The sequence below is a fragment of the Ursus maritimus genome, unplaced genomic scaffold (assembly GCF_017311325.1).
Source record: "Ursus maritimus isolate PB19 unplaced genomic scaffold, ASM1731132v1 scaffold_3, whole genome shotgun sequence".
NCBI classification, from domain to species: Eukaryota; Metazoa; Chordata; class Mammalia; order Carnivora; family Ursidae; genus Ursus; species Ursus maritimus.
The window spans coordinates 84,309,276-84,453,454 of record NW_024425563.1 but is presented as its reverse complement, the minus strand read 5'-3'; the positions used below and the strand labels follow the sequence as shown (position 1 = coordinate 84,453,454).

The following is a 144,179-nucleotide window of genomic DNA, read 5'->3' as shown; positions in this document are numbered from 1 at the left end:
TGATGGGGGACATCAGACAGGCTAAAATAAGGAAACTTTAGGGCAGGCGTTGGCCAAACATTCTGCAAAAGGCTAGATACTGATTTTCAATTTTCGATTTTGCAGGCCATATGGTCTCTATTGCAACTACTCAGCTCAGCCATTGTAGCATGAAAGCAAGCATAAACAGTATGCAAATGAATGAGTGTGACTGTGCTCAATAAAGTCTCATTTATAAGAACAGGTGGCAGGCTCAGTTTGACCACCAGGCCCTAGTTTGCTGACCGTCTGCTTCAGGTGAAGGTACTTTTGCTTTACCTACCCTCCTGTGGACGGTCAATGTGGTGGCATAGGCAGGAATCCCCTTCCTCCCTCGCCATGGGATGTGTGTCCTTCCCAAAGAGACAAGGCCATCTCATCTACCCAGACAGATAAGCCAGGCTTACAACAGTGACTTTCTGAGTCAATGCCTTCCTATGCCAGACCATCCAAAAAGCACCCATAAGCCCACATTTCAAAATTAAAATGTGAAATTAAAATTAAAATGACAAATGGTTGGTGAAGAAAAGTGGGGAGCCCACTGCAAATGGGAACTGGACTAGGCCCAGCCCTAGGAGAGGGAGACGATGAGGGCAGGGAAAACGACCTGATGGGGCAAAGGGTGTGCCTTGGCATGAATGAATGCAGCAGGTTTCTATGGGAAGAGAAGGGTGGCATTATAATTTGATTTGAAAAACAAGTGGGGGCCATGTCAGGTGGAGAGACAAACCCAGTGTATTAAGAGTGGAGGCAGAAAAGAGTTGAGGGTCTGGAAGCCAAAAGGCATCTAGACCAAAAGTCCAGGATGTGGCATGGGATGCTGGAAGGTTACTCTCAGACCCAGGCTGTGGCTTACTGCTGGGGGAGAGCAAAGGCCTTGGGGAACCGCCGATGTGAAGTTGAAGAAAGGAGAAAGATTGGAGGCTAATAAACCATGACCTGGCCATCTATACATACAGGGCTGGGTGATGTAATCTTGATTTGGGCACTTTGCATCCAGAGCAGAAGTGGGCCGAACACCCTAATCTTTAGACTGGCATCTTATGTAAGCAGCAGAGACAGCTGATGTCATAATCCTAAATCGGGCACGTGCACATACGCAGCAGACCACCTCCAGCTCGCCCAGTATGTGTCTGGCCAACAAGCCAGATACTGCCTGCCAATCAGCAGCACTCAGAAGCTTTCCTAATAGAGGACAGACAGACACAGTTCTCAGTGTCTTGTCTTTCAGAGACCTGCTCCATTTCCCCGGCCCTGAACCTAACCCCAGGAGTCCAAACTGTCCAGTTTGGGGATATGTCCCCATGTCCACTTGGTGCTCAGTATTTGTTGTTGTAGTATTTTTCCTTTCTCTACAGGTATTTCCACATTTTTGATACTTCCATAACTTCTTCTTCTTCTTCTTCTTTTTTTTTTTTTTTTGCATTTCCATGGCTTGCTTCTCCTTAACCTCTACCCTATTATAATGACCCACTTTCCCCACCCAGCATCTGGTTCAGTTAGGCCCCACAAGTATTTATTGAGCGTTTGCAATGCCCAGACACCATCTTAGCCTTCAGAGATATAATAATGAATAAGATAATATATTTCTCTCCAGTGAGTTCACAGTCAAATGGGATGCATTTACAGTTGATATAGAAAGGTAGTTGTCTGGGGACTCTGGATGGCTCCCTGGGTTAAGTGTCTGATGTTGGCTCAGGACATGATCTCCGGGCCCTGGGATCAAGCACCACATAGGGTTTCCCGCCCAGCAGGGAGTCTGCTTCTCCCTCTCCTTCTGCTCCTCCCCCCGTGTTCTCTCAAATAAATAACATCTTAAAAAAAGAAAGGGATTTATCTGTAATTTATTAGACATTGTTAAGGACACAGGCATCAATGTAATAGTAGAGTTTCCTTTAAAGCATTGATAATATTAAGATCTTACGTTTGCATGAGCAGAATTATAAGCTCAAAAGCCTTCAGGGCCAGGCAGTTTATGTAAATTAATGAAGCCTACCAGGTGTTAAATCTCTGGTGGACTGTCATTCATCTGAAGGCACCCAAATTTCAAAACATTAAGATACTGTTCTGTCACAACCGAGCATGTCTCTGGGCCATGTGATTGAGATCATTGGCTCAGTGCTTTAGTTTTTATGAACGGAACTCATATGTTTTCATTTGACCAGCACGATAAACTGTGAGAAGCTGGGTAGGCATCATTATGCTCATTTTACAAACAAGGAAACTGATGTTAAGCCCCCTTCAATCTGTCTGGGTGAAGTTATACCTATTATTCTGATAAAATAATCTAAGGTGTTAATCAGGATAGCAAACGGTCTCTGAGGGAGGCTCAGCATAGCACGTGTGTAAGAGTGTACAATGCTGACTGAATGTGACTTTGTTTGTCTAGAGCCACGATGGTGAGCCCTGACCTCTTTAATTGCTGTGCTTAAATATAGGTCAATGGAATTAGACCCTTAGGCCCCCCAGCCTTAGGAATTACTTGGCCTACAGAATAGGGTTCTTGGTACTTGTCTATGAACACCCTGGGTGGAATCATCGTTCTCATCAACCACCTAGTAAAGATAAGGCAGGAGACCACCAAGCGTGGTGTTTAGTCTATTAATGGACTCAGGTTGGAAGCATCTCTGTGAAGGAAACTGCTGGGTGTCTGATCCTGTGGTTGGGAAGACAGAAGGGCATAGAGGCTGGGATGAGTTCAGTCACCGTTTCTGAGTGTTGGTTTTGAAGCTCCCAGCAATAGTTGCACTCCAAAGGAAAGGAAGCATGTAACATGTAAAAACCTAAAACGTTCTGCTGCTCCTGGATTAGTCTTCAAAAGAGAAAATTGCTAGTCCAGCACATTTTTGTAAGCTCTTTGGGAAAAGACTTAATTCATCTCTATAAACTCCCAGATGGTAGCTAGGTATCTCTGCTGCAGTAGCTGTTCAATAAACATTAGTTGAATTGGATTTCCTTTTCTGTGTGATCTTCTGAATACAATGTAACCCCTGGCCAGAATAGTAGGGTATTCCAAGGCTCCATGTCCTAATAGCAGTCATGCTGGGGAAAATGTGAATGATTGAAATTGGCTGAGAGAAGATGGCAGGCCAGATGGACTTCCACCTGGAAGTGGACCCCATGAGCAAAAGACCCTATGATCCAAAACCAAGGACTTTCGACCTCCAAGGAGGATTGATCCCAGGTCTGAAGAAAGGATGAACAGTGGTGTTAAGAGAACCCTCATCCAGGACTAATGATGTGAATTGTCGTTAAGGAAACGTCCCAGGTTGGGTTCCCTGGGGAGCAAAATCTTAAGTTCAGAATCTAAACAGAAGCATGCAGATGTTTGCTAAAAGGAGTCCTTGAGATCAATACCTGTGGAAGGTAGAGGAAGGAAGCGGGTCGGGAAGTGGGGAGACATGGAGCTGCGATGTAGCCCAACGACAGCCTTGGCTGACAGCAAGGAGAACTCAAGCTGGAATGGACCTTCAAAGTTAGCCCAAGGTGTGCCAGGATACCCAGGCTTTCATACTTCCTCACTAATCGATTATCGTATGTGGGCTGCCCTGGGAAGGGCACCACCTTGGGCAAAGCCACTCTCTGCAGGCACTTCCTGGAAGGGCGGACAGCTGAAGGCCATCTGCAGCGAGTACTCCCAGCAACTAGTGCTCCCTCCCTTCATTGCAAAGGGATCTGGGCGGTGCCTCACAGCATCTACCGCAGTGCTGCTCCCATCTACCTCTTTATAGTTATTCTGGAAGCAGCTCTTCTGGGAAGAACTGTGCAGAAAAGGTTAGTGGGGTGAGTTATGCCCCTGCCACTCCAGCTGGGCTCACGGCTACAAGTGATACTCATCCCCTCCCCCTGAACTGTCCATTTGAGATTCTCTTCCCCCTCAGTTTGTACCTCTGCTCGTCTCAAGGTCCCATCACAAGGTCAGACCCTGGTCACCATGATTTTCTCAGGATGAGACTGCTGCACTTACCCATCCACCCTAAAAATTGGGCATGGAAATACCAAGTGATGCCCCAGTGGGTCACCTAAGTGTCACACATATTCCTCCCTGCTCCCATTGTATAGCTCTGCTTCTTCTCAATGATTACAGTCAATTGCCCTTTGTCAGGATGGTCACTCCCCTTCTTACCTAATGATCCCTTGGCTCAAGGACCCATGGCAGTCATAGTTTATAATTCAATGGGACTTTCACTTTGTCCCCTGGTGGAACTATTCCCCCTGTTGGAATTAGAACTTCCAACCTGCAGAGGTCAGAGTTGCATGGATAGGAAACACCAATGTCTCACACGGAAAGCAATGGGAGTTACTTGGGAGTGAGAGCAAGCAGAGCCACTCTTGCTTTCACCTCTTGGTTCCTGCACTCATCTGTTTTTCCCACCGAAGACACAACACTCCATTAAGTCTTTGACTCAGAGTGTACATTGCATACTTCCATTCTTATAAAGTATTATCTCCAAGCTTCCATGTTATCTACGCCTTTAATAGGATGTTCCAGTGCTCTCTTAGGCCATTAGCTTCTGGGTGATGCAGGGTGATAGGAACAGTGGATCCCATGGTTAAAGGCCTATTCTACTCCTCCCTTTCTATAAAGTGAGTCTCCTGGTCTGAAATGATATTATGTGGGAATCCTACATGTGTGGATCAAACATTCTTTAAACCCTTAAATAGTGGCGCTGGCTGAGACCTTGCAGGAAGAAAAGGCACACTTATGCCTGAATGTGTGTCCATTTCTGTCAACACGAATTGCTGGCTTTTCCCAAGTGGCAGATGCCCAGCGTAGTCAACTTACCACCAAGTGGCAGGTGGACTCTTCAAGAGACAATAACACAACAGGAGCTTAGCATTGGTTTCTACTGATAGCAGGTTGGATATTCAGCAGTGGCAGTAACTACAACAGTCTCAGTAAGTGGAAGTCCATGCTGCTGGACCCATTCATACCCTCCATTCCCGCCACCACGGCCATTTCACTTATGGGTCCTCCTCTCCAAAACGGTTAAACCTCTCGTTTAACTTCAAAGATATGAGAATCCCCTGGTTTTTCTTCCACCTCCCTCTATGTTTCTTCTTCTCAGTAACTTTCTCTAGTTCATTTTCCTCTGCTTAACTCTTAAATATTGTTGACACCCAAAGTTCTGTCCTCTATTATTTCTTCTTCCCTAATCACATATTATCCCTGGGTGAATTTATCCATTGCCAAGGCTTCATTAATCCATTCCATGCTAATGGGTCTCAGCTTCAGAGTGACAATGATTCTTAACTCCAGACTCATATTTACATTTTATTTATTTTATTTTATTTTTTAATATTTTATTTATTTGAGAGAGAGAAAGAGAGAGAATGAACAAGGTTGGGGGAGGGCAGAGGGAGAAGCAAGCTCCCCCTGAGTAGGAAGCCCAATGTGGGGCTTGATCCCAGGGCCCCAAGATCATGACCTGAGCTGAAGGTGGGCACTTAACTGACTGAGCCACCCAGGCGCTCCTCGTTTTTACATTTTAGAGAACTGTTGGCGCATTATGGAGGAAGGGTTCAGTCAACCATACATTCATTTACTTGATGAATATTCATTGAGTTCCTATTATCCACTTACAAAGGGGAGAGATTGGAAGCAGAGAGAACAGCCTTCAGGCAGGTGGTGGTTGAAACCATGAGAATGAATGGGATCTTGCAGAGTCTGTGTGCAAGGGTAAGACAAGGTAAGTAAGAATCAAACCCTAGGATTCATTAACATTTAACAGACAGACAGAACATACCCTATAGAAGCTGAATGAATTGAAGAAGGCTCAAAATCAGCAGGTCCAAAATCCCCCTTGTATATCTTTTCCTTTTTTAAAAAAGATTATTTATTTATTTATTTATTTATTTATTTTTAAAGATTTTATATATCTATTTGAGAGAGTCAGAGCATGAGCGGGGGTGGGGTGGGGGGAAGGGCAGAGGCAGAAGGAGAAGCAGACTTCCCGCTGAGCATGGAGCCCTATGTGGGACTCGATCCCAGGACCCCGGGATCATGACCTAAGCCAAAGGCAGTTGCTTAAGCTACTGAGCCACACAGGCACCCCAAGATTTTATTTTTAAGTAATTTCTACACTCAGTGTGGGGCCTGAACTCACAACCCCGTGGTCAAGAGTTGCACACTCCACCAACTGAGCCAACTAGGCACACTTCTTCTTTCTCTTATATCCTTTATAAGCATCCCATTCTCTGAGCTGTAAACCTGAAAGTCATTCATGTCACACCCTTATCCTCATTCTCTAAATCCAACTGGTGGCCAAAGCTCTTTTTTTTTTTTTTTTTTTAAAGTAGGCTCCACACCAATCATGGGGCTTGAACTCAGGACACTGAGAACTGATCCTGAACTCAGGTGACCCCAGGTGGCTAAGGCCCTTTAATTCTTCCTGTGACCCATCTGTATTCCCAGTGCCCCCCCCCCCCGCCATCTCTGTTTAATCTTGTGTCACCTCTCACCTAGAAGTGACATTGGCCTCCTTACTGTCTGGGCCCAGCTCATGGAGCTGGAGAAAATCCGGTTTGAGCAGCCTCTGAGGAACATACATTGATGTGGGATGTCTTGAGGCTGCGCCAAAAGGGGTTTTGTAACCAGTTATTACTCTGTGAGATTTCCTACAAAATGAGAGATCTTAGTCAGAATCTAGGCAGTGAATCAAAAGGGTATGAGCCAGGAGGAAAGTCAATTGGCGTGGCAGTCGAGAGCAGCTAGGCTGGAAACCAGAGATACACACGTACCACTTGCAGCCTGGTGTTCTTCTCAAGTGTGTTTTAATTACCTATGGGAGCGAGAGCCAGATTTTAAAGAAATTGAGCTGAGTGAGATGTTAATGGATCTCTTTGCCTCTAGTCTGTCCTTCAAACCTGGCACATGAGAGGTGATCAGTAACATTCTCCACTCTGCTGTAAGAGTAGTTTTTCTAAACCACATATTTTATTATGTCATTCTCCAGCTTAGAATACTTGAGTCGTCCCTACTGCCTTCAGCAGGGGTTCTTAACCTGAAGACTTTGGTAGGGGGTGGGAAATGGGGAAAAGAAATCTATGAATCACGCTGGAATTTTTTTGCAGTGTGGTATGTGTGTATTTCCTCAGGCTAAGAATCACTGACCAGTTGGATAAAATGCAAACTCCATCTGAGCTCCATCTATCTTTCTTGTCTCCTTATCTTTAGTTAACCTCCAAGTGTTTGATCTCTGTTCTAGCCAAATTAAATCAATTGCTCCTCTCCAACGTTCATGCCTCACTCCATGCTTATGCACAGGTGCTTCACCGTTCTGGAACTTTCTCGTTTGCCTGTGAGACTTCTAATTGTTCCTCATGGCTCAACTAAAACATCAAATACTCCCTGGAACTTTCTTTTGACTATCCCTGGCAGAGTTAGACTCTCCTAAGTATTTAGACATGTTTCCATGTCTGAACCTGACACACATATATACAGATGTCTTTCTTCTTTGCTAAACTTTGGGCTTTTGCGGGGGGGGGGGGGCAGAAGGAAGTGGGAGAGAGAGAGTCCCAAGCAGACTCCATGCTCCGAATGGAGCCCAAATCAGGGATTTGTCTCATGACCCTGAGATCATGACCTGAGCCAAAATCAAGAGTCAGATGCTCAACTGACTGAGCCACCCAGTGCCCCAACTTTGAGCTTCTTCATAGTAGAAATCATGTCTCTTTCATCTTCATGTCCCCAGTATCTTTAGCCTGGTGCCTTTTTTTTTTTTTTTAAGATTTTATTTATTTATTTGAGAGAGAGAGAGAGAAAGCACAAGCAGGGGGAGAGGCAGAGGGAGAAGGAGATGCAAACTCCCCGCTGAGTGGGGAGCCCTATGTGGGACTCAATCCTAGGACCCTGAGATCATGAGCTGAGCTGAAGGCAGATGCTTAACCGACTGAGCCACCCAGGCACCCCAAGAGTCTGTGTCTTAATGAATATTTGAAGAATGAAAGAGTAGTTCCAACATGTTTGCAGGTGGAGGAGTCTTGCAATTATATTGAGCTATCTATAAAGATAATGCCCAGGGGTGCCTGCTGGCTCAGACTGAAGAGCATGTGACTCTTGATCTCAGGGTCTACACATTGGGTATAGGGATTATTAAAAAAAATAAACAAATTAAAAAAAAAAAGGTAATGCCCAGCTTCTGGATGTCAATTCAACAGGAATGGAACTACTCAATGGTACTTCTTGCCATGAGCCTCTCAGGTATAAGACTGGAATTACAAAAACACCATTTTTCATTTATGTTCTTTACAAGTAATTAACTTTTGGATTTGAGCCAGAAATTTTGAATTTTTAATCAACTCATTAGGCCATAGCAGTTTAAACTCTAGCTGCTTCTTTTTAGAAACCACAACCATAACTATTGTTTTACCATCAATAATGTTCACCAGCTTCCTCCAAACCCACTGGCAGGTAACACTATTCCTGTGTAGGACTGCATACTGGTTATGACGTCATTGGCTCAGGCTCAGAATGAAAACTGGACTTTGTGACACTCAATATTAAATGATAAGGAAAAAAGTTCCATATGTGGCCAGATATCTTCAGTCTAGTAGAATCATCTCAAATCTTAATACTTTAGACTTCTTTTTTAAATATGACTTTTAGGGGCACCTGGGTGGCATAATCAGTTAAGCATCCCACTCTTGGTTTCAGCTCAGGTTGTGATCTCAGGGTCTTGAGATCATGTCCTGTGTTGGGCTCTGTGCTCAGCATGGAGTCTGCTTTTGATTCTCTCTCTCTCCCTCTGCCCCTTCCCCCCTTCTCTCTCTCTAAAATAAATAAATCTTTTTTTAAAAAGAAGAAAAAAAAATAAAAACAACTTTTAAAATTATTCTTATATACAGACTAAGATACAGTGTTAGTATTTAAAGGTCACGTCTACTTGTGACTGATGAATAACGTGTTCCTAAACAAAATAAATAAAGCTTTCCATTTTAGCCTAATTTTCACATAGTTCTCACATTTTGCTTAGAGAAAGTTCAGATCCTAAATCTAAATTGCAAAGGAAAGGAAAGAGGAGCCAAGGAAGAGGTGCAGGAGGAAGGGATACCGTATCGCCTGGCTTTATAGGAAACACACTTCCTTGAACTTTATATGCTTGTGGAAAATCACTTTAAGCACATGGTCACGGAAAAAGTTAAAGATACGGTTTTTCTTCTTAAGCTCCTTTTACCGGTGTGGTAAGAATAAGAGAGATATTCTGAGTTAAAAAACCAAACCAAACCGCACGTGAGAAGAAGGTGCGTACAATCGGCTGATCCACCCGTGCGCCTTTATTAGAATTCCGGAGGTCTGTTTGGGCGCCGCTCAGTCTGGAGCTGGAGCCCCCGAGGTAGCTGCACCCAGCTGCTTCTCCTGTTTATGAAGTAAATGATGACAGGGATTTCTCCTCAACCCTAATTCATGCACATTTTCTTCTTACATACTTTCATGGTGAAAGTGCTTTGTTTTTCCAAATTGTGAGACAGCTAAGATTTTGACTGAATGTTTATTAAAACACCGACTGCTTAGGCAGCAAGCTACCTCCCTTAAACCATTTTGTTGGATTTACACATGAGCGGAAGTGGATTGCAAGGGTATCATGAGTCTAAGGAAAGAGTCTTGCTCATCCTCCTGAAGTATTTTTTATTCCATGAACTTAAGAAAGGAAATAGAATTTTAAAAATCTGGCTAGTTAACGCATAGACATTGAATGGGCTTTGCCTCTGTGCCCTTCCCTGTGCAGTAGAATTTCCTGCAGATTCCGGGAGCCATTTCCTCTTCCAGACTGCTCCATCCAGATTTGCTTGAAAGCAAGTCCCTGCTTTAAGGAGGGCGGAAGGTCCTCTCCTGTCACAGACATTGTTGCAGTCTTCAGCCTTGGCACCATCGTCTGACTGTTCTGACTTTTTTAACCTTTTCTAACTGATGGCTGTCCCCATGCCTCTATTTGAGGTACCTCTAAATGAGACATATTTTGTGTTTCTCTAATTACAGAACTTTCTTGACAATGACAGTCACTGCCTATAATTACTCACCCTGGTTTCCTCTGAATCTGGAAAAAAAAATTGTCAAGGCTGACAGGCTACTCTAACATTTCAAAAATAGTTATTTCCCTCAGTGCAAAATTGTCTCCTATCTTGCCTCCCCTGTTCTGCCTACTTGGTGGTCCCCATCTCCTCCTCCATGCCGGCAGGACTTGATTCAAGAAGAGGCTACACGATTTCTCCCCTCTGTGGCCACTACCCCGGAGCCCCCAGAATACCGAATTGAACACATGCATTTGAGGGCCTCGTGTACATCTCTGCAGCCTGCCCATAGCTCACTGCATTTTTCCACCGAAGAGTGGGAGTGAGAGGAACATAATGAAAATTTACCAAGACATCAGTCTCCCAGACAAAGAATTTCAAGTCTGCTAGTCTTGTTAGTGTTCCTGTGAAAAACAATGAACAGACTAATGAATTATCTCGAAGCATACTAAAGAGGAAAATAGACACAAATCTGTAGGGGTAATGAGACTTATCTCTGTGGGTTTTTTATTAATGAGAGAAATATGCCTTTTCTATACAGAATGAAATCATCAGGCAAGAAACAATTACTCAGGAAAAATCACCGAGGTCAATGTATTATCACTTGGCTAACAACTCTAATTTACACGTGTGCTCTGACACAGGAAAGAACGGAAATTTGTCGCTTCTGGCACTAGAAATATTTGTAATGACACAAAGCAAATTTAATCATCTGACTTTCTTGCACTTATTATTTTTTTATTTCCATAGTCCTCCCCTTAAGCCTCTACTTCTCAGGAAAGAAAGAGAGAGAGAGTGTGTATTATGATAGCAGACCGTACCATGGGTGTCTGCACTGAGAGAACGTGATTGATGCATTGGTGGGTGTTACTTCTCTATAAGGCTAATTAGGAAGAGTGATAGCACATCTTTATTGTCATTATTCCTGTTCACATGACATCATTTATTTCAGGCTAGTCAACAAAAATGGTGTGAATCCTGAGTTTGCCTTTATCACTATGTCAGGTGCTGGAAATTCGATCAGAAGGTGCCATGTCACAAGAATCACAGAGCGCTGAGCATTAGGGTGGAAAATATCTTAGCGACGATGGAACTTACCCACGTGAGCGGCACATCAGAATCATGTGAGGTCACTTTACGACGACAAACGCCTGCCTCGGCCACACTCCTATGGATTTTGATTCAGAAAACCTAAACCTGGCATGGAGCTCCGACATTTGCATTTTCTGAAGGTCCATAGGGAACCCTGATGACCAGTAAGGATGGCGAGTGACCGTCTGAATCCACTGCTCTTTTCTCAGAGGAAGAGAAAACTGAGACCCGTACAGCTTTGGATCCTCTCCAAGGGTCACATATCAAGGGCGTGACACTGTTAGGCCTAAATTCAGCTTTCCCTATTCCTTGTCCCCTGCTCTTTCACATTAGCTGTGATTCTTCTGGTTCAAAAGGCAAAACTCCAATTTATTTTTTATTTTTCTTTTCAAAGATTTTTAATTTACTTATTTGAGAGAGAGAGCAGAGTGTGTGAGAACACGAATGTAGGGGGCAGAGGGAGAGAGAAGGAGAGGGAGAAGCAGACTCCCCACTGAGCAGGAAGCCTGATGCAGGGCTCAGTCTCAGGACCCTGGGATCATGACCTGAGCCAAAGGCAGCTGCTTAACTGACTGAGCAGCCCAGGCGCCCCCAAAACTCCAATTTAAACTAAGGAAGTGCGCTGGCTCCTGTAATGGGAAAGTCCAGGAGTAACACTGGGACCAGGAGCAGTCTCTCTCTCCCTCCAAGTCTCTCCAATATGTCCACGAGTAGCCTTAAAATCATAGCCTACCAATTTGACAACTCCAGTGGAAAGAAAGAGCACTGTGCTTTTTCTGATAGCTCGAGGGGAAAAAAAAAAATCTCAAGGAGCACTCCGATTGGACTGGTTTGTGCTGCGTGCTTCTTCCTCAGCCAGTCGCGGTGATGGGGGGTGGAGTTCTCTAGTGACAAGGCTGGGTGGGTGGGGAAAATGCTGACCGGGAATGGAAGCAGGGAATGGAAGAGGTCCGGTCATCAGAAATACAGCTGGAGATGTTAGACAAAAACAGCAAATGTCTAGTTCATCTAACCTGCTCTGCATTTTTATTTATTTATTTATTTATTTATTAACATATAATGTATTATTTGTTTCAGGGGTACAGGTCTGTGATTAATTAGTCTTACACAATTCACAGCGCTCACCATAGCACATACCCTCCCCAATGTCCATCACCTAGCCACCACCCCCACCCCCGGCTCTGCATTTTTTAATCATGACCTACAGTGATGAAAAAGAACTGATTCTAAGATTCCTAACCTTTGTGAAACACAAATTTTACAAAACAATACTCTTTTGCGATGGACTCTGGTATTTTTCATTCTATCACATTCTACTTCATTAAAAAACAAAACAAAACAAAACAAAACACACCAAACCCTAGTCCTGACTCACCAAAGTGTTTTCATGAACACAATTGATTGTGAGTAGTTTGAAAATGAGTTTGATTGATGTTCAACAAATATTCAATGAGCAATTAATAGTATCCAGCAATATAGATAGGTGTTATGCAGAATTTAAAAGACGTATCAGGCAGTCTCTGGTCTCTGAATGTGTGAATAATCAAGGAGAGACTGGTTAAGAGTGTGACATAGAAGGAGGAGGTTAATCAGAGAGAAAAATAATACAGCATCTCTCAGGAAGAGGGCGGAGTGAACGGGGTACATTGAATCTAGCCAGAGATGAGGCTGGATGAGAGCCAGGCAAGCAAGCAAGATGGATGACGTTCCAAAGCCAGGAAGTAAAACACAAACCAAGGCTGAACAGAAGGTAATCTCAGGAGGTAGCCCCCAAAAAGTGAGAAAACAGAAGCTGAGAGTATAGACAATTAGCAAGAATGCTGGAGGTAATGTCAGATGAGAAGCACCAGCTCCTGAAAGTAGGTCAGTGGCCCTTCCTACAGCTTGTGCCAGTTGCCCCCCAGAGACACAGAGGGGTAGAAGACCACCCTGCCACAAGAGAATGGGACCCGTGCTTCAATCATACCTGCCCTGTTGAGGAAATCAGCCTGTGAGTTACACCCCCTCTCAACCTCTTCAAGAGAATGTGCTTTATGGAGCAAGCATTACTCTAGTGTGGTTAACAAGTATCTCTACAGGAAAGATAGATTGCCAAGTCTCAAACACCCATGAAAGATTCTAAGCCTGTCAAATGATGTGGTAAGTTTCTTAAAGCTCGTAGTAATGGTATAATATAAGAGGGACACCTGGATGGCTCACTCAATTAAGCTCTGCCTTTGGTTCAGGTCATGATCCCAGCGTCCTTGGGATCGAGCCCCAAGTCTGGCTCCTTGCTCAGTAGGGAAGCCTGCTCCTCCCTCTGCCTGCTGCTCTCCCTGCTTGTGCTCTCTCTCTCTCCGACAAATAAATAAATAAAATCTAAAAAGAAAGAAAGAAAGAATGAAAGAAACACACTAAATATCCCCAAATGAGTATGTTTCATACATGTTGTGGTAGATAACCTAAAATGATACATGTTTATTTACTTATTTACACTTCTTTTGTTCATCAAATCACTTGAACCAACTCCTGTTTATGCTTCCTTATACAATAAAGTCTTCACATTATGGATGCTTCCTCAAACTGTGAAAATAACCCCCAGATGTCTTTCTACACTGTGAAATAGCTGTGAGGCAATCCATATGTTAGTACCTTTCCTTTTGATTTTCTTGGGCTCTTGTCTGCATTTTTACCTCTTACAGAATTTCCGAAACAACCCATTTCCTATTGAAATGCCTGCCATTTCTCCTTTACTGCTTTCTTTTGCTCAATCACATCTTTTTCATAGAAAGCTGAGATCTAATAAACTGGTGGCCTTTACCCAGCAAAACCCCTTGGTAAGTTGTAAGACCTGGATTTATGTTCTCCAAAAGATCTCTTTCTGCTAATAAGCTTCATGCTGGGTAACAGTGACTGCCTACCCCGCTTCTCCTCCTACCCTTCACCTCTATCTCAAGGCCATGGAACATAGCTCCAGCTTCCTCTTTCATTCCTAACATTCAAATAAAGCCCAACCAGCAGGGAGGGAGTTACTGTTATCCTGGGTGTATTGCTTCTTTGGCCCAGTAGACTTACACACCACACTGAGAGCCAGGGAGCCCTGGCTGCAAACTACCTTTCTTCATTCATTATTCTCTGTCTGCCCACAGGAGAGATCAGGCCTTCAGGTTCATCAATCTTGAGAGTGATTACCCAGGACATCTGTTCTGATGTTTTATTTCCTCATGGTTGGAAATGAGTGACTTGAGGAGTCTATCTTGGAACAATTTTGTACATGAGCCAATAAGATCCAAGCACACAAGTTCCACAATCATTTTTCTGAAACCCTTATGATTTAATCTTTTAGAATTCAGATTTTTTTCAATTTTATGAAGAAAATATGGTGCATGGGCCATATATAACTTAATATCCCCAGCAAATCTGAGACCACACCCTTTCATCAAACACATTAATCTCTCTCCAGCAAAATATATGACGACTCACATGAAACTAGGCAAATAAAGACTATAAACTGTTTCAAGACAGACCAGGCCAGATATTGCTTCCAAATGATTACCAGAAAGCTTTTATCTTTCAAAGCTTTCCAGATTTTGGGCATATATTATAGACAATAGCTAATCATGGATTAGGTGCCAATTGCGGTGCTTGGTTATTTACCCAGAACTGGCCAATCATCGGCTGGCGTTGTTGCATTGAATCAGGGGTCTTTGATTAGACATTGTCCCCTATAACTGCTCTCTCTTGAGTCTAAGTACAAGCTCCCATTCCTGTGTGATCCATTTACAGCCTAATCAAGGTGCTGAGCCTGGCAGAGATTATACAAAATCACTTCGACTTTAATGTGAAAAAATAATTTGTTGAGATATTAATTTTTGCTTTTTTTTTCTCAGTTTTTTCTCCAATCCCCCAGTTCCAAGAAGGTAGCCAGGTCCTCTGTGTTCCTTTGCCTCTAGGTAGGTAACTTCCGTATCTGGCAATTGTTTCCCAAAGACTGAAATCCTGGAGGGAATTATACTAGGAAGAAATAGACAGAAGTAAATGATTTTGAGGAGTGACAGAAGAGAAAGTGGATTTTTCTAGTACTTGTATGAGTTTGGAGGTCCAGAGGGAGTGAGGACCTGAGGCTGCATTGGGAAAGGTGGCAGAACTTAGTGGGAGGTTGGCTGCATGGTCACTGTTATGGACTGAACATTTGTGTCACCCCACCAAATTCATGTGTTGAAACCCTAACCCCCCAAAATGATGCTATTTGGAGGTAGAGACTTCAGGAGAAAATTAGGTTTAGATGATGTCATGAGGGTGAAACCCCATTATGAGATTAATGTCCTTAAAAGAAGAGAAACCAGAGGGCTCTCTCTCTCTCTCTCTCTCTCTCTCTCTCTCTTTCTCCCTCTTTCCCNNCAATCAAGGAGGAGGTTCCTCATTGGGTCCAAATCTTCCAGACTTGATCTTGGACTTCCCAGCCTCCTGAACAGTGAGAAAAAAATGTTCTCAAAGCTACTCAGTCAATGATACTTTATTATATAGCAGCCTGAGCATAGACAGTCACCTAGCATTTGACAGTTTCACATGCCCAAAGAAGTAGAAGAGCTCTGCAAAGGTCTAGCAAGGACAATGGGAATATTAGTGGTAATCAGGGGGGGACTGAAGATGGGAGGTGCCACCCACAATCTTTTGTAAATTCCCTGGAGTCATTCATAGGATTGGGTGGGAGCAGATGTTTCCAACATGACTGAGATTAAACTTTTTGTCAACCTGGTCATGGAAATTGGGACCAAAGTCATATTAAATCAGATTTAAAAAATAACGTAAGGTAATGATTTTGCACACTTGAGTGTATGGATTCATATTTGCCATCATTCATTTTCCAACATCTTTCTTATCTCTTTGCTACTTTTTTTTAAAGGGTTTTATTTTTTTAAGTAATCTTTACACCCAACATTGGGGCTCAAACCCACAACCCCAAGTTCAAGAGTCATGCGCTCCACCAACTGAGCCAACCAGGCACCCCTTGGCTGCTTTTTTAGATATATCGCCATCTCACTCTTGATACTACGGTTTGATTTATATTTTTTATTTTTTATGCTTTTTCACTTCTTCACATTCTTGCTTAGCCCTCTATTTTATTCTCTCTTCTCGATGAAGAAGAATCTCGTCTCAGAACATTTTGGGATGACCCAGTAGGGCAAGAATAGAGGTCGGGCATTTGAGAGCCCAAGTGTGACTTTACATAAGGCAAAACAAATAGTTAAATTACATTTGTTTGTACCTGAGGCCCTTGACCCACCTGTGACCTCTCCTAGGTAAGGCTCTTGGACTAAGTGTGAGAATGGGAAGGCTTTAAGCACTTAGTAGATATGTGCTCTTTGCTGCTGGGCTGACAGCAAATAACAGTATAAATACGTGTCAAGTGCCCTGATCAAGTCTTCCATAAGTGCAGCAATACTCCACAACTGAGACCACTCAGGTGGTGTTACGGCTTTGAGAACAATAAAATGTGAAGGATGAACCTCAGTAATTGTGTATCAGGGGCTAGGAAGGGCTTCCTAGGCACTAGAAAGGGTTTCCCAAGATGTCATAGGATGTTCCTTAGGAAGAAGCCACCAGTAGACTCTTCAGATATCATTCCACATCTTGAATGGGCCATAGGTGTCTGGCTGGGAGGTACCGCAAAAGAGCAATACCTATAGGGGGCCTCCTGATTGGACAGACATGCAGCTTCATCTAAGGTCTCCTCAGCATCCTGCCTCCCCACAGGGTCTTCCTGCAAGTGACCGTGAGGATTTTCCCATGTTGCACCTGCCTGAGTGCAGGTGGGACCAAATAGCTCAAAGTTTTCGTACAGGTATATAGTTTTAGACCACTAAGCTCATGGTTTCTTTAAAGTCTAGATTATCTTTTTTTGATTTACTGCTAAAAGCTTATTTTATTGAGATTGTTGTTTGGCAAAGAATTTCTAAATTACATTTTTATACTGTTTATTACTGGTGTAAATGTTTTTGGCTTTCATCCTTTATGCTTTCAATGTTGTGGAATATTTCTGAGTGTTCCTTTAAGGTGTAGATTTTTGTTGGTGTCATTTCCTTTTCATTACAACTACTATCCTTATTTATATCAATAAGTTCACCTTCACAAAGTTCCTCTGGCTGTATGTCTAGAATTTCTTGAGTGGCAGTGCGGGCATCTTACCCACAGTCAGCCATAACTTCTATAATTCCATTCATGTGTGACTCAAATTTCTCTTCCAATGCTATCACTTTTCATTTCTTTGCTGCACTTTTACCTTTGGTGACCAATTCCCGCTTTTGAGTATTCACTTTTGTAAAATGTCATATTAGCTTATCACCAGGAGACAAAGACACAGCAAAACTACATGCTTTGGACTCTGTGTTTGAACTTAGTAACAAATGCACGGTAACCAATCGGGGACAGGTTTTGAAAGAAGTGATGTGATTGGTCACTGATCCTGATGCTCATCTGTTATTTCTGCAATGATTTGCAGACTGGGTTCTGTATGCAATTACTCATACCCAACATACCCTGGTAACTCAGATTTGAATCGTGTTGTTGGGGGACTGGTGTTATATAACTAAATCATGGTAACTGAAATTTGTGCATATTGAAACTGTGCAAAGTGAGGACACAAAAATTACATAAACCTATAAGATCTAGAGCAAGAATCAGAAGGTACATTTTAATCTGATTAGAAGACTGGTAAGAAAAATATAAGGAAAAATATTATTCACAATAACTAACCCCAAATAGTAATTCTTGTGCGTAAGGTCAAAAGGAAAGGACAAGCTTATATTTAAAAACTATAGGGGCACCTGCCTGGCTCAGTCAGAAGAGCATGAGTCCATTGATCTTGGGGTTGTGGGTGCAAGCCCCACGTTGGGTATGGAAATTGCTTAAATAAATAAAACATTAAAAAAATCTATAAAACCTTACTGAAAGACATAAAGGAAGATATGGAGAAATGGAGAAACATATGTTCCTAAATAATAAGAGTCAATATTTTAAAGGTATCAATTCTCTCCCAAGTTAATCTATAAATTAATGTAATTCCAAAAAATAAGTAGTAGGAAATATTTGAGTGTTTTTATAATGTGGAATGGGGAAGGCCTTTTAATTGTGAATCCAAACATAGCATCCGATTATACAGCACAATTAAGTCCACAATAAAATACACACAGAACTCTAAGAACATCTTTTCATTATATATAACAAAGAACTCATATTTAAAATACAGAAAGAGCTCTTATGAGCACCAACATGGATGAATCTCAAAATAATTATGCTGAATGAAAAAAAGCCAGGCAAAAAAGAGACTACATACTGCATGATCTCATTTATATAAAATTCTAGAGATTGCAAACGAATCTATAGTGAAAAGAAAGCTGATCAGCGTTTGCCTGGGGCTCGAGTGGGTGGAAGTGCAGAAGGATGGAATTATAAAGAAATACGAGGGCACCTGGGAGGCTCAGTCAGTTGGGCGTCTGCCTTTGGCTCAGGTTGTGATCCCAGGGTTCTGGGATCAAGCCCCACGTTGTGTTCCCTGATCCGCAGGGAGCCTGCTTCTCTCTCTCCCTCTGCCCCAGCTCCCCCTGCTTGTGCTCTCTCTCTCTGTCAAATATATAAATAAAATAAAAAAGAAAAGAAAAGAAAAAAAATGTGAGGAAACTATTTGGGGTGACTGAAATATTCATTATTTGATTGTGGTGATGGTTTCAAAGTTTATACTAAGCCAAAATTTCTCAAATTGTACATTTAAATTACTTTCAATATGTACAATTTCTTGTATATTGACTATATCTTCCCATAAAAACTTAAAAAAATCAACTTACGCAAGACTAAAAGCCAATAAAAAACAAGTAAAAAAAGATGCATAGCCAAATCACAAAAGTAAACAGCCAATAAAATACGAAGATACCTTTATTAACAATCAAGGTAATGCAATGTAAAACACTAAATTTCAAAACTCATTTTTGTGTACCAAATTGGAAAAATCCAAAAGATTTATAATTCCTGGTGTTGAGGTAGGTGCAGGGAAACAGACATTCTCATACATTGTTGGGCTGTGGATTGGAGAGTAATTTGACTTTGTCAAAATTAAAGTTACATGTAGCCTTCGATCTGTTTCTAGGAATCTTCCCTACAGAAATGATCACAAATTGCCAGAGATATGTGTAAGAATATCTATTGTGACACTGAAATAATAGTGGTAACAACAAAACCACCGAATTACTATAAATCAAAGGAATTTTTTAAATTATGGTACTTTCAGACAATAAAATATTGTGTAGCAATTAAACAGAATGGGGTATGTGTGTATGTGTGTGTGCATGTGTGTGTGTGTTTATGTTGAATTGAAAAAATATCCATGCTTATTTCTAAGTGAAAAAGCAAGTTGACGAGTAATCTTTTTGTTTAAAAACATTGATACTTGTATACGTGTGTGCATATACATGAGTAAACAAAAAATTCCGTCTGGAGAGTATAAATGACAGAACTAAGGAGAGATTTCACTTTATACACTTCCAAAGTTTTCAGATGTTCATTTTATTTTTCCCTTTTGAAAGAAGTTTAGTTAAGACATGATTTATACAATTTATATATGTAAAGAAAAATGTATGTCAAAGTCTAAAGATAGCATCTTGAAGACCTCTAATGAAGGTCTTTGGAACACAGACTCCTATCAACTCCCTGCCACCTCGTATGCCATTCTTGCCCCATGGTTTAGTTCTGTCCTTTTTCAAACCCCTCAAATAAGACATTATTACTATCATCATCATCATCATCATTTTTTTTGCAGACAATGTTTTAGATTTGTTTACCACTCTCTTTCCTTAATATTTCTTCTTGCATTTTCTGACCTTCCTTTTGATATAATTTTCCTTCTTCTTGAAGTTCATCTTTCACAGGTAACTTAAGTATAGATCTGTTGGTGACAAACTCTCTAAGTGTCTATTTACCAAAACAGATTTATTCATTTATTTGGCTCCCATTCTTGATAGGAGGTTTTCTGGGCACACAATTTGAGAGAGATATTTTCTCTCAGCTCTTTGTATATGGTCTTCCTTTCCTGGTCTTTGTCGTTGAGTAGGAATCTACAGTCTATTTGTGGTTTCGTGCTAGGTATCTGACTTTTCTCTTGGGCCGCGTTTATGATCTTCTGTTTGTTTTTGCTTTTCTGCAGTGTGGTGAGGTGGATAAAGGTGAATTCCGCAATATCACATGACATGGTAGGGAATATGCTTTATTGGGGGGACACTCACAAACCAAAAGCATCAAGCAAGGACCTTGGTGTCCTAATTCTTCCTCCATCCCCTAGAAATCTATGCTACTGTAGGCCACACAACCAAGTTTGCAGCAAAGAGACACCCGCCTCCTCCTGGCTCCCTTTTTAGTGGGCAAGCAGGAGAATAAATTTCTCCATGGGGCAACTGCAGGTTACTTGGTTTCCAGGAAATGCTGATACAGATGTCAGCTGTTTACAGGAGTTTTCTGGGAACCTCGCTACCAGGCACCTTGGAGATCTTGAGGCCAGGAAGAGGATACAACCCCTCTTGTTGAGGGTTTGAGGTAGCCACTAGCCCAAAGTAGTTCCTTGCCCAGGGCACAGAGAGATGGATTCTTTTTCAGGTAGCTTAAATGTTTTACCGTAATTCCAGCCCCTAATTTCTGGTCTCCTCATATATCTGACACGCAGAAAGAGAAAGCAATTATTTGCCCCCACTTCCACCTCCACAGCCCTTCAGTTTTGCGGTTGGATGTGTGTAAATTCTACCAATTAGGGTTTGTCATTGTGCCTGGGGGGTAAGGTAGATTTCTGAGTTCTTTTCTTGGACTGATGTGCTCTGAGGGAGCCACGATTTGTTATTCTGATTCTGAGGGCGACATCTAGAGGCAGAGAGGAGTAACTGCAGAGCCGCGGGAGGCCATCTGTGTCTCCATCACCCTTCCAGCGGTTTGCTGAGGTCCTTTCCCAGGTGACAAGGGCTCCTGCCAGGGTAGAGGGGCCGAGGGCCAAGGCTGCCCCCTTAATATCCGACCCCCTCCCGCCCACTTTGGACTGCATTTCAGTTAGACTTGGCCCTCCATTCTGAAAGCTATCGTCAGGGAGACGTGATGAGCTCTCATGGTTTAGCCAAAAGATCCAAAACTAAGCCTAGTAAGTGGGGTTCTCCCTTCTGTGAGCATCAGCAACCCAGGGTTTGGGATGAGAAGGCGGGACCACCAAGCTTCACCTTGTCTTCCTCTAGTCCCAACAGACCCAACCAGAGAAGTGATTGTCTGACTCTGCAATGGCCGGGTTTGCAGCGCGGCACCGACCCGGATGGATGGGGGGAGGACTGGTGGGTCACCCTCACCTTCAGGGACTGTGAGGCTGCGGGCTTGGAGAGCAAAGGACAAAGGCCCGGATCTCAAATTTCCCCATCCCCAGGTCCTCCTCACCCATTATCTTTCTCATGGCTTTCTTCCCTTCTCATTGACCTTCCAAGAGGTTTTCTCTAAAAACTGCGCTAGCTTTTCTCTTTCCCATGTACGCAGCCCTGGGCAGTTTTGTGGATTGGGCCAGGGTTTTTCGATCAGTCGTCTGGCTTTTCTTTCTCCACCCTACAGCTGCAGCTGCCTGCAAAACCCAGAGAATTCGGCCCAGAGCCAGAAGCACATTACTCTACTTGACAATCCTGCTCGATTGAGGGATTTTCCTAATTTGGCATGCTCTCTCCAGATGGTATAGCCTCAGGCTCAGAGAATGCTCCTTGGCTTCTGCCCATACTGTTCAAGAATGTGGAGGGCATGCCTGCCTCCTCCTCTTTGGTCAGTCCATCAATTTATCCTGCAATAGCAGGTGCTAGGATTGGCAAGTTTCAATCTATGGAGACCCTGTTAATAGATGCTTTTCTCTAGAAAGCATGTCCATTTCCTCTTGCCCAGAATTAGGTAGCATTCCTGGCTTGTGACCACCCCCTCCTCTCTTCCAGTCTCTCTGGCTTAATTCAGAAATCCCAGGTTTAGCGAAATGGAGCAAATTACTAGAAGGCAATTTGGTAAGTATGTATAAAAAATCTTTAAAACCTATAGATATTCTGACCTAATGATTCCCATTCTAGGGTTTTAACCTAAGGAAATATTTGAACCCATGTCCTGGTCTATATCCCAAGATATTCACAAAAACATTTATAAAGGCAAAAATTGGAAATAATTTCGAGATTCAGTTGATGATTGGTTAAATAAATTATGATGCACTCATACAATTGAATTCCACGCAGCAGCTACATTGTAGCTATTTAAAGTTATAATGCAGATCTATAGTTGCTGAAATGAAAAAAGTATTTACAATATTGTGTAAGGAAAAAGACCACCCACAGAACAGCATTTTTTATGTGATCCTAATATCCATTTCATTTGTCCTCTGCAGCATTTGACACTGCTGATCATTCCCTTTCTTAAACTTCCTTAGTTTCATGACGCCTCTTTCCTCACTCCTGATTTTCCTGCACTCTCTCTGGCTGTCTTCTCAATCTGTTACTCTATTCTTTGGCCACATCTGAATGTTGATATTTTTCAGATTTCCATATTCTTCTTCTTTTATCTTCTCATTCTGTCCACTCTCTTTGAGTGACTTCTCTCTTTCTCTCTCTTTTTTTTTTTTAAGATTTATTTATTTATTTGAGAGAGCAAGAGAGCACATGTGGGCACCCACACTCGGGGCAGGGGGGCTGAGAGGGAGAGAGAGAGTCTTAATCAGACTTGTCTGAGTTGAGCGTGAAGCCAGAGGCAGGCTCGATCTCATGTCTCTGAGATCTTGACCCTAGCCGAAACCAAGAATTGGACGCCTAACCGCCTGTACCACCCAGGTGCCCCGAATGACATAAATTTTTACACGAATTTAACAACCATTTAAATGTTAGGGAATGTCAAATCTGAGTGTTCAGCTCCAATGGTTTTCCTAAATTCCAGAACCATTCAGCCAGTTGGGCATCACTATTTGTTTGTCTTCCAGTATCCTCAAACTCTGCCTGCCCCAAACGGAACTCATCTTCCCCGTCCCCCCAAAACTGCTCTGCCCAGCATTCCTCATCTTAGTGGTGGCCACCACCTCCACTCAGGATCCTAGCAGCCATTCTTGTCTTCCCTCTCTCTTTAACCAAACAAGTCTGTTAATTCTGCTATCTGAATAGCTCTCACACTTGTTTATCTTCATTCCTCTTCCTGCTGTCGGATCATCTAATAGATGGCTTCATTGCATGATTAGGGCACTGGCAGAGTATGGGGTCTCAGGAAACCATCAAACTCCCACCTTGTGGGCCAAGTCTCTTGGCTATTTGTCATGTAAGAATTTTATGCTCATCTGAGAAAAAGATGAACTTGATAAATGGCCACTGGAAGACCAATAACTTCCCTGTCTTGTTCCCAAGAGATAGTTGATATGTTGTCATACAAGAGGAAGACACTAAAACATTAGATGTTCTTCAGAATCTTCTTCTCTTGTTCGGTCATGAGAATTTTTACATATTTGTGACTTTGTGATATTTTTAATGGACAATAGAAGAAGTTCACCTCTGAGTGTCCCGAATAAGAAAGGAAAAGTTGTACTTAGACATCTTAAGTGTCAATCACCTCAGATACAAAAAAGAGAGGCACTCAATTTGAATCCCACCCCAGCTACCCTGGGAAGCAGTCATAAGATCATGTCTGCAATATTGAACTATAAATAGACATTATTTTATCAGCTATCCCTGTGATAGGAGAGGCATTCATTATTAAAATTATGGGACAGTTCTAAGAAAGAAACCTCACCAATAGAGAACTGAGAAACCAGTGCATAGCTGATATCTGATTACGTAATAAAAATGTTAAAGAGAAATGAAAATTACTTAAAAAAAAAACCCTTGATTTTTGTCTTTTCATGTTCTGAGTCTTTCAAACCATGTAATTAATTGACACCTTGACAAGCAGGAGGAAGTCTCCCCTGATAATTTGTTAAATGATTTCTCTAAAATCTCAGGAATTACAAAAAACAAACAAACAAAAAACCAAGACAAAAATTGGAAGGAATTTAATGTTTGCTATATCAAAAAAAGATTATAGTCAACATAATTCAAAACAATTGAATTTCCTTACAAATATTTTTATGGTTTAATATAGTTTTTATTTGAAATATGCATGGGGAAGACTTGAAAATGTCATAATGTTTGCAAGATTTGAGTTCTTAGGCACCTGTGTGGCTCAGTCAGTTAATCACCTGCCTTTGGCACAGGTCATGATCTCAGGGTCCTGGGATCGAGCCCTGAGTCTGGCTTCCTGCTCAGTGGGGAGCCTGCTTCTCCCTCGCCCACTGCCCTTCCCCACTTGTGCCCTCTCTCTCTCTCTCAAATAAATAAATAAAATCTTTAAAACAAAAGATTTGAATCCTTAATTTGACCCTGCTTCTGTCATTTCCTGTTTAAATTCCTTAAAAATTCTAGACCAGTTCACTAAATCAGAGATTTAAAAGAGCTCTGTGTTTTAGGGGCATCTGGGTGGCTCAGATGGTTAAGTGTCTGCCTTCGGCTCAGGTCACGATCTCCAGGTCCTGGGATCGATCCCCATATCAGGCTCTTTGCTCAGCAGGGAGTCTGCTTCTCCCTCTCCCTCTGCCTCTCCCCCTGCTTATGCTCTCTCTCCCTCTCTCTTGAATAAATAAATAAAATCTTAAAAAAAAAAAAAACCAACAACTCTGTGTTTTCATTCCTGCCTGTTTCAATGTTCTCAATACTGCCGCCACTGTGATCTTTCCAAGGTGCAAATATCCAGGCATAAAATCCTTCAGTGGCTCCCCATAATCTTCAAGATCATGTCTAAGCTCCATGTTATGTCATACATACCCTTTAATATACTCTTACCTCTCCAAAGTTTTTGACTTTCTCCCCTAGTCTTCTTCCATTTCCTTCCCTCCATCTTGTACCCAACACCCTGGCTCTGCTGAAACACCTGAAACTTTTCTGTTTTCGTGCTCTTTCACACATTGAACCTTCATACATTCTTCTTATTTACCTGGCTACCTTCTACTCATATTTCAGTATTCACAAGGATATCATTTTCTCTAGAAAGACTTCAATGACACACACTTTTAATTCTATGCCCCAGTATCAGCCTTTTTGTGTGAATTGCCCCAGCTCCAAATCCTAAAAAGCAACACGACAAAGACCAGATAACAACTGCACACACTGTGGGTTTTGTTACGTGAGAGGGAACCCTGAGTTTGGGGAATCTGAGTCTTTCATAATGGGCAGTAAACATGCCTGCTTTTTGCTCCTGAAGGAGATATTATCTTTACAACATTGGGCCAAATGTTTGCCTGTTCCTTTGCTCCAAAGATGCTATCTCTATTTTCCAAAGCTGTTTGCCAGACCAGCTTCTTAGAGGAGATAGTCTTGAGAAAAATGCAGTCAGTATATCTTGCTCACAAGATACAGAGAAATGTGAGGGGCGCCTGGGTGGCGCAGTTGTTAAGTGTCTGCCTTCGGCTCAGGGTGTGATCCCGGCGTTCCAGGATCGAGCCCCACATCAGGCTCCTCTGCTATGAGCCTGCTTCTTCCTCTCCCACTCCCCCTGCTTGTGTTCCCTCTCTCGCTGGCTGTCTCTCTCTGTCAAATAAATAAATAAATAAATAAATAAAATCTTAAAAGAAAAAAAGATATGGAGAAATGTGAGAGACCCATGGAGAAGTATCTCACAACAGTAATTTAAAGGCAGAGCCAGGATTTATGATGAATTTGTGAGGTATTAAGAAGAAAAGGAAATAAATATGACTTCCACATTTTTGGCCTAAGCAAATGGAAAAATGTAGTGCCAATTTACTGAGATGGAACGACTGTGGTAGCAGCAGGACAAGAATTAGAAGTTTAATTTTGGTCAGGCTAATTAAATAATTACAATCATAATGATATTGGGTATTTGTCATGTGCTGGGCATATCATATTAACACATATTAACTGAGCACCTTATACATGCGAGTCACTATCCCAAGCTCTGGCGTTAGAGTATCGAACAAAACCGGCAAAATCCCTGCCTTCTATTGAAGTGCTCGCATTCTAACAAAGGACAGTCAGGCTGCAGAGGAAGTTCAATGCAAGTGAGAATCATTTCTTTCTGGAGACAGAGATGTCAACCTTGTGAAGTAGCGTTTTTTTATTTCCCCCCACATTATAGATGAGGAATCAAGACTTCGAAAATTAATATGCCTAAGGTCACATTTAATAAATATAGAAGCCAAGATTCTAACTCATCTGTTTAACACTAGAACCTATGTTTTATTATTTATCTTTTTTTTTTTTTAAGATTTTATACATTCTTATTTGACAGAGAGAGAGTGCAAGCAGGGGGAGTGGCAGAGGGAGAATCAAGCTCCCTGCTGAGCAGGCTCCAGGAGGCCGATTCTAGGACCCTGGGATCCTGACCTGAGCAGATGCTTAACCTACTGAGCCACTCAGGCGCCTCATTATTTATCTTTTGCATAAGAATGTATTCATGAATATTCACTAAAGTGAATATAATATCATTCAAGAAGTGTTAAATTAGCCGTCCAATAAACTGTCCTTAGAAATGCAATATTGCAAATTTAAAAAGAAGTAATGTAAAAATAATGGATCTGGCTATTACAGTGGAAAAGTTAACTAACTTGCTTTTTCTGCTTAATATTGATTTAATCTCACTTTGATATTGGATTTTCTTATATTTCACCGCATAAATTACTTTGAATATAGTTTCATTACATATTTTTATTACTTTCTTTTTCTTTTGTGGTATAATTTTAAAAATCATCTCATTGAAATACATTTAAGTTGAGCTGAATTTCAAAATATTTGTCCTATTCAATGGAATATTTAAAAAGACTTCTAAAATCTATTAGTAGCTCTCAGAGAGTAAGCAGCGCAGAAAACTGTGGTCCTGTAATGAGAATCCAACACTTAGGAAGAACTACTTTTTGATCACTTATCAAAGAAGATATTTTGTGAAAAATATTTCCTGGGGCTATATTCAGTGAAATTCTCAAATAATGGAATAGGGACCATAAGGAACATTATATTTTAGGCTAAATGTAGTACAAAGAAGAGAGGGGAAAAATTGTGAAGAAGATTATTATTCACACATTTATTCAACCACTCATTTATTCATTTAATAAGTATTAATTTATTATTTTTTACTGAGACTCGGTGTTTGCAGGATGTAAGCTTCTAATTATGTCTTCATTGTCTTCCCCACTAGATTGTAAGTTTCACAAGGATGGGTGACAATATCTCTCTTGGTCACACCGCATCCCTGGCACTCCACTCAAATGCTAGGTTAATGAATGAAGGAATAAATAAATGAATCCAAGTATTTTAATCCAATTGGTGCCCAGAAAAGCATAAGCACAAGTCCATAATACAAGGTTGAGAATTTCAGGTGCTATACAAGTGTAAAGTAACAAATCCTATGAGACTTGAGAGACTGGAAAGGTTTTGTTGAGACAATTGGGGGAGCTTGGACTTAAAACAGGCAGATGTCTTAGGTTTCGTTTCCTAGAAAATACAGTTTGAGTCAATGATGAAAATGCTTTCGGATGGAACGTTCAAACCAAAGGCAGAAAAAATAAAAAGGGAAATGAGAACATATGTGAGCTTGGATTTAAAAAATAACTAGTTGAGTTCCACTATAATTTAGATTGTAAAAATCTGGAAAGAGCATTACTCCCACTCTACCAAGAAAAGCTGGATGAACTAATAATTTTTCTTTAACCCACAAGGGTTAAAGAAGAGCTAAGGTCACAGGGAAACCAAGTGGCTGGCATGAAATCTAAGGAAAGACGGGCTCCTTCAAGGAGAGCTGGGTGGAAGCATTGACTCACCAGTAGCAAAATAGGGGGTAGGGGAGAGGGTAGGTGCCATAGAAGCAGATAAAAGTGTTTAGCGAAAATTTTTAATGATGTGGTGAAGGCCAGTCATAGCTAAGATATAAGGGGAGCTTACACTCATAGGCTCATCTAAATGGACCTCCACTGGTGCTCACAAGAAAGATGGAGGGCAGAGCAGGAGAAAGCTTCCCTTTGAGGTTCAAGGTAGAGGAAGTGAGAAACGAGAAATATTGGAAATTGGGAAAGGAACAAAAGCCTGCCCCAATTCTTGCTCTGTATACAACAAAAGTCTTAAGCCTTCAGAAGAAAGGCAATGAACCCTCTTACCTACGGAGTATATGTGAAAGACTAAAACCATAGCTGGGAGAAGGGTAAATGGAAAACACCTTTTGCTCCTAGCAGCAGAGCAGGAAATCCCAAAATCAGATCTCCCAAAGACACACTGCAGACTTTAGCCACTATGGGGAAACGGACAGGTTTACTGAGCAAAAACCTACTGCTAAGTTCCGGGGCCAGTCTAAGACTGCAGCAGGACAGGACAGCAGAGAATACTCCCCACCCTCTGATTGGACAGGCAAGTAGCAAGTAAAAAAAAAAAAAAAAAAAAAAAAAAAAAAAAAAAAGCAGCATTCTGTCTCTGGGGAAGAGGCTAGAATGTGGAGAGAGACCATCTCTGAATTCTAAGTCCACAGCGCAGGCCAAGAGTTGAGGGTGGAGGAAGAGTATTGAAAAAAGCAATGGTTTTATGTATGTCTGGTAAATCAAGGTTGTTATGTTTTTCAGACCTCCTGTATCCTTCCTATTTTTGTCTGCTTGATCTAACAGCAGTTTAGGGAGATTCTGTTGAAATCCTCTGTGATAGGAATGGATTTGACAACTTTTCCTTGAATATCCACCATTTTTGGCATTTGAAGTTTTGATGTAATTTTGATAGGGCTTTTCCCCAATTTTGATGCAATAAAAAAGTTATAATACTTCAGGGTCTCTTGTGTTATGATCCTCACTCTTGAAATCCATGAGTAGAGACAAGTGTCCTTTTAAACCACTTTAATATCCCTAAAATATGGCCAAACATGATTACTACAAAGACTAACCCATAGGAGCACTAAAGAGTAGACTGTCTATATACTTTAATCCAGCAGAAAGATCAGGATGAACTCTAATGTAACAGGTGGTGCATTAGTTTCCTATTGTTGCTGTAACAAATTACCACACACTTAGCAGCTTAAAACAACACAAATTTTTAAATAATTCTGGAGGTGAGAAGTCTGAAATGAGTCTTACTGGGCTGACATCAGGGCTTCAGCAGAGCCGCATTTCTTTCTGGAGGCTCTCGGGGAGAATCCATTTTCTTCCCCCTTGTAGCTTCTAGAGGCTGTCAGCATTCTTTGGCTTATGTCCCTGTCCCCCCATTTCCAAGCCAGCATCATCGGTCCAAGTCTTTCTCACACTGCTACCTTTCTGCTTCTCCTTCTGCTTACCTCTTCCACTAATAAGGACTCTTGTAATTAGATTGGGCCCATATGGTTAATACAGTCTAATCGCCCCCTGTCGAGGTCAGCTGATAACCTTCCTTCCACCTGCAACTTTAATTCCCCTTTGCCATGTAATCTAACATATTCACAGGTCCTGGAATTAGGTCATGCCTATCTTTGGGTCATTATTCTGCCTATCACAGGTCGTTAATGGAAGGAGCAGAAAAGGTGGACATCGTGCTTAGGTTGAACTACAGAGATGTATAGTAAGTTTAGAAAAGGTACATAAAATACAGCAATCTGCCTAAGTATGACATCACTTTCAAATCTACTTCATATTATGTTTTTTCCTAATATTTCTTCATGCATATAGGTAATTATTATTCAATTAGTATTTACATGTTATTAAAATATATTTATTTTGGAAAAAAGTCAATATTTGGTCTATTTGTAAATAATATTCTAAGCAATGTCCTCATCTACCTGGAGGGACTTTCACAAAAGTGTAATGTGGTACTGAGTATGTGTTACCCAATTTCTTTCTTTTCAGTAATCTGTATAACCAACCTGGGGCTCGAACTCATGACCCTGAGATCAAGAGTTGCATGTTCTTCCAACTGAGCCAGCCAGGCACCCTTTTATTATACAATTTCTAAAGACCATGTTGGCCCTTCACATTCAAACTTCCTTAATAGTAAATAGCCAAAGGACCTAATGGTAGCTTCATTTCAGAATAAAACTGGATTTTAACCCAATTTTATTTATTTATATGCTTGTTTATTTTTTGGACAACCATTTATACTTTCTTTCGAGCTCAGGGTAGTCTTCAAAGTGGCTAAAACTCTGATAATCAGACTACTGAGTAAAAATGGGATGCTGTATTTCAAGGCACAGAAGGCATTTTTGCAACTAAAACTAGGATATTTGGGACTTTTTTGTTTTACTTTAGCAAGAATATTTCCTTACTTGTTCGTTTCATAAAGCAAATGTGGTTAAATATCTACTCTGTATTAGAACTCATGCTAGTCATTTGGAATAAGTCATTAATTAATTCAATAATTATATATTTTATTATTTTTTGAGAGAGTGCGTATGAGGGGGAAGGAGAGGAGCAGAGGCAGAGGGAATCTTTTTTTTTTTTTTTTAAAGATTTTTATTTATTTATTTGAAAAACAGAGCATGAGCATGGGGAAGGGCAGAGGGAGAGGGACAGGCAGACTCCCCAGGGCTCAGTCCCAGGACTCTGAGATCATGACTGAGCCAAAGTCAGACGCTTAACTGACTGAGCCACCCAGGCACCCCGAAAAAGAATCTTAAGCAGGCTCCATGCCCAGCATGGAGCCCGAGGTGGGGCTCATCTCATGACCCTGAGATCGTGACCTGAGCGGAAACCAAGAGTTGGACACTTAACCAACTGAGCCACCCACAAGCCCCTCAATAATTATGAGTGCCTACTCTGCACTAGAACTTTTTTAGGTTAAGTTCCTCAGAGACCTTATATTTTAGTGTGAAAGAGAATACACAAGTAAAATATATATTTAATAAGTACAGTGAATAAAGAAAAAAAGGGGAGTGGGGGACAGTAGAGACTTAAGTGGTCAAAGAAGTCCCCTTTAGTAAGGTGACATCTGAGCAGAGATGTGAGTTGAGAAGTGAGCCACATGAATAAGGTTGAGCAAACTGTCTCGGAGAAACAGCAAGCTCAGAGTCACAAGAAGCTGGAACACGGCTGGCATGTTCCAGAGAAAGCAAGGATGACCGTATGGCTGAAGGGTAGCTGAAGGGTAGCGAGCTTAAAGAAGAGAAGCAGATGAAGTGAGTGAAGCGGTGAGGCGGGGAGGAGAACAGGTTCTACAGGGTCTTGTACTCGGTGAGGATCTGGTGGAATGGGAAATGAGAAGGATCAGAGTAGGGGGATGACAACTTTCATAAAATTATATTATTGCTGTCCCAAAATATTGAAGTTTTCCATCTACATTTGGGCTTACTTCTAGTTTATCTGATGCCATTGCTAAGTTCCACAACCATTATTTGAGATTTTCTTTCTGCCTGATTACTTTTTAAACAATTTATGTTTTATTAGCCCTGGGATGCCAGTACATCACAATGTATATTAGACTCTCAAAATGATATTGAAAAACAATAACCTGAAAGCACATTTTATCACTCAATATTTTAGGACTTAAGCATCGATCTTTGGTAAACAAATCATTTAGTTAAAAACTGGAGAATAAGTAACTGAAGATCCTTTAGAGCATGAATCAGACCATGATGTGCACAATTAATTCTATGTACCAGGTACTAAGTATATAATCTTTTACTTCTAGCAGTACCCCAGCTATTATTTTCCTTATTTTATGATAAGGAAGTTGAAGTTCAAAATGAATGGTTCAAAGACTTTACCGAGGTCTCTCTGTTCCTAAGTTTTAGGACCCCAAGTTCTCTTTTCACGCGCATTTCTCTTTACTTCTGTATCTTTTTATTTACAGAATCTTCCAGTGTCTGGCTTCTAGTAGGTGTTCCTCGAATAAATACACGTGAAGGCCTTCTGCTAAAGGTAGCATTACTGTTATTCCCGGCGCCCTCACCAACACCTTCACCTTAGAACTGCCTCCCTTTAGGAGGGAGAGGCATTTCCAGTTCCGGTTTCAGGCTTGCGCGAAGACTCGTAATTCAAGTTGTTTGTTCAATCCCATTACACTTTTTCTTTGCACCAGAGACCCCTAATTGCCACACCCTGGTAGGGGAAAAACCCCATCTTTATACTACGGATTAGCTCAGTCCGCCTTACAGTCCCTGTAAGGAGAAGGGCGGCACGCCTGCCTTCTTTTCCTCGACGGCGCTCCGGGATGAAAGCTTCCAGGACTCAAAGTTTCTGCAGGAAAGAAAATCAAAGCCACGGGCTCGCGGGTCATCAGGAACCCGCAGGGTACCCCTAGCTCCTGCCAGCCGTTTTCCTGCTCGTGCATCCCGGTGCGGTCTCCCGGCCTTTGGACGGCGAAAAGCGGCACCCGCCATGTCCAATCACCAACAGCACCGTCAGCCAAACCCCTCTTCGAAGGGGAAAACAGAGCCCGCCTCCTCGGACCTTGGAAGATGAGGGCGGGGCGACGCTCCGCGAGCGCGCTGCCGTTACGCCGACGCACGGGCACGCCGGCCCCGCCCACACCCTCGCGAGTCGCTTTCCGGCGGGAGCTCAGAACTAGGGGCATAGGTGAGGTTGCGGCTTGGGTCGTGGAGCCGACTGAGGGGTGCTCTGCCCTCTGGTAGCCGCCGGCATGCCTCACTTGGAAAACGTGGTGCTTTGTCGCGAGTCCCAAGTGTCCATCTTGCAGTCCCTGTTTGGAGAGGTATTGTGGTCATACTATCTTTTCTCTTCCAAATCCTGGAGGCAGACATTTCCGTGGTCTTGCGACGTGTTTTAAAATTTCTGTCTTCGTGTTTGGATTGAGGGGCAGTACTCCATTTTTTTTTTTTTTTCTTTGAGAAAAGGGTGGTTGTAAGTCTACCCCACTCTTACACCCAAAGTAACTTCTGATTAGTCCCTTTAAAAGAGAACAGCTGAGGCAGGACCGGCCGGCACCTCAGGACGTTGGCCCAGGACGGGTTGTTTTACACACGCCACGCTTTCGAGACGGTGTTAACCCAGAGTAGCCACTGGAAGTTGCTTAGTATCTTATGCCAGCTGAAAAAGATTTTACACAACAGGTGTGTTCGCAGTGTTATTATTTTTTTTTTCCAAAGTAAGTTCGCATGTTTCATTGAGGTAATAGGTGTAAATCAAGCGTGGATGTAGGTGGTGGTTTTCAAGACTAGTGATGGCCAGTGTAGGCTTCAGGTTTAAAACTTCAGCGGCTTTTCCAGAATTGCGGAAGCCGTTTGAAGAGATCTTGGCTAGAATTCTTGAGTAGCGGTTCAGGTGATGCCTGAGAGAAGAGGTTAAGTGTCTTTGAATGAACACAGCTAGGGACTCCTCCATAGGCAGGAGGTAGCATTCACCAATTCAAAACTTCATCTTTTTTATGTTCTGGTGGCCTTTAGTGAGCGTTTTGCTTCAGCCTCGTTAATTAGACATGGAGTTAACTTAATCAGACATACGTCTTATCTGTGAGGAGAGTAAATGAGTTTAGGCTCAATACTCATTTTCCCTCCTTCCCGCCCACCTTCTGGTTTGCTTTCTTGAGTACTTTAAGTACTTGCATCCAACTAAAAATGTTGGATAGCAGTCTAAGTATTAATGGAAAAGTACCATCCTTCTTCTAAAGGTGCACAGTAGTTAGGGAAGCTCTTACTTCCCTGCAATGACTGCATCCTCAGTGTTCTAGTTATAATGCTTTCAGTTAGAGTTATCCATATTGTGACTGAAATATTTTCTCGGTTATGCTCTTTGCATTCCTTCCTTGGAGATGATATAAAACCAGATCACTCCTAACTAGAGCCGTCCTCCAGAAAAAAGAATATTGGCAAATAGAGATGACAGTATTGGTTTGGTGTTGATCACAGAAAGGGTTTCGACCTTTGCTCTTACTGCAGATCACATTTAACAGTGTTAATATTGCTTTTCTTCAAGGTGCTGTGCATGTGGGAGATGCAAAAACTGTAAAAAAAAAAAAAAAGAAAAGAAAAAAAGCCGGTTCATATTTCTAAGCAGATCCATTTATTTGCTCAACAAATATTTACTGAGCACCTTCTCTGTCTTAGGCACTGTGCCAGATCCCGGCTAATTACAGTTTGTTAAGGAGATTTATGAGGGTGAAAGGTTAAGTAACAGTGCGAGAGTTCAGTACAATTCTAAGTTACAGTAGAAAAGATGTCATAGGGTGAAATATTACTAAGCAACAAATAGTGGATGCAGACCAATGTGGCAGGATTTTTTTTCGTGTAGCTTGGAAAAATTTCCTGAAGGAAATTTTAAAGGTGAACTATATTATTTGGATAGCAGAAATGCTCAGCAAGCATGCGTTTAATTCTTGGGAGCGCATTTTTGAGCCAGTTAATTTACAGGATTGTTAGATATAAACTTAAAAAAAGGATTCATATACTGAAACATCCATCTTAAGCCTATTTGGGGGCTGCTTTGGCATATGTTGTTAGAAAGTTTTCTCCCATATAAATCTGAGTCCCTGATTTGTCTTGCAAAAGGAAATGTGTAACTTAGTGGCTAGAATGTAATAAATGTTAAATAAATAATAATGATAATAAATTAATAAAGTAAAAACAAATGTGGATATATAAATAAATAATAAAAATAAATGGCTATTATTGCAGTGGTAGATAATGATCATTAGAGACTCTACTTTCTTATGGAAATTGCATCATCCAATATTCTTGTAATTACTTTTTTAAAACATCCCACTAGACTCTGAACTCTTCCAGAGCAGATTTTGTCTTTAACAGGTATTTGTAGTCTTCAATGCATCATGGTTTTCAGCATTTTATAGGTGTCTAATAAATGAATGAAACATATTTGTAGTATGAATGAGTCCAGTAGAGGGGCATTTGACAATCTTTACTTTTCACTAGGCAGCTGACTCTTAACATCTAGCAGGAGGTTCTTGAGAATATGTGTTTTGAAATATATATAGATTTTATTGTTTTATTTGATGAAGTGTGTACATTTAGGCCATGGTAAATATATATGCATAATTTAAAAGTATTAAGTTTTCCAAAGAACAGAGGACTTGTGAAATTCCTTCCAACTTTGTGATTGCATATACTTTGTTTAAAATGTTTAGTGAAATTGTAGCCTGTGGGATTAGATTCTTTAAAGAGTTAAGATAAAAATGGAGTATGGTCAAAGTTATCCTTGAAAAATCTCTGAAATCTATATATTTGAAAATAGAAGAGTTTGTACATATAAACCTGCACAGTAATAAAACTATAAATACATATATACTGTATATATAGCATATAAGTCATATTATATATGTAGTACATACTAAATATACCAAACAGAATTTTTCAGAAATTTTAATTTAACAGAGAAAGTGCTTAGAATTGAATTCAGGTTAAGTTCAAAGTGTAATCATGGATCCAGTGTATGGTCACTGTTGAAATAATTTGGATTGAATATTTTACTTTGCCACGTAAAACTTTCTCATGAGTTGATAATTATCTTCTGTTTTGTGTGTGCAGACTAATACTTGTCTTTTCTGTGTTAGAGGCATCATTTCAGCTTTCCATCAATTTTTATTTATGGACATACTGCCAGTGGAAAGACCTATGTAACACAAACTTTGTTGAAAACTTTAGAGGTAAGAATAACTGTTAACTGATTGCTTTTTAAACTCATACACTCCTAGAAATGGAAGGAATCTGGGAGATTATTTGGTCTAGTTTACCTTTCTCTGAAGGACTATCTTCTACATGAAACATTTCTGACCAATTTTTATTTGTGATATTGTGAACTCTAGTTCGTCAGTGAATAGGGGTTAAAAAAGGTTAGCAAATGTTAGTGAAACTGTGACTGAGAGATAGAAGGTAGCCTTAGTTACATTGTTATTCTGAAAGAGAAAGAAAACCTTCCTTTTTGGGTGACAATGTCACTAAAAATAGTAATAGGTTCCATTGTTTGTGCTAGATGCCGAAAGTTATCTTGCTCAGAATGAGCAGTACTGCTTTTGTGATTTCATTTTGAGAACGGACTATATTTGTAAGCAAATCTTTGTTTCCTTGTTACTTCTGGAATTAACCTCCATTCTGATCTGAGAATTAGATCTCTTCATCTAAATGAAGAGCTAGCTTAATCCTCATAGGAGGATTACTATGGTTTCAAATTCTCAAAATTCTTTTCAATCTAGATTTGTTTATCATTAGAATATTATCTTAAAATTATTAGTTTGAAATTCCTACTGAGAATTTTAACATGTACTTGGGTTTTTTTATAAGAATTCTTTAGAGTAAAATACAAATTTGCTGTGAATCTCTGTAGGAAACAAGTGGCAAACTCAAATAATTGAAGTGAGTTTATTGAGGGTACTGTTGTACAAAGGTTGAAGAAATGTTAAGGGAACCAATAAGGGATGATAAAGCACTGAGAGCTTTTACTCCCCCTAGACCTGAATGGACCATGAGAAGTGGCTGTTACCAGATCATGGTAAGAGCTGTAGCCTTAGACGGGGGCTGCCCAGCTGGAGCTGTAGCGTTTGGTGGAAGAATGTAGCCATGGTGGAATTATGGGCCACTGAGGGATAAGGGGTAGGTTAAGGGAATATTCTTTTGTTCTTCTTACTGCTCTCCTTCAGGCTCCTGGTTCTTCTCATTGACTGAATCCAACCAGAGCCAGAATATAAGAGAGTCTGGGTGATGTATTCTGTCGTAGTCAGCCTCCTGAGGTACAGAGCAGGTTGGGGATCGGAGATGTAGAGTAGAAGGACACCTGGGAAACATCCAACGGAGCCATTACTGTATATGTGGGTTTTGTTTTCTGTTTACACATTTTTTAAATTTTTGTTTTTCAGCTCCCACATGTCTTCATGAATTGTGTTGAATGCTTTACCTCAAGGCTGCTTTTGGAACAAATTTTAAACAAATTGAATCATCTTAGGTCTTCAGAAGGCGGATGTTCTACTCACATAACCTGTGAAACATTTAATGATTTTGTTCGCTTGTTTAAACAAATAACCAAAGCTGAAAGTCTCAAGGATCAGACTGTATATATTGTGAGTAATTTAATTTCATTATTCCATCTATTTGAAAATTGCTTATTAGGTCAATTTCTGTATATTTGTTTCAAGTCTCATTATGTGTATTGCACTGTGCAAAGGTGTTTTTGGGATACAAAAATGTTTTAGATGTATATCTTATCCAAAGGAAACTTCAGTTTAATGGAAGAGTTGTGGCACATACTACACTTGACTATGTGCGGAGTATGATAAGTGATAACCATCCCATGCAAAGTACGGACTTAGGCATATGTGGTACAGCTTCGTGAGGTGATAACATTTGAGATAGACTTAAAAGGATGATTAAAGGATTATAGGAAGAAGCTGAAGAAGGAGAATTTCAGATGGTAGGAATTATGTAAGGAAAGGCATGCAGATGCAGAGGGTAGGGAATGCAAATAGTCCAGTTTTAGTGGGTAACAGTGTATGAGGGGAGAAAAAAAGCTAGGAAGGTAGGTGAGGCAGATCATGGTGTATCTTGAAAACTCTGCTGAAGTGCTATATTTCATTTACTAGGCAGTGAGGAGGTAGTGAGGATTTTAGAGCAACAAATCTGTTTTAGGAAGATTACTCTGCAAGGCATGTTAAATAGATGGATTGGGGGAAGGTGATGCCAGACTGAAGTCCAAAAGATAATTTTCAGGCTCTTATCACTGTTTAAATTAGAGGAGATTTGGGCCTGGACTAGACTTGGGGCGGAAGATGCAGAGAGGAATAAACGGAAGAGACTGCGAAGGTTAAATTTTTCAATTGTGTATGGAGTAGGTTTGTGGGGAAAGATGAATCATTTGATTTTGGGGTGGCTAAGTATGAATCGTAGTTGTTACATCAATGTGAAAATGATTAGCAGACAACTGAAAATGTGTAATGTGTTTTTTTAGTGGATTTTTTAAAATACTTGAGCCCTTTTAAAAAAAATGATTATCTCTGGAATTGGAATTAAATTTTAATATAATGCCTTATTATAACAGCTAAGTTGTAAACTCATTGAAGGGACCAAATCTTATGTATTCTTGCATCTCCTGAAATATATAAAACAGTTCCTTCCACATTTTAGTTTCATTCTTTTATTTATTAAGCAAATAACTATTGGGTCCTTCCTGTATGCCAGGCACTATTTTAGATACTGGAGATAGAATATGGAACAAAATAGAGTCTCTGCCCTCCTGCAGTTTATAGTGTAGTTGAGGAAGATAGATAAAAAGCAAGTTAATATGTAAGATGTCAGATACAATATGTTAATAGAGTAAGAGAGAATCACTTGGGCGGGGGAGAGTAGTTACTTTTCTAAATAGAGATGATGACTTAGCTGAGACCTGAGGAGCAAGGAAGGAAGTGAGGAGCAAGCTATGAAGATATGTGAAAAAAGAGTATTCCAGGTAAAGAGATTTACATAAGACTACAAAGGAGACTGGAACATACTTTGTGTATTCAAAGAATACCAGCGAGGCCATTGTGGCTGGAATAGTTTAAGTATGGGGGAGAGTAGTAATGTTGAGGATCAAATGAAGGGTACAAGGATAGAAGCATGCAGACTAGTGTTATGGGTTGAATCATTTCCTCCAAGAATTCATATGTTGAAGTTCTAATCCCTAGTACTTCAGAATGACCTTAATTGGAAATGGGGTCATTGCAGTTCTAATTAATTAAGCTGAAGTTAGAGTAGTTTGGACCCCTAATTTAATATGACTGGTGTCCTTATAAAAAGAGGAAATTTGGAGATAGACATGCACACAGGGAGGATGCCATGTAAAGATTGGAATTATGTTGCCACAAGCCAAGGGACTACCAAAAACCAGGAGAGAGACCTGGAACAGACTCTTCTCTACCACCTTTGGAGGAAGCATGGCCCTCCCAAACCTTGATCTTGGACTTCTAGCTTCTGGAACTGTGAGATAATAAGTCTGTTTCTGGCACTTTTTTATGGCAGCTGTAGGAAACTAATAGAGCTAGTCATAAGGCATTTATAATAAGCTAAGCAAAACATCATGTTGGCTTAGGCCAGGGTGGTAGCAGTAGATGTGGTAAGAAGTGGTCTCAATATATTTTGACAGAGTTTCTGATAAATTGACTGTAGAGGAGGAGAGAAAGAACAAAGTTAAGAGTGACTCAAAAATTGTTGTGCACTTGAAAGGATGGAGTTGTCATTATCTTAGTGGAGAAAACTACAGTGGGGCTCTTGTTGGGCAGGGAGGGAGTGATCAGGAATTTGGTTTGGGGCACGTTAAATCCAAGTACAGATGTTCAGTTGGCACTTGGACACTGGAGTCTTAGGTTAAGAGAGGCCCACTGTGGAGATATGATTTCAGAGTTGTGAGTATAGAGGTAGCAGTTCTTAAAGCTGTGAGACCATTAGGTCACCAGGAGAGTGAGTGAGTTAGAAGAGGCGAGTCCCAAGTGCCTGAATCTTGTGGCAATCTCTTTGTTATGGGATGAGATGAGGAAGAAAAATGAGGACAGAGAAGAAATCAATGATGTATAAGGAAAATTTGGGTAAGTGCAGTGTCCTGGAAGTCTCACTATGTTGCCCCTTTCCTGATCCTTTGACTAGGGAGAGCAGGGTTTTGTTAGGGCTTTTTTGGTTTATGCTCATTAGCCTTTCTGTGTTGCTGGTTTCTTCAGCTCCACATACATGCTGTGTGAGGCAAAAACACAGCTCAGGCAGTACACTCTCTGAAGTGAATTGTCATTCCTCTGCTCTTAAGGCCTGTAGCTGGTCTGTCTTCTCTCTACCTTTCAGAGCCCTGTTTGTTTTATATATAATATTCAAGATTCTTGGTTTTACTTAGCAAAAGGAATAGGAAAAAAATACATCTACTCCCATCTTCTCGGAGGTAGAAGTCTAATTTCTTTTAAAATGCAAGTGCATAGTGAGGAATATAGCTATTATTAGTACAGTTCTGCACCATTACCTTAATTTATGCCAAGGCAACTCTAACTTAACCCACTATTACTTGCACTGTCAGTGCAAATATCAACATGGTGAAAAGGGCAAATAACGTTTCAGTATTACTATGAAAATAGTTTTGACTTTGCCAACCTTTTGAAAGGATACCAGGGACCACCCTTCCCACCCTGAAGGGGCTGCAGACAATACCTCAAAACCAGTGTTCTAGGAAATAAAGTTGGTGTTTCAGTGAGATAATGTAGGAGACAAGATAGATCACTGGTGGAGAGAAATTTAAGGAATTAAGAGTCCATATCAGAAAGGGGGCATTAATGTGGGTTTTGAAATACCCCCAAAATACAGGGTCATAATAGGGAAGTGTTAGTAAGAAGCCGTAATATTTAAAGAATGAGGAGGAATGACCTCAGTATATGTGGATGACAACAAGGAGTTTCAAAGCTAAATGTCTTTAGGTAGGAGGGAAAATCAATATTCTAGAAACACCTTGACAAGTAAGTAGGGCCCTACTCATTTTTCAGATCTATTGGATAGAAGTAAGTGTTCAGTAAGTACTTGTTAGTTGGCTGAACATTAAGTGTGAGAAAGTTTGCCGGTGTTTAATGTGGTGCAAATCAAGAGTCTGTTAGAATACCTTTGTTTTTTTTTTTTTTTGTTTTTTTTTGTTTTTTTTTAAAGATTTTATTTATTAATTTGATAGAGAGATAGCCAGCGAGAGAGGGAACATAGGCAGGGGGAGTGGGAAAGGAAGAAGCAGGTTCCCAGCGGAGGAGCCTGATGTGGGGCTCGATCCCAGGACCCCAGGATCACGCCCTCAGCCGAAGGCAGACACTTAATGACTGAGCCACCCAGACGCCCCTGTTAAAATACCTTTGTGTAAATTATTAAGATAAATGTTTGGATCTGAATTAAAATTTTTACTTCTCTGAATATTATCTGAAAATTGCTTTTGAAGAAGGATCATTTATTAGAATATCATAAAATCATTAATTATACTGGGTTAACTAAATTAAATTAGAAGAATGAACTATTAATTTATTGCTTCAGCTTTGTGTTTTGCATTAAAATGGGCATAAAAAATGGGCCAATTATTTGAATTAATCTGTGTCCTGGATTAGAGTTATTTAAATGGAGATTGATGGGGAAATTGTATAATTGCATAGTGGAGAAAATAATTTATATCTTTTTAGGAGTAAATAATTTTAGCTTTATTTTTGTCTAATTAGGAATGAAATATCTTAAGTTGATTACTCTCATAGATTGTTTCAAGCTTTCAATTAATAAAACATAAAACAGTTTGGACTACTTAGGGAAACAATATTATTACATTCTTTGCATTTTAATTTTGTTCCTAATTTAAATGATTATAGTTTCCAATAAGATTTATTAATAAAGTGTAAATGTTAAAACAACCCAGCTTTTTGAATTTCAGTTCTGCAAAGAAAATGTACAAGATAAACCTAGAGCATTTTGCCATAATAGAAAGCTCAGAAACTATCAACTACAACTGTGGTCATTCAGAAAGACACAGAATCTCATGTATTGGAAGAATTAATATTGTTAAAATGTCTGTAGTTTCCAACGCCATCTATAAATTCAGTGCAATCCCTATCAAAATTCCAATGACATTTTTCACAGAAATAGAGAAAACAACCCTAAAATTTGTATGGAATCACAAAAGGTGGAAGAGCCAAAGCAATGTTGAGAAAGAAGAAAAAAGCTTGAGGCATTGTACTTCCTGATTTCAAACTATACTACAAAGCTCTAGTAAACAGTATGGTACTGGCATAAAAATAGATGCATAGACCAACAGAACGGATTTGAGAACACAGAAATAAATCTTCCCATATACATATGATTAATATTTGGTAAGGAAGCCAAGAATGCTCAGTGGGTAAAGGATAATGTCTTCAATAAATGGTGATGGGAAAACTGTAACCACATGCAGAAGAGTGAAGTTAGACCCTTATTTTACGCCATTCACAAAAATTAACTTGAAATGGATTGAAGACTTAAATATAAAAACTGAAACCATAAAACTCCTAGAAAAAAAGCATAGGAAAAATGTTCCTTGACCTTGGTCTCAGCAACAGTTTTTTACTATTAATTAATTAATTAATTTTAAAGATTTGAGAGAGAATCTCAAGCAGACTCCCCACTTGCACAGAGCCTGACGAAGGGCTCGATCTCTTGACCCTGACATCATGACATGAGCCTAAATCAAAAGTCATGAGACACCCAGGCGCCCCAGTAACGGTTTTTTAAATATGACACCAAAAAGCACAAGCAACAAAAGCAGAAATTAATAAGTAGGACTACATTGAACTAAAAAACTTCTGCACAGCAAGAGAAACAATCACCAAAATGAAAAAGGCAATCTATAGAATGGGAGGAAATGTTTGCAATCATCTACTGAACAAGGGGTTCATGTCCAAAATATATAAAAAATTCGTGCAACTCAATAGCAAAAAAAAAAAAAAAAAAAAAATCTGGTTAGAAAATGGGCAGAGGACCTGAATAGACATTTTCCAAAGAAGACATGCAAATGGCCAGGTACATGGAAAGGTGCTCAACATCACTAATCAAGGAAGTACAAACCAAAACCATGAGATAACACCTCACACCTGTTAGAATTACCATCATCCAAAAGACAAGTATTGGCAAGGATGTGGAGAAAAGGGAACCCTTGTGTACTGTTCTTGGGATAGTTAATTGGTATAGCCACTGTGGAAAAAACAGTATGGAGTTTCCTTAAAACATTAAAAATAGAAATACCATATGATTCAGCAATCCCACTTCTGGTGTATATACAAAGGAGATGAAATTTGGATTTCAAAGAGATATCTGCACTCCCATGTTCATCACAGTTTTATTCATAATACTTAAGACTGATTGATATATGTATACACACACACACACACACATACAATGGAATATTATTCAGCCATGAGAGGGAAATCCTGCCGTTTGTGACAACATGGATGGACCTTAAGGGCATTATGCTACATGAAAGAAATCAGGCAGCGACACTTAAGGATATGTGGAACCTAAAAAACCAAACTCATAGAAACAAAGGAAAATGGTTGGTTACTAGAGGCTGTGGGATAAGGGAAATGGAGAGATGTTGGTCGAAGAGTACAAGCTTCTAATTATAAGATGAATAAGTTCTAGGGGATCTATTATACAACATGGTGATTATAGTTATGCTATACTGTGTTATATATACTTGAATGTTGCTAAGAGAGAATAGATCTTAAATGTTCTCACCACAAAAAAGAAATAATTATATGAGGTGATGGAGGTGTTATCCAAAGCTACCATGGAAATCACTTTAAGTATAAAAGTGTATCAAATCAACAGTTGTATGCCTTAAACTTATGCAGTGTTATATGTTAGTTACATCTCAAAGCTGGGGGTACAAAAAGGACACAGAAGCTAGTTTGAAGGGCCTTCTACTGGCCAAACATGGTACAATTTGGCCATCAAAAAGAACGATCAATTCAGTAGGTGGAAGTACATTAGATGTGTTAAAATCCATGAATTTATAATGTTACCAAACAAATATATAAAAAAACGCAAAACCTCAGCTCACTGGTTACCATGGGAGTTTCATTTACTAGGGCACTGAGTAGGCTGAATAATGGCTCCTGAGGATATCAGGTCCAAACCCCTGGAACCTGTAAATGACCCTTCATTTGGAATGAGGGCCTTTGCAAATGTGATTACATTAAGGGTCTAGAGATGGGGAGATTTACCAGGTTTATCTGGGTGATCCCAAAGCGTCATCACAAATGTTTGTGTAGGAGAGAGGCAAAGGGAGGATTTGACTAAACCACACACACAGGAGGAGGCCAAGTAATAGAAGCAGAGGCAAGCAGAGTAAGAGAAACTTGAAGATGCTCGCCTTGAATTACGTGGCGTTGCAGCCACAAGGCAAAGAATAGCCTGCAGAAGCTAAAAGAGGCAGAGAATGGATTCTACCTCAAAGCTGCTGGAGGGAGTGGTGGCCCTGCAGACACCTTGATTTTGGCTCTGTGAAACTGATTTCAGGCTTAGGACTTCCAGAATTGTGAAGAAATACATTTTTAGTCTGTATTAAGCTACAAGGTTTGTGTGGTAATGTGTTATAGCAGCCGCAGAAAACTAATAGAGGCACAAACTTAATCTGAAAATTAGTAGATAAAAGGAAAGAATCAAGCATTTATCCCATCTGTCCTGTGTGAACTTTATTTCTGAGTAACTAAATAGCAGATGAGGCAAAGTTCTTTCTAGAAAAATGTCCTCCAACAAATGCAGAAAGAATCATAGAAAATTAAGTTTTGTAATACCTAAGAAAGTTCTAGATATAGGCAATGATCATCAATTGGTGCAGAAATCATTTGGTGAAAAGCTGCTGAGGAACTTTATAATGGATGGATCAGGCTGACAATACCTGAACCTGTCAATCAATCTTAATGTCACAGAGAGACAGCCAGGTATTGTGTTCCTGATGTGATTCAGTAAGAAGTACAGAGCGCTGTTCGTGAAGTATTCTTGACCAAAACTTGAACCTGAATCTGATCAAACCTCTAGATTTATTGACTATTTTACAGGAAATACAGGGGATATAAGAACATGTTAAATGATACTAAAGAGATGCAGTCAGCCAATTCAGGATGTGGAAAATTCTATACAATGGATGACCAGGTTTCAACAAATACATAACAAGGAAAAAAGGAAGAGTCAGGGGAAATGTTATAATTTAAAATTGACTAGAAGACAAACCAAATACAATAAGATTCAGCATATGAACCTTTTTGGATCCTGAATCAAATAAATGAGCTCTAAGGAGACATTTGTGGGATAAGTGGGGAAATTTGAATATTGGTTATTACATGATGTTAAGAAATATTGTTAAATTTTTTAGGCATGATAAAGATACTGTGATTATGTTTTAAAAAAAATGGAAGTTCTTCATCTCTTAGAGCTGCATACTGACATATTTACAGATGGAGTGGTATGTCTGGGATTTGCTTTAACATAATCCAGCGAGATGGTGAAGGGGAAAAGAGGTGGATAGAAGAAACAAGATTGACCATATGTTGATGTTTGTTGGGGTTGGATGAAATATATGTGGGAGTTACTGATCTCTGTATTTTTGTATGTATTTTAAAATTTCCATAACAAAAAGTAAAGACAAAGGTTAGAGTAAATATTTTAGACAGTGTTATGAAGACCTTGATTTTATTTTTATGGACTAATGGATGACCTCTTGAAGCAAGTTTTTTTTTTTTAACATTTTTTATCAATATTTCAAACATATAAAGAGAATAGTGTAATGTATTCCAATGAACCCATCACCCTGCTTCAGTTATCATTAACGTGGTCAAACTCGTGTCATCTTTACTCTGTACATTGTTCCCGGTATCATATTATATTATCCATGATAACATATACATTCTCTCCACATATCTATATACATCATATATATGTTATCTATGACTATATATGCTTTATCTATATATATTACTTATTTATATGCTATATTCATATATGCTATATATAACATATATACCATATATCTGTGAAAGAGAAGTATCTTTTAAAATAACAGAGAGGTATCTTTTAAAATAATATAATACCAATGGCTTTATAACTGAACAAAAATTTAACTTTTATCAAATGGAATAAAAAATGTATCCAGTTACTTTTCTTCTATACCTAGTAAGATAGCCTTAGAGCATTGATAGTATATTTAGAAAAGAAACCTTTTTAATGTAGCTGTGATTCATTTTCTATTTAGAAATTTAGATGTAAATACTATTGTAAGTAGTCTTTTAATTTACTAATTTGACCTGTTTGAAATGTCTTCTACAAATGTAAATACCAGTTAAAAGTTAATTCATAGGTTACAATTTTTCTTTTTAATATGGAAAATTCAAGTCTTGAATTGTGTATTATATGATGTTAACGTTTTGTAGAGAGCTTTGTAAATTGATTTTGACACTGCATTTTTTTTTATAAGGTTCTAGATAAAGCAGAATATCTAAGAGATATGGAAGCAAATCTTTTGCCTGGGTTTCTTAGGTTACAAGAATTGGTAAGTAATGTATGAAAGTCTTTTTGCCCTATGACCTAATCAGTAGATTGTCTTGTCATATTTTCTCATTTTGCCAGTCTGACAGGTGAGAAATGAATCTTCACATAATTTTAATTTGCATTTCTCTATTATGACTGTTGTTGAGCATTTTTTCCAAAGTAAAAGTGGTTTGTGACTTGCTAACATTTATTCTTTATTTTAGCTTTTTACTTCTAATTGTGAAGTGACTAACCCTGCTTTCTTTTAAAGGTTTTAGGTGTTTGCTAGAGTAAATGGTGGGGGCCTAAACTTTAGACTTTATGTAAGAATTTTTTAATTTTCTTTTCAGTAATCTAGAAAAAGAATGGTATGCCAATTCTGGGCCTCTTGAGTTCTACCTCATGGCCAGTCAGTTTCAAAACCGGCTTTGTATTTCAATTTATAAATTGTGTTGGCACTGAATAGTATTAATACCACTCTAATTGTCATGGACTAATGAGAAAAAAATAGGGATGGATTTAATATGCATATGTGTCAGGTCAAAGCCAAATAATAATATTATGGCAAATCAGGGTTTTGCAGAAGTTTGAATAAAGACAACTGGAGAGAGAATTCATTGTCACCAATACCAATTGGTATAGAAATGCTAAACTCAAAAGATCTGTGGCTATTTCCTGTTTGTACCATAATCAAAAGTGAGCAAATATTTAGTTTGATAAAAACAGTATTGTTAATCATCATATTCAATTACTGTTAATTTAAATTTTATTGATTTTGTAGTTTTGTATTTAACTTATAGGTTTATTTTTGTTTTTGTTCTATAATCCTATAAGTACTTTGAGCATAAATAGTTTATACCTATCTAGTTTTATGTCTGTGTTACATATTAAGTAACATTATAATGAAAATTAATATTTGGAGAGACAGTGCTTACAGCATTTCCACCTTTGAAAAGTTAAACATTTACTGAACATAATACTGAAATTTGAGAAACTGTTAGAGGTTCAGAGAGGCTTTCCAAATGCTGTTGATATCATTGTCTGCCTGAGGTTGCTTCCTAAAATCCACTTTTAGTAATAGTATTGGGCGGGGGGTGAGCTCTGAGTGGATAGGGTTACAGACCTGGTATATAGCTCTTGGTAGTCATCCTGGAAATTTCCTTACATAGTCTAGCCTTTGCTACTTAGGTGAACTCCTGGCATTTTACTACTAAGACCAGGAACCCGTCCTCTTTGAGTAGATACCTCCTCCTTCATTGCTTTTTTTGTTTTGTTGTTGTTGTCATTGTTGCTATTTTTAGGTTTATTCATTTATTTTAAGAGCATGCTTGTGTGTCTGCAGAAGTGGCGGGAGGGGCAAAGGGAGAAATCTTGAAGCAGACTCCCTGCTGAGCACCGAGCCTAGCGCTGGGCTCCATTTCATGACCTATGAGATCATGACATGAACCAGAACCAAGAGTCAGATGCTTAACTGACTGAGCAACCCAGGCATTTTTTTATTGTTTCGTTGTGTTGCATTTGTGGTTTGTTTGTTTGTTTTTGCATACCTTCATCCACTGTCCCCATTGCTCTAGGATTCCTTGTCTGGTGTCTAGAGTACATTCTTGCTGCCCTCTTGCTCTTCCACTATAGCTTACCTCATTTTACCCCTCATGCCTAGTAATGGTCATCATGCGTACCTTCATAGTAGTTAGGCCTTTCACTTTTTTTTAGTTGTAATTATGGAAACTGAAGATGATGAAAAGATTCACAGTAATCTCACCTCTACCAGAAAAGAGACTTGTTTTGACATTTCTGGAAATATGCTTGATTTTAAAAAATATATTTCATTTAGGAGAAATCTAGTAAAGGCATTTCATGTGGGTTTTTTTTTTTTAAGATTTTATTTATTTGAGAGAGAGAGTACGCTCCTGTGTGCATGAGGTTGGGGAGAGGCAGAGAGGGAGAGAGAAGCAGACTCTCCACTGAGTGGGGATCCCAACATGCGGCTCGGGGCTCAGGGCTTAGTCCCAGGACCCTGAGATTATGACCTGAGCTGAAGTCATATGCTTAAACAGATGAGCCACCCAGGTACCCCAGCATTTCATGTTTTTTATATTACATATCTGAGCAAAATGAAGTTTAAGTTATGATAGATATCATTGTATATTGAAGGTGAGATGAGGTGTGAACATTACCAACTTAAAATTCTTTCAGATAGATAAATATCATCTGTTTTTTAGACCTTTCTATTTTTTTATAATAATTTTTTTATTATGTTATGTTAGTCACCATGCAGTACATCCTTAGTTTTTGAAGTAGTGTTCCATGATTCATTATTTGCGTGTGACACCCAGTGCTCCATGCAGTATGTGCCCTCCTTAATACCCATCACCGGCCTATCCCAATCCTTTCTGTTTTTGAACTGATGTTATCAAATGCTTTTAGATGATCATTTTTTTAAAGCAAAACCACTCAATGCTATGTAATCAAGATTGTATTTAGAGTATACTTTTTTATCCCTATAGAAATAAATTCAAGGACACAAAAAACATTTGAAAGTAAAAATCCTTTCCTCTTTCTCAAAAAGAAGCTAGATTTTTGTGGAATTATTAATTTACTGAACTCAGCTATCTTTGTTAGCCAGTGGTAGGTAATGAAAATTGGAACATAAGATTACATGTAAGTTAGGAATCAATAAATAGTAAATCACCATCAAAGTATAGTGTAATTTATGTGTTTGGATCCTAAGAATAGTTATAGAACAAAACAGCTATCATGCCTGCTCTGTCACTTGGGAGATGTCAAAAAGAATATGGGAAAAAATTAAAATTTGTGTTGAAAATGCAGAAGTGTGTCTCCAGATAAAATGTAACTAGCATCATAGGGCATTTGTGGCCACTCTGTAGGACATATACATGCTGAGCTTGTTTTCTTAAGTGTTCATTTTGGTATACTGATAATACTTCCAAATAGACTTCAAAAGATGACTTTACAGTGGTGTTTTGTGTGTGTATTTAATGTTTTTAATGTATATTCAGCATGTTTTGCTCATGTGTTTGTGTGAAAATAGCTTTTAAAAAAACCCTTAAAAGTTTCCTAATGCTATATGGTTTTAAGTACAGCATATCCCTTTTTGTTTAACTCTTATTTCCTCTCTGGGTTTCTGTAGCTATTTTAATGATAAGAGATATTAAGTTGCACATTTTTTTATTGATTGTAAGCTAATGATTTCCTTGAAAATTCCCATAAAAGGATCTCGTCTTAATTATTAAGCAAATGCGCTTCTTGGTTTCTATAAAAGAAACCCTTGTATGACTGTCCTAGCGTTCATGGGTAACCGAAATGTCGGTTAACCTAAAAGTTTTATGGAAATTCTAAGTAATTATGTATGAAAATTTGCATGTGGGTGAGCTCCTTGATTAGGTTTTATAAATAAGGCTTATTAATATGCAAATAACTTGTTATATGTTGTAACTTTGCTGGGTTTATTTGAAAGAAAAATTCAAATGGAATTGCTGCTCTGATTAAGATTTTTAAATGCAAAGTTACTTTTATTTTTCTTTCTTTTACAGACTGACAGAAATGTGACTGTTCTATTTCTCAGTGAAATTGTTTGGGAAAAGTTTCGTCCAAATACTGGGTGCTTTGAGCCATTTGTCTTGTATTTCCCTGATTATAGCATAGGTAAATTTTAAAACTTTGTTTTGACAAATGATATTCACTAAAATAGTTTTTGTTTTTTGAAAGATTAAGCTAGCCATATTCAAATGAAATTCTTTGATGTCTTAATCTTTTCAGGTTTGCTGCCAATCTCAGATAAAACGTTAAGTATCTGCACTTACAGAGGCTTTATTTTGGAACTGTGAGGGGTTATTCTCACATAGTTACTAAAGTTTTTTGAATAAGTATTCTTCACATATTCGTGCTAATGGTGTATTTTCACATTTTTTAGTCAGTATAGTAAGATGTATATATTGTGGTGGTAATATCCATACAAATAAGAGTCAGACTAGGTTGGCAAAGCACGTTTAAATTGTGTGAAAATCTTTATTTACCATATATTTGGGTTAAGTACTATGTGGAATGTATCTTTTAACTTTGTAAATCTCATTTTATTTTTCGTTAGTGTTCCTCTTATGATACCAACTACTAGGCCTTGCATTTCTTATTTCTTTTTGGTTTTTATTTAATCTTAAATTTCATAGATCTTGATTGTTTTTGTTTTTGGAAGAACACTGTAGCCTTTTGTGTTGCTGAATAGTTTTGTAGATTAGTATTGTGTTGTCACTATACAAGTATGATGCTTCTGATTCAAAGTTTATAAATGTGAAACATAACGCAGGCTATGAAAAAATAGCATTCCTTGACCTTGGCCTCATTAACACTAGCCCTCTGAACTAATCAGCTGTAAACATTCATTGTTAAGATAAACACATTTTTGCCTACTTACACTGGAACAGCAATCAAAGGACACCTTGCCTGAGCTAATTAACTGAAATAGAAGAAAGAAACCCAAAATAGGTAAAGGGAACCCTTATTTTCAATAGCTTCTCTTACATGAAGATTGCAAAATAGGAAGAAGAGAAAAGAGTAGGAAGAAAAGGAATAAATCAAGGATTTCATTAAAAAAATTCCTTTGTGCCTGTGTCATCACTGTTCAAAGTTAACTTTTTTCATGACCCATTTAGGGTTTAAGTACTGAAAAACTATTTAGAATTTAAGGAAATTATTTTTTTAAAAGCTGATTTTCTACATCTTAGTGAAGTTGTACTGAAGTATGGTATAATTGTAGAATTTGATTTAAAATTTTGGAAAGTAAAGATTACAAAGCATCACAGATGGAGAGAATTTGGGGACATATTTAATTAAAGTGATCTGGCCAATTTCAGAGAGTATGTAATAATGGAGCCATGCTTAATCTGATGATTTAATTCAGGGCCTTCTACATACCAAGATTTTTTTTTAAAAAGCAACCCATAATCACATAGAAAGGCATTCAAAAAGGAAACATTAATTGATAAGCCAAATTGTAGTTAGAGTAAGCATGGAACCAGAGTAAAGGGATAATCTTAGTGGCTAATGTCATCCAATCATAACTTGATACACATACCATTTATAAGAATATGATATTTGATGTTCAGGATGCCCTGTCTCAGCAGTTATCACTAGGGGTCCCAGTTTGGAATTCTTGTTTCTAATCTCTACCACATGCAGACTACTCATCTTTTGGCAAGGCGGTTTTTTTCCCCCCCAGTGAATTATAATGCACTTCATCAGCTTTTTGGTTTGGTTTAGTTATTCTATCATTCAGGAAAGGTTATGCTCCAATAAACAATCTGAAAATCTCAGTGACTTATAGTTTCCTGTCTCACAACATTTGTGCTGTTTTTGTACTGTGTTTTACTTCTCTATTATAAACTGCATATTTTTAAAAAAGATTTTATTTGAGAGACAAAGTATGAGAGAGGGGAGGGGCCAAGGGGGGGGAGAGAATCTCAAGCAGACTATGGGCTGAGCACGGAGCCCAATTTAGGGCTTGAGCTCATGACCCTGAGATCATGAGCTGCGCTGAAATCAGGAGTTGAACACTTAACTGACTGAGCCACCCAGGTACCCCAACATAAACCCCATATTAAATTATTATTTGGACTTGAAAGAAATAAAAAATCTTTTATTGTTTGTCTTGCTTGAGCTTCTTGGATGCATGAATTGTATAGTTTCAATGACTTTGGAAAATTTTCAGCCCTTGTTTCTTCAAATGTTTTATCTTTGTTCCCTGTGCCCCCTTTTCTTGCCTTATCCTGGGACTGCATTATATGTATGTTAGACCACTTGATATTGTCTCACTGAATCTGTTTACTTATTTAAATTTTAAATCTTTTTTTTTTTTTTAAGATTTTATTTATTTATTGGACAGAGAGAGACACAGTGAGAGAGGGAACACCAGCAGTGGAGTGGGAGAGGGAGAAGCAGGCTTCCCGCTGAGCAGGGAGCCCGATGTGGGGCTCGATCCCCGGACCCTGGGATCATGACCTGAGCCCAAGGCAGACACTTAACAACTGAGCCACCCAGGCACCCCTAAATTTTAAATCTTTCTTCTTTGTGTTTTATCGGGGATAGTTTTTTTCTCTATGTCTTTGGATTCACTGACTTTTTTTTCCCTCTACAAGTGTCTAATCTGCAGTTAATCCCATCCACTAGAATTTTCATTACAGATCTTACTATGCTTTTGTTTTCCTTTGTGTTTTTGAGCTTATGAGATGTTTATAATAGTTGTTTTAATGTCCTTGTCTATTGATTCCATGATCTCTTTCATTTTGGGTTTGTTTCTGTTGACTAATTTTTATCTATTATGGGTATTCATTATACTACTTTGTGTATTTAGTAATTTTTGATTGAATAACAGATATCTGTTTTTTGTTGTATGTTGGACATTTTTCTAGGAAGCATTTAAATTTCTTGAAGATATATCTGACTCTTTTAGGGGTATTTTTAAGCTTTTTTGGAGGGATGCTCTGGAGTGGCCTTTTTTCCTGGGGTAATTTTAGCTCTGCTTTTACGACATAGCCCTTCTGGGATCTCTACTGAATGCCACATGTATTCAGCATAGTTTTTTCATTCTGACTGGTGACAGTATGAATGATTTACAGTTCTTTGTGAGCTCTGATAACGTTTTACTGACAACTCTCCATTAATTGTTTAACCCCAGAAGTAGTTCTTGCTTGGCCTATAGGGTTTTACTCTGTGCATATAGAGATTGGTATTCAGGCAAGACTCAAGGAGAACCCCTATGTAGATTTCTGGAGCTGTTTCTTTCCATAGCTCTTTCTCTGTTGTACTCTACCCTGCACATTCTGACTGCCTTAGATAGCTCCCTCTACTCTGGTCTTTGTGTTCTCATTGGGATTAATGGCTCCTTTTGGAACTTTTCTGTACCACAGTTCTAAAATTACCTCTTGTTAGAAAGCCTGGCTGATGGCTCATTTGTTTCCTTTTTTCTCAGGTATCACAGTCCTTTATTGCTTGTTGTTTGATGTCTGAAAATAGTGTTTTTTTTACATTTTGTCCAGTTTTTAGTTTGTTGCAGGAAATATTTCTGGAGCCTCTTACTTTTTCATGACTAGAAGCTGAAGTTCTTCAAGTTAGAAATGGTTGTTCTTTGTGTTTTAAACTATACTTTGATAGTGTAATTTTGGGACAACAGGAGACCAGTCATATGGTTTCTCCTTCCCTTTATTTACTACCTGTTAGCATACTATTTTTGACTTTCTGTTAAAGTTGGGATTTTTCCATAAGTTTGAATAGTCCCAAACCATTCGAGCTTCCATAACATAGAGTTGTACTCTGCAGTTTTGCCTGTAGTCTTAACTAAGCAGCTGGTTTATTTTTATAGAAACACAGTGAGATCTCTAACTCTTATAACACTTATAACACTTCCGTCAGGATTGAGCCAATGGTAACAACTAACCAACTTTCATGTGAGGCACTGAGAGTCACCGGTAAGGGGTGTCTAGATAGAGATGTTCAGGAGGAGCTTAGGAGTGCAGTCTGAGCTGGAAACCTGTTTTCCAGATTTCTGCATCCATGCATTTGTAGACTATCTTTTTTGCCTTTGTATGTTTATCTGTCTGACCATCCATCCCTTCTATCTCCCAAGTTTTAAGGCACCTTTTAGAAACTTTGTGTATCCTATATTTTTCCATGCATGGTTTTAAAAAGCTTAGTAACATTAAATTTAAAATGTCCTATTAGAATGTAAAAATACATGGACTCCAAAGTCAAGTTTTGGACTTTGTGTGTTTTTTTTTCAGTGGTTATGATATAAAAAATGCAGATCTAGTAAGTCTCTCATACAGAATCCGTTCAGGATAATATTCCAAGCATGTGGCTGGGCTTTGAAGTGTGCTATGTTTTGTTTTTTCAGTCAGCAGTCCTATCTAAAAGAGCCTTTGACATATAACTATATATATGTTTCTCTTAATATATATCCAGTGATAGGCCATATATATTGTTCGATCTTGCACCTGTATCTAACTGATTGTGAGGAACAAGAGAGTGGTAGAGTCAAGGGCTGATGGTAAATGACATAGTATCCATGGTAAAAATACTCACCTTTTAAAGGGAACCTGACTTGGTCAGAACATCCTATAAGAGTTTTTACTTGTAAGTATTGCAAAAATCCTGAACCTGTAGAACTAGTCAAAGAACTCCTAACTGAGGACTCTAAAGAGACCGTCACACCAGGGAGCCAGAGGGAATTGCAATAAGGAAAGAATGACTAATTGATTTCATGTACTAAAATGGGAAATTTTTAAATAACGGGTGGCTGTTTCACTTTTAATTTTAACTGTGCTTCTACAATAGGATATTTCCAGCAGGATAAAATAAAGTTTAGGATTCTAAATGTGTGATATTGTATAAAGAGTTTAAGATAGATGAGAAATACAGTAAAGATACCAAAGCTTTAGGAAGAAAACATGATTCTTAAAAGGAGGAATGACAAAGTAAAGATGACAATTTTCATAAAAACTTATGAATTCTTTTTATTTTTGAAAAAATGAAAAGCATTTTCCAGTTTGGTGGTTGTTTATGTAGTACCCCTGCTTGTTTCTAGTTGATTTACTAATTAGGCAGAAAAAGAAATAGAGCATATATTATTTTTCACTCTTGATATTGATTTTGCCTGCAGAGGTTCTTGAGATTTTCTTTAGATGCCATTGTTTAATATTTGTCTTAAGCAATTTTTAGTAATGTTTTTAGAATATTAGATTCATAATTCTTTTACCTCAGTTTCAAAAGTTGTGTTACTTTTCTACTCTTGGAACAGTTTCCTTATTCCTTAATAGTCGTTGGGCCTGTATATTTATTGTTTTATACCCTTGTTATAAAATGCCAGAAGTTATAACTTTTTGGGTGCTGGGTTAATCCTTAAGTTCATGTGTGTCCTTTGAACAGGGAACCTTCAGAAGATCCTGTCACATGATCATCCTCCAGAGTATTCAGCTGATTTCTATGCTGCCTACATTAATATTCTTCTTGGAGTTTTCTACACTGTCTGCCGAGATTTGAAAGAGCTCAGACATCTGGTGAGTGAGCTTTTTACTTTAAAAAAAAAGAAAAGTACATCTTTTAATATTTTTCCATGTAGAAGTGTTGTGAGGTAGGCTAGAAGCTGAACATTTATTCTAGAAATTTGGATATGGCCTTTTGAGGCTAACGTAAGTAGGTGGAAGTCTGTTCCTTACTACAAACTTCAATCTGATCAGAAAGCCTTCATTCATCTTTAGTTATGTCTTCTCACTCTTCCTTAGGAGTGTTTTTTGTTTCCTTCTTTCTCTTTTTCTAATTACGGAAAATGTAAAACTTCATTAAAATCAAAATGAAGAGAAACAGAAGGTGTAAAAGCTTAATAAGTAATTTTATGTCTTTTAATTTTTGTAACGTTTCTCTCAGGTTTTGTGTATGTAGCAGTAGTGGTCTGGCATCTAGATGAACTTAAGGATAGTCAGAAGCCTTACTTACAGGTCTTTCATGAGCCACGGACCTTGAATTACTTATCTTTATATAAAGGATTACTTTTAATATTTATATGAATAATTACTTAAAACATTATTTAAAAGAGTAGTAAAGCTATTTATATTTCACAGGTAATTTATAAAGTAATAAGACTTACTTTAATTTTTCTTTCATCTTTCTACTTTTTTTTTTTTTAATATTTTATTTATTTATTCGACAGAGATAGAGACAGCCAGCGAGAGAGGGAACACAAGCAGGGGGAGTGGGAGAGGAAGAAGCAGGCTCATAGTGGAGGAGCCTGATGTGGGGCTCGATCCCAGAACACTGGGATCACGCCCTGAGCCGAAGGCAGGTGCTTAACCGCTGTGCCACCCAGGCGCCCCAATCTTTCTACTTTTTAATTGGGTATGAAGGGGAGGAGGCAAGAGTATCTGGTTTCCCTTTTAGAAACCTTCCATTAATACTAAGATGTAAGAAAAAGTAGTAATATAATTAAGGCTGGAAAACAGTTACTTTTTTTTTTTTTTTTAAAGATTTTATTCATCCATTAGAGAGAGAGAGAACATGAGCACAGGGAGGGGCAGACGGAGAAGCAGGCTACCTACTGATCAGGGAGCCTGATGCGGGACTCAATCCCAGGACCCTGGGATCATGACCTGAGCTGAATGAAGGCAGTTGCTTAACCGACTGAGCCACCGAGGCGCCCTGGAAAACAATTACTTTAAAAGGAACAAATTCTATAGGTTTTAGCACGTTTTCTTTGTTTTACTCTTTGCTCTGAAAAGAGTCACGTAGAGGGATTCAGTATGTGTTTGAATGTGTGTTTGAGACAGGATGTAGAAGAAGGTGACAGTTTCAAATCGTGTTTACATTTAGTATGTTTTTCTAAGTTTTAGATTTTAGGCTTCTTCTGATGTAGATGTAGACACCAAGCATCTTCTGAGTAGGGAAAAAAGAAGAGACAAGCTTCTAGTTCAAGCTCATCACTAACATTTCTCCAGCAATTGAACGTCTTGGATCCCTGGTGCCCAAAGGAAATGACAGCAGAGGGGCTTACAGAGAGGAGAGGGGTTAGTACACAGTACCTGCATGAGGTAGAGTCAAGGGGAAACAGTCCTCTACCATTTTGCCTGGGAAGTAACCTGCAGTTACCACAACTTACCTGAATCCTGTGGGAATCTGCGCCTGCAGCCATTTCAAAGTAGAGCGTAAAGTGTAAGAAGAAAGAATTATTTAGGAAACTATATCTAGATAAAGTGTAAAAGAAAATATGTATTTAAATATGGTATCTTATACAGTCCCTTTTTAACCCTTTAGGTTTTACTGAGAAATTGTTTAGGGATGAAGTTATAGTTTTGTTGTTGTTGTTATTGTTACATCATGTTCATAAACTTGAAGCTTGAAGGGTGGTTTAAGCTTTTACTACTACTAGTAAAACTAATATATGTAAGAAATGATCTGTAAGCACAGGAAAAAAGTAGCAGTGTTCTTATTTTCCTCCATATGTGGAACATAGGATAATAAAGGTATATTTTCCTTCAAGTGGATACTATTTGTTTCAGAGTTTGTAAATGTCATAGTTATTGAAAGTTTAATAAATCACCTGCAAAGGATTCTTTTTAGGCATCTTTTCTATGTATATGCTTTTAAATTTGCTTTATAAATTATTTCTTTAAGTACTATTTTTTTTGGAGGCTAAGTGTGTAGGTAGCACAAGATAAGAGAAAGTAAAGTACTACTTCGAATATTCATTTAGGTTTGTCCTTTCTGTTTTTATGATAGTCTTAAAAAATAGTCATTATAATTTTTAAAATGGCCAACAAGTTATTTTATATTCATTTATAAATGCCAAACACAGAATGGTTCATTTCGTAAAAATTTTATTATTTTATTTTATTTTATTTTATTTTTTTAAAGATTTTATCGATTTATTTGACAGAGAGACAGCCAGTGAGAGAGGAACACAAGCAGGAGGAGTGGGAGAGGGAGAAGCAGGCTCCCAGCGGAGGAGCCTGACGCGGGGCTCGATCCCAGAACGCCGGGATCACGCCCTGAGCTGTAGGCAGACGCTTAATGACTCAGCCACCCAGGCGTCCCTACATGGTCCTTTTAAAACAAATCTGTTACACATTAAGTTTATTGTATTTTAAACTTTTTTCTTTTTATTTTTTTATTTTATTTTATTTTTTTAAAGATTTTTTTTTTTTAATTTATTCGACAGAGATAGAGACAGCCAGCGAGAGAGGGAACACAAGCAGGGGCAGTGGGAGAGGAAGAAGCAGGCTCATAGCGGAGGAGCCTGATGTGGGGCTCGATCTCATAACACCAGGATCACGCCCTGAGCCGAAGGCAGACGCTTAACCGTTGTGCCACCCAGGCGCCCCACTTTTTTCTTTTTAAATATCATAATTTTCTTAGAAATTACTCAGAAAAATTAATTGCTTAGGCAGAGCTTAGTAATCTTTTAGAGTGCAATTCCAAATTTCTTTCTTTTTTTTTAAAGATTTGATTTATTTATTTGACAGAGACAGCCAGCGAGAGAGGGAACACAAGCACGGGGAGTGGGAGAGGAAGAAGCAGGCTCTCAGCAGAGGAGCCTGATGTGGGGCTCGATCCCAGATCACTGTGATCACGCCCTGAGCCGAAGGCAGACGCATAATGACTGCGCTACCCAGGCGCACCAATTCCAAATTTCTTATGCCAAGTTTTTGTTGTGGTTAGACCATGTGCCTGTGGTGACCAGTGACATAGTGACTAAGAAGTGGGTGTCCCATAATCAAAGTATGTATGGTAGAATGAGCAGAGGACTTAATATTAAAATACCTCAGCTCTGCCACTTACCAGCTATGTAATGTATGTAATTTTATGTACTTCAGGTTCCTCATTTTTAAAGTAGGGGGGAGTAGTTACCAAGAATACATATCTCAGATGAATTTTATGAGGATAAAATGAAATATTCTCTATTAAAGTGCTTATAAAAATATGTTAAGTGATATTACTGATAACACTAAGTTATTTGAATAAATATTCTCCTTTTAAAGTACAAATAATTTCTGGGGGGGATCATTTACTTTTTGTGAATTATTTTGACAAAATAATACAGCTGGTTTTTATGTAGCCAGGACCCAGCACTTTCTAGGGAATAGAAGTTTCGATCTTACTTTTGAGCAGGGGACTAGGTAGATCGTCCCATGGATGTTTGGAGCATGGGGAGAGGTGGGTTCTGGGTCACAGGACAGTGAAGGGAGCTGGCGCAGAGAAGCTGCTCAGAGTTACAGAGCCTTCTGCCTTGCACATAACTCGCCTAACATGCAGCTGACCAACCCAACGTAATTTTTACTTCAAACAGTCTGACACTCTCAAATCTCAAATTCTTTCATGTATTTTTCAAACAATTATTATTATTTTTTTGATAAGGAAGAAACTGTCACAGTTCTGAAATGGTTGCAGATTTGTCTCCTAGCTCTCAGTTGACTCAAAAGACAGTACACACCAATATGTTTCTATACATATTAGGTATTTTTGCTTTATTTTTACGATATGATTGTATGCTAGAGAAAAATGGTCCCTGAGAATGAAAATGAATTAGATTATAAAATTTTGCGAATAAAGAATCATAGGGTCTGGCTCCAGAGCATGTGTTCATAAGCACTAGACTACAACTACCTCTTAAATAATAGCCAGTATAATTGAGTACTTTTTGTGTGCTGGCCACTGTTTTAAGCCTTTTACCAATATTGACTCAATTCTTAAAACAACCCTGTGAAGGAAGGCATTATCATGAATTTTCATTTTATAGATGAAGAAACACAAGTGTCATTTACCAGCAGTATGTTCTTGGCAAGTTACTTAACCTTTTTGAACTTGAGTTTTCTCTTTTGTTAAGTAGGTATAATATCTGCCTCAGAGGACTTTTGTGAGGTAAAAAAAAAAGGGGGGGGGCGGGGGGATCACGTGTAGAATGCCTGATAGCTGAAGGGGATCAGTTAATTTTAGTTCTCTTCCTCCCTCTGCGGAGCAAACGTTCATGGACTTAAAAATATATTGTAATCTTCCTGTGTCCAAGAACATAAACCATGGCTTGGGTATGGAGACTGCTAACTAAAACTGCTGTAGGCTTGCATCATATGTTAAAGTCATAAGAATATGAAATTTGAAGGATGATCTGGCAGAACAGCTATCATTCCGTTGATTGCCAGGTTTGGTTTGACAGATGGCTGGGTGAGTGGGTGTCCTTCACCACTCTTTTATATCTTTATACTGGTTGATTTATGAATGAGGATGTCTTTTCCACCTAGGGAAGAGCTATTTTTTGGTGAAAGGTGCTTAAGGGGGAGGCAGTCTTTAATTAGGAGAAATAACCTACTTAGGTTTGTTTTTCTTTTTTTCCCCTTGACTTTTTGATTAAAGTGTAGCATACGTACAGAAAAGCACAAGGGGTACCTGGGTGGCTTAGTCGGTTAAGCATCGGACTTGATCTCAGCTCAGGTCTTGATCTCAGAATCATTACTGCTATTTGTAAATGATTAAACAAATATTTTGATGTTTTGGCCAAGAAAAAAAGCAGTTAGCCAAGTTGTTTACTCCTGACATTGAGACATTACTGTTATTAAGCAGTGTTTAGATCCAAAAACCTGAAACTAAGTTAAGAAAGTTGGCCTCTCAGGGGCGCCTGGGTGGCACAGCGGTTGAGCGTCTGCCTTCGGCTCAGGGCGTGATCCCGGCGTTGTGGGATCGAGCCCCACATCAGGCTCCTCCACTGTGAGCCTGCTTCTTCCTCTCCCACTCCCCCTGCTTGTGTTCCCTCTCTCGCTGGCTGTCTCTATCTCTGTCTAATGAATAAATAAATAAAACCTTTTAAAAAAAAAAAAAGAAAGAAAGTTGGCCTCTCTACACTTAACACAGTTTGGAAGATTTTTCTGCCCTAAACAATTGCTTTTTATGGAATAAAATAGGAAAAATTGTTTCAAGGTTAGTTCTTAGCTCTCTGTTATCTTCTAGATTTGAGGTTGGATAGTTACACATTTATGTCTGTCTTTCTCCAGGCTTCATTATGGAGTCATTTCAGTATGAAATACTTGTGATCAAGTTAATATTAATAAATGGCAACGGCATGTTTTTATCAGTTTGCTTGAACTACCTCTCGGTAGAATTCCAGTGCTGATCATGGAAAACTGTTAAGTAATTATGATTAGTACTTCTCAGACCTTGGAATACATAGAATTCTCAGAGAGATTGTTAAAACATGGGTTCCTGGATCTCATTCTTAGAGGTTCTGATCATGTATGCCTGGCATCGTGCCAAGAACTTGAATTTATAGTAGTCTCAGGTGGTGCTGCCAGTCTCCTAATTTTGAATCGTACTGAATGAATTGATGTTTGATTTGTGAAAATGTTTAAATGTTGGAGAGTAACAGGGTAATTCTTTGGGCTAGTGGTATTGTGTGTTTTGTGGTCCTTTGTGACAGAATTATAAACTAAAATTACAAATTATGCTTTGTTATATTACTTTATATCTAGAGGCTAACATATTAGGCAGGATTTAGCCAGTTCAGGAGTATTTTGCATGTTGTTTTACTATCATTTTTTATATTTATTGTTTTATTATTGTAATAAGCTATAATAATATCTTACTTGAGTAATTATATTGAAATAAAATTGCCTACATTCTAATAAACATTGTACTTGGAAAATAATTCCTATTTGTGGTGAAAAAGTGCTTTCTCTCTCTTTTTTTCCCTTTATTTACAGGCAGTACTTAATTTTCCTAAATATTGTGAGCCTGTGGTTAAAGGAGAAGGTAACTATGTAATTTTACTTATTAATATTTGTTTTGAAATGATTTCTGTAAGATCTGCATTTTTGAAATTTTCTCCCTTTTGGAGTAGCAAATGAACGTGATACTCGCAAGCTCTGGAGAAATATTGAACCTCATTTGAAGAGAGCCATGCAGACTGTTTATCTCAGGGAAATATCAAGGTAACTTTCTGTTTACTGTGTATAATATTTCTATCTTTAGTTTGGATATTTTATCTGCTAAAGTGTACGTGTTTTCCTTTACCTTCTTCATGTTAGGAAAAAACTCATATGAGTTTTGAATCATTTCTTCTTATTTTGGGAAGGACAGACAATTTTTAACCAACAGGTTACACAGCTTGAAGTAAGGTGTATATCTCACAATTTTTTTTTTTTTAAGTCTGGAAAGCTACAGGAAAATCAACTTTAGCTTTGTTTTTTATATTTGTGTTAGATATTTGAATAGGTATAATGAAAATTTGATTATTAAAGCAATGTGTAAATCAAGTCATAAGTCTACATTTGTCTATTACTAGAATTTCATAGCAGCGAAACTGCTCAGGAAATGTGGTGGCATTTAGTGGGAAGAACAGAGTTTTGATTTCCATTTCAGCCACTTTCTGACTTGTGGTCTTAGCAAGTCACCTAAAAACCTCTAGGCCTCAGCTTCCTCCTTTCACAGTCCTTCCAAGATTTAAAGAATGTGTGTGAAAATGATTTGTGAATAATACAGTGCCTTACAGGTGATAGGTTAAGTCGCAGTTACAAAGCAATATAGGATATTTAAAAACATCAACAATGCTATCTGCTTTTCTCACTTCCTGGTCAGTTGTGTTATCATTTTTCTCTCATAAATACCTTAATCTGTAACTATTTTTCTTTACTAACTTTGATTTTCGTTTAATTAGCTGATTAGGCTATAATTCAGGGAGGAATTTAATAGTTTCTAAATAAATAGAAACATTACAAAGATACTGTTATTCCTCTTTCAACAATAAAAAGTCATCTGATGAGGATTTTCGGAAGCCACAGAATAGAAAAGCTGTGATCTGCTCTTTTAAAGGTAGAAAAATTTGGATGCTTAGTAAAATGATTTTTACATAATAATGAAAGTACTTGATCTCAGCTCAGGTCTTGATCTCAGGGTTGTGAGTTCAAGCCCTGTGTGGGGCTCTATGTTGGGTATGGAGCCTACTTATATTTACAGTTATATATATAGTCTATAATGTGTTTCTTTCACAGAAGGGTGTAGAGCACAGAAATAAGCATTGCTAATCTGACCTCCTGCCTTACTGAGACATTTTGAAAACTTTTTTCTTTAATGGTTGGATTACACTCATTTGTATTTATTGGTAAGAAGTGTATAGGCTTTATTAACTTTGTCATGTTAATTTGTTGAATTTCCTTTTGTGGTTATTTTCTTTGTCTTTTTGAAAAAAAAAATTTTGGCAGTTAGGAGAGTTTGCATTTTTGTTCTGCTTGGTTAACTTTGTAGTCAAATCATAGAATGCCCTTTACGTTCCCTTTTTTCTCGTAATGTGGTTGGTAAAGGACCTGTGAGACTTTCCAATAGGGTAGTAGGAAAATGGCAATCTAACTTTGGTGATATCTCCTGGTCCATTTGAGAGCATTCAAATTACTTCAAGATGTGACTCATATATTTTTTCCCCTACTATCCCTGACCCTTCACCCATGTAAAATAAAATTTGCTAAATTAAAAAAAAATGTTTTATAGTTCCTAATCGAGATTAAATAATTGGGATAAACAGAATAAAGAAAAAGAATAAAGTCATAGAAGGCTAGATCCTGACTCAGCAAGCTGTTGTTAGGAATATATGTTGCTTGTACAGCTTTTATAAACCATTTGGACGAATTATAAAAAAGACTCCAGCCTTCTTCCCTGGTTCATCTTAAAATTCTAGGCTATTTGACCTCAGTTAATACAGTGCTTTGACTTGGAATCAAGTTATTTAAAGATGGTCATTTTATCCCCTGGTTGTCCTTTGCAACTTTAAATAACATTAGATGGGTAATTGCTATATAAGAAACTGTTATCAATTTGAAGTGTCTCAAAGTCTGGATTATGACAATGTAAATGATGAAAATTTATTTTTATTTGCATTTACAAGAAGTAGTGAATGTGAAAATGCCTTATAATCTGTGAAGCAATGTTGAGCTATCAGGTGGAGGAAGTGATCTGTTTTGAAAGTCAGCTTGTTGTGCTAGGTCTGCTCTCCACATAGGTTACTAGTAGTCTGAAAATTTCCCGTATTGCTGTACAGGCATACCTTGGAGATATTGCAGGTTCTGTTCCAGACTACTGCAATTAAAAAAATAATGCAATAAAGTGAGTCAGATGAATTTTTTGGTTTCCCAGTGCACATGTAAGTTAGTCCACATTATATTGTCATCTATTAAGAGTGCAATAGATTATCTTAAAAAAACCTCACAGTGTGCATATACCTTAATAAAAAATGTTATTGCTAAAAAACGCTAACCATCATCTGAGCTTTCAGTGAGTTGTGATTTTTTTTTTTCTTTTTCTTTCTTTTTTTTTTTTTTTGGCTGGTGGAGGGTCTTGTCATGATGTTGATGCCTATTCACTGATCAGGGTAGTGGTTGCTGAGGGTTGGGGTGGCTGTGGCAGTTTCTTAAGACAGCAGTGAAATTTGCTGCATCTGTTGACTCTTCCCTTCATAAACGATTTTGCTCTGTAGCTTGCAGTGCTGTTTGATAGCATTTTACCCACAGTAGAACTTTCAGAATTGGAGTCAGTACTTTTAAATGCTCTTGCCAACTTATCAACTAAATTTATATCATATTCTAAATCCTTTGTTGTCATTTCATCAATCTTCATTAGCATCTTAACCAGATTCCATTTCAGGAACCACTGCCGTTGTTCATCAGAAGCAGTTCCTCATGTATTAAAGTTCTGTCATGAGATTGCAGCAGTTCAGTTACAATTCAGTTACACTTCTAATTCTAGTTCTCTTTTCTGCCGCTTCTGCAGTTACTTCTTCCACTGAAGTCTTGAACCCCTCAAAGTCATCCACGAGGGTTGGAATCAGCTTCTTTCAAATTCCTGTTAATGTGGATAGTTTGACTTCTTCCCATGAATCATGAATGTTTTTAATGACATCTAAGGTGGTGAATTCTTCCCAGAAAGTTTTCAATTGACTTTGCCCAGATTCATCAGAGGAATTACTATCTATGGCAGCTATAGCCTTGAGAAGTGTATTTCTTCAATAGTAAGACTATAAAGTGAAATGACTCCTTGATCAGGAGGCTGCAGAACCGGACGCTGTGTTAGGAGGCATGAGAACAATATGAATCTCATTGTCCATCTCCATCAGAGCTCTTGGGTGATGACCAGGTCCATTGTTAGTGAGCAGTCATGTGTTGAAAGGAATCTTTTCTGAGCAGGTCTCAACAGTGGGCCTAAAATACTCAGTAAACGATGTTGTACACATGTGCTGTCATCCAGGCTTTGTTGCTCCATTGATACAGCACAGGCAGAGTAGATTTAGCATCATTTTTAAGGGGCTTAAGAGTTCTGGAATGGTCAGTGAGTACTGGCTTCAACTTAAAGTCACCAGCTACATTAGCCCCTTACAAGAGAGTCAGCTCTGAGCTGTGAAAGTCCCAGATGGCATCTTCTTCCAATAGAAGGCGGTTTCACCTACACTGAAAACCTCTTGTTTAGTGTGGCCACCTTCATTCATGATCTTAGCTAGATCTTCTGGAGTAACTTGCTGCAGCTTCTACATCAGCACCTTCTGCTTCACAACTTGCACTTTTATGTTATAGAGACAGCTTCCTTCTCTAAACCTCATGAACCAACCTCTGCTAGCTTCAAACTTTTTTTCTATAGCTTCCTCACCTCTCTCAGCTTTCATAGAATTGAAGAGTTAGGGCCTTGCTCTGGATTAGGCTTTGGTTTAAGGGAGTGTTGTGGCTGGTTTGATCTTCTGTCCGTATCACTGTCCATATCCATGACCCCTAAAATGTTCTCAATATCAGCAATAAGGCTGTTTGCTTTCTTACCATTTGTGTGTGCACTGGAGTAGCACCTTCAGTTTCCTTTAAGAACTTTTTCTTTGCCTTTACAACTTGGCTGACTGGTGCAAGAGGCCTAGCTTTTGGTCTGTCCCAGCTTTTGACAGGACTTCCTCACTAAGCATAATCATTTCTAGCTGTTGATTTAAAGTGAGAGACGTGTGACTCTTCCTTTCACTTGAACACTGTGAGGCCACTGTAAGGTTATTAATTGGCCTTATTTCAATATTGTTGTGTCTCAGGGAGTAGGAAAGCCCAAGGAAAGGAAGAGATGGGGAATAGCCAGTCAGTGGAGCAGTTAAGTTTGCCATCTTCTGTGGGTGCAGTTTGTTACCCCAAAACAATTAGAATAGTAATATCAAAGATCACTGGTCACAGATCACCATAAGGAGTAATAAAAATGAAAAAATTTGAAATAGTATGAGAATTACCCAAATGTGACAAAGAGACATGAAGTGAGCAGTTGCTGTGAGAAAAATGGCACCGGTAGACTTGCTTGATGCAGGGGGTTGCTACAAACCTTCAATTTGTAAAAAAAAAAATGCACCATCGGCAAAGCACAGTGAAGCATGATAAAATGAGGTATGCCTATATTTCCATAATTTTCAGCTATGCTTGCAGATTTGAAAAAAATACATACAGTTTGATTTGGGATCTTTAGTTCTGGTCTGGCATTTACTTTTAAATTAGTATTTTAAGAACTGAGTTAAAGAGTTTGAGAGGGTTCTTACACATCATTGCATCTAACTGCCTTATTTTTTGGTGAGAAGGTTATTGATTTATTCAAGGTCATACAGCTAAAATTTCTGTCTGTCAGGGCTGTCTTTTTCCTGCACTGTAGTGTGTTTCCTAATGAATTTGATTTGTCATATCATGACTTCATATTCTTAATAATATTTGAGGGTGTTTAATAGTTTTAATTGCAAGTAAGATCAGAGTGAGGCAGTAGAAATGGCATGAACTTTGCAGGCATTCTATAAGGATTCAGGTCTTAGTTGTGTTACTGACTGGCCAGGTATCCTTGGGCAGCTTAACCTGTCGGCCTCAATTTTCTGATGTGATGGTACTTATTTTAAGAGATTGTTATGCAGGGGGCACCTGGGTGGCTCAGTTGGTTAAGCATTTGCCTTTGGCTAGGGTCATGATCCCAGGGTCCTGGGAACGAGCCCCACGTTGGGCTCCCTGCTCAGAGGGAAGCCTGCTTCTGCCTATCCCTCTGCCCCTCTCCTCTGCTTGTGTGCGCATGCGCACCCATGTGCGTGCGGTCTCTCTCTCTCAAATAAATAAATGAAATCTTTAAAAAGAAAGATTGTATGGAGTTAGAAATAGTGTATAACAGTTGCATCTAATATGCTAACTGGAGCATTGGGAGTTTTACTGAAGGATAGGTGATGTTATTTATTTATTGGTACTTTTTGATAGCTTTAAAATTGTGATCAGGAAAAAAGATTAAAATAACATCTGGATATTGATATGTAAGTTTATATTGTTCTAGTACTAAATGATTTCGTTGAGGCGCAAACATGTAACATGCATGTATATATTGTCTTATTTATAAGGAAATTGACTGTTTTCTTAAACCAAAAAATTACTTTTTCTAGGACTGTTTTAAGTACAGTATATTGATTTTATATTTTCAAATCATTATTGCTCTTCTATTTTCTCTCAGTTCACAGTGGGAAAAGGTACAGAAAGATGACACGGATCCAGCACAACTTAAAGGTATCAAAGGAAGTATTGAGACAATTACCAGAGACATTTCTTTAATTGATTACTGATAATCAAGATATTGAAGTTAATACTAAAGATAGCATCAGTCAGTAAATAGTGTTCTGGAAAAAAATTTACAAATTACGATATTTTAATTAATGATTTTCTCTTAAGTGTGAAACTCCAATTTATGAGAGGAAATAATTCGAATACCAGTTTTCTATTTTCTAAATGTTGGATTATGTCATATAAAAATCAAGCAATTTATTTTCTTTAAAAGCCTTTGTTCAGGTGTATGACACAATTTTATCTCAGTATATATGTATTTCTTGGGTTTTATGTTAACCCAGTTTGAGGGATGCATTCCTGTTGGTTATGTTTAAAAAAGCTTTGTGCTTTTGTTTTATTTAAAGAAACTATTACTTTGGATTTATCCCAATAGAACAACTTCAAGGAGCGAGTATCTAAAGTATTCTTATTTTAAAAAGTAGATCACTGGGTAGTGGTTGGAGGAAATGGTATAGAATTAAGTGGTGTTGCAATTCTCTTTTGTCTGTTTTGTTTCTCAATGCCCTAGCTGGTGTACAAGTGATTTTCAGTTGTGTGTTCCAATGGAAAGGAGTAGATGCCGGCGTTAGAAAATCTGCAGTAATTCCCTAACTGTATGACCTCGAACCCAACTCAGTGCCCTCATCTAAAATGAAAAGAACGTCTAACTTTAAGTTACTGCAAAGATTTGGAGATGCCTCAGTGATAAGGCGACACCTTGCACAGTGTCTGTGCTAGATGTTCAGTACATATCAGATTCTTTCCTTTCCTGTAAAAAATTGATGCTATTTGACTGGCTCCTTTGTTTTATTTATCCATTCATTTAGTTACTTCCTTCATGTGGGGTACTGTAGGGATACAAAAAAAACCCAAAACCAAAACCCAGATGTGTTTCCTTCAGCAAATATTATATATAGCTTGGTAAGAAATATAATTTATGTACAACTAACTGTTAATACAATGTATAAAGTTACATGGGCTGTAACTGAAATCCACAAAGTAGGAATTCATAGTAGGGATAGATTTTCTATTATTTTGGTATGATAGGAGAGCAGCAGGGAAAGTTTAATGGAAAGTATGGCTTTGATGGGCAGGATGGGTAGGATTTAGACTTCAGAATAGGAGGAGCTAAGCAAAAATAATAGAATGAGCAAGAATATGATTAATAGTAATGTTCACCACCACTCCTGCTGCCCATTATAATGGCATTTTAAGCTCAAGGAGTAGGTCGTTTTTACCAGAGAACACCATATGGAAGTCAAAAGATCAGTGAGAAAAGATAAAGAGATACTTAAAATCTAATGGTAGCCTATTAAATGCCTTCATAAAAGATTTTTGTTATGTAGGTCTCTCGGCATATACTCATGTGGAGCTTCCCTATTACTCTAAGTTTATTCTGATTGCTGCATACCTTGCTTCATACAATCCAGCAAGAACTGACAAGAGGTTCTTCCTTAAGGTAATAATTATTTCTTTTTACTTTGTTTTTGAAGATTCCAGGAATGTTTTAAAATTTCTCAACTCTTGTAAGTTTCTCAGGGGCAGATATTAGAATAAGAGATTGCTAAATGTACATTTAGGACTTACTCTTTAAGACTTTAAATTAAGGTCACAACCTGAATGGGGAACGTAGGTAGCTTCACAGAAGAGTTCAGGTATACTTTAGGTAATAGTTCTAGATTAAAAAATATATAAATAATGTTTTGTGTAAAGTATGAGAGATGGTAATAATTTTAACGTTGGTAATTCCTTCATTGTTCTAAAGCTCCTACAGTAGTGCTATGCATTCCATACAGCATTATCTAGAACATTCAGAAGCCTCTTCTGCATGTACATTAGTTGGAGAAATCCCATTTTGGAATTCTTTTCTTTTTGGGAAAAAAATGCAATTTGATTCATTATTAAATATATTTGTAATGAATTTTTTTTTAAAGATTTTATTTATTTGACAGAGAGCGAGATAGCGAGAGAGAGAACACAAGCAGGGGGATTGGGAGAGGGAGAAGCAGGCTTCCCGCTGGGCAGGGAGCCCAATGCAGGGCTCGATCCCAGAACCCTGGGCTCATGACCTGAGCTGAAGGCAGACACTCAACTGACTGAGCCACCCAGGCGCCCCTATTTGTAATAAATTTTTATTTGTTGTTTTGCTTATCTCTCCCACTAGTCTTTGTTTCATGAAGGCAAGGACCACATCTGTTTTTTTCTCCACCGTTAAATCCCAAATGCTGAACCAAATGTTCTCAATCAGTGATTCTTACGTGAATTGACAGCCTGCCTTAAGGGATGAATAAAAACCCATTTATCTGTGGAAGTTTTGTTTTTATAGAAAGAAATATGCTGTACTAAATCAATATAATAAGTTAATCTCTTAGGAAGTATCATTATTTTATTTTAACCTCTTTCATACAGAAGTAATCTTGTATATAATCGAAGTCTAAGTCAAAGCGGCCTAAAAATATGTTGATATTTTAAGTGGTAATAAATAAAATAAGAAAGCCTAAGATATGTAAATTAGTATATATGTGCCATGTTTTAAATTATGTTTTCTGTTTTTGTGGAGTATCACCTTTTTTCCCCATCTTAATTATTTTCCTTAATTGCAGCATCATGGGAAAATCAAGAAAACCAGCTTTCTAAAGAAACATGAAAAGGTATTTACCTTTTAATTTCTCTCTTGGGAAAAACTCATGAATTCAGGATACTGTAGAAAGTGGATAAATGCATGCTTTTATTAGTTATTGGATGTAAGAAGTTTTTATTGATAAGGTACCATTATAACGTTGTAGTGGTATTTTGTTAAGTCGAGTGTGGTGACAAAGACACATTCAAGTGAGCTGGTATTGGAGATAAAAGTGAGTTGACAAGGTCTTTTAGTGAATTCATAGATGAAAAAGATTACCGTGGAATTTTTAACTAAACACAGCTGGTTTTCCTCTTTTCCCCTTTGAAACCCTCACAAAAGTGACCCTGAAGAAATAAGAAAGGTGAATACATAGGGACTAAGTGGATGAGAGACCCGCACAACTTGGAACAGCATTGTAGGTAGATGCACAGATGACTAAATAGGCCGACAAGGCGGGCACCTAAGCCCAAAAGCAAGCAGATTTGACCTGGGGAGTCTGGAACAGCTTAGAAATCAGAGGCCCTGAGCACATTCGAAGACAGGGTATAGGGCCACACTGAAATTGGCAGAGGAGCGTTTGGACTGCTCAGATACTTGTTCTGCTTTGTACATTGAAACCACCGCTGCCTTTCTTGACAAAAGATGGAGAAGTCCTACCTGTTAACTTCGTAACATAGGAGCTGTGAGTCTTGTTTCTCTGTCCCATTCTTAAAAGAAGTTTTTCTCTAATGCCCTTCTGAAATGATAGTGTTTTCTCACGATTTTGAAGACATTGTTTTACTGTCTCTGGCTTTATTGTTGCCACTAAAAAATCCGCTATTTGTTATTCCTTTTTTGATATCTCTGTTTTTCTCTAGCTGCTTATAAGTTCTCTTCTCATTTTCCTTTAGTGTTTTTACTGTTTCACAACATGGTGGATCTGGAATTGAATTTTTTAATTGGGATTCATTTTGTTTCCTGAATTTGAATAACGATGCCTTTATTCAGTGCTGATGAATTAACTTTTCAAATATTAGCCTCTCCCTCATTGTAATATGTCTTCCTGAGACACTGATTAGACATAAGTCAGACCTTCCCACTCTGTTCTCTTCATCTCTTAAGTCTTCTCATTCTTTATTACCTTTGGTCTCTGTGTGCTGTATTCTGGGTGATCTCTTCAGTTCTGTGTTCTTTCTCTCTTTGTCTCTTCTGTTTACATCATCTTTATCATTCCAGTAACGTCATTTGTAATTTTTAGATGTTTCATTGGTTCATTTCAACTCTCATCACTTTTATATTTTTCCTAGTCCCATTTTTCTTTAACATAAAAATATTTTATGTTCTCTCTTATATTCTGGTATTAGAAGTCCTTGTCGATATACGAATTCTCCATTTTCTGTTTTTGTTGGCTCATGCACATAATGCCTTGCTCCTGAACATTTTATTATTTTTAGTTGTTGCCTGAATTTCATCTTGGAATTTTTGAGGCCTGAGGTGTGTTCTTTTTGAAAGGTTTTACGTTTACTTCTTGTGCAGGCACTTAAGAACACCAGTAACCTGTGATCATTTGAAATTCGGTTCTTAGCCTTGGAGGTTTTCAGACCACAGAGGTACTGTGAATTCTGCCCCCACATCAGTGTTAAGCCCTGTTTCTAATTGAAATTCTTGGGGAAGACTTTTGTCCTCCCTTCACACAGCATCAGAGTTTGTCAGGGAAATTTCCTTACCAGATCCATTTGCTTGGAGCGGAAAATTTTTTCTGGTATTGCCTCCTCACTGAGACATCTCTGATTAGGCTTTCCACTATAGGCAGATCATTGATTTTGTACCTTCTTTCTTATGTGTGTGCTTTGGGTAGTAAAGGATTGTTAGGAGGGAGTACTTATAGCTGGGGTGGTCAGGGAAGGATCTGTGGTAGGGCTTGCATATGAATGGGCACTCAAGAATGGTGGGGACTGGGACACCATGGTGGTTCAGTCCGTTAAGTGTCTGCCTTGGGCTCAGGTCATGATCTCAGGGTCCTGGGATCGAGCCCTCTGTCGGGTTCCCTGCTGAGCGGGGAGTCTGCTTCACTCCCCCCCACTCGTGTTCTCTCTCACTCGCTCTTTCTCAAATAAAAAAATCTAAAAAAAAAAAAAAAGTGGAACTGGATGTGCAAAGATGGGAGAGGGGGTATTCCACTGAACTGTAAAGTGAGTTTCAGAGAAAAGTCATGTGAGGCCAGGTTGTGGAGGAATTTTGTCACTCACCAGTTCCTTAAGGGAAGGAAGCCCATCTATTCACCTCTGTGTCTCAGCACTTGGTGATATTCGTGGGTATTTACAAATGAATAGGTAGAATAAAGAAAATTGAAGAATGAACATAAGACTAAGAATTTTAGTCCTGTTCTTTAGACAGAGAAAACCATTTAAAGATTTTGAGGTGGGAGATATGAGTGCTGTATGAAGGTCAGTGAGGACTGTGACATCCTAGCACTCCCCGAGAAGGACAGTCTTGACAGAGGGAACCATATGAGCCAAGACCTCATAGGAATATCTCTAGTTGTAAAGGAACTGTAGTTCTTTTGATGTGATTCTTACTGATTTGACTTTTATAGTAGCCTCTTTTGTCTTTGGTTCATGTTTTAAAATCTGAGCTTAACTGAAAGCTCCCTGCGTATACCTATTAGTTTATATTTTTGTTCCCTCTCTTCCTGAAATCTTGATTGAATGCTTATTTTATGCCAGGCACTCTGCTGGATGCTATGGAGAGTGGAGAACAGAATAGCCATTGTCTCTGCCTTCATGAAGTTCTCAATCTAATCAAGCCAGTACACATTAAAAAACAAACCACACGAATAATTATTTTAACAGTTGTTTTGACTGGAGGAGATTATGCTAAGTGAAATAAGTCAAGCAGAGAAAGACAATTATCGTATGGTTTCACTCATTTATGGAACATAAGAAATAGCAGGAAAATCGGTAGGAGAAGGAAGGGAAGAATGAAGGGGAGGTAAACAGAAGGGGGAATGAACCACGAGAGACTATGGACTCTGGGAAACAAACTGAGGGTTTCAGAAGGGAGGGGTGTGGGGGATTGGGATAGGCTGGTGATGGATATTAAGGAGGGCACGTATTGCATGGAGCACTGGGTGTTATATGCAAACAATGAATCATGGAACACTACATCAAAAACTAATGATGTATGGTGACTAACATAATAAATTAAACAAAACAAAACAAAACAAACCAGTTGTTTTGAAAATACTATATATCTTCAGTTGTATAATTCTTAAAAATCAGCTGACACCGATTTTTAAAGATTTTACTTTTAATTCAACTAATGCCTGGGTGTGATGTCAGATTATTTGCCCATCAGTTTATGAAGAAAAGCAACAGTTTTCCCCGTCTTCACCCATAGTCTCATTCCCCTGTTCTCTGAATTGTTTCTAGTTTTAGTTTTTCTAGTATAAACGTCCATAACTAAGTTTCTGTCTCTATTTTTCTTGGTGTAACTTGACACCAAATTTGATGCCATTTAACTCCTCAAAAATTAGATTTGATTTCCTTTTTGATCTATTCTTACAGGCCTTCATTCTCCTTAATGAGCTCTGTGGTGGAGTTAGTAGGCATTTCTCAGACTTTCCCTTCTAGAAGGGAAGCCAGTTTGCATGTATAACACACCAAACCAGTTCAGTGAGGAAAGTAACTACCATATGCCTCACATTCCTCTAGAACACTTTAGTTTTAAATTGGGTATGTGTTTTCTAACCAGAAAACTTGAAAAGTGAAAAATTTTCCATTCCAAGCAAATGGATTTGGTAAGGAAATTTCCCTGCCAAACTCTGACTTTGTGTGAAAGGAGGACAAAAGTCTTCCCTGAGAATTTCAGCTGGAAACCAGGGCTTAACACTGATGTGGGGTCAGAATTCACAATACTTCTGTGGTAGAGGCAGAGGGAGAGAGAGAATCTCAGGCAAACTCTGCGCTAAGTGTGGAGCCCAACATGGGACTGGCTCTCATGACCCTGAGATCATGACCTGAGCCAAAATCAAGAGTCAGATGCTCAACCGACTGTGCCACCTAGGCACCCCGATGTTAACCACTATTCTTAAACTCACACAAATGACAAATGATTAGTAACAAATGATTAGTATCTAGAATTTTTTAGAAGACATATATAAACCAGTAAGAAAAAGGCAAAAATCCAATCGATATGTGGGTAAATGATATAAAAAGGAACCTGAATGTCTAACAAACCTGACGTGGTTATCAGCCTCATTCACTAGTGAGAGAAATGAATCTTTATTTTTATTTATTTTTTTGAGAAATGAAACTTAAACAACAGCTGTTATTTCATGTTCTTGGATTGGCAAAACTAAAAAAAGAATCTGATGATTTTATTGGTGATAGTGTAGAAGAATAAGAGCCTGTGTATTCTGTAGGTTGGCGATAATAAAGTTAATATGTGCGTGTACTTTGAATTGGTCACGGTAAGCTGGGCTGGGCTGTAGCAAAAAATAACCCACCCCCACCCCCACCCCCCCACCCCCGAACTCTGAGTGGATTAACATAACAAAGATTTATATGTTACTCCTGACACAGTGGAGTATGGGTTGGGTGGCCCTCTTTTGTAGTGATGCCAACTAAAACATGGTGATTTCTAAAGTGGCCACCAAAGGGTAAGAAGATTAAAGGATTAAAAGAAGATTAAAGGTTTGAAAGGCCAGGCTTGGAAGTAGGTGACGTCACATTCACCCCCAGTCATCTAATGGCAGAAGATAACTAGGAAATGTAGGCTTCCCTGTGCCCCAGACGAAGTGTTGGTGATCATAGAGCATTGTCTCTGCCCTCTGCTTTCTACTTCAGTTTCTCAGTCCCACTTAGAGAAACTCACACATGTGCACAAGGAGAAATGTACAGGATGGTCCATCACAGGATAATTTGTGATGAATTATAGTGATGAATTTTTAGAAGTAGATTTTAGAAGTAGATAGATTTTATTGTCATAAAATGGAATTCTGTAGAGTTGCTTAAAAATGGGACTTAGAAGTGCGTGTATCAATATGGGTAAACCTCAAAAACATATTGAAGGAAAAAAGCAACTTAGTAGAGTGATATGTCCAAAATAATGTCATTTATATGTCATTATATGTCATTTATCTTGCAGATAGTGCTGTATATTGTTTATGAATACATCTATAGTAGCAGTATAAAAGTTGTCATGAAAGTGGTAAAAACACCACATTCTGGATAGTGGTTCCTTTTGGGAGAAAATGGGATGTGAGAGGGGTGTAAGGGAGCTTCAGTTTACCTGTAATGTGATCTAATGTTTTTTTTTTCCTTTGCACATATCACAAATTGGGTGCTGGGCACATTATTATTTAAATATCAGCCTCTATACTTTTCTATATGCTTGAAGTATTTAATGAGAAAGGATATAAAATTTAAGACCTGGAAAATGATTTCTAAACTATTTTTTAGATATAAGTAGCTGAGGTAAACACATACTTCATTTTTTAATTCTGTGTAGGCCTTTTTTTTACAGTCATTCTTTAAAGAAATAATTTTTCTTATGCATGTAAATACAGATTTCCATTTATTTGCCATCAGTAATATAGATATTACATTCTAACAGTGCTACTAAAATTATCTTAGAGTAGACCTTGAGCACTTCAGTTTCTGATGACAAGAAATTGTACCATATGGCTTTGTACACAAATATGCACATTTTATGATCTTTCAGTTTTTTTTTCTTTTTCTTTTTTTTTTTTAAAGATTTTTTTTTTTTAATTTATTTATTCGACAGAGATAGAGACAGCCAGCGAGAGAGGGAACACAGCAGGGGGAGTGGGAGAGGAAGAAGCAGGCTCCTAGCGGAGGAACCTGATGTGGGGCTCGATCCCATAACACCGGGATCACGCCCTGAGCTGAAGGCAGACGCTTAACCGCTGTGCCACCCAGGCGCCCCTGATCTTTCAGTTTTTAAATTTACATTGTTTCAGGCTGACAGCAGCTTATTCACAAATTGTCAAATCTTTTATTAGTTTTCTAAGCTAGCATTTACTATAACTGATCTTTTTAGAACTATTAATGGTGAACAAATGTATTTTCCTGGTGGTGGCACAAAAAGGAATGAATAGTGAAAACTAAGGAGTAAGTTCTAGTTGAGGAGTTAGTACCCGGACCCTTGTTTTGGTTATGCACTATTTTGACAAATGACCTGGCTTACCATCTGGTTATAACAACAAAATAGGTGTGATGTTCAGGACTAGGAATGGATGACTTGTGAGGTGTTTATTTAATACCTGTTTATGCTAAGTCAGAAAATCTTGAAGAAAATGTTGAAAGATAAGTCTTTGTATCAGCTAAGGTTTTAACGTAGAGAGTAGAAGTTAGAATTGTTAGGATCTTTGGGGTATATGTATATTGTTACTGGGAATTTGTGGTACAGAAAGTGAGTTCTGCAAGAAGAAAATCCATGTTCTTTTTGTTACAGACAAGTAATCATCTTCTCGGACCAAAACCATTTCCACTAGACAGATTATTAGCAATATTATATAGTATCGTGGACAGTAGAGTTGCTCCAACAGCAAACATTTTTTCCCAGGTAAGCTTAATAATAGGTTCTTATCTGTCCTCTCTGTCTTTATGGAATTCTTCAGGTAGTATAGTTGGTATAGTTCCAGGCATTTCGATTTTTAGTTAGCATATGTTACTGTTTTAACTAAGCAATGAACAGTGTTCTTGGTAAGTACTTGAAAATTCCAAATATAGAATCTTTGAGGGTATCCCTGAATTTGCTTCTGTTTACAGGTATAACTTGATGACAAAACCAACTTGATGTTTCCAGATGTTTTATTTTTTCAATAAAGGAATTTTAAAATTAAACAATTATAATTATCTTGCTGATTAAATAAGTGGTTTCATGATTAAATTGATGAATTATTATGTAGAATATAATCTAATGAACACAAAATTAAAAAAAATTTATTTGTAGGAAAGTAATCTGTAGTATCCTTATTGCTTATATATATGTCAACAGTATGATATTAAAAAAAAAAATTTTCTGGAATGATTAAGTTCTCAAAATTTTTCACTAGATGGCAGCAGTACCATAAAAATATGAAATACGACTTTTTAAAATAAAATAAAGTCATTAAGGGTATTTTTTTTAGTTCACATTTTAAGAAAAAAATCTATTAAAAATACAGTCACAATAGATTTCTTAAATGGTCCAGAAAAACAGTTCTTAGCATGGTATCAATGGGTAGAAGATAAATCAGATGATGTGACTAGCAGTATTGAAAAGCACTTCAGATTTTACAATGAGCATTTTGTTCTCTATATATGTTTTTAGGTTGAGAAATATGTAAATAATAACATTGATGTTTAAATTTGCTGCAAATAAATTTAGTCCCTGAATGGATGTTTGACTTATAATCTAATGTATGGTGGTAAATTTTTTTTTTTTTAGGATTTTATTTATTTATTTGAGAGAGAGAGAGAGCACGAGCAGGGGAGCAGGGTGGGTGGACAGAGGGAGAAGCAGACTCTATGCTGAGCAGAGAGCCCACCCTGGGGCTTGATCCCAGGACCCCTGGATCATGATCTGAGCTGAAGGCAGATGCTTAACCGACTGAGCCACTCAAGCACCCCTATATGATGCTAACTTTTAACTTTTCATTTAAAGAAGACTTTGAGAACCAAAAACAGATATGTTCTCAACATTCTCAACATTGAAGTTAGATAATTTTTATGTAAGTCAGCATTTATAGAAAATTGTATCTACATTTATTGTGTTCTTGAAGAAAGGTAGTCTAGTTGGTTATTAAGCTATGTAAATAACTACCTTAGATAGGTAGATTGGTGGCCCTAATGCTGGTAACTTTAAAAATATAATTCAGTTTTAATCTGTATTATAGGGATTCTTTTTCCATTTTTTTTTTTAAATGAAAAAAAATTTTTAAATGATTTTTTTTAAGTCATAGTGACTATTTTTTTTTTAAGATTTTATTTATTGATTTGTCAGAAAGAGAGAGAAAGAGAACACAAGCAGGGGGAGCAGCAGGCAAAGGGAGAAGCAGGCTCCCAACTGAGCAAGGAGCCTGATGTGGGGCTTGATCCGAGGACCCTGGGATCATGACCCGAGCTGAAGGCAGACGCTTAACTGACTGAGCCACCCAGGTGTCCCTTTATTTATTTATTTGTTTATTTATTTTTTAAAGATTTTTATTTATTTGAGAAAGAGAGAGAGAGAATGAGAGCACCAGAGGGGGGAGGGTCAGAGGAGAAGCACGCTCCCTGATGAGCAGCGGGGAGCCCTACCTGGGGCTAGATCCCAGGACTCCAGGATTATGACCCGAGCCGAAGGCAGATGCTTAAGCCAACTGAACCACCCAGGCACCCCCTGAAATTAATTTGTAATCAGACTTTACATTTTCTTAAAAGCTTTCTGCATATAGTAGAGATTTTTTGTTTCGTTTTTGCTATTGCAATAACTATGGAACAGAAGGCAGCTTCCATTATCTTTATTAAAAGGAATTGAGCTTTAGAGAGGTTAAATGGTATTCCCACCATGACACAATGAGTAAATCATTGAGAACCAAAGCGGAGAAGTGAGGTAGAGAGTTAAGGAAGGCATTTGCATCACATGTGATTGTACTTCTCAAGTGCCCCAAAATTACCTTTGTGTGAAGGAGAGAGAGGGAAGGATAATAAATGTTTATTCCTTTTGGAAAGTTTGTAATTTATTCTGGGGGAATAAAACATATACATAAAAATAATGGTATAAGGCTGTAAATGGATGCTGGATAGTGCTGCTGAGAATTCTAGAGCAGAGAGAGAGCACTTCTGGATTGGGCAGGGTGAGAGAAAGACAGCTTCACAGAAAAGGATAAAAGTGGAGCTGGGCTGTGGAGAATGAGTAGGAGTTTTGTTTCTTTAAGTATCTCTAGTTTATGTAAGTGATACCTGTTTATTATACAAAAAAAATGAGAAATTGGATAAATAAAAAGGAAAAGTAATAGATAAAGCTAACATATCTTACTTCCAGTGGATAAAGTTAGTTAGAGATTTAAGAAGGGGAGATGATAGGAGTAAAGGGACGGGACTGGGAAAAAAACAAAATACATTTGTGAATTGTCGCCCCAGTCTCGTTGAGAGTGGATGGGGTTGTATCGTCATAGTGACAGCAGTTGTTGTCGCTGTGGTCCAGAACAAGTAACACACACACAAGTAACCGCACATCACACCTTGCTGTTGATGCCCTCCACATCGTACCTTATGTTGCTAGAGTGTTTTGCATTTATAGTTTGCTGTGTACTAGGTTAATCTTTAAAAAAGGAGAGGGAACTGAAGCTCAGTGCCTAAAAGATCTGCCCAAGGCCACACAGCAAATCACTGGCAGCAACCAGACTTGGATGCAGATTTTTCCCAGCAGCAGGTCTAGGTTTATAGGGATAGACAGTCAAAACCAACAAGAGGTTGCTGATTTGGAGATTTACTAGCTGCTCTGAGGCTTTGGTTAGAGAAGAACAGTATCACCAGTCTGTGTTTTCAGCAGTGTCTGTAATGTAATTAAGAAACAACTTGGCCTAAATGCATCTTTATTTTTTAAATGAAGTTAAATTCTCTTCAACGTAACAGCCTAAACGAAGTTTTTGCTCTTTATTTCTTCTCATTAGCAGTAATCAAAATGATAATTTTATATATTTAAAACATGGCTTTAAATGAATTTGTTTGTGTTCATTTGATGATAAATCATTTAGGACTTGATCTCAGTGATTCCCATTTGGGATACAAAGGGTGAGAGAATACTGAGGGATAGATGCAACTAACCCTAAGGAATTGAGCTCTGCTTTTGCTTGGTCAATAAAGTATCTAAGAAAATCAAGAAGCATATATATACTGTGTTTAAAAACAAAATGTGGCAGAATTCACATTCAGAAAAAGGGTGTTTCTCCCACAGGTTTTTTTCCCCTTCCCATTGATTCCCAGTGACCGTTTCTATTTTTATCATATTATTCAGCCATCACACTTTACTCTTGACCATAGGAATGCAATTTCCTTAAGTTCACTTAATTCTTTAAGTGAAAGAAGGCTGCCCACATTTGTATTGGCAGTGCTTATTTGATAAGAACACTAGATGGTGATATTGCTGCATTCTAGTTTTAAGAACCTAGGGAAACAGCTTTACTCCTTAAAGTCTTTCATGTTTAGAGAAAGCTGTTTGTTAAATGAACACATTTAACAAAATACAATTGAACAAAATACAAAATTAAACAAAATACAAAACAAAAATACAATTGCCTGAAGATGTTTAATGATATATACATGTATGTATGCACACATGTGTACACGTTCATGAAAATGTAAATAAGATTGATAAAGAATTGTGTTGCATGAGTATTTTCCACCTGGAAGTAAAGTGTTTTCTATTGACTGTTATGTGCCTATGTGAGATGATAATGTATTATTTTTCTAATCATTTATTCCATATGCAACTGTTTTAAAGATTTATTTCATAGTTTCATAGTAATGTGCTGTTCTTTTAGTTTGAATTACCAGTTATATAATTATTATTTGTTACATATAACAAATTGATCAATTTTCACAATTGATCACAAAATTGTTCACAATTTTCTTGAAGTGCAATTTTATTTCCATTGCATTTTATTCAAATCTATTTAAATCTATTCTGTAAAAAAGTTATAAAAATAGTAGCTTAAGGAATCTTTAAAGTTGTTAAAATTCCAATTGAGAATAATGATCAAATTCATAATAGTATTAGTAGCAGTATTGTATTGTGGTTGGTATTCTTCTGAATTTATTCTTTATTAGGTTTTAGATAAAATTCTATTCATTAATTTTTTAGTCTCATAAGTAGGTAAAAGAATATTAGCATATTTAATGTTTTATGTTAGATTAATGCTCAGATTTATCAAATTGAAATATGGTTTTTAAATTTTTCTGAGACTTTTAAGGTAAATTTACCGTTATCCAATTTAATATAATCTTGTAGTCAAGATCATGGCTCTTTTTAAAAATTGTCAGTCACATGAAACAAATGTAGTTCTTATATATGTGTATGAACTTTGTGAATGGCAAAGCATTAATTCTTGTGTTTTTATTTTTTTTTCCCGTCAGTGTGGCTAGAATGGGTAAACTACCATGTACATGCAGGAAGTAGTAAAGTTCAGAGGTATTACGTTCAAATTTTAATTTGATCAGATATGTTATTGAAGACCATTTATCATCTTTAAAAGAAATACTGTTGAATTGCCCTTTTTTTTTGAATGGATCAAATGCATTTTTTTATTATTATAATATTTTTTTATTATGTTAGTCACCATACAGTACATCCCTGGTTTTTGATGTAAAGTTCGATGATTCATTAGTTGCATATAACCCCCAGTGCACCATGCAATACGTGCCCTCCTTACTACCCATCACCAGCCTATCCCATTCCCCCACCCCTTCCCCGCTGAAGCCCTCAGTTTGTTTCTCAGAGTCCATAGTCTCTCACGCTTCATTCCCCCTTCTGATTACCCCCCCTTTCTTTATCCCTTTCTTCTCCTACCGATCTTCCTAGTTCTTATGTTCCATAGATGAGAGAAACCATATGATAATTGTCTTTCTCTGCTTGGCTTATTTCACTTAGCATTATCTCCTCCAGTGCCGTCCATGTTGCAGCAAATGTTGAGAAGTCGTTCTTTTTGATAGCTGAGTAATATTCCATTGTATAAATGGATCACTTGCCCTTTTTTTTTTAAAGCGTATTAAAACCAAGTTATGCTTTTTTATTTTATCTTTTTTTTTCCTTGAAGAAAAATGATAATTTTTTTGGAAATTTTTGCATGATCTATTTCATCCTTTTTGATATTTCTGTATCTTCTCTTACTCATCCTTGCCCACTTCCTCCATAGTCTTATATTTAGGTGAAGATAGTAGGAATAATTCTTTAAGATTCTAGTCATGTATATTACTTATTTAAAAATATTAAGCCATATTGCTTTATCTTTTCTCGAGGATAAACTTGCTGAAGAGTTTATTTCTAAAATTACTGGTAGAAGTTTCTGAAAGTGACTTTTAAAGGGAAAATTATCTTTAAAAAATTAAGGACATTTAATTACACATATATTACATACTGACATTGATCTTATTTGATTTAGCATTTTGAAGAATTATTTTTGAAGATAGTTCACTGTAATTACAGTTTAGAAGTTTTAAAATGATATAATTGTTATATTCTGTATAAGAATTGCAGTCTAAATTAATATCAAGAAGTAGCTGAAAGATAAGAAAAGGAGCATACATTGTTCCTTTAAAAAATAGTTCTATGTACCATATAGACAATTAATTACTGAATTTTTTCAGTAATTTTCAGTAATTAATATCTGATTTCTGAATGGCTTTCTGTTTAGTTGTACATAATTTAATAAGGAAAAATTAAAATGTTCTTACACATTTATTTTAATTTTTAAGAGTATAAAGAATTTTTTTTGAGCAAAGTATAATGTACAGATATAGTTTTTTCAAAAATATACATTTCCATTTCTGCTTTCTCTGCTTTTGGACTCACATCATGATACCATATACATAATGGAATATATTTGGACTGTATTTGTTATATCTGTTTAATTTTTTGGTCATAAATCAACTGATCTTTCCCCATAAAGGTTGCATTAATTGTAGTAGCATTTAGATAACCTTAAGCTTTCTGCTGATTTAATTGTTGGTTTATAAGCTATACAGGGTATATTTAAACTAATAATTGTGATATTTTCCAAATCATCATCAGTCAGAATGCAGAATGATAATGTATTTTATCTGTGAAAGCTTTTTGAAGCAGCTACTTCATCTCTAATTTACCATAGCTGGAAGATGTTTTCACTACACTTGTTGGGGCTGCTAACCTTTTATTTAACCAAAAACAGATTTTTGGCATCTTTCTTCAAATATAGGTAGCTATTCAGTAAATTTATATAATTTTCTGTTTTTTTTTACAGTATAGAAGGGATTTTGTTAATATTAACTCAAAAACATTTAAATATAAATATTTTAATCTAGTTAATCTACTTTTAATTCATACTTCAAATTCAAAGTGTTTCTCTTTTTTCCCTGGTTGGAATTAAGTTTTTCTTTCTCTGCTTAAGATTTCATTTAACAGATCCTTACTGAGGCCTGCTATGTTGCAGGCACTGTGTTAGATAAAGAGAATATGAATGTGAAGAGAATGCTATTCCTGCCATGAGGAGTTCCAAATCAGCTTCTGGCTTGTACTAGGGTTAATGGCCTATGTATGTATTTACTGGAGGACAGACATGCTAAATGAAGGAACTGATACTTAAAGGGAAAACTAATAGTTAAATATTTAAGGTGAATAGATAAAAATAGGATTTTTCACTTCAGTAGTCCCTGTTTTTTGATAGTATAGGTATTTGAATGTCTCGTTCCAAGTAAAATTAACAAACCTGTTTGTTGAATCTTTCCTTCTGACATGCCTTGAACTTAGTGTTGTGGAGCATGCTTGTTTAATACCTGTGTCATAACTAAATTTTGCTAATACCAAATTAAATTTAGTTGTAACTAAATTAGATTCTGTTGTATCTGTTGGTATCAAACAATCTCAGTTAAGACTTGAAACTTGTTAAGTTATGGACAAATAAGCGGTCTATTATATTTGGCTTATTATAAACTAAGGGGGTCTTAAAAAGTTACATGGGTGTATTTCAAATACTTCATGATTAAAAGTTACCCTAGGGGCGCCTGGGTGGCTCAGTTGGTTAAGCATCTACCTTTGGCTCAGGTCATGATCCCAGGGTGCTGGGATCGAGCCCTGAATCTGGTTCCCTGCTCAGCAGGAAGTCTGTTTCTCCCTGTGCCTCTGCCTGCTGTTCCCCCAGCTTGTGTGCGCGCACTCGCGCGCTCTCTCTCTCTCTCTCTCTAAATAAATAAATAAAATACTTTAAGAAAGAAAAAAAGTTACCCTATTTTGTCACTCTTTTATATACAATATTTCAAACTACTTTTGTAAATTTTTAACCAAAACTACTTTAACCAAATAAGCTGATTTTATACTTTACTTATAATTATAAACCTCTTTACCTTAAAGAATTAGTTTGTTGCATAATATTACAGTTGTTTTATATTTTTACAGAAAAAGTAATAACATTTATCAAATGCTAGTCACATAACATCAGAAATCATAGTTGATGAAATATTATCACATGCATGTATTGATTAGGTGAGAATTTGAACCTTGTAAACATAAAGGGTAACATCCTAAATCTAGCTATAATATGTTCATATGAAGTGACTTTAAGTATGATAATTTTCTTTATATTAAGTTTGGCAAACAACAGTTTTCCTGAAAACAAATTCCCTGCATACTAGTGTAGTAGAAAATGTGAAAACCTATTCATTTGTAAGTTCTCTATGCTTCTTTTGGCTTGTTCCAGCATTCCAATATTCTCTGTAATATCCAACTTAAATACTTGATGCTGTTAAGGTAAATTACATAAATCACAGAAAATATCTCGAATGCTAATGTTTTCTAATAATCTTACTATTTTTTTTTTTTAAGATTTTATTTATTTATTTGACAGAGATAGAGACAGCCAGCGAGAGAGGGAACCCAGCAGGGGGAGTGGGAGAGGAAGAAGCAGGCTCATAGCGGAGGAGCCTGATGTGGGGCTCGATCCCATAACGCCGGGATCACGCCCTGAGCCGAAGGCAGACGCTTAACCGCTGTGCCACCCAGGCACCCCCTTACTATTTTTTTCTTAATGACAACTGAGACTGTGCGACATTTCATTGCAAACATGGTAAAGGAGGCTTACTTAATGCCTACTTCCTGATGAATAGGTCGGCAGGGGTGCTGTTTGACAGAGGCAGACCCTTCTCTAGCAGTGAAGGGCCCAACTGCCATGGTGCTCAGTCTCCACTGGTGCAGTAAATTAGATTCTCAAGTCCACTCCTACCCCTGATGTGGGTGTATTACTACTCTGCCATCAGACACTCCATAGAAGGTGCCTATTTCCTGAGATTTTTAAAAAACTATTTGGGGATATTTCATATTTGAAAAGAGTGAAGTTACTTTGGTGGTAAGGAATACTAATATTAATTATTTCCAAGGATGAAAAAAAGCACAGTATATTTTAGTCTGTTGCCCAGAGGTAAAGCTTGAATTTCTTGTTGTCATTTGTAAAAGAACAGTGTTTACCCCTACTCTCCTCTTCTCTTGTCTTCCCTAAACCTGGTATTAAATTTCTTCAGTGTAGCCACTTTGCCTTTGTGAATATATTAGCCCAGCAATAGGCATTTTTACTGAATTCTGGAAAAATGGAACCATTGCTTAAGGGTGACATGTGAAATACTGCCTAAGGGATAAAAAAAATTGCATAAATTATACTTTCAACTTCTGAGTAAAATAATACATTGGTACCTTATTTTTGTAGGCAATATTTTATAGCCACCTTTCTCAAAGCTTAGTAGTGCTTCTAATAAATATCCCAAATGTATGCCCTTTGTTCACATTTTGGGGGGAAATGTATTCAACACCAATAAATTTTATTTGACTTGGCAGATTTTTTTTTTTTCTTCCTGAAAGCACAAAAGAACATATGGGGGTATGTGCTTGCGTGTGCCTATTTAAGAAAACCTATACTGTTAATATAGTGACTATGTAGGCAGTGCATACCTTAGTTAGAGCTTCATGACTAGTTTGTTTTAATGAGGAAAGGAGTTTTAATAGGAATAGTTTGATAGATGATTTAGAAAAATCTACGTTATGGAAATGTGTGTTATATTTTTAAGTACTTTTATAAAAAGATGATTAGAGGAAACATTGATGCTTAAGGGGATTTCCAGTGAGCAGTTGTCTTGATTTCTTGTCAGCTCACAACTATTTGGAGTCCTTTGGAGGACATTGGCCTCACCTGCCTGCACAAAGACATATTTCAATAACTGGTGCCACACCTGCGCATACAAAGACATATTTCAGTTTCTCATAGTGAGAAATTGGGGTTCTCACTGCCAAGTCATCTATAGAACCTAATTGCTCCCTCACCTTGGACACTCTAAATGTGAGAGTTGAATTCTTAGAATCAAGAGTAATCATGCCGTGTTAGGAGCCAGAAAGGGAAATAAGTGTACCCACAACTGTCTAATCTACTCCCTTAGCTTCAGGTGCTGTGTGCCTGCTGATGTCTTTTGAATCCTGTATTTCTAGCCTGTATCCTCTCTAGTTTTGGACCAGATTGCCAACTGAACGGTCATACCTGAACGTGCCATGTTCATCACACACTGATACATCCAAACCAAAAATTATTCCCTAAACCTTTTTTCTGTTTTTCAGCCTTACCTAGATTTCAAAACTAATCATTTATTTATTCGTCCTTTAACAAAGCACATACTTTGTAGCATGCACGGTGTTAGGTGCTAGAAAAACAAAGATAATACAGGTTTTTTTAAAAAAAGTTCAGTGGAGAAATCGTTTCTGAACACTTTTGTTTCCCTGTAATTGGTCACCAAGGCCAGTCTATTTTTCCTCCAAAGTACAGATGTCTCTTGGACTTACTCCTTTTTTCCCACGCACGCTGCCTTTGCCTTAAAAACGTAGCCTCATTATCTCTTAGACGACTGCACCCAGCATCCTGGCTGGTCTCCCTGTCACCGTGTACTTCTGAATTTGTCTTCCCTACAGTCGTCAGCATAAATCTTAAATAAATTTGATCTTGTTTTTCTGCTTACACTTTTTTAAATGAGTTACTTTATCTGCAAAATCAATTCTCCATTCCATAACATTTCCTGTAAGGTTCTTTACAGACTGGCCCCATTTTCTGCTACTTTCTTTATTCACCCTCTACACCATTCACAATAAACTGTTTCTTCTCTGAAAAACACCCACTCCACATCCGCAAATGCCATTTCTCCATGAGTCCATGATCTGCCTCCCTCCCTATTACTCATTCTTTTCTCTATAATCAGACAGTTGACTTTATACGTATCACTAGCATCCCTCTCATACTGTGTCATTACCATTTTATTATGTGTTTGTCTTCTCTGATATATTGAATTCTTTGAGGCTGCAAAGGTCCTTGTCTTTTTTTGTGTGTCTCACACAGTGCCTTCAACATGAGATTCACTCATTGAATGAATGGTTTCCCATTCTCTTAAGTTTGCAGTCATGGCCTTCCTAGATAAGAACAATTTGCAGTCATTTGTGTGCTAATAAGTTCCAGAGATTATAGGCGCTCTCTTTAGTCCTCTATGTAAAAACATACATGCCAATTTTTGTTTATCTGAGCATAAGTGAAGACTAATAGTCTACTCCCCACCTGTTTTTTGGAAATAGAAATTCCATAGGTGAGTGTCCAGAGGTGATGATTTTAAGTTGAGCAGCTCTGACAGCATTTGCCTATCCCTTCCACTGCCGCACTCATCAGCTCTACCTTGTGTGTGCAGAACTGGCAGTTGAACTCTCTTGATGTCCGCCACATGCTCATGAACTATCACGTCACCTGAAATCAGATCAAATGTGGTGCTTCTTGGGTTGTATGACCCTCGTGCATTAACATATCGCATATTCTTTTATTTAAATAATTTAATATGTTTCAGGTTGTAAATCTCCTCCAGGACAAACAGGACAGAGTATTTCACAAATCAATTGACATAGATACCAACCTAAGAAAGTATAAAAATAATGAGCATGTTAAAAATTAATTACGGTTGTAAATTGATTTCCTTTTGTTGGCAGAAAGAACATAGTTTATTAGCCCAGGAACAGGTTCACACTGTTTTAACATCAAGCACTTCCAGCTGAAGCTTGTTAGTGACTGCCTCTCAGATTAAGAAAAAAAAATCTTCACTGCGGTACATGAACTCCTCTTGTTAAGACATAATCAGCTCATCCCCTCCATGGATGAGAACAAAGAACGTAATAGTACACAGAGCAAAGATTAACTAAGTAAATATTGCACGACCCCATTTAACATGTAAGTTTAAAAAATATCCAAGTATCAGGAGGTTTTTCACTTGTTATATTTCTTCGTGAATGCCTCTCACATGATCGAGGAGCTAGTCAGAGGGGAAAAATAGATACTTTGGCATCTGACTTAAGCAGATTGACTATTTTAAGCTAAAGTAAAATAAAGTTATTTAATTATGGTCAGTATTGCTGGTAGTACATGAAAGCTAGGCAAATATTGTTTTATTTGATAGCAAGAGGCTTCAGATCTTTAGTTTTGTTTATTTTTAAACCAAGGACTAAAAACCAGAAATTTTATTCTGAGGAAAAACATCAATGGCAACATATGACTCAAACTTAACACTAATATTAACTAGTTCCCATAGCTCTTTTCCCCCCATTTCTCAAGTTTTGTCCATATCCTCTACTAGATCCTGACTTCTTCTAGTACAGCTTTTTTTTTTTTTTTTTAACTTTATTCTGTACTTCCTGGCACCAAATCTAAATCCTCACTTCGAAAAACAAAATCCACTCCCTGGGCTACTTTCATATTCATTTGAATTTCATTCATTTGAATTTGAGTTTGGCACAGTAGACAAGAAAAACAGCTGTGGAAAATGGTTAAAATATGAAAATTATTGACAAAAGAATATGCCTTAATAGGTAATAGAAACCAAAAAGGGGGATAATAATTTCCCCACAAAAATTTAAACTAACTTAATTAAAATGACACTTCTTGAGAATGATTTCAGTGTTTCAGGAAAGACCTTTTCTTTGCCTTTGCTTTTTAAAATTTTAATGTTTATCCTAACTTAATGTTTTCAACTGTTATATGTTTTATATGATTTATTATAATAATTTTTTGGTAAATCTTTAATCTTCCAATGTATAAGAAATTTTGCTTTGTAATGCCATTTTTAGTGTTATGTAATTTCAGGTTTTAAGGAATCACGCTTTTCCCTACCTTATCTTTTAGAAATTATCTTTTAGAAATTAAACCTTAAAAGCAGCAATTTTATGTCTAATGTGCAGTCTGATTTATGAAAAGTTAACATTTCATTAGGTTAGCAAATTGCACTTAATATTTTACTTTGGTGACATCACACCCCTCGCATCTGATAATTTTCTTCATAGGATTGTTTATTATTAAGGCTATTACCTGTATCCCTGGGGCAGGACATTTGCCTATGTTGAGATATTTCTTAATCCTTTTTGCTACAGTTTCATTAAGGTCTTTGTTTTGTCTGCAGTGTCTTTGCTGCTGGGTTTCTCACCTCAAGCATACTCACAGAACCCCTTTCAGTGTGTAGTGCTTCCAGAGTCGTCATTTTACTTACTTCTTCCATAAAGGTTTCCTTAGTCTGTCCCAACAAAGTTATCTCTTCCTGTATGCTGCAGCTCCCTTTTGGGGGGTAGTGTAAGGAATATAGGCTTTGGATTCCAATGGTATTCAAATTCAGTGCTGCTCTTACAACTGTTAGCTCAGTGACTTTAAACATTTACTAACCGCTTTGAAGTTGGTTCTTCATCTGGAAAAAGGGGTTTATGTATAGTACCTAATTCACGGTGGGGTTCTTGTGAGGACTGAAGAAATTAAAGTGCCTACCACAGTGTCTGTACAGTTTAGAGATCTAATCTATCAATGTCTGTGTCTGATCTGTAGAGCTTGGACTCAATAATAAGTTCCAGTCCCCATACCACTGTTACCCGTGGTCTCTAATATTAATCAATCCCATAGCTCTCCCCCCTCACCCCCGCTCATGTTTCGTACATATCCTCTGCTAAATCCTGAAGGAAGGAAGGAAGGAAGGAAGGCCAGGTTACATATGTGTCATCTCAGGAATTTTGAGGGACCCTAGAAGAAAAGATAAACACACTGACTGGGGTCTTCAGTACAGTAAATAGCTTTGGCAAGACCACCTTCTAATGTTCATCAACACCCAAAGTGAGTCATTATTTTGGCTAAACATTTTTAATATGTTAAACATTCTTAAGAGTAAGTGCTTAATTTAAAATTTATTTTTACAACTCTAATTTTTTTTTTAAATCTCTAACATGGTGTACATGTTGTATGTATTCTTTTTCACTGGGACTTTTGGATTAAATAATTTTGCAACATCTGCTGAAGTGCCTCAACATATTTGTTTGGGGTGACTGACCAGGCACTGATAATGCCATTCATCCTTTATGATGTCTGTTTTCTCATCCGTAAAATGAGGCATTGATCTCCAAGGTTTTCAGTCCTGATGGACTAGCTCAGAATTTTGTCTTATAGTCATTTTTATATTGAAGCATTTGGTTTTTATAGTCTCCACACAAACAGACTTTCACAGTTTTAAGAAATAGAAATAAAAAGTAAATTTTGGGAAAATGTGGAACACTCAGGCTGGGATTTACATAATAATAGTTTTGCTATAATCATATGTTCTAGAGGAAATAAGTTGTACAAGTCACAGGTTTGTAGCAACTTTGTGAGACCTTTATGGGCTCAGAGCATGAAACCAGCAGCTACAAATCCTTTCCTGCTAAGCCACAAATCATCTGGCTTTCAGTAAGAAAATATGTAATCTGTATGCTTTTTAAAATCTACATAGCCTCAACATAGTAACCTATCAATATTGAAATAATTAACGTCTCTAGTTTGCCCATTTTAAGCAATATTTTATCAAGTAGTTTCTTTAAATCTGATGTAAATATGAGTCAAAAAATGTTTTTATTTCTACAAGTAGATATTTGTAACTTCATAGGTACTTAAACATTTTGAGAAAAAATTTATTCTGGCAGTTCATAAGGTCTTTCTCAAAGCCCTCTCTGTATTTTGTGTATTTTATCAGTGTATGTACAGTTGTATGTACATACAGATACACTGTATGTATGTTTTTATTAAGGTATAATTGACATACAACATTATCTTAGTCTCAGGTATATAACACAAGGAATCGAGATTTGCGTATACTATGGAATGATCACCATAGTAAGTCTAGATAACATTTTTCACCATACATCGTTACAAATTTTTTCTTGTGTACTTATTTTATTGGATCTTGTATGTTTATATTTTAAATAAACTTTTTTTGGGGAGGTAATTGTAGATTCACATGCAACTGTGAGAAATAATATGGGCTCTTCCTATATGCCCTTTATTCAGTTTCCCCCAAAGGTTACATCTTACAAAACTATAGTGTCACAACCAGGAGTTTGACATTCATGCAGTCCACTGATCTTATTTAGATTTCCCACTTTTACATATATTTATTTTTGTGTATATCTGTGCATACTTGGTTATGTGAAATTTTATCCCATGTGTAGGTTTGTATATCTACCACTATAGTCAGGATACAGACCAGTGACATCACCACAATGTTTTTATAACCATACCCACCTCCTTCCTGCTCCTTCGGCCAATCCCTGGCAACCACCAATCTCCATCTCTAAAGTCTTGTCAGTTCAGGAATTTTTATAGGGGCGCCTGGGTGGCTCAGTTGGTTAAGCATCTGCCTTCGGCTCAGGTCATGAACCCAGGGTCCTGGGGTCGAGCCCCAGATCGGGAGGGAGCCTGTTTCTCCCTTTCCCTCTGCTGCTTCTCCTGCTTGTGCTCTCTCTGTGTCAAACAAATATATAAAATCTTAAAAAAAAAAAAAAAGAATTTTTATAAATAGAATTATATAGTATGTAATATTTGAGATTGGCTTTTTCCAGTCAGCATAATTAATTCTTTTGAGATTCATCCAAATTGTTGCATGTGTCATAGTTCATTCTTTTTCTTATTGCTGGGTCGTATTCCATGATACGGATGTACCACAGTTTGTTTAACCATTCACTCCTTGAAGGACATCTGGGCTCTCCCATTCTTTGTTTTGTATAGTTTTGGTTTTGGCTATTATAAATAAAGCTATATGAGCATTCATGTACAGGTTTTTGTGTGAACATGCAGTTCGCTGGGATAAATGCCCAGTGGTACAATTGCTAGGTAATAATTGTATATTTGTTTTATAAGTGATGTCAGTGTTTTACCACTTCCTGTGAAGTATGGTAATCTTACTTCTATTCAGATCCTTTTGCTTTTTTACTTTCTTTTCTTTTTTCTTTTCTTTCTTTCTTTTTTTTTTTTTTTTTTAAGATTCATCCACTTTTTTTTCTGGCTTTTTTTTTTTTTTTTTTTTTAAGTTTCAGAGGTAGAATTTAGTGATTCCTCAGTTGCATATAACATCCAGTGCTCATTACATCAAGTGCCCTCCTTAATGCCCATCACCCAGTTACCCCATTCCACCACCCTCCTCCCCTCCAGCAAACCTCAGTTTGTTTCCTAGAGTTCTGCATCTTTTATGGTTTGCCTCCCTTTCAATTTTCATCTTATTTTATTTTTCTTTCCCTTTCCCTATGTTCATCTGTTTTGTTTCTTAAATTCCACATATGAGTAAAATTATATGGTATTTGTTTTCTCTGACTGACTCATTTCACTTAGCATGATACCTTCTAGTTCCATCCACATTGTTGCAAATGGCAAGGTTTCATTCTTTTTGATGGCTAAGTAATATTCATATATATATCCCCACATCTTCTTTATCCATTCATCTGTCAGACATCTGGGCTCTTTCCATATTTTGGCTATTGTGGACATTGCTGTTATAAATATTGGGGTGCATGTGCCCCTTCAAATCATTATGTTTGTATCCTTTGGATAAATACCTAATAGTGGAATTGCTGGGTTATAGGATGGCTCTATTTTTAACTTTTTGAGGAATCTCCATACTGTTTTCCAGAGTGGCTGCCCTAGTTTGCACTCCCACCAACAGTGTAAGAGGGTTCCTCTTTCTCTGCATCCTTGCCAACATCTGTTGTTTCCTGAGTTGTTAATTTTAGCCATTCTGACTGGTGTGAGATGGTGAGTGGTTTTGATATTGTCTTGAGTATCAGATGGTGGTATAGTTTTTAATCAGATTTGATTAAGAAAATTCATGAGGAGATAGTCTATTTAATTTATCTGTATTTCTGCTCTTTCCACTGTTCTTATTTCTTGGCACTCAGGGTTCCTTCTTTTACCATTTCCTGTTTGTTCGAAGAAATTCCTTTAATCACGCTTTAAAGGTAGGTCTGCTAATGACAGATTCTTTAGTTTTCCCTTGTTTGAGAATGTCTGTATTTCCACTTTATTCATGAAGGATTGTGTTTTGACACATAGAACTCAAAATTGCCAGTTTTGTGGGGGTAGGATTTGTGTTCAGTCCAGGGAGGAATAAGCTTACCTGGGTAGCTTTCTGTTCTGGATTGGGAATTAGGGGATGCTAGGCTGGATCACTTTGTGCTGTTGGGTGGAGAATCACAGGACTCCCTGCTTTTATATTGTTCCTCTAGTCCTGGGTCCCTAAGTAGTGAACCTTCCCCTTTCCATCTTTCAGAGTCCTTCTTTGGTTGCTTCTTAAGTCATTTCCAGGCTATATAGTTGTCCAGGGAAGACCAGTAAATATGAATCTATGCCATCTTGTCTGGACCAGAAGTTCTCCTATATTTTAATTTAATTTTTTATATTTTCCTTTCTAACCCTGCTTTCTAGGCTCTTTGTTAGTATTTGTTTATACAGTATGTTCAAGGGTAAACAAAGCTCAGTTGCATGAGAAACCTTCTGTAGATTAGTGCTAACATTTTTTTTAGAATATTCAAGTATATTTTACCATTATTACTTAGGGAGTTTATCCCCAATCAAGATTAAATCCTTTTGGGGCGCCTGGGTGGCACAGCGGTTAAGCGTCTGCCTTCGGCTCAGGGCGTGATCCCAGTGATCTGGGATCGAGCCCCACATCAGGCTCTTCTGCTATGAGCCTGCTTCTTCCTCTCCCACTCCCCCTGCTTGTGTTCCCTCTCTCGCTGGCTGTCTCTATCTCTGTCGAATAAATAAATAAAATCTTTAAAAAAAAAAAAAAGATTAAATCCTTTTAAGGCATTAATTTTATTGACTGCAGCATATTCCAGTTTATTCTTCTTTGCTAGAAACAGAGCCTTACTCAGAATCACTTCGTGCATTTGGGGCCTTACCAGTGGAAATGACTCTAACAATAGGATTGGTTGCTGCAGCAGATGGCAAGGACTGTCGTCCCACCTCTACCTTATGCATGCACATGTACACACACACAACCGGGACACTATATATAATGAATCTGGTCCCAAGTACCTTCACCATCTAGAGACTTCTGCCATATTCCTACTGATCATATTAAACTATAAAGGTATTAATGCTAGCCTAGAGATAACGATTTAATTATGTTATCATGAACATTTTAAGTTGGGCAAAGAAGTAAATCAGTAGATGCACAGTACTTAGAGCAACTCAGGAGGTACTCTAGAAAGTTTCATGAGTATGCAATTAGAAATAAAAATTAGATAATTTTTATGAATTGGCTAATGGAGAGGAAAGTAGATATTCTTTTTTAGCTTTAAAAATTTTATTTTTTAAAAGTTAATGGGCGTAAAAGGAAACTGAAAAACACAAGAAACAACAAAGTCATCCATAATCACAAGAACTTTACAGTTTGACTTCTAGGTCCCATGTGTGTATCTACACAAGTAAGCATTTTAATGTAATTAAGATTGTACGGTTATGTATCATGCTTTTTTATACACCGTGAATATTTATCATTTCAAAGTCCCAAAACTACAAGTATTTTGATAACCAAGAATACACTATACCGACTCCATCTGAAAGAAAAAAAATATAATCCTGCCTTTCTTGGTGACAAAAATTTTCTAAAGGACAAAAATGGCAACAGGCCTCTAGATAAAGATATTGGCAGAGTTACAATTAAAATACTGCATTCCCTTAATGTTCAGTTAAAACTGAGACATAAAGTAACAGAGTACACAGTGTATAATGCTTCTAAAAGAATTCATTGTCCAATCTGTACTTTTCAAATACTAGCAAGGAGGTATGTTTCCATTGAATCACTTAATGTGTTCCTATACTACAGCCAAAGAGACACACGCACATTAACAGTTATCATTACAATGTAAATATGAACACATCTGCATACATCTCTCCCTCTGTACTTCCTTCTGCCCCTCTGCTGCCAGCCTAAGTCCTGACATTTCTCAGAGACAGCTTAACAATTCCATCTCCAGGGGCGCCTGGGTGGCGCAGTCGTTAAGCGTCTGCCTTCGGCTCAGGGGGTGATCCCGGTGTTCTGGGATCGAGCCCCACATCAGGCTCCTATGCTGGGAGCCTGCTTCTTCCTCTCCCACTCCCCCTGCTTGTGTTGCCTCTCTCGCTGGCTGTTTCTCTCTGTCAAATTAATAAATAAAATCTTTAAAAAAAAAAACCAAACAATTCCATCTCCAGGATGCTGCTTTCCTATGAATAACAAAAAGAAACTTATAAATTGATTAATTCACTAGCTATACATTTTATCATACATTGTCACTTCAGGACATCCAAAAAGCTTAGATGTTACAAAATAATGAACCTTGTCCACAACAAACACGAGTACTTTATAAAAATGCATAAACAGACCTATGGTTATAACCTAAAACGGTCTTCTAGATGTGGAGATACTAGCAAAAAGCCCTTCCCTTCACCCCTCCTCTGCTCCCTCCGCCATTTTATTGGCTAAGTATAGACTACATCTAGCTCTAAGAGGTAATCGGATTAACAGACACTCCCAGAACAGTCCTGAGGAAGGTAGGTATTCTTGAACTTATGTGTGTATAGAAATAATTTTCTGAAAGTTTCATATATTTTCTCCTGGTATAAGTTAATATGTTTGAGATTCAAAATATTCATTCCACAAGTTAATCTTTGTACATGATTTTTTTCAGTTTTACTCTAGCAGTGTCTTAATAAACTGGCAGAGTACTTTTAGATTGTTGGTACATTTGTGCATTGCTTTATGTAGTATTCTCTCAAACTCTGTATGTTGTTTTTGTTCATATGGTAAGGTCAAGGAATTAAAAAAAAAGCTCTGAAATTAGTGATTTTTAATTTGAAAAATCACATCCTAATTTAATTGCTTCATTTTGGTTTTAGATTTTTTTGTGTATTAACTTTTCCTAAATCATACCCTCCTCCCCCTCCAAATTGAGCATTCATCTTATTAATAGTTTGGAAGTGCCTTTTGACTGCTGTATCTTACAGTGATACTGTATCCTTCACACAATTTATATGATTATCCATGGAATTCTGGTAGTGACCTTAAGGGACTATCTATAGTTCAACTTACTGCCTTTGGAATTTTGTTGAAACTAATGTGATAAAAGTAATAAAAGTAAGCTATCCAAAAATATTCTTGAAATTCTAACTTAAGACAGATTTTTTTGTTTCTTTATGAAAAAATTTATAAGAATAATTTAGCATACAATTTGAATTAAAGGATTAAATATATGAGAGTATATGAATCGCAGGAAAGTAGAAGTTATAAGAAATATTATAAGGAAGTGCCACTGGCAGAGTAAAAATGAAATTAATGTTTTCTATTTTAAAAGAAAACTACTAAAGAAACCTGTATTTAATAATAAGATTAATGTGTGAGTTTCAAATGACTATTACTAACCTACTTTAGCAAATGAATCCCTTACAGAAAAATAGAAAAGATTGAAGTTAATGAATGTATTTTGCCGTAGGAAACTGTGTTAATTCTTTTCTATATATTCTTAAAATTTCAGACCTACTTTCTCATGATTTCTACCTGCTTCCAAAATAGAAAGGGTAACGAGTTTGTCTTGATGTTCAGTGATGTATATACTCTTCTTCCAAAGACCCCCACTATCCCTTGGCTGCTGATCTTATTCTGTGTCTCATCCCTTCATAGTAAAGATCACAAGTAACTCATAAGAGAGATGAGCACTGGGCCTGCATGTTTTCATTATTAAGTGAATCTTTCTTTAAATCTCTTTTAAAATCGGTTTTATCTGTGCTGATATACCTTGATTTTTTTTTAGTTAGTATTTGATGTATTTCGTTCTGTCTTCTGTTTTAGAGGTATCTCTTCTAAACAGTACATAGTTGGATTTATTTTTTTCAGGCAATCTTTGTTTTCAATTTTCAGCAATTAGTTTACTTTTAATATAATTACTAATATAATTTTGTTTATATCTATTATAATTTTATACTTTCTATTTTTGTTCCTTACTTTCTTTTAGATTATTTTTATAATTTAGTTTTTCCTCTCTACTAATTTACAAGTACACACTGTTGTTTCTGTTCTCTCAGTTATTATTTTAAAAATTATAACATTTGTACTTATCAAAGACAAGATTTAATAAGTATTGTTATTTTCTCAGATACCATGGGACCTTAGAACATTTTAACTTCATTTTCTGTACTCCCAGTTTATATATTACTGGTACTGTGCCCTTTAATCTTATTTTTAAACCCATAATACATTATTGTTATCATTTCTGCAGGCACATTCATTTAGATTTACCATCGTATTTTCCACTCTCTTCATTCTTCATTTCTTCTTGCATTTCACCTTTTAATGGGATGCTTTCCCTTCACATTGGAGATACATTTTAGAAATTTCCTTGAGTAGGGATCTCTTGGTAGCAAATCTTTGATTGTTCTTAGTTTGGAAATGCATTAAATTCATCCTCGTTAAAAGATTGTTTTTTTCTGGGTGTACAGTTCTGAGTTAATGGTAATTTTCTTCAGTACATTGAAGCTATCTTTTCACTATTTTATGGCTTTCATTGTTCTTAAGAAATCTCTAGGTCCAACTGCTGCTTGTAGGAAGGTAATGTGTTTTCTTCTCTAGCTGCTTTTAAGAACTCCTCTTATCTTGTACAGGGCTACACTTCCACTATGATGTGTCTAGGTGTGGATTTCTTTTAATTCCTCCTTCTGTGGATTTATTTGGCTCTTTAATTCTGTGCTTTGGTGTTTTTCATCTTCTCAAATGAATTCCCGTCTGTTACCTCTTCAGATACAGCTTGTGCCCCCTTTTGTCCATCTCTGTTTTCCTTCTAGATCTTTGATGAGAAATATGTTCAATCATCTCTTTCATATTTTCCCTCTTTGTATCTCTGTACTCTGCATTTTGGTTAATTTCTTCAGAACTCTTCCTATGTTCCTTAATTTTCTCTATAGCTGGTTCCAGACTGCTATATAAATTTTAATTTGTTGTACTTTTAATACAGGTATTTTAAGCCTGCAGATAGTTTTAAGTTTTACTTTATGTTTCTAAACAGGTCAAGCATGGTATATTATTCAGAAAGCTATATGAAATTCAGAGTTTTCAAATAAAATAACATAGTTTTATTTTTTATTTTATTTTATTTTTTTATTATGTTAGTTACCATACAGTACTTCATTAGTTTTTGATGTAGTGTTCCATGCTTCATTGTTTGCGTGTAACACCCAGTGCTCATTGCAATACGTGCCCTCCTTAATACCCATCACCATGCTAATGTAGTTTAAATTAATGAGCTGTTAGAAAAACTCATTAAATTTGAAATTGAAAAATAATGCTAATAGGTAGTAATAATATAAATAATACCTCATATTACTAAATAAATACTGTGTTCCAGGCACTGTGCTGAGTGCTTTACAGATGACCTCATTTGATGGGCACATCACTATTCCACACGTTTTTAACAATGAACTTAATTTTAACCATTTTTGTTCCATTGAACTTTAACTCTTATACTAGGTAAATGGAAGCTCTTATTTTTTATGAAAATGTTGAATAACTTGAATTATTTTTACCATCCATTAACTTTACTCATATGTGCATATAAAATTTTACTAAGAAAAGCATTTATTAGCTTATGAAATAATTTTTCCTTGAATCAGTTTTGCTTTCCGTATATCTTCATGGGATGAGGTAAGAAGACTAACAATAGAAATAACTTCACTTAGAAAATAGCAGTAATCTCTGCCAGCTGTAGGCTACTTTGGGTTCTCTTTGATTTTTTATCACCTGGATTCCCATTTCTATCGTTTCATTTTCCTCTTTGCATTTCCAGTGAAGATGTGAAGGAATCTTACGCAATTGAAATGATTTAATTACCTATTTGGCTCTCTTCATTTTAATCCCTATGTGATTCAGAATCAGTCAAGAAAACAAGGTCTTTCATTTTTCACCTATCAATACCTGTTATTAAACTTTCAAAAATTAAAGTTAAAGGTAATGATTTAAAAATATTCTTTTTACATCCCTATTGTAACGTGTACCAATTTTGATATTTGTTAACACCACTATATTATTTGGGGGCAAACCCTAGGAAAGAAGGGGTATATTGTTTGTAATTTATGGACTGGAAGATATATGTCTGATGACTAAGTTTCCAGATAGGTAGCAGTGTTACCAGTTCATTAGTTTTAGCCATTTTTTAAACTTTTCCTATTGCTTATAGTAATTTATGTAATTACTTGAATAAAGGAGTTGATCAGATACAGTTTATGTTTTTGGACTTCAGTCAAACACAGTAGTGTCACAAGTAGAACTTATGTTATCTTTAAGTACTAAAAACAAGTTTAAAATGTTCATGTCACAGTTTGGAAAATTAAAAGTGAGAGACAGCTCAGTGAGACTAGGGGGCAGCAGTGGTAAGGTCTGGTGGTGTAGCCTGCAGAGTCAGGACTCTAGAGCTGTTGTTTGGGCGGGTGCTTCAGGAACTGGCCATTAGCTTTTAGGTTTTTCGTAGGTTTTTGGTTTTGTAGATTTTCCTAGAGGTGGTCAGTATCTCAGGAATATGATTACAATTAATTATGTTGGTCAAATCTCAGGAGACAAATGTATAAGCCAGAATGCCCGTTTATTGATAAATATTTTTAAGCAGACTAGGTAATTGAAAAAAATTATTAAGCAGCTGGGATATTTAAGTTTACTGATCAGCTCAATAAACTCAGAATTAAAATACTCATTTCTTAATAGGTATGATTTATTGAACAATTCCTCTGTGCCAAGCATTGAAATAGTACCTTGACTTTCTGCTCATTTTTGGTTATCTCATAAATACTTAGAATATACTGCATGGTTGGTTTAATATTATTCAGATTTTTAGTTTTGCAAATTGAGGCTCAATTTGTTGAAGTGACTAATCAATTGTAGTAAATGGAAGAAGATAGGTCTTCCTAACTTTGAGTGTTCCCTCTTTCTTGTCTGAAATGAGAAGATTAAGCATGGAATCAAAGTGGGTTCAGGAGTGGGAGTGGGAAGGAGATGATTGGATGATCTTAATACCTTGAGTGACAGCTAAACAACTCCACCTCCACAGTGAGCACCTACTCAGATTTCTAAATTAATGGGCAAGGAGTCTTTTAGTCCCATTACTGGAGGCACACTACCAAGTCTGTTCTCTTGAATGCTTCCTTTTTTACAGATCATCCCCATTCGTTCAGCACATACTTTTTTTCAGACAAGAGTCTAACGTAACTCATTAGATGTTAGCTCTCTTAGCTGTGATCACAGTTTAGTTATGATTTTCAAAAGTTTTGAATTGTAGTTAGGAAAGCTAAATCCTAGCCAGTTGAGTTTCTGGCACCATCCTGTCATTATCACTTCGGGCAAGTCGGCAAGCATTTTGATTTCCACATTGGTTAAATTAATTATCTGAATCTAGCAATTTTCTAATGCAGGGGTTGGCAAGTTTTTTTGGTAAAGAGCCACATTGTAAATATTTTAGGTTTTGCAGGCAAAGAGGCAAAATGGAGGATATTTTATATAGGTACTTACATAAGTAATAGAGAAGACTCTTATTCCAATCTTTCTGCCTGGCGTGAGGTCATCACATTTTGTGGGCATGTTTTGTGTTCAGTTGCCATCAGCTGGAGACATTTTGGGGGACAAAGAAGGAAGGGACCTGGCAGGCACGACAGGCAGGGTTACTGCCGTGGTCAGTTTCACTCTTTGTCACAGTGACATTCAGGTTTCTGTGCATTCTTCTTTCCTCCTGGACAACACAGCTGTCTCAACAAATTTCGAAGGATTGCCAGTATACAGACCATATCCTGTGATTTCCAGCAACTCCCTCCCACCCCTACCCCCCAAAATCTACAAATTTAAAAACACTAGAAAAACTTCATGAGTTGGAAATTAATTCTAAAATAGCTTAGGGGCTAAAGAAGAAATCAAAACAGAAATTAGAACTGGAGTGTATAACTACTTCTGAGATAGTAGAGCAAATTATATAATGGAAAAGTATTATAATTCAGTTCAGTAAAAGGTGAGAAAGAGGGGCACCTGGGTGGCTCAGTTGGTTGAGCATCTGGCTCTTGGTTTTGGCTCAGGTTGAGATCTTGGGGTCCTGGGATCGAGCCCAGCGTCAGGCTCCGTGCTGAGCAGGGAGTCTGCTTGAAGATTCTCTCTCTGCCCCTCCCTCCCCTTGTGCACACGTGTGCTCTCTCTCTCTTTCTCTCTCTGTCTCAAATAAATAAGTCTTTTTTAAAAAGGCAAGAAAGACACATAAAGAAAAGCAAATAGGTTAACATAATGATAGAAATAAAATTTTAGGATATCATTACAATAAAAGCAAGTGGAGCGTATAGTCTAACTAAAAGGTAAAGATTGTCAGACTGGCTATAAAAAGGTAATCCCAATACATATTGTTTACATGAGAACTGTCTAAAGTTAAGAAAATATAAAATTTGAAAACAAGATGTTGAAAAAGGAAAAAAGATTATCACTTAAGACAATGTTGATATAGGTATATTAATATTAGAAAAATACACTAAGGCAAAGGCATTACTGAAGAAAGCGACCATTAGATAGTAATGAAAAGGTTTAATTTACCAGCAAAACACAGTGATTTTAAGTGCATGCATTTAATAATAGGTTCAAAAGTATAAGGCAAAAACTAACAATTACAAAAGGAAAAGGACAGACTCTCATAATGGGAGCCTTTTATCAATTTTGATAGATGAAATAGATAAAAACTGGAGATTGTAAGATTTCAACCCTACAAATAAGCTTGTTCTAATAGACCTGTAAAACAACATACAACAGCTGCAGAATGCATAACTCTTTTCAACATACACATCTATAAAAAACGTTTCAAGGCATAACCTAATTTGTGATATTGAATTAGAAGTTAAAGTCTTCACTTTTTGAGTGCAGAGCTTCAGATTTTGATATATTAATACAAAATGTTTTTCTGTTTAGCAAAAGTGCTTCATATTTGCTAAATATAGAATTTTCTGTATATAAAATACTGTGGTATCTACCATCTGTTCCTTTTTTAATTTGTTAATAAAGTAATGACAGCTGACTGAACACTGCATAACACTTTTCTCTTTAAAATGGGAGACAAGGGGCGCCTGGGTGGCACAGTGGTTGAGCGTCTGCCTTCGGCTCAGGGTGTGATCCCGACGTTATGGGATCGAGCCCCACATCAGGCTCTTCAGCTGTGAGCCTGCTTCTTCCTCCTCCACTCCCCCTGCTTGTGTTCCCTCTCTCGCTGGCTGTCTCTATCTCTGTCAAATAAATAAATAAAATCTAAAAAAAAAAAAAAAAAAATGGGAGACAGAATGGAGTCTGTGTAGCGTAGTAGGATGAGCAGGGACTGTAGGTTTGAAATCTTGCTAAGCCATCTGAAGGATGGTCTGAAGGATGTGTTTATGTCTCATCTAACCAGTTACCCAACCCTGAAAAAGGCCCACATCCACATTTTAACTGCTCAGTTCTCAAGGGAGTACAGATAACATTCTGAGGTGTTAAGATAGAAACTCCATAAAATTCTGAGTAAAGAAGGAATGTGCTTTATTTGTAGTTTTTAAAGATTAGCAATCGTTTGAGTTATTAATGAAACAAAGCTGTCTCTAGTGGAATCCTTAAAGACTGATTGTTAGTTTAACCAGGACTTCAGGCATATGTACAAATTTGTGTATACCAATTTCAAAGTTATATTCTTTGCAGTTATTCTTATGAATTCAGTTATATATCTTTATCAAAGGAACTATAAAATGTTTTAGAAATGAGGACATCATGTAAGCTCATCAAAACAGCTCATAAAAATGTTTTCTTATTTTTAGATTACCTCTCTAGTGACCCTTCAGCTATTAACCCTGGTTGGCCATGACGATCAGCTTGATGGACCAAAATACAAATGCACGGTATCTCTAGATTTCATCAGAGCTATTGCTAGGTAAGCATAGAATAATCGTTGATGTAAAATGTCTTGAATTATGTAAATGATATACTAAATATAAAAATTAATGTTCTTCCTAATGTAATGTCGTTAGTCAGTTAAGCAAGAGAAGATCATTTAAGTGCCAAGAATGAATAAGTTTCACTGTAGAATGAACTCTCTCATCAATTTACACATGACATAAAATTGGGAGAAGCAGCTCATATGTTAGATGGCAAAAAGGAAGATTCTGAAAGACCTAAAAAGATTGGGGTAATGGTCCCATGGAAGCAAGGTAGGATTTAACGGACAGCTGACTACAAAAAACTCAAATGTCCTAAAACAAGGTGGGAGAGACCCGGCTTAAGTCCTATGTATTTTAGCTGATGGCAAGGTTTTAATGATCCTGGTGTCTCATTCAGGGGATATAATAGGTCTGCTGTGTGTTCCCATTGGCAGAACAAATCTGGTGTGCTGTCCTGTGCTTTGCATTTTAAGAGGGGCATCGACAAATGGGCACATGCCAAGGGGGGCAGGAGGAGAGTGGTAGAATGAAGAGCCACGTCGCCTCCCTGACTGAGGGACAGGGTATGAGAGCAAGTCCTAGGAAGGATACAGTAACTGTCTCAAGTATTTCAGGGGTTTTCACGTACAAAGTGGATGAGACTACCGAGTAATTTTTGAAAGAAGTTCTAGGGAAGAAAGTATGTCTGTCAAAATGAGAGCTGTTTAAAAATGTAACTAGTTTCCTCACAGAGAGGTCTACTTACTGTTATGAAAAATGTTCCAGCCATTTATATGAATGAATGACCTCATCTCATGGTTGCAGCCGGATAGCAATCAGTCAGGCCGTGTGGTAGAAGAGGTAAATGTGCATGTAAACTGATAGGTGGAACAAGATAGTCTGTAAGACAGTGCTTTCCCGACCCTTTTGAATACAAAGATTTGATTTTTTAATATCCTTCAGTTAATCTTGAAAATATTTACATATATTGTGGAATTATATATAGGCATGAAACATTATTTATTCAGGCTAAAAATAGTGCTTGACATGGGTCTGGATGTGCAGAGCTCCTCAGATGAAATTGACAGCTTCCTAACATTCTAAAGTCCGCAGGTTGGCAGCCTCTGCCCCAGAGAAAAAATTCTGTGATCTTATGATGGAGGTATTTGAGATAGTTTGATGGCATGTAGATTCTAAAACATAAAGTGAGGGTTTTAAAATGTGTTGTTATGGCAAAACTGGGCAAACTTTTACCCAGAAGAAATTGAACAGAAACTTTGAATGTATTCGGTGTGACCGTAAGGGGCAGTACCTTTCTTTTTATAAACAATGATTTTTAAAAACTCTGTATATAAGAGCCTTTATCAAAGACATAACTTTTGAATGAAGCATATTTATTTCAGGGATTTTGTCATTACTGTAAATGTGTTGGGTTGTCCCCCAACATAAACGTGTACAAGGCAGAGGCTTACGAATGTCCAGTACGATGAATGTACAGTGAACCAAACAGAAACTTAATTCTAGCCTCAGTGATATTAAACACACCCAGAGAAGTGTGCTTCCATTTACCACCTAAGAAGGGAGCAGGACTTGTAGACCTGGGATTCTGTCATAGAGCTTGGGATCTCTGTAGCTTGCTTTGTTACTTTTGTTTTCTCTTCCTCGCCTTCCGTGGGCAGTGTTCAAAGAATAACCACCTCCTTTCCCCACATCTTCCCTCTTCCACTCCCTCATCCCCATGATGTTTTGTGTTCCTTTTCTGCTCAATTAACCTTCCATTCTTTCTTTCTCTCCCTCCCATATCCTGCTGTCTTCTCCTAATATACTTCCTCATTCCCTTAATGAAAACCTTATTCTTACCTGGGGATACTCCTTCCGCTGAAGTTACCTTTAATGGTAGCTACTCATTTTCTCACACTTTAATCTCTCAAGGTTGGATGCTCCTTAAGTGTCACCCTTCCTTCTTGTTGCCACTTCCAAATTGCTGCTTCCCCCATCTTGTTGTAGAGATGTGGACTTCTTTGGGCCTCTTGCAATCTGGCTCTGTTTCCCCATTCTCGTTATGCTTGATTATCTTCTACCAGCCTCGCACCCATTCCACCTCCTGTATTGAAGAATAGAGCACAAGGTTCACAGGCTTCTTTTTAACCCTGATTCTTGACTCTTTTCAAATTCACTCTGTTCAGCATTCACCTGTTTTACAGAAAAAAATTGTAACCATCAGTTGAGAATTCCTTCACTGGAGTTCTACCAACAGGAGAACTACCTACGTAGCTGCTCATCTTCTCTGTTTCCTTTTTCAGTAGGTGGGGTCTCTCTTCCACCTGTGATCTGAATTTTATCTCCTCCATCTTCCCCAGAACCTTTTTTTTGAAGTGTTCTCAGGCTGTTTGTCTTCTCAGTGGCATCTAACACTGATGACCACTCTCTTTCTTAAAACTCTTTTTTTAGAGCCCATGATTCCATCTTTTGGTTTTCTTCTTTATTCTTTGGCTGTTTTTCTAAAGCTCTTTTGCCAGTTTATCCTTTCCACCTGACCTTTAAATGTAGCTGGTCCTTGAGACTTGGCTCTTTTCTCTTTTCATATTGTACTTCTTCCCTAGGCAATTTTAGCTATACCCATGACTTAAACAACCATCTCTATATTAATAACTCCTCAGTTTTTAAAGGCCAGACCTTTATTCTAGTATTCTTGACCTTTATTGGATGTTTCTCAGCTACACCAATACATTTCCAAAACTGAACTCAGGAATTCTAACCTCTACTTCTGCCTGCCAACAAAAAAAAAGAATGATCCAGCTTTCCTCCAGTGTTGTGTATTTCAGTGGTTAATACTGCAGTCTGCCCCATTGTATGAGGCTGACACCTGGGAGTCATTCTTGACATTTCTGTCTCCCACACTCCCAGTATCCAAGTGTTAGTCCTGTTAACTACCAAGTCTCTCCTATAGATCTCAAAGTCATTCACTTACATTTGTCCTATTAACCTCTCTAGACCAGGCCCCCATCATCTCTTCTCTAGTAGCCTTCTAATTGTTCTTCTGTCTACTCTTATCCTTTATAATTTGTTGTCCACACTATAGCCAGAATGATTTTATACAAATTTAATGGCACCCTCCTACTTAAAAGTCTGCAATACATCTTTTTAAATTAGTGTTTGTTTTTTGGGGTAATTACCGAATAGTGGAATTACTGGATCATATGGTATTTCTATTTTTATTTTTTTTGAGGAAGCTCCGTACTGTTTTCCACAGGGGCTGCATCAACTACATTCCCACCAACAGTGCATGAGGGTTCCCTTTTCTCCACATCTTCACCAGTACTTGTAATTTCTTGTATTTTTGATACTAGCCATTCTGACTGGTATGAGGTGATACCTTATTGTGGTTTTGATTTGCATTTCTCTGATGATTAGTTGAGCATCTTTTCATATGGCTGTTGGCCATCTATATGTCTTTGCAGAAGTGTCCAGGTCCTCTGTTCATTTTTAAATCTCTTTTAATCCTCTTTTTAAAATAATCTTTTAATCCTCTCTTTTAATTGGATTGGATGTGTGTGTGTGTGTGTGTGTGTGTGTGTGTGTGTGTGTGTGTGTGTTGAGTGGTGTAAGTTCTTTATATATTTTGGATATTACCTCCTTATGGAAAAAACCCCCCACCAATTCGAAAAGATACATGCACCCTTGTGTTTATTGCAGCATTATTTTCAATAGCCGAGATATGGAAGCAGCCCAGGTGTCCTTCGATAGATGAATGGATAAATATGTGGTACATATATGCAATGGACTATTACTCAGTCATGTAAAAGGGATGAGATCTTGCCATTTGCAACAACATGGGTGGATCTGGAGGGTATAATGCTAAGTGGAATTTTTAAGTCAGGCTGAGAAAGACAAATACCATATGATTTCGTTTATATGTAGAATCTAAAAAACAAAGAAACTCTTTAAATACAGACAACAAATTGGTGGTTGCCAGAGGAGAAATGGGTGTGGAGATAGGTGAAATAGATAAAGGGGATTAAGAGGTACAAACTTCCAGTTACAAAATAAATCATGGAGATGAAAAATACAGAATAGGAAATATAGTCAGTAAGATTGCGATAATGTTGTTTGGTGACAGATGGTGACTGCACTTATTGTATGAGTCCTGAGTAATGTATAGAATTGTGGAATCAGTATGTTGTACTTCTGAAACTAATATAACATGTCAGTTATATCAATTATACTTCAAAAAAAAAAGTCTTCGATAGTTTCTTATGACTCTTGGGATAAAAAATCAAGAATCTTTAATGTAGCTTACAAGGCCCCTGGTGATCTGGCCCCTGTCCCATCACTGTGTCTCCCACCCACAGTGGTACACATGCTGCTCTCCAAGGTATTTGCACTTTAACCTTGCTGGCTGTTGTTAGTTCTTCATATTCACCATTCTGCTTCCCATCTTGGCAAATGCAGCACTTTCCATCACCTTGTCTCCTTCATCTAGCTAATCACCGCATAGCCTTTAGATTTCAATTTAAGTGAGAAGAAGCATTCTTAAACATACCATGACCACCATCATTCCCCCACTCCATTCACAGTATACAGGTATACAGGTCTCATTGTTTTCCTCTGATACTTATCATAGTTTTGATTAATTACTTAATAATTCAAATTCATCTTTCTTTCTACAGTATAAGTCCATGAAGCTCAATACGGACTGTGTTTGTGCCAGTCACTGCCTTACCTCAAACTTAAACAATGTTTTAAATTAGTATATGCTAAATACATAAATAGTTCATGTTTTCCTATAGTGATTAGCAGTAAAACTTCAGATGAAAGGGAACCATTGTGCACTTGTTTTTTTGGGGCAGCAACAAGAAGGGAGCTAAGGATACGGAGTTTCATTCCAAATCAAGGTGTGGTGGAGATAAGAGATCTCAAGGATAGTTACCAAAGAAGAGGTAGGTATGTCTAGTTCAGACTCCTATGGTAGAGAATGAATGATTAGATCAGAGGACACAGCCTAAATGTCCAAAACAAGGGAATGGATCAATAACTTATTGTATATTCTTATTTTAAAAAACCACTATGCAGTTATTAAAAATCACGCTTTGAAAGGATAAAAACACAGAAAAATACTTGCGATACAAGCTTAAGTGGGTAAAGCAGTTATATGTGGAGTTATATAAATATATACACAAGAAAAGTAGGAAAACCTGAGGGAAGGGTGTGATGATCAAAACTGGCAGCTGATGCCAAGAAATCAAGCAGAGTCCATCTGATTTACTGATAAAACACCATTTGTAACTTTATCAGGAACACTTACAGGAATAAAGTGGGTTAGAAGTCAGGTTATAGCATATTTAAATAGTATTTATAAGAAAATTGGTGCAGCAAATAGAATGTTTCTGATTCATTTGTTCACTTAACATTTGTTGTGTTGCCCGTTATAATCACTGTGCCAGGCTTTGGGGATATAGCAACAAGTAGAACAGACTTATATCCTATCCTCATGAGCCTGTATTCTAGGATTTATTTTATTTTATTTTTTTATTTTTTTTGCTGTGAAGGGGAAGAGAGGATTGTTACCTACTAAAGGGGTTATGGAGTTGTGAGAGGGTTATTATTTAAGGGTTTGAACATATTTAAATGCTGATGGGAAAGGTGATAGAGGAGAATTAAGGATACAGAGGACAGAGATTAAAGATTGAAATGGTATATCAACATGGGATTTTAGAAACATGAGTTGAAAGAAATAACGGATGAAAGGGGAGACTCTTTTTGCATTACAACAGGAGGAAAAACTAGATTCAGATGGCACCGTTTGGAAGTTTGGTGGCAAGAAGTTGAGGGAGTTCTGATGTATTCTATTTTGCCTTTAAATGGGGAGACAAAACTGAGATCAAGGATAGAAGTAGTAGCAGTTTGAGAGGAATATGGGTATTTGAAGTAGCTGCTGTGCGGGAATGGAAGAAGGTGTCGTCAGGAGAAGGAACTTGCTGGGAGTACTGAGGCCCATTTAATGTTCCTGACCTTGAATTTACAGTGGCACCAATCTGTGAAACTTAGAATCTTCTCTAATAGCATTCCATGTGGTAAGTACTGAGACAGAAAAGGAATATTGTTGAAATCACATAGGATTGAGGTTTAGCCAGGTGAATTTGGTGGATGCTAGCAAGTGAGTGCTTGAAGTAATGGACCATGGAGTCTAAGCTAGGAAGGGAAGGAAGGAAGTAAACCCAGTAGAGGGCCAGCAGTTCAGTGCCTGCACGTAATAGTAAGTGTTTGTAGATCACGAGCAAGTGAAGGGGCTTGTGAACTGGTTGTGTCAAGGTGTTCCAGATAGAACAGATAGAAGCTCTTAGAAAAAGAGCTTGGGGATCAGAGGATAGCATTCCTAAATTTATGTTTTTAGAGGTAGAATATTTCTGAATATGGTCATGAAAGTAGAAAAGGCCATTGGAGGTAGGAAAGACAGGTGTGCAATGAGGTCACTAAAGCTGATGCAGGTCTTGGGATGGAGAGGAAGACTGAACTGGGTGCTGCATGATATAGTGACTAAGATAGAGGGGCAGGGGGACACAAGGTGGTGAATGGAATGATCCGAGTCTCAGAGGAGCAGAGTATTTTGCACCAGGACACCAAACCCACCCAGCAGGACTGCCTGGACTAACCTCATTAGAAAGAGCTGAAGAGGAGGCAAGTTCTTCAGGGGGAGCCAGATTTCAGGTAAGCCCAGAAGAGAAAAATCATTCATGGAAGAGGGAGAGGACGTAGAGAACTTTATTGACCAAGGAACACTGGAAAGGTTTGGACAGAGAAGCAGTGGGAGGCTTTAAAGGAAGCACAAAATATAGAGGTAGAATATGGGAGAAGACAGATGATGATAAGCTTATTAAATATTGTCCTTGGGTTGTTCTTAATGTGAATGGTAGTTTTAAGTTTCTTTCTTACACAGTCATTGGGAAGATAACATAAGATAACAAGGCTGCTTAAAGTCTGGTTACAAATTGCCAGTGGAACCAAACTAAAAAAGAATTCAAACTGCCCACAAAAGTAAAAGGAAATAAAGTAGTATCCCGTGAGAAAAAAAGTATTTCAGTGTAGTATAAGAATAAGTACAGTGTAATAAAAGGATAACAGTAAAATTAAATCTTTAGACATGCCATATAACTAACTTGTATTAAAGTATTCTGAATTCTGATTTAAGAATTGATTACTCCTATGCAAATTGTCACTAAGATTGTTTATCGTATTTTTTCTATATGCTTACTTTCGAAAATAATTCATTCAGTTCCAAGTATCTCCTGTATTATATGAGAACTATCCAAAACCTTAAAATCATATTTATATAAATTTAATATGCATCTGAAGCCATGAAAAGCCAGAGAAAGTACGTACAAAGTACATAATTCTCTTTGTAGAAGTTTAAAGTGTTCTTTACAGTGAATTGTTTGTCTCTGAGTCCTATGAAGCACAAAGTTATCCTTGGAATGTGTGATGTAATTTTTGATGTTTTCCTTGTGGTTATTCTTTCAAATTCTGCCTTGTCTTAGAATAATGTATGTGGGGACCATCCATTAGGGGATGGAGGGATGATAGAGAAAGAGGCATTCATACATCTTGGGCAGTAAATGTTTCTTAAAGGAATGATTTTACATATTCATTTGTAATATTTACATTTTACATATTCAATTTCTGAATAATTTACTGTCATGAAAAAGTCCAGAAATCTTAATGGTATCATTCAGTGTCCTTGAGTACTTTCTAGTGGCAAAGCAGAGAAACGGAATGTAGTGAAACTTTTATAGACACTTAAATAGCGTAGTGTTTTTAAGTCAGTCCATTTTTTCTATCAAAGAAAACCTTATTGCAGAACTCTGCTCAAGTTACCCAACTAGAATGAGTAAAATAAAGGAGTCCCGCCACTAACAAATCACAGTATTTCATTTGTTCGTGTTCTTCTCTGGTCCTAGTCCATTATACAGATGCTTCGCCTGTGCTGTCACTACCGAGTTGTAATTCTGTTCTATTCCCTCATTTGTATTGTAGGTGTGTCTTCGTATTGGTCATTTTGTATGACTACCTCACATTCCATCAAATAATACCTTCTAATCTTGTAGTTTTGAAATGTAAATGTTTTAATCTTAGCTGCTTCTAAATTTTTTTCCCACACATGTCAAAAAACCCAAAAACCCAAAACAATAAAATTTAACATTTAAGTCTACCTTATCTTGTTACTTCAGGTTTATAACCTTAAAACCCAAAGTTATGGTGGGTATATGTGCCTGGAGAAATATACAAATTCTCCTTCCCTTTCTGCCTGTGGTTAGAAATAGCTTTTTATGTCTGTTTCCTTCTAAGATCCTTTAAAAAAGATGATCTGAACCAATATGATTTATATATTTTGGCAATTTTGTCCAACTGGAAGTTTGTACTTCTTATGACTTTATTTAAAGAAAAGTGGTTAGTGGTACCTTGTTGCCAGTATATTTGGGTGGTCCTAGAATTGAACAGGAGAAAAACAAAAATAAAATAGATTATGAGATAATAACCACACATTTTACGTCTTTATGCCTGAGATTTTTTTTTTTTAATTTTAGTAACTGTTTTTAGTTGTTTTGTTACTGTTAATGATAACAAGATTGTCTTGGCAGTGTTTTTATACCATTTGGAAAGGTTTAGTGTTCTTCAGAGGCACTATTGTAATGAAGCAAATACGGTATTCTTTGGTCCTACATTAGGTACCACGATAGCTGGAGCATCTCATTTGAGCTATTTTTAAATGTGTTTTCATAAGCAGTATCCATAGTTCTCCATTCCAAATTTTAAACAATATTTGATATGTCAGTCATTTGCTTAGAAACTTTTTTAGAAAATGTATTATAAAATGATAGACAAAAACATTAATTGATGATAGTTTAATAAATAAGAGCGTGCAATTAGTGAATCTTTAAAAGACTGTTCTCCATGGATGATTATTTTTGCAGAATTGAATACTTTAAGGCTTTAATTTTATACTTATCGCTAGATCATTATAACTAATTATTTTGACCATTTATTCAAATAATAAACCTCCAAGGCTGAATATTTATAGTGAAGAATGAGTTTGGAGAAAGGAAAAATAATTATATGTCTCTGTCTCCCTGCTATTTTATTCTGCCTGCCATCAGAGTACAAAAATATACATTCACATCGTCTGTTTGTTGTATCGTATTCTTGGATCATACAGATTTAGTTACAATACACATCCAGGTCACCCAGTGTTAAAAGACTGAAAAGAATGAAAGCTACAAATGAGGACGGATGAGCTATGCATTATGTAATGATAAAACAGGTGTTTGGGAAGATAAACAGTGTTCAGAAGCAGAGAAGATTTAAATACTTTTGCATCTCTAATTATTATGGTTATTAGACAAAAAAGCAAATAGCTTTCAAATGAAATCTAAACTTTCTGTAGTATAATTGAAATACAGAATGTTGAATAGTTCTAACTTCATTTCCCTTTTTTCAGAAAAGCAAACTTTATGCATGGGAGAAAAAAGGAAACTTTATAAAAAACTTTGTTCCTAGTGACTTTTTATAAAATTAATTCCATTCCTATCATGGTGCTTTTGATAGCACTATAGGATTGGTTAGCATTGGTTGTGAATTATTTTGCATGTTCCTCCCAGAATCACACATACAAAGCTGAGCAGTCTAGGGGGTGAGGATGCTAACATATTATCTATTTTTGTTTATAGGACGGTGAACTTTGACATAATAAAATACTTGTATGATTTCTTGTGAAAACAAGCTTCAAAGCCATATGGACACTGTGACAATGACTAAGCCAAGCTGTGTTCATCCAACTACTTAGCTGGCCAGGGAGAGGAGTTCTTTGGCTCTATTGGATTTGTCCAGACAGGTGCTGGCCCAGCATGGAATCTGATGAAAATACTCTGATTGGTCTGGGTGGATGTGAGCAGAAGACTATTTACCAGGGACCCTGGAGTATTTGGAAGCAACGTGTTAATTATAAACAGCAGGGTTTGAGCGCAATCTGTTCTACTCTTAATGATGTTATCTTAACACTGAAATTGCCTGAAACCCATTTACTTAGGACTACATTTTGCTCTGTGAACTATCCCCTGCGCTTTGAACGTGCCAGCAGCCCTTGTATATAAGCCCAGTCTTTTCACTTCCTCTCCACAGGAGCCTCTGCAGTTGCTTGCCAAAGCAGATTTTCCTAAGGCCACCGTTTTAAAAGATCATAGTTGCAAAATATAATAAATAGAAGTTGGGTTTTTTTTTTTTATCCAAGCTTGTATATGCTTATCCATCACCCTGATTTTCTGAAAAGGCACAAGGTAGTTCGATCAGATATAGGCCAGCTTTCCATCTCCAAGCCTGCTTAGTATCTGCAGTATGCTTATGTGTGGCTTTTCTGGTCACTCTTGCAATTAACCACCCAACCTAGCTTTTTAATCCGCATGATGGTTTTCCTTTCTTTTTTTAATCATTGGCCTTAAACAGTTCCGCAATAAAATGTTTTCCTGTTATATTGGTTATGAACCTTGGGTCTGGTTTTCTTGTCTGTTCATATTTTTGAAGAAGATTTCTGTTAGCAGTTAAATGCTAGAAAATTGTTCTAAGCAGATTTAAAGTGCTTAATTACAGAACCTAGTTTACATTTTAGGGGCATTTTATTCTTTCATTTCTTTTTCAAAGAAAAATTCTCGCAACAGACACTGCCAGATAGGAAACTTTTTCATGTAGTTATTGTCTGCCACATTCTGAATCAAAGAAAACAGGCTGTTGTGTGCTTGCATTTGTTTAGAGGTAATGAGATGGGGAGAAGGAATGGACTTCCTGTTTGCCTCCCAAAGGATGACAACACCCTCGCCTACATCGCTTGCCCCACAGAAGTTGGTGAAATTTTGTGTTCTGGAAGATGTTTGGAGAAACCAGGACCGGGGGACAGCCATGTGCATTGTGATTTCAGGCTTAGGTTTCCTACACGTAGAAATCCAGGTATCATTAAAGTGGAAAGCAGTGTGGATAGCTGAATCAAGGAGGAACAATACCACTTGGGAGTTTTCAGCTCCTCAGAGTTGGCTATAAAGTGGAAGGTCTGCTGTGCAGCCTTCTTTGGATAGGCTGGGACCAATTTGCATTTTGAGGGAAGAACTCTGGAATGCCAGAGGGAGAAGAGATTGTCAAATGGGCCACTGGGGTGAAGAACGGAAAGGAGGCAAAGTACACTTTCAGGAATGTAAGTGACTCTCCATGCCTCCTTCTCACTGCTGGCCACCTTTCCCCTGCCCAGCACCTAACCTGTTTCGTCCTGCCCCGTGAGGTGCTACCAGCCCCATGTGTGGCTTCCCTGCAGGAGACCTTGTAACCAGATTTTCCCTGCTCCTGACTGGACCATAAGAACTTCTCTCTTTGTAATTTCCTTTCTAATGCCTTGCTAAATGACTCACTAACTAATTTGATTAATTTATTTAAATGAAGGCTAACAGAGCTTAATATGGATATTAGCATTCTAACAAGGGTCATCTGCAAATGAATTCTGTAATGGGAAGATCTGAATCTCCAATTACAAGAAGGAATCTAATGATGAGAATTACGCTGGCTGATCGGCCAGATATTTCCATTAAGAGAGGAGATGCCTTGGGAGTGGAAATTGGTACAGCCACTATGGAAAACAGTATGGAGTTTCCTCAAAAAAATAAAAATAGAGCCACCATATGATCCAGCAGTTCTACTTCTGGCGATTTATCTGAAGAAAATGAAGAACTAATTTGAAAAGATAAATGTACTACTGTGTTCATTGAGGCTTTATTTACAATAGCCAGGATATGGAAGCAACCTAAGTGTCCATCGATGGATGAATGGATGAGGAAGATGTGGTACATATATGCAATGGAGTACTACTTAGTCATAAAAAAGGATTGGAATCTTGCTATTTGCAGCCATGTGGATGGGCCTTGAGGGTGTTATGCTAAGTGAAATAAGTCAGAGCAAGACAAATACTCTGATTCCACTTTTATGTGAAATAAAAAAGACAAAATGAAACCAAACTAGATACAGAGAGCAGACCGATGGCTGCCGCAGGGGAAAAGCATTGAGGAGGGGGGTAGGGGGTGAAATCGGTGGAGTGTCAAGAGGTACAAACTTCCAGTTGTAAAATAATTAAGTCATGGAGATATATTATGCAGCATGGTAACTATAGACAATAATATTGTGTTGCATATTTAGAAGTTGCTAAGAAAATAAATCTTAAAAGTTCTCATCGCAAAAAAAGAATATAACTTTTCAACCCTCTTTTTAATATGTGCTTTATAAACATCTTCAGAGTGCCTGGGTGGCTCAGGTCATAATTTTAGCTCAGGTCATGATCTCAGAGTCCTGGGATTAAGCCCTGCCTTGGTCTTCCCACTCAGTGAGGAGTTTGCTTGAAATTCTTTCCCTCTCCCTCTGCCAGTCCTCCTACATCCCTTCCCCAGCTCACATGCTTCTGCTTTCTCTCTCTCAAAATACATGTAATCTTTAAAAGTAAACATCTTAATTTCTCACACCAAACATGATAAAATATATGAAAAATACTGTGTTGAAATTTATCAGGAAATTTTGTTATTAAAATAACATTCTGGTGCATCATTTGTAAAAGGAGAGGAGACACTTAAATTATGCTCTGCAAATATTCTACCTAGATCTAAAAATGATTTAGGTGGTAGAAGAAGAAAGTTACCATGCTGTGGGGTTTTAGTTTTTTTATATATGGTTGACCGTTCGAAAAATGTGTTCTTTCAATTACTATGACTCAGGTATATACCTAGTTAGGTGGAGATCATATGCCCTCTTCCCTCTTATTTTCAAGTTAGTTTCAATTCCTGAATCAGTCTTCATTGCTAAAGCAATTCCTTTTCAATAACTCTGGAAAGGATTCTGATCCAACAGACCTATGCTTATTAAGCCCTTAAGTCAGTAAGGGGTCAGGGCTCTAGTTAAGAGTTGGGGCTCTATAGTCAGACTACCTTGGATCACATACCAGCTGTATCTCTACAAGATATGTGACCTTAGGCAAGTTGAATCTGTCTGTGTGTCTCTTTTCACACCTGTACAGTGGAGAGTAGAACTTAACCTTCTGGAGTAGTGTAGTAGATTAAATAAGTTGATGTATCTGAAGCAGTATAATTCTCAGCTGGGGGCAGTTTTTCCCACCAGGGGATATTTAGCAATTTCTGGAAACATTTTGGTCACAACTGTGGGGTGTGTGGAGGGATGGGATACTGCTGCTAAACATGTTATGTGCCTGCCCCACAATAGAATTATCTGGTTCAAAATGTCAGTAGTGATGGTCCAAGTAAGGTACCTGGCATAGTAAGTGCTCAGTAAATGTTAGCTGTTAATATGAAATATGTGTGGCCTAGAAAGCAGGGAAGTGAGGGAATGTAGCAACATTCCAACTAAGAAGGAAAGAGGTACTCTTACCTAACCATACCTAAGGAAGATATCTTGTCTGAGATTTCAGAATTATTCAAATGGACAGAGTACCATGGATTTTTATTTTTGAAATTGGAGGATTATCTACTGGGTTCTATTTCACGCACAGATTTCATTACTTATTTTTCAAGATTTTGTCCAATAGTGAAAAGCATGCACTGGGAGTGATCAAATCAGAGAACAAGTGACATACACTGTTTTCCCTCAAGGTGTGATGGTTGAGCAATGAGTGGTATACCTCCAGTGGATTTAGTCAACCGACAGCTGTTTAATGTAATTAAGGTGGTCTGGAGGATGGAAAGCTCGGGCATGAGAAGTAGCCTGTTTAGTCCCTTCAGGGTGTGCACCACTGTTTGCACTGTGCAAAGAAAAGTAAAGTAATGCACCAAGTCCAGGGATAGTGCATCCCTGTTGCACTAAGTACTAGGTCTCCATTATAGTAGATGGAAGGCAGCAGCTGCCCCCATGTGTGCAATTAGGGCTGTCATAGTGTCCTCCAGTGTCACCTGAAGACTCACACTATTGTGTATCATAATTGTTTGCATTTTATGCCTTTAGCCATGAGCAAAGACTTGGGAGTAATTAGACCAGAGGTTGATATTATTCAGCTTCATCCCCTACGTTTTGAAAGCTTCATCTGCTACAAAGTGGGACTGTCTATCATATGTAAATAGTTTAGATAATTTTGCATGTAATTTCAGTCTGCTGACACATTTTGCTTTCAAAAATGCTTAGTAGAGCTCAAAAAAATCTTTCCTATCAAGATACCAACATTTCACTCAAATTTGCTATTAAATGCCCTGAATACACAGTTAGTGTTCATTTTCCAGCAGTGACACATTCATGAAGCACAGTATGAGAAGCAGAAATTTGGTAGAGCAGAGAAAATTATAATCAATTCATTCATTTAACTGCATGTTGATGCACACTAATGATGGGAATTTTAGAAGGCATTCAACTGTTTGAGTAAATAGTGGTAGCTTTGGCATGAGGAGGGAGTCTGGATTTTAGAGACAGTGAAGATTTGCTCGAGTTTTGGATGAACCACAATCCATTTCATTGGTCTTTGAAGGAGTTGAGAGTCTAATTTAATGGCATTTTCCATACAAATATTGAATATTCATCCCCAAAATACTAAGTACCAGCTGTGTGCCAGGCATTGTGTTGGTCAAGGAGGAGTAACAGCATTGGTCAAAGGAGTCAGATGTCTGGCCTGGACAACAAGTGCTCTCAGCATTGGTAGAGCCATTCCATGAGATAGGAAATCTCAGGGAAAGGACTAGATCTGTGGGATGAGGAAGATTATGAGTTCAATTTTGAACATGTTGCCATTGAGGTGCTTTGTCAAGTGGAAGTGTGAAGTAGGTAGTTGCATCTAAGTTTGAGATCTGAGTCATAGCCAGGTATAAATGTAGAGGTCATCAAAATAGAGGGGGCTGTTTAGTGAGTTAGTGGTCTTAGTTCCTTGACATGGTGAGGAAGAAACCATCTGGAAATGAGTTAGAAAATATATGGAAGGTGGCCATAGCTGTTGCCGTTCAACCCACCACAGAACTAAGTGCAGGTTAATTTTTATTTTAACTAACAATTCTTCACTGTTCATATACACCCCATCCTCTCCAGTATATGAAGCGGCAGCAAAAGAGACATGGGCTAATAAGTTCCATTTAGTATCTGGTCCCAAAAGGAAAAATCAGACCCACTTAGAGTCTTACCTCTGTGGAGATCCATTAGTTCCAAACACATGATTTCATCACTTTTGGCTGACTCTCATTAATAATAGAGGCATTGCTGTGGCTCAGGGGTGCCCTGGAATTTCTGAGCCCTCTTTAGGTTCACTTCCTCTGGGACAGAAGTTTCCACCATCCTTCATGGGACTCATCCAGCTGGAAAAGAAGAAAACCTCAGAGGAGCTGAGGTGTACCAACCCCATAAACGTCCAGGAGGAAGGAAGCTGAAATAGAAACCTCTGCTAACTTAATACATCAGTCTTTTTTTAATTGAACAACGTTGACTAACTGAAGCCTCGAGTGGATGGAAAGACGTGAGAAAGAGTCACGCATCTGGAGGGATAAAACAGGCAGCTGCTATGAATGCCTCTGAATGTAAAAACAATAATTAAGCTGAAGTGACCTACAGAGAAAGGAATTAAGTAGATCTAAGTAATTGCATTTTTTTTGTGATATAACTAAAAGTTATGTGGAAGAAATGAAACATGTACCAATAAAGAAATTTTCTTAGACTACGAGCATAGGAAGTTCATGAGAGAAGCCCCCAGCTGAGATAGGAATGAAACTTTGGAACTGTTGAAAGGAAGAGGACACTGTCCACAGCTCCCTGCAGCATGGGCTGGTTGCCTGAATTTCTTTTATGATCAAAGGTCTGGGTTAAACTGGAAAGAAATTAAGAAGGAGAGAATGTGAAAAGACCTCCACCCTCAAAGAGAAAGAGCTTTAGAACGTGTTTTTCGTAATGCTGCTGTACATAGTTAAAGAATCTGTCTTTATTATAAAAGGAACACAAGTTTCCTGCATAAATTGGAGGCAGTTGTGAAGAAGTAAAAAACACCAGTTAGCAACATTCAGAGGTAGTCTCTGTAAGTCAGTGTTGTGTATATTTACTTCTGGTTGCTATATTCTCGTAACTTAAAGAAAACCCATAATCATTTCTTTTATACTGTGAAAGAAAGGACGGGTCAGGTGGAAACTAGTGGTGGTCACAGCCGCCTGTGAAATATGACCGGTAGGATTTAAGATCGGAGCATCACCAAAACTGCTTAGAGTGACAACAGGTTTTTAAAAAATCATTTATATACAAGTCGTTGAAATGTGAAACCACATCAACATGAAAAGTTAGCATCTCAAAGACAGAGCCTCAAAAGCCAATTCTCAAACGTGTGGCCAGTTTGTCTCTTTTAAAAGAATCGTTTCTTTAAAAATGCTTATCCTGATACTAAAATGGGAGAAAGAACAAAAGAAACACTAAAGTGGGGGAAGAGAGAGAAGAGAAATTGAAGTGAAGGATGGAAGGAGGAGGGTGGTGGAACAGACACTAACTTCTATGAACATGAACCACAAACGGCACAGAAATGGGATGTTGCAGTTAATCTATTGCTGGATAACAAACCGCTCCAAACTTCATGGCCTAAAAACAATAATCATTTGTTTTGATCACAAATCTGCAGTTTGGGCAGGGTGTGGCTCCATGCGGTGTCCTGGGGCAGCTTGAGAGAAGTGACTGTCACATGGAGGCTGGCTCATTGATGTCTGGAGACGGACGCTGGCTGCTGGCTCTCACGAGGAACACCTACACAGAGTCCCTCTGTGTGCTCTCTCCACTTCCTGACGGCATCACTCCTGCGTTTTGATCAAGGCCTGCTTATACTTAAAGGGAAGGGAATTCGACCCACCTATCTTGATAGGAAGGGTAACAGAGTTTGCAAACATGCTTTAAATCACTACACGGAACAGAATAGGCTGAAAATACTAGGGAATGCAGATGAAGTATATTTCATATCCTCTCAAAATCTGAAACAGTGTAGTGGGGACTGCTGGTTGTCCTCCCACTCCTTCCACGTATCTCCCCTCCCTTCCTCCAAAGCACAGGGGCTCTGGCTGCAAGGAGGCCAGTGTAGTTTGGAGCGCAGGGAGTAAAGTCACCTATGGTGGGAGATGGGAGCAGAGAGGTGATGGCCTCGTCCTGTGTGGCTTGCAGGGCACTGAAGGACCTGATTATTGTTCTGTGTGAGATGGGAGAGTTTTGAGCAGGGAGTCACATGATCTGGCTTAGATTTTGAAAAGGATCGCTGGATGCTACATGTTAATAGACCACAGAGGAGATGAAGATGGAAGCAGGAGGAGCAGGATAGCAGGCTATCAAAATAATCCAAATGAGAGATAATGGTGGCTCAGATAAGAGTGTTAACAGTAAAGGTGGTGAGAAGTTGTCCAATTCAGGATATAATTGGAAAGAAATGTATGCAGGACTTGCTAATTAATTGGGTATCAGTTGTGAAAGAAAGAAAGAGTCAAGGATGACTTGTTTTTTACTTGTTTTTGTGAAAGTGTGGAGGGGAGAAAAGATGAGGGATTCAGGTGTGGACATGGTAAATTGGAAATTTCTATTAGGTATCGAAGAGGAGATGTCATGGAGGCAGTTAGGTAGTTAAGTCTGGAGTTCAGGATAGAAGCCCAGGCTGGAGATAAAAACATGGGGCTTGTCAGTATCCAAGTGAAAGCGTATATCAAAAGTATATAAAGGAAATATGGTCACCTCTTCTGGGTTAGAAAACTTCCTGTTCACTGGATGAGCTCCCCTCAGGAAGGTAACCCCACTCCCTGGGGAGTTGGTACTAAACTGTAAGGAACCTTTCGTCGATCTTCCCTGTGAGAAGATAGGATGCATGATACAATTTTTTAAAATTTAAATACCGAAATTTCACATACTAACTTTTAATCTAAAATTTCAAATGGTCATTGCAATATTAAAAAGAAAAATGACAGGAAAGGCATGAGTGGGTCATAGATTTAAATATAACAATGTACACCATGCCCAGCCCAGACAAAATGGCCTCTATAAATACTGAGTTCACTGATTAAATATGCTAATTAAATCTCAAATGCCTATTGTTTTTTTTTTTTTTAAGATTTTATTTATTTATTTGACAGAGATAGAGACAGCCAGCGAGAGAGGGAACACAAGCAGGGGGAGTGGGAGAGGAAGAAGCAGGCTCATAGCATAGGAGCCTGATGTGGGGCTCGATCCCATAACGCCAGGATCACGCCCTGAGCCGAAGGCAGACGCTTAACCGCTGTGCCACCCAGGCGTCCCTCAAATGCCTATTGTTTTAAAGCTGTTCCCATTGCTACACATTTACTTTTTCTCCATTTCAGAAATAAATAAGTTTGGATGAAGAATTTCTCCATTATATATAAAAGTTCCTTCTAAATGGATCTAAGTATGAAATGTTTGGTTATTAATACCTAACTATTTTTTTTCCTGGAAATATCCATCCATCTTTTGTCATATATTTTTTATTCTAATCATAAATCCATCACTGAATCCCACTCGTAAAGGGACATGCTTGGAGTTGTGGCTCAAGATGTTGGGTTGGTTTAGGGCACCTGGGTGGCTTAGTTAGATAAGTGTCTGCCTTTGGCTCAGGTCATGATCCCAGGGTCCTGGGATCAAGCTCCTCATCAGGCTCCCTGCTCAGTAGGGAGCCTCTCTCTGTCACTCTCTCTCAAATAAATAAATAAAATCTTAAAAAAAAAAAAAGATGCTGGGTTGGTTTGCCTTGGTTTTCTCTTAATTGCAATTGTGACCAATGGCACTCATTAGCAAGACAGTAATAGAAGGCAGAATAGAGTGAAACTGTCAGGACTATATAATCATTAAAACTATACGGTTCCATCATCATCACACAATAATTCAGAGCTGCCTATCTGAGTAAGGAAGATGAAGACTAAAGTTACAGGAATTACTGGACACATACTGACCTTTGAGATAGAAATTGAGTTTTCTTTTCCTCTTTTGCTTTTCACTGTAAAAACTGTGTGATTGTAAGAATACCAACTATGTCTGGCATAGTGTAATAGACAATTCACAGACAATATTGTATGCCTGGCACTGTAATAGACAATTCACATACATCATCTCTAATGCTTACATGGTTTGGATGGAAAAAATGAATTCACTGAACAGCTGACCCTAGAATGCCTCCTAGGGAAGAAAATACATTATGAGCAACAAGGAGCCTAATATGGGAAAGAAGCAGCAGAAAAGGCAGAGGATGAGACCCTGGGAAGAAGTTCCTGGGAAGACGTAAGGCAGTAGAAACATGGCTAAACCCTTCTGCATTAAAAAATAAGAATTTATTTTCGCTGCCAAGGATCAGGGCAAGAATATACATGAAAGGAGTCTTCAAGCTGGGCCACTGTACAGGTGATACAGCCAAAGAGAAATTTAAATTTGTCTGCTCGCTCTATTTATTTTTTAAAGATTTTATTTATTTGAGAGAGAGAGAGCAAGCACGAGTGGGGAGGAGGGACAGAGGGAGAGGGAGAAGCAGACTCCCTGCTAAGCAGGGAGCCCAACGCAGGGCTCCATCCCAGGACCCTGGAATCATGACCTGAGCTGAAGGCAGATGCTTAACTGACTGAGCCATCCAGATGTCCCCAATCTGTTTACTTTGAAATTCACTTAGCTTTTGAGCCCTCACTTCTGTTGATGGTAGAAACTAACTGGCCAATTCAAGATTAACTCAGCCTATTCCAGTTTAAACTCACCTCTTTGGATTCTTTTCCACCCCCACCACTGATGCTTATTAGGCCCATGCATAGCCTGAATCTCTGCTATTCCTGCTGTTCCTATTGTGCAAGCCCTGAAGTAGCTGAGGACAAAAACTGGCTTCTTCCCACTTGGTGATTCAGTGTCTCCTCTGCATGTGGATGTAGAAGAGCCTCACAGTCTGTGCCCACTCTCCTACATCCTTCTGCCTGCCTTTTCCACAGACCTCCTTGTCCCTGATTTTTTTAGTCTGGTTCCTTGTGGGCTTCTGACGAACCAGCCAAGCCATTCACCCGTGCCCCTGAGTCCGACTAACCTTACGTGGGGCTACTTCTCACTCCACATGAAGTAGGTTACCACTCAAAACTGTCCCCTGTGAGGATTTCAATTCGCTAGTGTCTTTCACTTCCACTGAGTAGGGCTCTAGTGCAACAACAGTTAATTTTCAACTTGGCACCCACATACAGAACTTACCCGTCCGTGAAACAAAACCAGCCTTTTTCCTTCTTCATCAGTTGATCATGGGGCAATAGGTATGAGCTGAGAGAGAGGCATTGGTGCCACAGTGGATCTGGGACTCTTGTTCCTACAGCTTTCTTATGTTCTCTGGACCTATTTGAGATTGATCCCCAATGTATCAATTCCATTGTAAAATGGATAGCTGCAGGTGAATTGGTGGGTCTGAGAGTACACAGTTCATCATAATGGGTGACTTTGGCCTTGCGATGCTTGATGTCCCATGGTGAGATGCTCACCTTCTGCCAAGGCACTGTAGCATCCCAAGAGTTTTTTGCTTGAGCCCTGAAAGGGACCTGCTATTGGAGCTTGCCAGAGGCTCTACAGAACATCCTTCTCTCTAATCCAGAGGCTCCACACGACGTCCACATAGATCTGTATTATGGGATGCTGGGTTGTATGGCCCAGGAGACAGGGTTGCTTGTACTGCAGCCTAGATCCTCTATAATTCCCTTTCTTGCTCTGTTCCCCATTCAAAAATAGCAATCCTCCATCTCACTGGTAAATGAGTAGAAATAGTGTATGTTGCCACCAGAACCTGAAGAAGCATTATGTTTCTTTGTTAGCAATAGGAGATGCAAGTATGATAGCTTTAAATATACTTTTTTTTTTTTTGAGAGGAAGAATGGGGGAGGAAGGACAGAGGAAGAGGGAGAGAGAGAATCTTAGGCAGATTCCATGCCCAGCACAGAGCCTGATGTGGGGTTCAATCTCACAACTCTGAGATCATGACCTGAGCTGAAATCAAGAGTCAGATGCTTAACCGACTGAGCCACCCAGGCACCTCACTTTACATTTACTTTGGAAGGGATGTCCCATCATATCCCACACCACCAGTTCCTTGAAACTTCACTGATGTGGGAAGGCTTCCGAATCTTCATGAGGATTTCCCATCCAGCACATGGAGGACATGTGTTGTCATACCAAGGCATCCAGCTTCCTTGCAGGTTCTTGCTCAGTTGGCCCAATTAATACCATATCACCCAACACAATAAACCAACATTATGTTCTATATGATATCCAGATGGTTCAGGGCCTTTTGGCTATATTGCAACAGACAGCAGGAGAATTAACATAATTCTGGAGTAATATGAATGTATATAGTTGTCACTTATATGTGAATGACAAATGAATGTGATGCTTCTTCCTGATAGGTATTGTAAAAAATCTATTTGCTAGACCAAAAGCCGTGTATTGGGACTTTTAGCTTCTGTTTAGAATCTAGAAAATGAAAGCATTCCTAACCTTATATCAGGAATAAATTCTGCAAAATCATGACTTCTTGTGAGCCCATCAAATAGCTGAGGTACAGAGCAACCAACTAGTTTGAAATCTAAAGAAAGAGAGGTGACTTGAAATCAAAGAAAAATGGGACATGAGCATTTGCTTACCTGGGCCAGATGCTGAGTGTCATATAAGCTGGTAAGAATTCAGCCAAAATTTTAAACAAATTACTAAAGACTGAATGTGGGCTGGTATGAGAATATAGAATTCCTGGGAGATGCAGACACAAGAAGAATTTGCATGCATTCATAGGCTCTTCGCCAAGTGTTCACAAGAAAGATTGGTGGACAAGAGACTGAAGAAATCCTCCTTCATCATGCAGACCTGGGGCAGGGAGAAGTGGCTGCTGTGGAAAAGCATGAAGCCTCCCTCATATATTGCTCTCCTATCTCTCCATGAAAAAGCATAAACCACTGGCCACTGGCATAAAGGCAACAAATCCAATAATCTTTAGGGGCACGCTGCAGCTGGGGGAAAGAAACAGAAAAAAATCTGTCTCCCTGGGGCGCCTGGGTGGCTCAGTCATTAAGCGTCTGCCTTCGGCTCAGGGTGTGATCCCAGAGTCCTGGGATCGAGCCCCACATCAGGCTCCTCCGCTGGGAGCCTGCTTCTTCCTCTCCCACTCCCCCCGCCTGCGCCTGTGTTCCCTCTCTCGCTGGCTGTTTCTCTCTCCGTCAAATAAATAAATGAAATCTTTAAAAAAAAAAAAAATCTGTCTCCCACTCAGGGAGATTAGCAAAATTGATAAACCTGTAGTCAAGCTAACCAAGAAAAAGAAGACACAAATTACTCTAAGAAAGGACATAACCACTGATTCCACAGCCTTTAAAAGGATAAAAGAGAATATTATCAACAATTCTTTGCCCATAAATTTGATTATTTAAATGAAATAGACCAATTCCTTATAAAACATACACTATCAAAACAAGAAGAAATAGATAACCTGAATAGCCATATCCTTCACTAATAATTCTATTGATTATTTAATGGAAAATGATACACACCATTTCTAGTCTATACAAACACTTTCAGAAAATTGAAGACATGAGAATACTTTTCAACTCATTTTGGAAGGCCAGCATAACTCTGATACTAAAACCAAAGACATAACAAGAAATTTGCAGACCACTATCCCTTGTAAGAGAGACAAAAAATTATTAGCAAAGTATTAATGAATCAAAGCCAGTAAATATATAAAAATGATTATTATGACCAAGTGGAGTTTTCTGAGAAATATAATACAAAAATCAATCAATATAAATCATCACGTCAATAGATTAAAGAAAACCACATGATTATTTTAATAGTTGCAGAAAATTATATGACAAAATCCAACATCCATCGATGACTTAAAAAAACACAACTCCGTGTAAATGAGAAATTAAAGAGAACTTTTTCTACTTGATAAAGAGCACTTGTGAAAAACCTATAGCTAACATCATAGTTAATGTTGAAAGATCTAATGCTTTCCTCCTAACATCACAAATAAGGCAAAGATGTTTACCTTCACCACTCCTATAAAATATACCCTCATCATTCCTATGAAATGTAATCCTAATAAATAAATTAAATATACTGGAGGTTCCAACCCATGTAGTAACAGAGGAAAAGGAAATAAAAATCATGCAGATTGAAAAATAAATTAAATTGTCAGTATTTGCAGAGACCTTTTATGTAGGAAATCCCAAAGCATCTACAAAAAAAATCTTTTGGGACTCATAAGTGAATTTAGCAGTCAAAAATTCGTGTCTAACTTTTGACTCCCTAAAAACTAAACTACTAAATAGCATACTCTTGACTCGAAGACTTACCAGTAATATAAACAGTTGAGTAACACATAAATTGTATGTTATATGTATTACATGCATAAATAAATAAGTTAGGAAGAAAATGTTATTAAGAAAATCATAAGAAAGAGAAAATGCATTTACAGAACTGTGCTATGTTTATTGAAAAAAATCCGCATATAACTGAACCCATGGAGCTCAAACTTGTGCTATTCAAGGGCCAACTGTATACTGTGCTCATAAATTGAAAGACTCAACATTGTTGTCACTTCTCAACAAATTTATATATAAATTCAATGCAGTAACATTCAAAATCCCCATGGGATTTTTTTGTTGTAAAAACTGACAAAGCAGATTATAAAATTTATATGGAAATGCAAAGGAAGTAGAATACCCAAAACAATTTTTTAAAAAGAAAAAATTGGAGAATTTACATGAACAGATTTTGAGTGCGTATACTTAGGTCAATGAAACATAATAGAGACTCCAGAGATACACATTGTCTATATTATAAATACATTATAAGTTGATTATAGACAGATGATAAATAGGTAGATAAATAGCTAGCTATCAATTGATGTTTGACAGGGGTGCCAAGATAATTCAGTGGAGAAAGGATAGTCTTTTCAATTAATGATTCTGGAACAATTGGACATCCATACACACACATACAAAGAACCTTGACACACAGCTTGAATCATATATAAAAATTAATTCAAAATGTATTGTAAATCTAAATTTAAAACCTAAACCATAAAACTCTCAAAGGAAACATGAGAAAATCTTTGCGATCTTGAATTAGGTCAAGATTTATTAGGGTACAAAAATCACAGAACACATAAGAATGATAAGTCATTCTTCATCAAAATTAAAATTTTTCTTCAAAGGACACTGTTAAGAAAATGAAAAGACAAGCAGCAGACTGGGAGATCATATTGGCAAGATGCACAAGGCTTGATATCCAGAATATAAAGAATTTATGCAACTCAGTAAAATAATCCATTAAAAATTTGACAAAACAGACACCTTATCAAAAAATATATAAAGAGGGTAGAAAATGCATGAAAGATGTTCAACATCATTAATCAGTAGAAAAATGCATGTTAAAACCCCAGAGAGATACATCTACACACAGATTAGATTAGTGAAAGATAGCAAACAGACAACAACAAGCTGAAAATATCAAGTGCTAGCAAGGGTTCAGAGAGACCAGAAATAATGCTCTTCCGTTGTTGGTAGTGGGACTGCCAAATGGTATAGCTGCTCAGGAAAACACTTTGCAGGTTTTGTGAAAAGTTAAACACACTTACCACACAATCTAGAAAATTTCCTAAGATTTTATTCAAGAGAGATGAAAACCTTTATCCAACAAAAACAAAACAAAACAAATACAACTGTATTTGAATGTTTATAGTGGTTTTATTCATAATAGCAAAACAGAAAAAGCAAAAATCAAGAGGGAAAAAGAAAACACTAGGTTTACATTTCCCATTTAAAAAAATTCTGCTACATTTTCAACAACCCTGCAAGGAAGATACTATTCTTCTTTCTAATCAATGACGAAACCAAAGCTTTGGATGGGTTAAGAATTATTTCCCCTAAAAGGAGACTAAGAGATACAAGCCTCAGTTGTAAAATAAGTAAGTCATGCAGACGAAAAGTACAGCAGAGGGAATGTAGTCAGTGGTTTTGTAATAATGCGGTACAGTGACAAGATGGTGACTAAGCGTACCATGATGAGCATCGAGTAATGTACAGAATCGTTGAATCGATATGTTTTACATCTGAGATTAGTATAAAATTGTATTTTAATTATACTTCAATTTAAAAAAACGGTGGGGACAAACCTGTGACAGGGACACCCTCATACCTCTCAAAAAGAAGAAACAGGTATTCCAAGACAGCTAGTAAGATGCAGAGCCAGGTTTCAAACCCAAGCCATTCTGTACCCCATTATATTATGGCTATAATTTTGATGAGGCTGGGTTGATCAATATATTTTCAATACCATGTTCTCTAGAAACTGGGTATATCACAGGTTGGGTCCTTGAGATAAACCCTGAAACCCTAGTTAACAGGAATGTAGACACCACAGATGTCAATTTCAGGGTCTCTTAGTTTACCTTTGCCAAATACAGAGTCAGCATATCTATATGATGTATTCCAGGGGCCCCAACATGTTCGTGATGAGGACCCTGTCCGATCCTCATTTGAAGGCTTGCCCTTGAGTAGCTCAGAGAGGGAGTACAATCAAGAAGTTCCTGTGTGGGGAAGGCCTATCTCCTTCCTGCTGGAAATGCTCGTGGGTCATGGTAAGGGGCTGCAGCTGGAGCTGGTGCCCCCCAGTCAATCTCAACTGGGTTTTCAGCCTTCTTGTAAGTCATGACCAGCCAGTGGGGTTCAGTTGTCATGGGAATCTGTTTTGAATGCTAACGGGGAGAGGAAGAAAATACACTGCGCGTAACATGCTACTTTAAAAATCTATGACTTGTGACACTGAGACAATGTGACGGACTTATTAAGAACACAGCAAGGGTTTGAAAATTATGTCCTGAACATCCTGGCCTTATATCTGTAAATTCACAAACTTACTGAATGAGAAGAATCATTGCATGTCTATATCGAAATAAAGTCATCTAGGAAAAAAGCCTTTCCCAAATTGGTTTTTATAAATGAATACATCTCAAAGTGCATTGATTAAAATATTAAGCCCATAAAAGGACAATTCAGTAGTAGTGTCCTCAAGGGTGAGGAGTGCTCGGTGGAGGCTGGGGCTTAGGTTAGGACTCGTGTGAGAACCAGGTCTGTAAATGTGCTCTATGGGGTGAATGGAGGATTCATGACATTTGATAATTATTCTGGTTGCAAATCAGTGTCAGGAGCAGTGAAATTAAATTATCAGCGGGCAGGAGAGAAGACTATATATAGGTGAAAAATAACCGATATAGACAAATGACAGCCAACATGAGCATTTAAAAAAAAACAGATGGGTGCCCCCATCACAGAGGATTTCTCCATCTGACACAGTCGCTTACTTTAAGGATCATTCAGCCATGTCCTCAATAAATTCAGGATGTCACATATAGCCACTATCTTTATAACCAAGTCTACTGAATATTTACTGCTGGGTGCAAGAAGTCCCCGGAAACTATAATGCCAAAATACGTGCTGGGTGGTGCACAGTAGTTGTCCCAAAAGGTTATGCTTGGGGCAGAGGTGGGACTTTGTATGGAGGACATGTCATTAGTCCAGTTGATTCCATTCCTTCAGAATTTTCCCCTACCTGTTCTCATATCAGGTGAAGAGGAGACTACATTTTTGGCTCATTGTTGAAGGATTTTCGAACTGAGGATGCTGCCTTACAGTTGATGTTCATGTCCACAGACGCCTAAATGAGATGTAGAATGAAAGCAATCCATTTCAAGTGAGGACTGGTTGGACAAATCAAGGTGATATATCCATCTTTGTTAGGTGACAAAGTTGGGGAAACCAGTTGATTTTGACAAATGATTTAGGGCCTTATCATCTATTCCTTTGTGTTGTTCAAGATTATTCTACCTATGTTAGCCTTGTCCCTACAATAGTCAGACACCTTTAAGATGCTGAGTATCTCTGGAGAAATTCAGCTAGAGCAGATTTGGAACACACATCTGGCAGCTTCAGTTCTGGAGGTAAGAGGTCCGTCCAATGGGTTTCAGTGGGCCACAGTGCACCTGTTGGCCGGCCCGAGTTCCTTCTGGAGGCTCTCGGAGAGAATCTGCTCCCCTTTTCCAGGCTCTAGACGCCGCCTGCATTTCCTGCTTCACCACCTCCCTTCATCGGAGAGAATCTGCTCCCCTTTTCCAGGCTCTAGACGCCGCCTGCATTTCCTGCTTCACCACCTCCCTTCATCTTCAGAGCCAGCCGCCCGGCATCTTCTAAATCCCTCTCTGACTCCGACCTCCTCTTCTGTCACCCCTCCCTGCCCTGTCCCTCATGAGAACTTTGTGATGACATTGGGCCCACCCAGATAATCCAGGATAGTCTCCCCATCCTGAGATCCTTAATCATATCTGCAAAGACACTTTTGCTGCACAAGGCACCAAACGCGCAGGTTGTGGTAAATAGGATGTGGACATCTTTGGAGGGCTCTTAGGCCTGTCACATGAAGACTCTCATTTTCGTTAAGGAGAAAAGGAGCTAGATTCCTACACAGATGTTCATCACGGATTCACCCAGGCCTGGCACTGTGCAGGGGAGCCACCGATGAGTGAGCCCTCATCCTTGCCTGCACAGAGCTTCCTGTAGGGAGGGGGATGGACTGACACACCATGTGCTGTCATGACCAATGACAGTGCTGAGGGCTTCAGGAGAAGGGAAGGGCCAGTGTCCACTTGGAGGCTCAGAGGAGGCCTCCTTTCACCTGGCTGGGGAAAGTGCTGTGATAGAGGCACACAGGGCAGCGGGGTGGGGAGGCGATCCGTCCAACTGGATGAAACAGACACAGTGCATTGTGTGGGGACAGCATGCGGGGAGGCAGTGGCACGAGGCCTGGGCACCGAACAACTGGGCAGATTTTAAGGGAGGGATGTGGGCAAGCAAAGCCTGGAGGCAAGGAATGCTTTCTTCAAAAAGAGGGAAGGGGGCGCCTAGGTGGCGCAGCCGGTTAAGTGTATGACTCTTGGTTTTGGCTCAGGTCCTGATCTCAGGGTCCTGATCTCAGGGTCATGAGATCAAGCCCCACAGAGGGCTCCTTGCTGAGTGTGGATTCTGCTTAAGACTCTCTCTCCCTCTCTCTCCACCCCTCTTTACCTCCCCCTACCGCCCCCCGCCACTCGCTTTCTTGCACAGGTGCACTCTCTCTCAAATAAATACATCTTTAAAAAAAAACAAAAATAGAGTGAGGGAGGAGTCTGGTTGGCAGGGGAGCCTCACCTCACAGGGATCACAGCACTTGGTTCACAGCAACGGTGGTGAGATGACCCTGTCCCCCAGTTTGACGATACTGTACCTCCCCCACTGCGCCTCAGGTAAGCTGTCTTCTCATGTCATTCTGCTTCCTCTCTTGGCCCCTTTGTCCTCCTTTTCCCTGTTATCTGAACTTCACGTTCCTGGGACACGGTGGTCCCTTGGGTGATTGTGTTTGCCAGCTGGATGCATTTCTGCGTTCAGGCATCCTGTGTCCTGGGGAGGCCGCAAGGTGTCTGGCCAGAGGCGGATGGCAGGAGTGAGGGGCTCACTCACAGCCGTGGCCAGACAGGGGTTCAGGGAGGCCCCGTTACCTATTACTTGCCTAGTCCTTAGGTAAGTGATGGTGCAAGTGCTCCAAGTCCAGCTTTTCCAGGGAGCTCGTCTTTCAAGTGTAAATAAATCAGTAGACTCAAAAAGAAATCGTGAAAATAAGGCAGGGGAGGGATAACTACAAAAGAAAAAAGCTGGTCGTTAGGAATCAGGGTTTATAGTCTACAGCTGTTCTGTCCAACATGGCAACCACCAGTCACCTGTGCCTATTTAAATTTAGATTAATTAAAATTAAATAAAATGACAAATTTAGTTCTTCGGCTGCACTAGCTACATTTCAGTGGCTGCGTTCCTGGACAAGACCAATGCGGGACATTTTTGTCGCTATAGAAAGTTCTGTGCACAGCACTGGTCTATAGTCATGCTCCAAACCTCCAACGGCTTCTCAGAAAACCCAGAGTCCCTGTCGTGGCCTATCCCCATGGTCTCCCAGGTGAGGGTACTTCCACTGGGAGGCTTCTGGGAAGGACCTGAGGTGCTGCTGGCATTTAGTGAGTGGGGACCAGTAATGGCAGACGTGACGCCATGCTCAGAATAGTTTCACACAACCCCAAATTGTCCTGTTTGCAGCAAGACTTTTGAAAGTCCTGAAATCTATTAATTATGACCTAAGCTTAGACCCTAACTCCATTTTACATGTAAACACACTATTTTTTACCATGCACCCACTTATCCAAGAACACAAAAAGCTAGTCTTCAAAATTGAGTCACTATTTTAGAAAATATAGTGATAGCAGCACTATGCTACTGAGTTGCCAACACACTGGTCCCAGTTCAGTGGCAGATTCACAGTGATTTTATGTGTAGGTGCAAGGGTCTTACTAATTCATTATAATTTCTGGTACCGCCAGGAGGTACTTATTTTATGGAAGGCCTCCACTTCTTGGAATTAGGCTATTGTGTTGATTTTTAAAAAATTATGAGTAAAGGTTGTATTATCTGAAGATTGTATGACAAGAGAGTGAAAGGGTCATTTGAAAACATTTGTTATGTAAAAGGGGCTTTGGTTTGATAGAAGGGAGAAGTCAGGAATGGGCCCCCTGCTAACTCACTCACCTCCATCCGCTTTGCACCTGTTCCCTCCGCTCCCACCGTACCCACTTCTTGCTCTTTCTCCAGCCCAGCAAACAGGTTCCTGCTTCAGGTCTTTGCCCCCTTTCTCTGCCCGTCCTGGAAAATTCCGTGTGTCTCCGTCGCTCCCTTCACTTAGGTGTCAGCTCAGATATCCCGGAGGCCCTCCCTGTCTGCAGGGGCCCCCTGCTTCACTCCCACTCACCTGCCCCCGTGTCTGATGCTTTGCTGACTCTCTGTGGCAGCAGCGACTGTCTCCTTCGCCGCTAAACCTGACACCATATTGCACCTCAGGAAATCACCCCAGAAGGAAGAAAGGGCCCGTACATTCCTCAAAGAACTCAGGGCACTGAGAACTTACCTTAGCTTGGATAGGTACAAGGATTCTTTTTTCAAAGGTGGGCAACCATTTTCTAGAAATTTGAAACGCATAAAACATTATGACTTTTGGTCATTATCAACTTTCTTCTTTGCTAGACTGAACAACCCAATTTTCTAAATTGCTTGCTCTCCTTGGGATTTATCTCCAGCGATGCTGAGAAGGGAGCTTCAGGTTTTGCTCTGTTGGGACCCCAGGGGCAGCTTGACAGTTTCCTTACTGCTTATAACCTGCAGTTCCCTCCAGAGGCCCCTGCTCCTCTGCGGGCTGTGCCAACTGGTTGTCACGGCATTAATTAAACTGCGAGAATAAAGGCATTGCCTGTCATTTTCTATATTGGATGCCTTCATGTTATGGACATATCTCCATGGAGAAATCCCGTACATAAAGTGAAAACAAATGCCTGGTAACTTCACAAAAGCTCAATTGGGGTATTGTTAAGAGGAGAAGTTGCAGCCCACTGAACGTGAACTCTGCGGCCCGGATCATATTTGATAAATGTCTAGAGAAATATGCGTGGACCGCCTTCTTTCTTTTCTAAATTACGTTTCCACTTCCTCCCCCCAAAACATATGTGGCAATTTAAAAACGGTCACACCATTTTGGGGATACGAGCCTTCAGATTCCTGTATCCAGGCGATAGACTAGTAACTGCTTTGAAATCAGAGAAATATATTGTCCACTCTTTTCATGCACATGGATAAAACTTTAGCTGTATTTTGGATGTTCCCAGATATATGTACAAACTGTATCAGGCATGCCGTGTTCTAAGAAATATGGTTTTTAGTAATGGTGAGCATAATGAACCATAAAGTACAAAAACAGCGACCTTGCTGTTCCCGAGCAGAAGAATAAAAGACTTTGGAAAGATAAGGCTTTATCCCCACATTCCAAAGGTCAACTCACTGGGCTTCTGTTAAACTAGAGTTGGCAAGAATTCCACAGAAGCCCTCTGGAAGCTCTCTCCAGAAGGAAATTGTGGACAGAGTTAACAAAATACATAGGCCACCCCTCGTTAAGCTGAGGGCACAGGGCATGCTGAGAGCCCGGAGGGCAGGAGAGGAGCGGACCCTGAAGCAGGGTCTAGACTAGCACTCCTCAAAGCCTGTTTCTCCAACTGTCGTCACGTGTCCACCATGATAGAAGGGTAGGAATGAAGTGGTCAGAATCTTTATAGCAGCTGGACAAAGTACCTGTATTTCAATTGAACCCAAGAATAATAATTTTATTTTTAACTATTATTCTTATGTGTCTATTTTTAAATTTTATTTTTCTAATAATTAATTTTTATTGTAATGTTTTAAAGTATTGGTCCACTGCAGGTTGTAATTAAAAATCCTTCACTGCAGGGGTGCCTGGGTGGCGCTGTCGGTTAAGCGTCCGACTCTTGGTTTCAGCTCAGGTCATGATCTCAGGGCCATGAGATTGAGCCCCACTTCTGGCTCTGTGCTCAGTGGGGAATCTGCTTGAGATACTCTCTCTCCCTCTGCCCTTCGTGCTCGTGCTCACTCTCTCTCTCTAAAATAAATAGATAAATCTTAAAAAAAAAAAATCCCTCACTGCAGATAATTTTAGAAGAACTGGTCAAAATCACATGGAATATAAATAAATGCATTGCCAAGAGTGCACTCTTAGCGGAACTGAATTTAGATCACAGAAGTACAGGTTGTTCTCAGGCTGTGTATTAAATGCATCCTGGAAAGTTTGAGGTATCAGGTGGGAGGTCAGATTATTTCTAAAGTATCTAACTACCTTGGTTATGTGATTAATTCATTCATTTATCAAATATGTATTGTTAAATGTTCCAGATGCTTAGAATACACTAGTGAATAAAATAGAAAAAAATGGAGTTTGCATTCTAGTGGAAGGAGATGAAAAGTAAACGATAAACATAATGTTGGGTGTCTAGGTGGCTCAGTCGGTTAAGCATCTGCCTTTGGCTCAGGTCATGATCCCGGGGTCCTGGGGTCGAGTCCGGCATCAGGTTCCCTGCTCAGCAGGGAGTCTGCTTCTCCCTCTGCCCCTCCCCACCCGCCACTCATGCACTCTCTCTCTCTCTCTCTCTCTCACACAAAAATAAATAAATAAATAAAATCTCTTAAAAAACACAATAAACATAATGAACAAGTAAATGACACAAATGTAGAGCCTCAAATCAGTGATAGAAAGGCACAAGTTAGGCGTACCAGAGTGCTTGAGGAGGGTGTGTGTGTGTGTGTGTGTGTGTGTGTGTGTGTGTAGTGAGGATAATTTAAAATACTGTGGTAAGGGTAAGACTCAGGAGTGACATTTGAGTAGAAGTTTGAATATCATGAGGAGTCAGTCATGTGCCTCAAGAGGGAAGAATGGTCCAGGCTGAGGGAAGAACTAGCACAAAGAGCTGGGTTAGAGGAGCTGAGAGGATAGGTCAGGGGGAAGCAAGGAGCCCAGTGTGGTTGAGCAGAGTGGTCCAGGGGCAGGGACAGGAGATGAGGGAGTGGGACCCAGATCTCTTAGGGCCACTGTAAGGACTTTGGCTTTTACTCTCAGTGAGCATGCAGTAGAGGGCATGGCACACTTTAAATGACCACTCAGGCTGCTGTGTCTAGAATAGAGTATAATGGGAGGCCAGTTTGAAGGCTATTCCAAGTGAGAGAGGGTGATGGTTTGGTCTAGGGTGGTAGTAGCAGAGGTGAGGTGAAGTAGGTCAATTCTAGTTATATTTTTATGGTAGAGCTAGCAGGATTTCCTGATCTGTGAGGATGTACCATGGAAGAACAAAAGAGAAATCAGCTGTTTTCTTCTCAAGTCTTTTTTGTGTGTGTGTGCCATTATAACTTCAGAGCTGTATTAGTTAAGTTATGATTTCTGATTTTTATTGGAAGTGTCAGCTTGAAGAAGCAAAAGGAGATTCTTTTTTAAGAGCACCCCACTGTCATTCAGAGTCTGGATCCTGGTGATGGCTCAGTGAGCCCAGAAGGTCCTCACACACACACTGTCTGTTATAGACGTGTTGGGGCCATTAGGTCTTTGGCATTCCAAGAGATTCGTTCCTCAGACATGCAACCAGAGAGCTACATTTTTTGAGTTTCAACCGTACTCTTCTGAAATGTAAACTTCAATTGGACCTGAAATTGGACCCCTTTAAAAACCTGCCCTTTATCACGGGGTGCTGACATCAACAAGCTGCTGCATTTAACACCAGAGCATCCTGTGGTTTTAAAACCATCTCAGACAATGAGAAAAGGACAGTCTCTTTAGTAATGGTGCTGGGAAAACTGGACAGCCATGTGCAAAAGAATGAAACTGGACCACTCTCTTACACCAGTGGTGTAACTCAAAATGGATTAAGTCTTGAATGTAGGACCTGAAACCATAAAAATCCTAGAAGAAATCATAGGTGGTAAGCTCCCTGACATTGGTCTTGGTGATGATTTTTTGGATTTGACACCAAAGGCAAAAGTAAACAAGTGGGACTACATCAAACTAAAAACCTTCTGCACAGCAGAGGAAACAGTCAACAAGATGAAAAGGCAACCTACCGAATGAGAAAAAAATATTTGCAAATTATATATCTGATAAGGGATTAATATCCAAACTATATAGAGAACCTGTACAACTCAATAGCAAAACCAAACAGTCTGATTAAAATAGGAGAGGACCTGAATAGATGTTTTTCCAAAGAAGACATCCAGATGGCCAACAGGTACATGAAAAGATGCTCAGTATCACCCATTATGAGGGAAGTGCGAATTAAAACCACAATGAGATATTACCTCACACCTATTAGAATGGCTGTTGTCAAAAAGATAAGAGAGAAAAAATGTTGGTGAAGATATGGAGAAAAGAGAACCCTTGTGTACTGTTGGTGGGCTGGGGAATTGGTGCAGCCATTATGAAAAACAGTATGGAGTTTCCTCCAAAAATTAAAAATAAAGCTACCATATGATCCAGCAGTTCCACTTCTGGATATTTGAAAAAAAACAAAAACACTAACTCAAAAAGTTAAATTCACCTCCGTGTTCGTTACAGCATTATTTACAATAACCAAAATATGGTAACAACCTAAGTGTCCTTTAATAGATGAATGGATAAAGAAAATGTTATATGTGTGTGTGTGTGTGTGTGTGTATCACACATATAGATAATGGAGTATTATTTGGTTATGAAAAAGAATGAGATCTTGTTATTTCCAACAACACGAATGGACCTTGAGATCATTATGCTAAGTGAAATAAGTCAGAAAGAGAAAGACAGATACCATATAATCTCACTTATATGTGGAATCTAAAAAAAAAGTCTCATAGATACAGAGAACAGATTGGCGGTATGTACAGCATGGCAACTATAGTTAATAATAATGTATTGCATATTGGAAGGTTACTGAGGATAGATGTTAAAAGTTCTCATCACAAGAAAAAAGTGCTGTAATTATGTATGGTGACGGATGTTAACTAGACTTATTGTGGTGATCATTTCGCCACATATACAAATATCAAGTCATTATGTTGTCTGCCTGAGACCAATATAAGTCAATTGTACATCGATTTTAAAAAATTTTTTAAAGTGTAACAAATTAAAAACAGAATCCCACCCAGAAGAGATAAAGACACACCTCACCCAAGGAGCTGTGCCAGACGCTGCACCAAGCCCTTCTCACACATGATCTCACTGACTCCAGCCGAAGAGGCCTGCATTGCTACCCCAAGTGATAGACCGGTGAACAGGCTTTCATTTAAGCAACTTGTCTACCATCACCCAGCTAATTGACGCAGCCAGGATTTAAACTCAGATGGTTTCATCCAGAGCCCTTTGATGTTCACCATCTCAATCCTCTGCCTCTTAACATAAGCTAACACTTGCCAAATGGCAGTCACATTCTGTCTTCCAGAACACCAACATCCCCCTGTGGAAAATCCCATGTAAGAAGGACCAGGCCTATCTCTTCCAATTTCTATAGTTTACCAACCCTGGGCATTCATCTTGTCTGGATTGAACTTCAGCCAGTTCATTTTCAGCCAAGTCTCCAATTTAAGCAGCCAGTGGGTAAAATACAAAAACCACCCTGTTGGAATCAGATGAAAAAGAAATACAGGCTGGGAATTCTTGGCATAATGTTGAAGCAGGAGGTCCAGGTCCCTTGCTGGTGTTTTAAATGGTCTCCTATTGACACTGAACAGGGAACATCCCTCTGGCAGGAGACACAAGAGCAGCATCCCCTCAGAGGACAAGCAATCACCACAAACCACCTTTTGGGTTTTCGGAGAGAAGGCTGTATTTGCTGGAGCCAAAACAAAACCAAGAACTCTATCCACTCCACCTCAACACCTGCAATTGAATAGCGCTTGGCGGTGGTACAAGGAGCACAATAAATATTCAATCAGCCAAACTCAATTCGATTGACCATAGAACTTGAGTGGGAAACCATAAAGAATTGATTGAAATGGTTCTGCTCATCCCTTGTGTTTATCCTGCACTCCCCTCTGTCCTTCTCTTTATCTATCCTTTCCACCTGCTCAGCCCTCAGCCACCAGGAGAGCTACAAGCCCACAAACCCTAAGGAAGCCCATCCAGGAAGGTGTGTGGACATAACATGTAGACAGAGAGCACGGAGGCTTCATTCCTTTGTCTTCTTTCCCCCTGGAAGCAGCAGGGGTCAGTCAGGAGGGAAGGATCCAGAACAGATGCGGGGGAAGAACCCACAGATCCAATTGGGAGGAGACCAAGGAAGAGGGGAGAATTTAGAGAAAGGGAAAGTAGAGGAGGAAGGTGGTGGAAAAACTAGAAAGGAGACAAGGATGGAATGAGCTGAAAGGGAAGGAAAGCCCCTCCAGCATTTGTCCAAACAACAGCATTATGCCTTCCTATTCTTTCTTCAAGATCTTAGAGGGGCGCCTGGGTGGCACAGCGGTTAAGCGTCTGCCTTCGGCTCAGGGCGTGATCCCGGCGTTATGGGATCGAGCCCCACATCAGGCTCCTCCGCTATGAGCCTGCTTCTTCCTCTCCCACTCCCCCTGCTTGTGTTCCCTCTCTCGCTGGCTGTCTCTATCTCTGTCAAATAAAGAAATAAAATATTTAAAAAAAAAAAAAAAAAAAAGATCTTAGAGAATTTTGTAAGAGGTATGAAGGCAGGTGTCTGGGGAGTCTTTTTAACCTACCAACTGAACCCCGGTGGGACTGAACCCCATTTACTTGGAGTCCCACTGCCTTCCTTCACAGAACTGCAGACAGGTACCTGCCAGCATCTGTGCACAGGTGTGTGCTAATCCCCATACCCCCACTGAACTGAAAGACTGTCAAGGGCGGGGCTTGTCTCTAATAGGTCTTTATAGTCCCTGCCCTTAATATGATTCCTGCCTCATGGCAGGTATTTAATAAATAATAAATGAAAAACCCAAGTCCAATAAAAGCCAAATCATTGGGAAGACACAGAAGAGTACATTCTGTGTTACTACATATATAGAAAATTCCAGGGACTCCTGGGTGGTGCAGTTGGTTGAATGCCTGACTGTTGCGGCTCAGGTGATCTCGCGGTCGTCGGATCAAGACTCGCCTGGGGCTGTGCGTGCTCAGTGCACAGTCTGCTTATGTTTCTCTCTCCTCCCTCTGCCCCTGACCACCGCCCTTCAAATAAATAAATAAATCTTAAAAAAAAAAAAGTTCCAAAACAGGCAAAACTAATTTGAGGACAGGAGCAGGATTACCTTTGAGTAAGGGTAATAAATGGGACGTGGTATGAGGGGCCTCTGGAAATGGTGATGTTCTATAGCTTGATCTAGGTGGTACTTGTTTTGTGTTTCTTTTGTGAAAATTATTGAGCTGTACGCTTGTGATTTGCGCACTTTTCTGTATATCTGTTATGTATGCTCAATAAAAAGTTTGCTAATAGAAAAAAAGGAAAATCAAATAATTAGCTGCTCCAGAGAGACTCTATCAAAAGCAATTGATGTAGATGAGAGATTCAAATTATACAACAAGCTACTTCTCCTTTCTTTTGCTGAGTATGAATTAAAATAGCTTGCAAATTATATGACAAGCCTCACCAGCACTTCCCAAACATAATTACTCAGTAGCCTATCTTATTGCACTGCTGATCAATCATTGATCCTTAACAGGTCAACAAAAAGAAATGCATCCATATGTACGTGCAGATTACAGTCTAATTAAGGACCTCTATAGTACCATGTTTTATATTATTGATTCCCAAAAATGTTGTTCCACTGAAGGTGAACAAAAAGACTTCTCTGCATCAGTAAGCTTTCAGGATGTCAGACACTGAAAAGTGAACGGTGCCTCTGATTAATTGATTTTAATAATAATAATTTTATTTATATAGAGACCTTGCCAAGGTATTCAGGGAGCTGTAAAGCAACCCATAATCCATGATTAAAGCATTATACAAGCAATATATAACAAACCTCCCTCCTAAAGTAAAACAAAGGGAAGAGATGGATGGGACTGAGATATGAAGTTGCCGGAGAGGGAACAGGCTGTAGATTCAGTGTGGAAGGGGTGATAAATGCTTCATAAGGGAAAGAGGGGAGTTTCCTGTGTTTGGCGCAGGAGTGTAATTTACCAGCGTTGGGTTGAAACAGTGTCCTATGGGGAGTCAGTCCTAGCCCCGCAGACATGTGTGCACTTCCTTCTCCCCGAGCCTGGTGGAGGGAATACAGATAATACTCACATCTTTCCTGCCAGCTACATCTTACCTATGAGCAGGATTTTTCATAAAGACCTAAATAGCAGAAGTTAAGGAAATATGTAAAAATTATTCCTCACTTCTTGACATTGGCAAAAGATCTAGGTAATTTTCTTTTTATCAGAAAGTCCTAACCTAACTCCTGGAAAATATAAATGTATGAGAAAGTCACTGTGAAGGTGCCCAAGTGTCAAAGTTCTGAGAGAACATCAGCAGGAGCTAAGAATTAGGAATGATTATTGGGACTTTCTTCCTCCGCAGTCCCTTCCCCAACCCCATGCACACTTCCTTCCCTAACCCCATGCACACTTCCTTCCCTGCCCGGGGTGCTCCCTTCCCTGCCCATAGCCCACGGGGGCCAGCTGCCCCTGCCAACCCTGCCACCTGACCTCTCCCCGCACCATCATGGCTCCTTGGTTGCTTAGGTATTTTAGTTTCTGGCTTTCTTTTACTGTGATTTGTAACCATGCAGGGACATCTAAAAAGTTGTGGAAAGCAGAGAAAGATAGAAAGAAGTAGAAAAAAATTATCCCTAGTAGTCCAACCCCCCCAAAGACAACTGTTTTTGAGATTTTCTGAAATACTGTATTCAAGTGTGTGTGTGTATGTGTGTGTGTGTGCGTGCGTGAGAGACGTGTATATAAGGAAAATGCCTCCGTGGATATGTAAATTGTTGTCTATGGTTATTTCTCGGTGGTGGAACAATCGTTGATTTTCACTTTGATCTCCATACTTTTATGTAATACTAGAAAAAATTATATGTGGCCATCTTTTAATTAAAATCAGGGAAAAAATTAAATAAAGTAGGTGAAGCCAGTTATTTCTCTGTTGAGGTTTGTCACCTGATATGAAATGTTATGTAGTCCATCTTTTTTAGATGTAATGATGTAATCAAACATGACTTCCAGAAAGATGATATGGCAGGTGCTGAAACAACATTTTTGAACAAAAGCTGAATGTCTAGTTCTGCTCCATTCTAGGGTACAAGTCTACTTTGTATTTAGTTTGGCCGTGTGAGTAACAAGAAAAGAGGGAGTCATTGTAGGAAAAGGAAAAGTAATTAACAAAAACCGCCAAGTGATGAGCTGGAAGATTAGCAGTGACATAGCCTCACTAGCAAGGTGATATGTGCAGTTAAACAGAAAGACGGATGACCGAAGGGGATTTTCCTCCAGCCAGAGCTGGGGCAGGGAATTCCCTGTGGCTCAATTAATTTCGCCTAATCCCTGCGCAAATAAAATAAAACCTTTATCTTATGCTGGGTAGATACAGTGACTAATATGTACCAAATAGACTATGATGTTGTCTGTAATGAAATTTAAACAAAAAATTTAAATCCGTCTTTTGTTTCACGTTATTCTTATCTAGGTTGGCTATGCAATCGTGTGCCTTTGTGTGAGGAAAGCTGGAAAGATGTTGTGGCAGGGGAGGAAGGGGAGCCAGAGTTTACTGGGAATCTTTGGGCAATCAGTGATTGATTAGTGGGTGAGGAGTCAAGTGAGAGCTAGTGCCCTGGATTGAATAAAAGAGCTTCCATTATTCAGTGAGTGCCGGGGAAGGATGGGGAGAGACTGCATGGAAGGCTGCCATGAGTCTAAGAGAAAAGCAACTTTCTGGGAAAAAAGCAGACATTAGGGCAAAGAAGGCAACTGTATTCTACCCACGGAGCAAAAAATTTGACAGAGGACAGAGGATAAGAAATGCGTCTAGAGAGAGGCAGATTGTAGAATGTTAAGACTATGCATATTTTGCTCCTGTGGATCTATTTCGCCTTCAATATTTGCCCCTCTCTTGATTGCTGATTACATAATCACCAGTTTTGTAGATTGTTATGTTGAAGAGAGGAATTTTTTTTTTAAGCCTGTGACTAATGCTACAGGATGGCTCAGTTTTCCCTGTTTGCATGTTTGTATTTACCTGAAGCATGGGGCATGGAAGACTCTTACAGAAGAAAGAAAACAGGAAAGAATATATGCCTTCTCTGTCACTCAAAGTGGGGCCCCAGCTGAGTCAAATCTGGGGTTATCAGCCAACAAACTGAAGTCCGATTCTTGGATTACTCTGGGGTGATAAGACTGTCTTTCTCTGAACAGTGTTTATTAAACTCCAGGTTGGGAGCCATTACTGAGTTGTGAAATCAATTGAGTGGATTACTCAGCATTTTTACAAAATTAAAGAAATAGAATAGAAAATACCAGAATGCATTGCATGTAGTAAGGGTAAGTACTGTTTCATAAAAAATTGTCACTTCACACACACATGCAATGTAAAATGTATATTTTACGTGGGTCAAAGTTAAAAAAAAAAAAAGCTCCAAAGCTACTGTCTTAGAGTACATTTTTACAATAATCCCCAGTCACAAGTTTAAAAGTTTGAAGCATTTAAATCCCAATTCTTTGGAAAAATGTACTTTTATTATAATTTTCCACAAGGATTTGGTAGCAAGGAGATCACAGGCCTGAGTTGTTTCAAGCTAGGCTAAACAAGAATGTTCTCAGAAACTATACATAACTGGCCAATTCAACCTCTCAGTACAACAGGTAAGGATGAACGTATTTGCGTGTGAGTGGTTGTTTGACTTAACACACGTTCCCTTTTGAAACCCAAACACATTAAATCTACATATGTTCAACTTGCAGTGACTTAGGATAATACAAGGGAAGCTGGTGGACCAGAGAATACAAAATACTAGTTAAGAAAAATATCACTTGTTTTGGAATATGCTGCTTGAGTTTTTTTACTCAATTTACTTCACCATGTACCTTTCCTAGAGAGATGTAATAAAATGAGTTTCCACCTCCGAACATAGACTCTGACAGTGGAGGGATGTAGGTGACTCAGACACAAACCGAGTGATTGAAAGCTGCCGCTTTGAGGTTAAACTTTGCCTCATATAACCCACGAAGTAGCCATCTTATAAAAGCTTTTGTAGCTGACGCAACTCACATTCATGACATAGATGTTTGAGTAGTATTTCTTCTATTACATAGTGTTTGCCATAGAGAAAAACTGACTTTGTCTAAGCAAGCGTGAGTCCTGTTGAAGATGAATTTGTTTTACAAGTACCAAAAAATTTTTATTATTGGAAATTTTACACCTAAGTCTGTCTTGCTGTAGAGTGAGTAGAGGGTAGAGAGCATCGTATCTCAGCATTCATGCACACGCTCACCGGAATTGATCTGTACACCACCCCCACTGCGGGGCCATCCGGTGTAGAATGAGTTAATACTGACCTAGATGTAAGAAAATCAATTATTTCAGTAACAATGTATTTTAACTCTATTTTATGATACTTTAAAAAGTCTATACTTGAAAGTCCCTGGAAAAAAAAAAGAAAAAAAGGAAGCAGTCAGTGAGGATGAGATGGGAGGGAGTGATGAGGAGGCACCGAGGAGGAGAAAGAGCACTGAAAACAGAATCAGTTGCAAGGGTTTGGCACCAAACTCATAAGGAAGCATTTTTAAATCTTTTTCTTTGACAGTATTGCTAACTGAAATCCCAGGCAATCAGACTTCTGTAAAGTAGCATTTTAAGAGCTTACACCAACAGATTGAAGTGAGGTTGTTGCATTTTGAATTTTCATTCGCTGAAAACTCATCTTTCAGTCTGTGTCTCACTTAGTTACTG

General features: G+C 38.3%; 1 protein-coding gene across 4 annotated transcripts; it reads left to right on the top strand.

Moving 5' to 3' along the window:
- Nucleotides 1–32,612: 32,612 nt before the first annotated feature.
- ORC5 (origin recognition complex subunit 5) lies at nucleotides 32,613–113,319 on the top strand. Of its 4 annotated transcripts, XR_005838623.1 has the most exons (15): nucleotides 32,613–32,810; nucleotides 35,622–35,714; nucleotides 36,921–37,121; nucleotides 46,034–46,108; nucleotides 49,641–49,752; nucleotides 55,024–55,154; nucleotides 61,335–61,383; nucleotides 61,472–61,562; nucleotides 67,105–67,157; nucleotides 68,540–68,652; nucleotides 69,797–69,844; nucleotides 76,273–76,383; nucleotides 102,701–102,813; nucleotides 108,825–109,507; nucleotides 112,522–113,319. XR_005838623.1 is itself a non-coding variant. In XM_008703570.2 (14 exons), the coding sequence occupies exons 1-14, from the start codon at nucleotides 32,739–32,741 to the stop codon at nucleotides 112,565–112,567; spliced, it is 1,308 nt and encodes a 435-aa protein (XP_008701792.1). In that variant the 5' UTR covers nucleotides 32,614–32,738; the 3' UTR covers nucleotides 112,568–113,319. The 4 variants fall into 4 exon arrangements, 3 of the variants coding, with proteins under 3 accessions (XP_040500285.1, XP_008701792.1, XP_008701794.1); XM_008703570.2 differs by lacking the exon at nucleotides 108,825–109,507 and having other exon boundaries at nucleotides 32,614–32,810; XM_008703572.2 differs by lacking the exon at nucleotides 108,825–109,507 and having other exon boundaries at nucleotides 32,668–33,168.
- The last annotated feature ends 30,860 nt before the right edge of the window (nucleotides 113,320–144,179 follow it).

Bases quoted from the DNA above. Each gene is read 5' to 3' on its own strand.
- ORC5 (XM_008703570.2), top strand. From the start codon at position 32,739: ATGCCTCACTTGGAAAACGTGGTGCTTTGTCGCGAGTCCCAAGTGTCC. The intron at 68,653-69,796 runs GTAATAATTATT...CCTTAATTGCAG, and splicing joins ACAAGAGGTTCTTCCTTAAG to CATCATGGGAAAATCAAGAA. The intron at 102,814-112,521 runs GTAAGCATAGAA...TTTTGTTTATAG, and splicing joins TTCATCAGAGCTATTGCTAG to GACGGTGAACTTTGACATAA.